The sequence below is a fragment of the Microtus pennsylvanicus genome, chromosome 13 (assembly GCF_037038515.1).
Source record: "Microtus pennsylvanicus isolate mMicPen1 chromosome 13, mMicPen1.hap1, whole genome shotgun sequence".
Taxonomy (NCBI): domain Eukaryota; kingdom Metazoa; phylum Chordata; class Mammalia; order Rodentia; family Cricetidae; genus Microtus; species Microtus pennsylvanicus.
In genome coordinates this window covers 51,624,622-51,766,550 of record NC_134591.1, presented here as the reverse complement: position 1 = coordinate 51,766,550, position 141,929 = coordinate 51,624,622, and the positions used below count along the sequence as shown (strand labels likewise).

At 50.3% G+C, this 141,929-nt stretch overlaps 1 protein-coding gene across 8 annotated transcripts; it reads left to right on the top strand.

Moving 5' to 3' along the window:
- Nucleotides 1–48,829: 48,829 nt before the first annotated feature.
- Ptprf (protein tyrosine phosphatase receptor type F) lies at nucleotides 48,830–131,385 on the top strand. 8 transcript variants are annotated; one of them, XM_075946619.1, is made up of 36 exons: nucleotides 48,830–48,950; nucleotides 55,418–55,497; nucleotides 62,265–62,400; nucleotides 69,726–69,871; nucleotides 70,048–70,189; nucleotides 81,861–82,049; nucleotides 87,198–87,215; nucleotides 90,360–90,470; nucleotides 99,247–99,516; nucleotides 102,294–102,875; nucleotides 103,102–103,238; nucleotides 103,693–103,837; nucleotides 107,288–107,593; nucleotides 108,199–108,392; nucleotides 111,202–111,228; nucleotides 112,512–112,629; nucleotides 112,707–113,285; nucleotides 113,977–114,074; nucleotides 114,221–114,474; nucleotides 114,560–114,653; nucleotides 115,105–115,323; nucleotides 115,716–115,870; nucleotides 118,368–118,483; nucleotides 121,238–121,270; nucleotides 122,059–122,156; nucleotides 125,733–125,856; nucleotides 125,949–126,124; nucleotides 126,760–126,879; nucleotides 127,103–127,257; nucleotides 127,340–127,625; nucleotides 127,743–127,921; nucleotides 128,142–128,268; nucleotides 128,487–128,612; nucleotides 128,844–128,998; nucleotides 129,108–129,243; nucleotides 129,700–131,385. In XM_075946619.1, exons 3-36 carry the CDS (start codon nucleotides 62,337–62,339, stop codon nucleotides 129,766–129,768), a joined length of 5,748 nt encoding a protein of 1,915 aa, XP_075802734.1. In that variant the 5' UTR covers nucleotides 48,830–48,950; nucleotides 55,418–55,497; nucleotides 62,265–62,336; the 3' UTR covers nucleotides 129,769–131,385. The 8 variants fall into 8 exon arrangements, with proteins under 8 accessions (XP_075802734.1, XP_075802735.1, XP_075802739.1 ...); XM_075946620.1 differs by lacking the exon at nucleotides 87,198–87,215; XM_075946624.1 differs by lacking the exon at nucleotides 107,288–107,593.
- Nucleotides 131,386–141,929: the final 10,544 nt, after the last annotated feature.

Here is a 141,929-nt window from a genome sequence, read left to right as displayed (position 1 = left end):
ACTTTAACATAGTAAAGTTACATATAAAAACAGCTATTAAGCAAGAATTACACTTACAATATTTCTTTGAGTCTAAAGTTTCATATCTAATTTATCTTTTATCATAACTATGGAAAAGTATACTGTAACTATCTGTCTTAAACTCTTCAAAGACCCCAGAAGGATATACTATCACATAAGTAAACAGGGAGTGCATTGTAGCAACTTATAAAACTCTAGAATTGACAGAGACATCGAGCTGACTGGGCAGTCACCCAAAGTTCTTCTATAATGTTGGGGCATCCATCTTCAGCCTACAGGTCCATAGTATCTGGCAGATTTTCCATGAGGCAAGGAATTTGAAAGAATGTTCTGCCTTGTAATGGTAAAGTTCATCAATTGCTCTCTTCTGTGTCCTGCAGAATGCCTGATAGTTTCTTCTGTGAAACAGGAACCCTGAAGGACCATCCCATCTTTTGGAAAGTTCAGCAGTCACTCTTCTGTGAATCCTGCATGTCCAGTTCAAACAGCAAATCATAAAGCAGTCCAGGCAAGAGCAGTTTCTTGCCCAAATGGCTAGCAAACTCCATAAGGAGCCCCTACGATGCCCATCATCTTGAAATAGATTGTCACTGCTAGTAGCAAATGCATCTCACGGTTGAGAAAAGTCTAAGTTCTTAAAACATTTTTAAATGCCATATTCTGTTAGTTTCCAAAAGATCTGAAGAATATCTAGCCATCTGAAATATATCTCTGTACATCTAGAAAACCTAACTAACATGACTACAGTTTGACTATTATAGATGACTATTAATCTGTAATTTTAATTATATAAATGAGCTGCACAAACATAATACCTTAAACAAGAGCAGAAGTACATAAACACAGTGTAACAAACTGACCATAAATTTGTATCAATAAACCAAGATCCATATCAATGCAAAGTATTCATCTCTATATCATATCCCCCTTAATTTTTTTTTTTAGAAATTTACTCTGACCATTAATCACTTATATAGAAACCATCATTTTGGGAATTTGGACATAGTTTTCTCCAAACTTTTTCCTGCTGTTTGTTGGGCTAATATTTTTAGAGTTCATGGAGATCTTTCAGGGAGTCTTGCTCTATCAAACCACATTAGCCTGGAAGGAACCCATAAGTTCTCATCTTCTGTGGAAACAAAAGCAAAACCTCTTATCCAAAGCAACATATCCTTAGACCCAATTTTTTTTTTTGAATTTTTGAGACAGGGTTTCTCCGAAGCTTTGGTTCCTGTCCTGGAACTAGCTCTTGTAGACCAGGCTGGCCTCGAACTCACAGAGATCTGCCTGCCTCTGCCTCCCTAGTGCTGGGATTAAAGGCGTGTGCCACCACCGCCCGGCCCTTAGACCCAAATTTTGAAGTTAAGATACCTTTATGTTGGTTTAACTTAGTAGTCCCCAGAATCAAATGTCTCTCTGCAGCCAAAAACTTCAAAGAAAACACAATAATAGACATTATCCAGACTCTCTGTGTATATTCCATCTTTTTTTAAAAAAAAAAAGATTTATTTATTTATTATGTATACAACAGTCCTTCCATGTATGCATGCATGCCAGAAGAGGGCACCAAATCTCGTTATAGATGACTGTGAACCACCACGTGGTTGCTGGGAATTGAACTCAGGACCTCTGGAAGAGTAGTCAGTGCTCTTAACTTCTGAGCCATCTCTCCAGCCCCCTATATTCCATCTTTATGTGGCTTATTTTTCTCTATTCCTTTAATCTATGACTGTACTCTTTACTGTCTCTTTAATGACTTTGTTTTATTTTTTAAAACCATTTACTTCTTTTTATAACTATCTATACACTTTTTCCTTTCTCTCCAAAGCCTACGTACATTTTTTTTTTAAAACACACTGTGTCTCGTTTAGAGGTCTTTTATGTCTGAATCTGTCCCAGAAATCCTTTTCTGACAAGGAACATTTTAAAATGGTAAGCAGTGTGGTCACAGCAGTCCTTGGTGCTGGCTTTCTCTCTCTCTCTCTCTCTCTCTCTCTCTCTCTCTCTCTCTCTCTCTCTCTCGGCCTTTCAATATGGCGGAGGTACATTTACTGCCAGCCAGGGCTACATACTGAAACCCTATCTCAATTCTTTTTTAATTTTTAGATATTTCTACCACACAAGAAAGTTTACTCATGCTCTGTCCTGGATACCCCACCACCACCCCTGCAGCTAGCAGCAACCACAACCGACTTCCAACACCCCAGTCTAGCTTTTACCCCAGAACTCAAGGAAGAGCATAGTAACTATTTCAGGCTTCTTAGACCAGGCATAGTTACCCCCACTTCCCTGCATAGTTACTCCCCCTCCCTCCTTCCTTCTCCTCTTTTATAGCCCTTAAAAATGAGAAAAATTGGGGAGACAGGAGAGAGGGAGGAGAGCAGACAAAAATGTATAGTTCAATAAAAAACAATTTAAAAATGAGAAAAATTTGTGAGGCGGTGGCAGGCGGAGCTCTGTGAGTTCAAGGTCAGCCTGGTCTATATAGCAAGTTCCAGGACAGCAGACAGCCAGGACTGTGTGATAGAGAGATTTTGTCTCAGAATAATAAGAAGAAGAAGGAAGAAGAAGAAGAGGAGGAGGAGAAGTTAATTTTTGAAATGTAAAGATAAAATTGAGGCTAGAGATAGCTCAGTGCTTAGGATCACCTGATGGATACAGGTTCAATTCCCAGCATACTCCTGGTGGTTCACAAGCATCTATAATTCCAGTTCCAGGGGATCCAATCTCCTGTTCTGATCTCCTTGGGCAACAGGTACACACAAACATGCCAGCAACACAGCCACACACATAAAATAAAAATTTTTAACTAAAAATTAATTTATTTACTTTTAACAGGCAATTCTATTTCATTTTTTATTTTTATTGTATATTATATGGGTGTTTTGATTGTCATAGAGGCCAGAAGATGGCATTAGATTCCTGGAATTGGAGTGACAATACTTGTGAGCTGTGATGTGGGTGCTGGAATCAAACCTGGGTCCTCTGGAGGAACAGCCACTACTTTTAACCACTGAGTCATCTCTCCAGTTTCTTTCTTTTCTTCTTTTCTTTTCCTGTCTTTCTTTCTTTCTTTCTTCTTCTTCTTTTTTTTTTTTTGTGCTTAATCTGAGGTTCAAGATTGATGTGGGATTCCCCTCTGTATGCTGTGAATATGTTTTATTATCATCGGTTAATAAAAAAGCTGCTTTGGCCTGTGGCAAGGCAGAATAGAGCTAGGTGGAGAAAACTAAACTGAATGCTCAGAGAAAGTAGGCAGAGTCAAAGAGATGCCTTCTAGCTACCAAAGGAGACAGACGCCTGGGAACCTTACCAGTAAACCACGAGCTTCATGGTAAAATATAAAATAATAAAAATAGGTTAATTTTTTACATCTTACATCTTAAGATGTAAGAGCTAGCTAGAAATATGCTTAAGCTATTGGCCAAGCAGTATTATAATTAATAGTTTCTGTGCGATTGTTTCAGGTCTGGGCAGCCAGGAAACGAACAAGCAGCCTCCGCCTACATAAGGTATAGCTCAGGGATATAGTACTTGTCCATCATATCGAAGCCCCGTGTTGGGACTAACCATTCTTACTTGACTCAGTGCCATACAAAAGCAGGCACTGGGGCTGAGCAGATGGTACCATGGGCAAAGTGCCTGCCATACAAGAGTGAGGACAGGAGTTCAGATCCCAGCTTCTTTTTCAGGGCTTTTTGAACTGTTATTGCATTATCTCCTGGATCCTATTGTTTCTGGTGAGAAGCTGACTAAAATTCTTACCTTACCCAAATACACACAGTGTGCCTTCTTCTCTCACCGCCTTTAAGATGTTTCTTTATGTGGGAAGTTCAACAGCTTCTTGTTTGTTTGTTTGCTTGTTTTTGAGATAGGGTCTTACTATGTAGCTCTGACTATACTGGAATTCACTACATAGACCAGACTATATAGACCTCAAACTATCAAAGATCTGCCTGTTCCTGCCTTCTGAGTTCTGGGATTAAAGGCATGGACCATCATCATCCAGTTTCATGTACACAGATATAATTATCCTTGTATTGCTCCATCTTGAAATTTTCTGAGGTAAATGGGTCTGGGGTTGTTATAAAATTAAAATCAGATTTGGAACGTGTTTCAGGCAGAACTTCTATGAATAGGACTCAGATGTCTCCTGTCCCATTCTATTTCTCTTTTCCTATGTGGTCCCAGCTATATGGCTGTCACCACTTGATTCTAGCACACATGCAATCGATAAACTGTTACCTCTGTTTTTTCTTCCTTCCACCCACCTCCGTCTCTGCTTCTGACGTGGGATTCCCCTCTGTATGCTCTGAATACCATTGATTAATAAAGAAGTTGCGGAGCCTGGGACCTCTGAGGGAGTAGGCCTGAGCCAGGTCTCTGGGCACACCTGAGTCTGGGACCTCTGAGGGAGAAGATCAGAGCCAGAGACCTTTGCAGAACCAACCCCAAGCCAGAGACCTCCACAGCAGCAGATCCAGACCAGGGACATTTACAGAAACAACTCCATGGGCCAACTGCTTACTAGAGTTAAGGTGGTGAGCTCGATTCCCACCCAGCCATCCCAGAGCTGGTGGTAAGGTACCTCCAGCATATTGAAAGTCTGAGAGAGGTGGAGCCAGCATCCAGGGCGGCCACAAACACATTACTTACCATTTTAAAGTGCTCCTGGTCAGAAAATAATTACAGATAAGCAATAAAGACAGATTCAGACAGAAATAAACCTCGGAACAGGTCATAGTGTGTTTTTTTTAAATGTATGTAGGCTTGGAAGAGAGAAGAGAGTATAGAGAGTTATAAAAAGAAGTTTAAAAAAGTAAAGTCTTTAAAGAAACAGAGTATAGACAGTCATAGACTAAAGGAGTAGAGAAAATAAGCCATGTAAAGATGGACTATAAACAGAGAGTCTGGATTATGTCTATTGTTGTTTTCTTTGAAGTTTTTGACTGCAGAGACATTTGATTCTGGGGACTGCTAAGTTAAACCAATATAAAGATATTTAGACTTCAAAATTTGGGTCTAAGGATATGTTGCTTTGGAAAAGAGATTCTGCTTTTGTTTCCACAGAAGACGAAAACCTGTGGATATCTTCCAGACTAATGTGGTTTGATGGACCCCTTGAAAAATCTCTGTGATCCCCCCAAAAGAAAATACCTCACCCAACAAAAAGCAAGAAGCAGTTTGGAGAGAACTATGCCCAAGTTTCCAAATATTGTTTACAAATGTTTATTTACATTTAAAGGGGGATATGCTATAAAGATTAATACTTTGCATTGGTATGAATCTTGGGTTGTTGATACAAATTTAAGGTCAATTTTGTAATATGTATATTTCTGCTCTTGATTAAGGTATTGTGTTTGTGCAGCTCATTTAAACTGTAATGTGTAATTAAGAAATACAGGTTGGTAGATAATAATCTATAAAGTCAAGCTTGTAATCAAGTTAGTTAGGTTTTCTAGATATATATAGAGAGAGATAGTTAGATGGGTATTCTTCAAACTTTCAAAGACTAACAGAATACGGCATTTAAAATGTTTAAGAACTTAAGACTTCTCATGACAATGAGACACATCTACTCCTGGAAGTACCAGTCTACTCCAAGATGATGGGCATCGAAGAGGCTCCTTATGGAGTTTGTTAGCCATTTGAACAAGAAACAGCTCTTGCTTGGACTGCTTGGTGTTATGCTGTATGAACTGGACATGCAGGACCCACAGAAAAATGACTACTGAAGTTGCCTAAAGAAGGTGAGACAGTTTTTTAGGGTTCCTGTGGGAGGGAGGTCCCACAAGCTGAAGAGGTCCTCTTGCCTTCACCCGCTACAGCTCTGGAGTCGCCAGCATGCACACACCTACTTTTTTTTTGGATTTTTTTTTTAATAAGAGAAAGTTTATTCTGGATTCAACTATGAAAAACCACGGATTAGTAACACAGGTTTACAATACCTCAAATACCATTTAATGTTGTAACAGTTTCATTAAGTCTTATAGTACAGAAGCAAATCCACTCGTAAACCATAAATCAAGATGCTTTCAAATATTTTGGTAAAATTATTAGGTAGGTGGTTACAGCAAAAAGGGAACTAGCCAGTTTGGATGCTCACCTTCCTAGACCTGGATGGAGCGGGGAGGACCTTGGACTTTCCACAGGGCAGGGAACCCTGACTACTCTTTGGACTGGAGAGGGAGGGGAAGAGGAAAGGGAGAGGAGGGGAGGGAAATGGGAGGCTGGGAGGAGGTGGAAATTTTTTTTAAGAAAAAAAAGTTAATAATAATTTAGGCAATATCAGAGGCCTAAGGCAGAGAGTTCCCTTTTTTTTTTATTTTTTTTGAGACAGGGTTTCTCCATAGCTTTTGGTTCCTGTCCTGGAACTAGCTCTTGTAGACCCACTTTTTATTTCCTTGATTTTTATTTTATGTGTGTTGGTGTTTTGCTTGCATGTATGTTAGTGCACCATATTCATGAAATGATCAAGGAGCCCATACAGGACATCAGACCCCTGAGACTGGATTTACAAACACTTGTGAGCCGCCATGTGAGTCCTGGGAACCAAACCTGGGTCATCTGGCATAGCAACCAGTGTTCTAACCACGGAGCCATCTCTCTAGCCTCTCTATCATAGTTTTGAGGTAAGGTCTCTCACTAACCTGGGGCTTATCATCTCAGCTAGACTGCTGTCCAGCAAGCCTCTGGGATCTGCCTGTCTTTGCTGTTACCCTGAAACCCACCAGCGCTGGGATTAAGGTGCTATGCTACCCCATCTGCCTTCTACATAGATTCTGGGGATCCAACTCAGGCTTTCATGTTTGCTTTACCCAAGAAGCCATCTCCCCATCCCAAATCTTAGAAGTTCATGGTTGCTTTTGCTTTAGGTATTATATCTAAGAAGCTCTAGTTTAATCCAAAGTCATAAAGATTTAGTTCCATATTTTCTTCTAAGTATTCTATAGTTTTAATTCTTACATTAAAATCTATGGTCCGTTTTGAGTTGACTTTTGTTCAAGGTGTGCAATGGGAAGGAGGTCTCAGCTCATTTCTTTGCAGGAATTACTTGCCATTGTTCATCAAAAAAAATTCTTCTTTCCCCTTACAAAACAGTCTTAACATATTTGCTGAAAATCAATTGGCCAGAGACCCTCCATTTTATTCTATCGCTTATTCTAAATGACTACCTTGCTGCCATACTGTGCCAATTACTATAGCTTTCTGGTATATTTTGGTTTTCTTTTTTTTTAACCTAGTTTGTGAAGTGACTAATAAATTCTGACACCATTATCAGACACAAATACGTTTGTCCATGCTAACGACATAGCTCCATAACATAGATCCCAGGGGGAATCTACACTGCAGAGAGGAACACAGACGACCTTGAAAAGGGCCATCCTGGCTCTTCTGTTGTTCAACCTCTCTTTTCCTCACCAAATCAGCTCTCTCTGACCTAAAGTCCCACGGTTCCATTGTGTTGCTCAAAGTGACACAGCTGGCCCAAGGCAAAGCGCGAGCCAGGAATGTGTGACAGCTAAACATTTCACTGTTTCCAGGAAGATGAAGCATAAAATAGACAGGCCACAGTATTAACCACAACAAAACCCTTGGGCCGAGAAACAGGGCACGGAAATGCTCGTGTCACATTTACGGATCAGAGATAACATTTCCAGTAGAACAGTTCTCGGCCCAAGAGCCCTTCTTGGCCCAAGATTGGTTTTACCCCAAGATCTCTCACTTGCATCTTAGCCTAAAGGCTACTGGAATTCTTGGAAAGGTTCTCCCAGAACGTATAGGGACTGACAAGCTGCTCAAGAAGCAGAGCAAAGATAAACTGTATTAGCTAGATATCACAAAAGGAGCTTCCGTCTTGCAGGTCCAATCGTGGGAACAAGGTGACCCAAGCACTGTTTCCAGACCACAGAGCTGTAGGTGTGGCCAAGGAGAGGCTGTGTCTAGACACCTACAATGAGCCCCTTTGCATTTATTTTTATTTTCTTTTATTTATTATTTGTGTGCGGTGTGTGTGCGTGTGTGTGTGTGTGTGTGTGTGTGTGTGTGTGTGAGAGAGAGAGAGAGAGAGAGAGAGAGAGAGAGAGAGAGAGAGAGAGAGAGAGAAGGGGGGTGTAGTTCTGGCAGGGAAGCGTGTGGTATGCACATGGAGATCAGAGGACAGCTTTTAGGAATTCTTTCATAGCAAGTTTCAGGCATCTGAACTTAGGTCAATGGACGTCAGGATACCTTCACTGGCTGAGTCATCCGGCTTGCCCCAACTCAGTGACTTTTATGGCAAGGGACGTACCTCACTATTTCCAAATCTCTAGAAATCCTCAATAATGCAATAGCTTGAATGTCCTACAGTTTGATCTCACAACAACGTTATACCACACAGGGAAGGCAGCCAGGGCCCAGCACCAATAAGGACTCCTTTGTAGAGATACATAGAAAAGCGCAACCTGAGGTTTGACCAGGGCATCTAACCACACACTGCCTCCATGGCCTCTGCTAGTAGACACCAGCTTTCTAAGGCACGGAAGATGTCAGTCAAGAAGGCTGAATCCTGACCCCTAAATGAGCCCGTTTCTGTCGTGTCCTTCCTGGTCATCACGACAGAGAAGAGGCCAAGTTATAGTCAAGTGTGAAACATTCCTGGGAAACTCCTCTTGGGCCACTCCAGACTCAAGGGATTCAGCTTTCTACAACAAAGTGAGAAGAGAGGACCATTGACTCTGTTTGCCTGTCTGCTGGTGATACACTTCTGAGATAACAGGAAAAGGAGCACACACACACACACACCGCCATCAACACAGTGACATAATGGAGCAGTGTTCCCAGAGGCCCTGGCATATGGCCTCTTAGAGACCTTTGTAGCAAAACAATCTTGAAAATCAATGAAAGGGCTGGAGTACTAGCTCAGTGGTAGAGCACTCGGCCATCAGGTATGAGACCCTGGGTTTAATTGCCAGTGCAAGAAGGAAGAAAGAAGGAAGGGAGGGAGGAAAGGAAAGAGGGGGAAAGAGAAGGAGGAAAGAGGGAGGAGGTGGGGAAAGGGAGGAAGCTGGGGGAAGGGAGGGAAGAGGAGTGGATGACGAGGAGGGAATTGTCAGTCTCTGATGCTTCTTTTCATAGTTGCTGGCTCTATTGCTTTGGACCTGAAGCAGGGCTGACTACCAGGATGCTGAGGTCATGTGTACATGCGTGTGGCAAAGCAGCTCACTTCAGGGTGGCCAGGAAGCCCACAGAGAGTTTTTATTTGCTGAGTATTCTGAAATCAGAAAGTGGGAACCCTCCAAATTGGTTCTTCTCCAATACAATGGTTACTGGGATCCGTTGCATTTCCATATAAATTTTAGGATAACCGTGTCAATTTCTGCAGAAGAGATGTTTAGAATTTTGAAAGGGAGCAGAAGCCAGGAGCAAATCCAGTCCTGGAAGCAGGACCTCCCAGGAAATAGGCCTGAGCCAGGACCTCTGCCAGTCTGGGCGTGAGTTTACCTGGGCTCCGAGGTAATAGGCAGGACCCAGAGATCTCCATGGGGCCAGGCATGAGTCTGGGTCCTCAGACGGAATAGGCCTGAGCCAGGACCTCTGTGGGTCTGGGCATTGGTCTGGAACATCAAAGGGAATAGGCAGGAACCTGGAACCTCTACTGATCGTGCTTAAGTCTGGGACCTCTGAGGGAGTAGATCAGAGCCAGGAATTTTTCCAGGTCCAACTCCAATGATGGAGGAAGGTCATTGGTTAAATAAAGAAACTGCCTTGGCCATGATAGGTTAAAATTTAGATAGGCGGAGTAAACAGAACAGAATGCTGGGAGGAAGAGGAAGTGAGCTCAGAAACCATGCAGCTCCTCTCAGAGGCAGACGCCTCAGTCAGAGGCCATGCTCCCCTCTCCCGGGCAGACGCAGTAATGAAGCAAGCTGCCAGGTCAGACATGCTGAATCTTTCCCGGTAAGACTGATGCTACACAGATTATTAGAGATGGGTTGATCGGGATATGAGAATTAGCCTGTAAGGGCTAGAGCTAAAGGGCCAAGCAGTGTTTAAAAGAATACAGTGTCCGTGTAATTATTTCGAAGCATAAGCTAGCAGGCAGCCGGGGTTCCGGGGACGCAGCCCCGCTGCTCCTATTACAACATTCCAAGCCAGGGACTTCTGCAGCAGGGGTTCCAGACCAGGATTTACAGAAACAGGGCAAAACTGGCAACCTAGTCCAAAGTAGGCCTGAGACAGCAAACTCCAAGGGAGCAGAGCAAAGCACAGGAGCACTGAGCTACCTCCAGGAACAGGAATAACCAACAGGGTAACTAGAACTGTGACATTGACTGTACCACCAGAAACAACCATCTGAGCTTTGGATTCACTGGCACCTAGAAGATTATTCAACAGAATCTCAGACAGCCCCAACCACACCTATTAGAGGAAAAGATAAATAGAAAAGGTAAGAACACACGCAACACCACAAAGAGTAACACAATACCAGTGTTACTAAAGGCTAAAGGCCTTATGACAGCAAGACCTGAACAACTAAATGTAGGTGAAGCAGAAGAAAATGACCTAAAAAATAACTTCAAGAGAATGTTTAAAACTCTTAAAAAGGAAACGAGAAATTCCCTTAAAGAAATGGAGGAAAAGACAAACAAATAATCGGAAAACATCACCAAATCACTTAAAGAAAACCAAGAAAAAGAAATGAAACATATGAAAGAAACTATTCAGGACTTGAAAACTGAAATAGAGACAATAAAGAAAACAGGGCTGAGGGAATTATAGAAACAGAAATCATGAGAAAGTGACCACAAACGCAAGCATGAACAGCAGAATACAGGAGATGGAAGAAAGAATCTCAACCTCTGAAGATACAATAGAGGAAATAGGCTGGAGAGATGGCTCAGTGGTTAAGAGCACTGGCTGCTCTTCCAGAGGTCCTGAGTTCAATTCCCAGCAACCACATGGCGGTTCATAACCATCTATAATGGGATATGGTGTCCTCTTCTGGCAGAACACTGTATACTTAATAAAAAATAAATTAAAAATCTAAAAAAAAAAGAAAAGAAAGTTTATTTGGCCAGGCAGTGGTAGTGCACACCTTTAATCCCAGCACTCAATAGGCAGAGGCAGGCGGATCTCTGTGAGTTTGAGGCCAGCCTGGTCTACAAGAGCTAGTTCCAGGACAGGCACCAAAGCTACAGAGAAACCCTGTCTCAAAAAATAACAATAGAGGAAACAGATGCATCAGTTAAAGAAAACATTAAATCTAACAAAAGCTTAACCCAAAATATGGGAAATATGGGACACCATGAAAAAGGCCAAATCTAAGAATAATAGGTATAGAAAAATAAGATCAACTCAAAAGCACAAAAAATATATTTAACAAAATCATAGAATAAAAGTTTTGCTTCTTTAAAGATGTGTTTATATTATTTTTATATTTTATATGTTTATATGTGTAAGTTCGCCTTCTTGTGTATACATGTGCTACATGTATGCCTAGTGCCTACAGAAGCCAGAAGAGGATACTGGATTCCCTGAATCTGGAGTTACAAATGGTTGTGAGCCACCTTTTGGGTTCTGGGAGTCAAACCAAGGTCCTCAAGTGCTTTTAATCACTGAGCCATCTCTCCAACCCCTAGAATTGTTTTTGAAATTTAATTTTCAGAATTCATTGCTAGTAGAAAGAGTCGGTTCGCGGCCTGGAGAGATGGCTCAGCAGTGAAGGTATCTTGAAGTCCATTGATCTACGTTCAGAAGCCTGAAACTCGCAATGAAAGAATTTCTAAAAGCTGTCCTCTGATCTCCATGTGCATGCCACATGCTTGCCTGCCAGAACTACACCCCCCTTTTCTCTCTCTCTCTCTCTCTCTCTCTCTCTCTCTCTCTCTCTCTCTCTCTCACACACACACACACACACACACACACTGCACACAAATAATAAATAAAAGAAAATAAAAATAAATACAAAGGGGCCCATTGTAGGTGTCAAGACCCAGCCTCTCCTTGGCCATACCTATAGCTCTGTGGTCTGGAAACAGCACTTGGGTCACCTTGTTCCCACGATTGGACCTGCAAGATGGAAGCTCCTTTCATGTTATCTATTGAACACAGTTTATCTTTGCTCCACGTTTGTGGAGATGCATTTGTTTATAGAATTCCATTATAATCTTTTCATTTCTGTTCGTTACACTTTCATATGCAACTTTAGTAATCTGAATTGTTTTTCTTTGGGAGGGGGCTCAATTTTATTGATCTTTTTATCTTTAGTTTTGTACTTATTTATTGAGGTTTTAGATTATTTTATTTTATGTGTATGGGTGTTTTACCTACACATATGCCTATATACCATATGTATGCCTGATGCCCAAGAGGGTCAGAAGAAGGCATCAGGTCTCCTAGAATTAGAATTACAGATAGTTGTGAGCTGCCATGTGAGTGCTGGGAATAGAACTCGGTCCTCTTCAAACCCATTCAGTGCTCTAAAGTGTGGAGCCACCTCTCTAGCCCCTAATTTATGTATGTATGTATCTATGTATATATGTATCTATGTATATATTTAATGCATGTGTATTTTTTTTCTTTTCTATGTTATGTTTCTGCTTTAATTTTTTGGGGTTTTTTTCTAGCTTTGGTTTAATTTTATCCTTTTTACAGATTTTTTTTATAGGTGGAAGTTTAGGGTATTAATTTTTTATCTTTCTTATTTAATGTAGGCTTTTAAATGATAAATTTTGCACTCAAGAGACAGAGGCAAGCAGATCTCTAGGCACACCCTACATAGGGAGCACTAGACCAGCCAGGTATACATAGTGAAATCTTGTCTCAAAAAAACTGTTTAAGGACTAGAAAGATGGCAGCTCAGAGGTTAAGAGCACTGTCTGCTCTTCCAGAGATCCTTAGTTCAATTCCCGGCAATCACATGGTGGCTCACAACCATCTATAGTGAGATCTGGTGCCCTCTTCTGGCTGGCAGGGATACATGCAGACAGAAAACTGTATACAAATAACTCTTTAAAAAAAAAATTAAAAGGGGGCTGGAGAGATGGTTCAGCAGCTAAAAATCACTATCTGGGTTCAATTCCCAGCAACCACATGGCAGCTCAGAGCTGTCTGTAACTCCACCCTCACACAGACATACATGTAGGCAAATACCAAACACATAAAATAAAAATCAATAAAAAAGAAAATTAAGCCAGGTGGTAGTGGGTCATGCCTTTAATCCCAGCACTTGGGAGGCAGAGGCAGGAAGATCTTTGTGAGTTCAAGACTACCCTGGTCTTCAGAACAAGTTCCAGGACAGCCAGAGCTGTTACACAAAGAAACCCTGTCTCAAAAAGCAAAAACAAACAAACAAACAATAAATAAATAAATAAAAAGAAGAGAAAAAAAGGAAAAGCGACAAACTTTCCCATGGAGATTGTTTTCCTTCCTTGATACAAAATGCCTGGTTTTTAAAAGTTTATTTGTTTTTATTTTATGTATGGGTCCTCTGCAGAGCAGCCAGGGCTCTTAGCCACGGAACCATCTCTGGGCAAGACTGTTTTCCTTCTAATCCCTAAATTGTCCAGATTTGTTGTTGTTGTTACTGTTGTTTTTCATTCCCCATAAAGCAATTTACAGCTTCCCGCTTGATTTCTTCTGTGGTCCCTTGGTTAGCTCTGAGTGTGTCCTTCATGCTCCGTGTGTGTGTGTGTGTGTGTGTGTGTGTGTGTGTGTGTGTGAGAGAGAGAGAGAGAGAGAGAGAGAGAGAGAGAGAGAGAGAGAGAGAGAGAGAAAATACCCACATCCCTGCTGTTAATGATTTCTGGCCCTATCTCGCTGTGGTCAGAGAACATCCACGGCAGGAACTCAGTCACTGTAAACTTACTAAGATGTGTTTTAGGGGCTGTCATATGGTCTAGCCTGAGGTCTAGCCTGACTCCATGTACACTCGGAAAAAATGTGTTGTGCTGGGTGGAGTGCCCTGTCTGTAGACATCTGTGAGGTCAAGTTTGTTTATAGTGTTGTCTAATCTATTTCCTTACTGATTTCCCATCTAATTGTTTTTCTGTTTGAATTTGAAACTGTCTTCAGCATCACTAGGTACTTCTTCTGCCAAGTTTCTCATTTCGGTCCTCTAGTGAATTTTTATTCTGATTGTTGCATTTTTCAGCTTGAGAATTTAGTGGGGCTTTACAAAACTGTCTGCTCCTTTATTGATGTTCTACAGAAGGCAATGCAACGTTTCACACTTTCCTTTCGTTTTCAGACGTGCCTTCCTTTGGATAATACTTTAAATTGATAATTTAAGGTCTTTGCCTGGGAAACCCATCATCTGGGCTTCCTTGGAGACAATTTCTATTTATTCCTTTATGTTGATAAATACTTTCTTATTTCCCTGCTTCTCTCATAATTTTGGGGTGAAAAATGGGCTTTTTATATACTATAATGTGGTTGTGGTAAGCTAGGAATTAGATTCCTTTCCTCCTGCTGCTGTCGGAGTTACTGCTGTTTATCAGTAGTTATTTAGTGGGTTCTCTGAACTAATTGTCGACAATCTATTTTCATCATCATGATGTCGCTCTTCAGTTATTTCAGTGGTCAGCTAACGTTCGGTCAGAAATTCCCTCAATTAACTAGAACCTAGAAATTCTAGTCTTTGCCAAGGATTAGCTGACCACCAAAATACTGCATAGAGACCTCATTTACTTTTATGTGTATGAGTGTTTTGCCCACATAGATGTATATGCACCACATGCATGCCTGATACTCTAGCAGGACTTCGGGTCCCCCAGAGCCGGAGTTACAGGCCGTCGTGAGCCATCCTGCAGTGCTGAGAACCCACTGGGTCCTCTGAAAGAGCAGGAAGCATTCTTAACCTCTGAACCATCTCTCCAGCCCCCAGCCTGTTTCTTTCTTAGTGGAACTTGAGTCCGCTGTTGTTCCCCAAACACAGTGCCTGAGAGTTTTCCCTGAAATCCACACTTTTCCTTCCCTCCCGGCACTGTGCTCACTGGAAGCCGCCCTGTGTTTCCCCGCCAGCAGCTCTCCGTCTGGACCAGCAGTCCCCGAACTTCAACTACCAAGGAAGTAGGGCTGAGATTGCCATTCCTTTCCTCCCAGCAGGCCTTGGGCTTCTGCACAAAACAGTTCACCTTCGGCTCAAAGACTAAGCCTCCCTGTCAAAGACATATGTAAGAGTCTTTGCTTTTACGAAGCCACAAAGCTTCCTTTTCACCCTTCTCTTAGGACAGGGGACGCCTACCTAACTATTACTGCCATAAATAATGGATACCAGCGGCCTTGCCCTTCCTGAGTGGAGGAGGGCGCTTTCAAGGGGAAATATTAAACACACCCAAGCAGAGGACAGCGCCACTTCTTCAGCGTTCTACATATGGATGCGCTGTAATTTAATTGATTGTTCCTCCACTTTGGGATATTTGTTTCCCTCCTTTTTTATTATTATAAATAATTCTGCAGCGAATACCTTGGCATGGGTACAAGATATATCCATACAATAGATTCTTGAAAGCGGAATGGTTGGGTCAAAAAATATACGCATTTAAATGTAAAACATCTTTAAATTGCCATCCAAAAATGCTTTCCAGAATTTTATTCCCTTGAGAATGTCCGCTTCTTCACTCCATCACCGTCACTAAATATTAAGAACCACTTTTCTCTGTTGATATTAATAGCATTTCCATTTCCATACCCCTGATTACAAGCAAGGTTGAACACGTTTTTTTGTTTATTGGCTGTTTTTCTTCCCCTGTGAGCTGACAATTCATAAGCCTTGCTTATTTCTCTGTTGGGCAGTTTGTCATGTCCATATCTCACACATGTTGCTTAGTGCCGAGGTATTGTGATGTAGTTATAAACTGATTACTGCAGACAAATAGAAAAGCTATTGATTTTAGGAAGTTGGTCTCATTCCTGGCACCCTTCCTGACGGTTGTCATGATTTTAATAGTTTTACAGTTGCTTGTCTCTCTTCCTTAGGAGAGCTACCATATCGTTCGCAAATAATGTTTTATTGTGATAACTGACGTGTTTGGACTCACTCCTACTGCCTTGCAACATATTTCTAGTGACCGCTCTTCTAGCTTCTGGGCTGTGGCTGTGGCGAACACCGTGACCAAAAGCAACCTTGGGAGGAAGGTGTTTGTTATCATCTTATACTTCCAGGTTGTGGCCCAGCGTTGAAGGGAGTCGAGACCAGAACTCATGCAACAACCTGGAGCAGAAACGCTCTAGAACATTCCTTCTGTTTATTTTGCCTTCTCGTACGGCTCAGGACCACCTGCCCAGGGAGCGGCACCTCCACTCACCCATAGTGGGCTGGGTCCTCCGACATCAATCAACAATCAAGACAATGCCTCACAGACATGACCACAGGCCAATCTAATAACCATTACTTGATGGACACTTCTTATTCTGGTGATTGAAGACAATGTGAAGTTGGCAGCTAATGCTAACCAACTGGGCAAGGAGCTTTCTGGGTTCTTCACCACCTTTCCTCTTGTTCCTTGATAGTATTCCTCTTTCCTCCTCCCCGCTCCTCTTCCGAGTCTGCGGTGTATCTCAGAGCTGTGGCGTGTGCTCCACGTCTGACCTACACTACTAGCCCCTCCCACCTTTTTTTTTTTTTGGTTCTTCTGTGGTTCTGTATTTCAGTCCTAGGCTTTTGATGGCTAGCCGTATAGATTTTGTTAAATATTAAAAGCTATTTTGTCTGTCAATGTCAAGAGTCAAGTCAATTTATAGCTTCCCGCCAAACAATATCGCATCATATTAACCACATCTGAACCCCACTCCATACCCCTCATTTCCCTTCTTCAGTTGGAATCACTGGGGAGTTTAGCACTCCATTTTTGAAAAAAAAAATTTTTTTTCACATTGCATGTCTATCGCAAAGAGATCCTTTATTTTATGCCTTTTGCCATGTATAACGTTCCGTTTCCTTTTGTCGGTGTTCATGATTTTAAAGGTAATAATACTGCTTTTAATTTTGCTACTGATTGACTTTGGTATTTACCCAACCTAAACTTATTTCTACAAACCTCTGTTTCTCTGGTGATGGAAGTTAGGCACGGTCAGCATCTGCCAGTTCCCTAGCTTATGTCATCCAGCTGTCTGAAGACTTTTCGCGTACCTTCACCTGGCTCGCCCTCTCACGCATTCTGTCTTTTTAAATGTCCGTGGGTTTATAAATCCAACTTACATTTCAATCATAGATATGTTTTCCAAAGCATAGATTTTTTTTTGGTTCAATTTAATTGGTCTCTGAGCTTGCCACCAGTCTTTTCTATTGTAATATTCCTGTTCCCAGCTCTTGATTTTAATTCGTCTCTTCAAGCTGTTTGCTTAGGGGAAACGCATGGGGGGTTCATTTTCCACACCCTGCTCTGGAAATATGGAACATGTTTCTGTTGTTTTCCCACACAAGTGGCAACTTGTTGGGCAAGGATTCTTCTGTTGACGTTTTTCTCGCTCAGAACTCTCAGATCGGTAACCATTGCTCCTTCACTCTCAATGCTCAGAACCGTCAAGGCAGCTGGGCCCCAGGAGGCAGAGGCAGGTGGACCTCTGGGAGTTCAAGGCCAGCCTGGTCTACAGAGTGAGTTGCAGGACAGTCAAGGCCACACAGAGAAACCCTGTCTTGAAAAACCCGAAACAAATAACTAAAATAAAATGTCAAGGCAAAGCCTAAGATTACCCATTTGTGATCTAATATCACATGTAGATCCGGGTAAAGTTTCCCTTAATTCATGTCACAAAGCTAACATTTATCTCACTCATCATGAAAAATATCTTCTTCCTTTTTCCTTTTTCTTTTTTCTTTTTTTTTTTTTTTTGTTTCTGTTTTTTGGTTTGTTTGGTTTTTGTTTGTTTGTTTGCTTGCTTGCTTTGAGACAGGATTTCTCTGTGTAGCCCTGATTATCCTGGAACTTGTTTTGTAGACCAGGCAGGCCTTGAACTCACAGAGATCTGGCTGCCCTCTGCCTTCCGAGTGCTGGAATTAAAGATGTGAATCACCACAGCCTGGCATCTAGTATGTCCAGTTTGTTAATTCGTTTTGTTGTTTGTTTGGTTTTTGTTTTTGTTTTTGAGACAGGATTTCTCTGTGTAACAGCCCTAGCTATTCTGGAACTAGCTCTTAGCTCTTATAGACCAGGCTGGCCTCGAACTCACAGAGATCTGCCTATCCCTGCCTTCTGAGTTCAGAGATTAAAGGTGTGCACCCCACCGCCCGGCTGGTACACATCTTTTAACCACTGCCCCTCTCTGCATCTTCCATCACCAAGGTCAGCAAACCAGCCTTCCAATTGTTCTTGTGTCCTCATTTAGCCCCCTTCCTTGTGTTTGCTACTTCTGTGTGTGACTCTTAAGAGCCAGCTCGTGCCATGCTGATGTGGTGGCCCCTCTCGTGGCTCTGCAGTGGTCCAGGCGCCCAGCTTCACCCACCACTTTACTCCCCCTGGTTCATGATGATCCAGCATCACTGGCTACCCCTCACTGCTTTCTGAGGCCTGGGAAACTCCTCTGGATTCTTCAGATCTCAGTTTAACTGTTGCTTTGTCAAGGAAGCCCTCCCTGATCTTCCTTTATGGCTTGTTCTAGCGTGTGTGTGTGTGTGTGTGTGTGTGTGTGTGTGTGTGTGTGTGTGTATTCTTTTTTTAAAAAAATATTTATTTATTTATTATGTACACAATATTCTGTCTGTGTATGTCTGCAGGCCAGAAGAGAGCACCAGACCTCATTACAGGTGGTTGTGAGCCACCATGTGGTTGCCAGGAATTGAACTCAGGACCTTTGGAAGAGCAGGCAATGCTCTTAACCGCTGAGCCATCTCTCCAGCCCTGTGTGTGTGTATTCTTATTTGCTTGTTTGAGAAAGAGTTTCTCTATGTAGTCCTGGCTGTCCTGAAACTAGCTCCAAAACTAGCTCTGTAGACCAGGCAGACCTCAAACTCACAGAGATCCATCTGTCTCTGCCTACTGAGTGTTGGGATTAAAGGCATGTGATACTATGCCTGGTAACTTTTCTTTTACTTGTAAGATCTATTTTTAGGGGCTGGAGAGTTGGTTCAGTGGTTAAGGGCACTTGTTGATCTCTCAGGGGACATAGGTTTGGTTGCCAGCACCCCCATGGTGACTGACAGCCACTTTGGATCCAATACACTATTCTGAAGGACATCAGGCATATGCCTTGTCTACACAGCAGGTTCTAGGCCACCCAGGGCTGCAGAGTGAGACCCTGTCCCAAAAACCAACAAACAAAAAGATTTCTTTTTAGTTATGTGTATGGGAGTGGGGTGGGGACATGTGTTCATAAGTGCGGGTACATGCAGAGGTTAGAGGCATCAGATGCCCCTGGAGCTGTAGTTACCTGCTCTTGGTGGCTAGGAGCTTCACTTAGGTCCTCCACTAGAGAGCAACGCGTGTTCTAAACATCGGAGCCATCTCTCCAGCCCCACCCCGAAATGTTTGTCTTCCACTCACTGTTTACAACGAGTATTTATTGAGGGATTACTAAGTGCCAGGGGCTGTTCTAGATATTGAGGATCTGTCAACAAAAGCCACGAAGGTTTCTGCCCTCCTGGAAGTTTAATTTACAGAAAGGCCTTCATAGCACTTAGAATGATTAGTCTAATTGATAGTGAAATTATTTTCACTCCGATTCCCTCTGTGACAGGAAGGACCGAATCCATTTGTTTACTTCGCCCCCCTCCCCCCTTTGTCATGCTACTTATGGAACTCAAAACCTCGTGCAAAATGCTCAAGTGCTCTGCCACTGAGCCACCCCACCTGTCCACTCGTCAGTCGATGCCTGGTAGACTGGGCACATTTGATAGATGCTTGGTGGGTGAATTAAGGCTCTTTGTAGAAGCCAAGACTCTTTTTTTTTCCCCCAAACTGTAATCCATTTCAAACAAGCTCCAGCCATAAGTAAATAAATAAATAAACGAAAGTGGAGTGGATTTATGAGCTGGCTGGCTGGGTAGCCTGTGGGCAAGCCTAGCATCCTGCACAGCTGGATCCAGAGTCTTACCCGATGCCGGCAGAGTTACCGCTGCTCCCCTCCGAGTGCTGGGCTTATTCTTTCCAGCTCTAGATGGATTTCCTCCATGTTGCCACGGGAGATAGGTACTGACAGTTCCAAATGCGCATAGTCTCCGCTTAGCAACACCAGGAGGAAAAGCACTCCTTTCTCTCTCGACATCTGTACTCAAAACCCAGACAACCGGGACCTGTCCCTACCACTTAGCCAAGAGATGGGGTATTCCGATTGGCCAAGGCTTGGGTCCGCCTCTCCCTGAGGGTCTGGGACAGTCTGCTAAGGAGGGCACTACAATGACCTTCATTCCAGCACATTTCCCTAGAGGGAAGCAGGTGTTGCCAACCGGAAGGAGGAGATGTTACTGTAAAGACAAACACTGTGTGAAGGGTTTCTTCCATTCTTCATGTCCTACTGCTGGTGGCTTTGTATGTCTGTCTCCATCAGCCTGTCCCTTTGTCTTGTTGTGAGTAGCTGGTTTTCTAGAAGGATTGTCTTTGAGCTGAGGGCAGTGATGGAGGAGTCGGGGCACGCTGCCCTTGCTGTATATAATGCTTTGAGCGCAGTAGCTCAGTGGCTCTTGTGTATTTGGGAGAGCTCTGCCATGCAGTAATGACGGAGAAAAGCCTCACGGGCTCAGTCGCAGCTCTCCATTCCTCTTCTGCCATCCCAAATTAGCAGAACTTCTCCACCCTCTGTCCGACTCGGGGTTGAAAAGCAATCATTTTGTCTAGAGGGAGAGTATGTGCATCCCTGGTTCCCTGGCTGTATATCTGAAACCCAGAGCCTTAGGAGAGTGCTCTACCAATGAGCAACACCTTCAATCCTCTTGTGCCTGGCACAAACTAGAGCTACTTTTGAACATGTGGTGCCCTTGACATCACTTGCTATCTCCTCCTCCTTTTCTTCCTTCTTTCTTTGAGACAGGGTCTCTCTATGTGACTTGCTATGCAGTCCAGACTGGCCTCAAGCTCCTGATCCTCCTGACTCTGCTTTTCAAGTGCCCACATGCCACCTCCTTTTAGAGGCTGTAGTTCCAGGGTCACAATGTTCTGATGGCATGCCATTGGATAACACAGAGTTAAGATGGTGAGAAACCTGTTTATTCATTTGCCAGCGTGTTCAGTGGAATATTCCAAAGCCAGGCAGGATGTAGGACAATTATTCCCTGCACAGAATGGCTGGACCCCCAGCATCCCTGACTCCTGACCATGAGCTGTCAACGCTACCCCTCAATCATCAAGGCAACAAAAAAGTCAACACAGATTCTCTAAGCATGCGGAGGACTGTCTAGACACAGCTTCTCACCTCTTGAAGACTTTGAACCCAGGTTTATCATTCCCTACACCTACCTCCTGACTCCTTCTGTGCCTTCATGGATACAGTGTCGGGCAATGAAAGCTTGACCTTTTACTTAAAATGGCCCTAACAGTTTCACACCATTTTGTAGAGAGATTGACAGTGAAGTCCTCAAGCCCACACCAGTGGCTCATGGTGTCTGAGTACGTGCAGCAGCTTAGCTTCAGTGATTTTATAGTCACAGACACACGGGACTCATTCACCATGTCTCAGATTCTGAGCATTAACATACGAATGTACATGTTTATTTCAGATGCCATTTTCTGTTTATTTCTCCTTTATCTTACCGTTGGGACTTTAGGGATTTGTTTATGGATGGTACTATTTTGGTTTATAGTTTAAGAGCAGGGCAGCTGGGTAGTGGTGGCGCACGCCTTTAATCCCAGCACTCAGGATGCAGAGGCAGATGGATCTCAGTGAGTTCGAGGCCAGCCTGGCCTACTACAAAGCGAGTTCTAGGACAGCCAGGACTGTTACACAGAGAAATCCTGTCTCAAAAAAACAAAACAAAACTGTTGTAATCATGGCGACTGCCTGACTCGGCTTCTTTCTCCCAGCATTCTGTTCTGTTTACTCTGCCTACCTAATTTTCTGTCCTATCAGGCCAAGCAGTTTTCTTTATTAGTTAACCAATGAAAGCAACAGATAAGATACAAGACCCACCTCCATCACAAAACAAAAACAAAAAACACAGGACAACTAGAAAGATGGCTCAGTGGTTGCTTAAGAACACTTGCAGAGGACCTGGGTTTAGGTTTCAGCAAGCACATGCTGGCTCACAACCCTCTGTAGGCACACATACAGGGCACATATATACATGCAGGCAAAACACTCCTACACATAAAATAAAATAAGTAAATCTTTTTTAAAAAGTTTTTTAAGGTAAAGATACAGTTTATTATGATGGGAAAGGCATGGTGGCAAGTATATGAGGTCACTGGTCACACTGTCTGCAATCAGGAACTGGAGTCTCTATGGGTATCCTGACATTTGAACAGGTAAAACATTCAAAACCATAAATACGCATGTATGTGTGTGTGCACAGATATATGATCGTATTATTTATAAGATTATATACAGTAAGCAGCATTATTTATGCATTTATTTCAAGATCGCAGAGGGGATGTTGTGAAACATTTGTTATAAATGTGTATCGGGTGTGATGGAGTTGAGAACGCTGAGCGTAGGAGGCTGGCAGATGTCAGCAGCAAGCAGGAATTTGTTGTTTCTGTTGTCATTGAGAACCCTCTGACTGCTGGACACCGTGGCACGCGTCAGTCATCCCAGGCACTCAGGAGTTCTGAGGCAAGAGGGTCGTGAGTTCAAGGTCAGTCTGGGCAACCTAAACCTAGACTTATAGAAGTGAGATCCTATAAGGGCATCTCCTGTCTGTGACGCAGGCAGACCGGGACCACTCTTGGCTTCAAGGGGAGCTGATGTGATAACCTATCTCACCAGACAGGTGAATAAACAAATGAACGCAATTTAGGAAGGGTGGAGATTGTTAGCTCAGTGGAATAGCATTCACCTGGCATTTGTGAGTCCTTGGGTTTGATTCCAAAATAGAGAGAGAGAGAGAGAGAGAGAGAGAGAGAGAGAGAGAGAGAGAGAGAGAGAGAGAGGTATTTCACTTTCCTTAATAATACATCATTAGGGCTGGGGAATGACTCGGTGGGTAATGTACTTACCAGGCAAGCATGAGGGCCTGAGCTAGAATCTCCACGGCCCACAGAAAGCCAGAACCAGGTGTGTCTGTCCGCAATCGAAGTGCTCCTGTGGGGAGACGGGAAGCAAAGCCAGGAGAATCTCTGGAATCCTGCCAGACTGGTAGACACAATGGCCACCAACAAAGGACTTCAAACAGGATGGAAGGCAAGGACAGGCACGTGAGACTGTTCTCGGACTTCCGCACGTGCGCTGTGACGAGCACACACCCTCAGTCACACAATGACTATGCACACACACACACAGCACACCACACACACGCACACATTATGCGCGCATTGCACACACGAAGGCTCAGCTGGTAAAAGCACTTGCTGAGCAAGTCTGAGTTCAGTTCAGGGAACCCACACTAAAGGGAGAGAATTGGCTCCCAAAAGCTGTCCTCTGATTGCCACATGCACACCGTGGCACATGTGTACCCACGCTCTCTCTCTCTCATAGACAACAGTAATGTTAAAATAATAGTAATAATGTTAGACCCATAGTAAAAAATATATGACCCGCCTTTTGCCGGGCTTGCCAGCCTCAGCCTGGGTCCTAAAAGCAGAGAAAATCCAGGTTTATGTACCTGGCTCCTCGCAGATATCAGTCACATCTAGCGTATCATAACTTCTGACTAGAGGAACAGCCTGGAGATGGAGGCTCCTGCCAGTGAGAGGCTCCCCCAGGCTTAGGATGATGTCTTCCCCCCTCAGCAAAGGCTTTAATATCATCAGCCACTACTTCTGTCCAAGCCTCACTGAGGACTTCCTATTTCTTTTTTTCTTTTGTTTTTCTTTTCTTCTCTTTTTTTTTCTGACGCCCTTATACCTATAAATGGCTCACACTTCATTGGTCTAGAATCAATAAGTGTTATATTTTCTCAGGGCTGTGTGACCCCAAATCATCTCCTGGACAGGGTGGGCCTTGTTTCAGCCAGGCTCTCTGCAGGACTGTCAGGAAGAATGTCCATCATTGCTGAATGGGAGCTGGCTGCTATCTCCGAGTCCAGAGCTGTGCTTGCACACCAAATGCTCCCTACCCTCTATCAGAGTCCAGTTTCTCCTGGAAAACAAAGAGGGGGCACAGGCCTGGACATTTGGATTCCAAGCACGGGGCCTTCCTCACGTCCACAGTTGAACTTTCTCTGGATTTCACCAGCTTATCATGCTGCCAGTCTGGGAAAGAAGGAAGCTAAACCAAGCTGGGCCTGCTCCACTTCTGACAGCCTTGAGGCCAGTCCTCAAATACTGCTGCGTGTTCTGATGGCAGTCGTGGAAAATTCAGATTTTGATGAAGGTCCTGCGAGAGAACAGGGGTGTCTTAATAATCCTCACAAGCTCCTTCCCCGAGGTCTTCTGCCCACAGTTGCTGCTTATTCCTCCTTCCCTCGCTCTAGCTCCCCCGCCCCTGCTCTCTCCCTTCTGTCCTGTAAAACTCAATCAACTTATCCTGACAGAGGGCTGCTCACAAGGTCCCCTGACTTCCCCTAGACCTTGAATCATCTCCCCAACCTCTCTGGCTTAGAAGTCCTTGGGCAAGGAAGAGGAGTCAGGATGTTATTTGTTTTGTCCTCGAAGCTCCTCTGGCATGAGCCCAGCCCCACAGTGCCCTCCTCTCATCCCACCTCGCCTTTGCCTGAATCTCAGCAGCTTCGCCTAGGGATGCCCTTGTCCTTCCCAGCCTGAACTGAAGGGTACTCAGTGGTGAGGCTCCGGAGCATGTGTGACTGCTGTAGGCAAACCTCCAGTCCCGGGACTCCCTGGGAACAGAGCCAGCAAGCTCCAGTTTGGAAGAGGTGGCTTCTCCAACCATTTCAGTCCCTGAGTTGTTTTGTTTTGTTTTTTTTCCTGAGTTCTTTTTCCATATCTATCTGTTACAAGATGACTTTTGCTGCCCTCACCCCCACACAAATTTGGGGGACAGTGAAGAGTGTCATGTCATAGAGTTCTGGGCTATTCTGGGTGTCCCAAGGCTTTTTATTATTATTTGCCATGACACTGTGTGGAGGTCAAAGGGCAACTCACAGCAGTCAGGCTTTTCCTACTACCCTGTATCACGAATCAAACACATGTCATGAGGCTTGACAGTAAGTGCCACCAAGACAGTTTCTTCTCCCATCTCCCCAAGACTATTTGACCCTTACTGGGGCTGATGGGGTGCCTGAAAACCACAAATTCCAAGAGAACAAACTTGCTACCTCAGACAACTCAGAGGTGGTGTCTAGACAAGTCTGGGGCCTGGCTGAGGTGCCCTCAGAATAGGGCCTGTGTCTTGGTTACTTTTCTATTGCTGTGATAAAACACTATGACAAAGGCAACTTAAAAAATAGAGCGTTTAATTTGGGGCTTATGGTTACAAAGGGTTAGAGTCCATGATGGTGGAGTAAAGGCATAGCAGCTGGAATTGCTGAGAGTGGTTCACAGGTGGGAGGCAGAGTGGGGTCTGGAAGAGAGGTGAGGGAAATGGTGCTAGTCTTTTGAAACCTCAAAGCTCATCCACAATGACACACCTCCTCCAACAAGGCCACACCTCTCCACTAATGACATACCTCCTCCAACAAGGCCACACCTCCTCCAACAAGGCCACACTTCCTCCATCAATGACACACCTCCTCCAACAAGGCCACACCTCCTCCAACAATGACACACCTCCTCCAACAAGGTCACACCTCCTCCAACAAGGTTACACCTCTCCACCAATGACACACCTCCTCCATCAATGACACATCTCCTCCAACAAGGCCACACCTCCTAATCCTTCCCAAATTCTTCCACCAACTGGGGACCAAGTACTCAAACATATGAGCCCCTGAGGCCCCTCTCTCTCAAACGCCACAGCCTGTCTGCATGAACTGGACCTGCATTGCCTCTGCACGTCTGTCCCCTCTGATGCAAGCCCGGACTGATGCAGGTTCCTTCACCAAGAACTCATCTAAGTAATGCTCCAGTTAGTGAGATCTAGCACCATCCAGGAAATCCTGGCTAAATCGCTCCTGCATGGATGGCTCAGCCTTTTCAGATTCTCACACACAGAAGAAGACACCCCATGTCACCCCTCAAGGGTTTCTTACTTGGCATCTGTACAAGGCACCTTACCTCCTTCTCCTTGCTCAGAGATCAGAGCTTATGGCACTAACAACTGGGAGTTCGACTTGGTTTGATTTTCCCAGAAGCAAACCCTTCATTGAGGATTTACTAGCACAAGATTTAAGAAGAGTTCCTAGGCCGGTTGATGGTGGTGCATGCCTTTAATCCCAGCACTCGGGAGACAGAGGCAGGCAGATCTCTGTGAGTTCAAGGCCAGTCTGGTCTATATGAATTAGTTCCAGGACAGACTCCAAAGCCACAGAGAAACCCTGTCTCTACAAAAAAAAAAAAAAAAGATGCCAGAAGATCTCAGCTACATAGTAACTTACTTACAAGTCACCCTAGGCTAAATGAGGCCCTGTCTTCCCTCAGAAGAAAAGGCAAGAAGGGGTGGGGAGGAGGAGCTGTTCCTAAGAAGAATCAGGAGGGAGCGGGGACAGGAATCGAGAACGGAGTCTAGAGCACCGTCACCCAGAGGGAAACTGTGGATCTGCGCTACCGGGGCTTTGCACGTGAGGACTGCCCTGGCAGGAAGCAGGAGAGTTCTAGTGATTATGGCTCAAGCTCCTTTGCTTCTGCCCCCACCCCACATAGCTTCCCAGGCGCTTCCACTCGTGTATTGCCTCGCAGTGGGTCCACAGTGGGTCCCGGGAGGCCGGCTCACTGTCTGGCAAAGGAGGGAGAGCTGTGGGAGGTGAAAGTCCCTGAGCTGACGGGTGGTGTACCGACAGCACCGGCTAATATCTCTCTAGTGCGCAAACTCACTCTGAGGCCGCCATGCTTCCCTGGCGCTCCCCTGGCACACTCCAGCCACCACTTAAGTCCCCTCTCTGCCCCCTCGGAACTCTATCTGTTTGCTGGCATCCGCTCTACCTTCAGGAGAAACTGGGACCCAACCAGCGCAGGTACATATCTACTTCCCACTGCTCTCCTCTTCAGGAGGAGATTTGATCCTTCACAAATGTTGACAGGGCTCAGAGGCTAAGAGCTGATACTGATCTTGCAGAGAACCTGAGGTGAGTTCCTAGCAGCCACAGCCAGTGACTCACAGTTTCCTGTAACTCCAGCTCCTGGGGATCTGATGAACTCTCTGGCCTTGATGGGCACCTGCGTTCATATGCGTGATCGCAGGACAAAACCGGCCTCCCCACAGCCCATCGAAGGAATGACCAGTGGGTTACCCTGTGCTCCCACTGAGGTGAAAATCTGCCCCTCTGCTTCAGTAAGATTCTCCAACTCCCACCTCAGGGTAGAAGACTCACCCCTTTCCCCTCTCTCAGAGGTCCCCTCATCCTCTGTCTCCTCTTCTTCTTCCTCTTTCTCCTCTTTTCAGGAACTCTCTGTATCTGGGGATGACCTTTAACTTCTGGCCCTCCTGCCTCCGAACGCTGAGATTCCATACATGTGCCACAGTCCTCTGGTTATGGGATCCTGGATGTGGACCTCGGACCACGGAGCTTCCTGTCTGCTAAGGAACTACTCTACTAGATGAGCCACATCTCCAGCCCTTATCTCTTTCTGCCTCTAGTTTAAGTGTTAAGGGCTTCCTGTATCTCTATGGATGCATACTGGGTCAAGGCAGACCCCATTCCAGAGGGTCACCTGTTGCCTCCATCTTCTTCTCTTCCTCATCCATTGGCTATTTATCCCTCAACCAAAGAGAAGGTTGTCTTCTCGTTGATGTCACCGGAGCATTTCCTGTCTGACTGTGGAATCTGCTCCCTGGGGTCATCCCTTGGGTCTGCTATGAGGCACCGCCTTAACAGCTCTGGCTTCAGCTGCAGAACAGCCAAGAGATCCTGGCAGGTCCCCTGTTAGATAGGAGGTCTTCTTTCTCTCATTTATTAAAATGTGAACTTTTAATTTATATTTATTTTATTAATTATTATTATGGTGAGGGTGGGTGTGCACCTGCCGAGGCACTAGTGTTTGGGTCAGAGGACAACTTTCTGGAGGTCATTTTCTCCTTCCATCTTTACAAGGGTTCCAGGGGTCAAACTCAGGTCATCAGGTTTGTACAGCAAGTGCCTTTATCCACAGAGCCATCTTGCTAGTCCTGAGATGTTCTTACGATCAGGCTACTTTCTGCCTAGCTGAGGCCACCAGTTCCACCTTGAAACCCAGTGTCCAGCCTGAGACCATGGCTCTGCAGCTGGGTGAATTTCACGGAACCTCTCGGTAGTAATGAAAAGAACATCAGGGCATAGTAAATTCCAGAGTGGATTTATTGGTGCCGGGTGGTGGTGATGCACACCTTTAATCCCAGCACTTGGGAGGCAGATCTCTGAGTTCGGGGCTAGCCTGTTCTACAGACAACTGAACTACACAGAAAAACTCTTTCTGGAAAAAAAAAAGCGGAGGTGGATATATTGGCCTCTGAAGTGGCAAGTAACAAGGGCGGTTAACTTCAGACTTAGCTGGAGCCAATTGCTTAACTAAAGAGAGGACACACCGTCTAAGAGACCAAATGCAGATGCCTTGCCCCATCCTAGAAGGCCCGACACTGTAGGGAAGACCTTGTCTAAACTGGCCTCTGAGCCAAATCTCACCTGCCACCTGCCTTGGAAGTACTTTCACTGGAGCGCAGCCATGCGTACTTGCTTATATGTGGTCTATACACGCTGCAAATGGCGTCTACCCATCTACATATTGTCTACCTTCACAGACTGCGTGGTCGCAGCACAGACCCCATAGACTCCATAGCCCACTGGGCTGAGAATACTAACAGCAGGTTCTTTATGGAAAAAATCTGTCTACCCAGAATTCGAACAGTATCACCAAGCATCTACCTTCATCCTTGCCTGAAGGCTGTCATCAGGTCCCCTCCCCATCCCCCTAAACCATGGTTCCCCCCCGTTGGGAGATAAATGACTTCTGAGTGGACCAAAACAACAGATGTCCTCTCAACAGGCTCTGAGCTTGTTTTCTGTGCAGCGTCACCCTGAGCCTCCATGGTGACAAGCCACAAGCACACTGAGTGAGACTGTCCCTGTGTGGCCCCTTGTTGTCAAGGCCAGACAAGATCAATAAGTGGACATGGCTCCAGCCTGACTATCAAGATAGACAGAGCGCTACCAGCAGCATGAACGAGGGCATCTGTGTGCCACCCCTTCCCTTGTTCTAATCTGGATATGGCACTCTGAGAATATTTAATCAAGCTCTGTTAACTCCTCTGGGTCAGGGCAACCCCTCTGGGAAGAGATCTTCACCTTGCCAGGAGAAATTGAACTTCAAATGGTAAAATGAACTTCAAAAACCTCACAGTGTCCCTGGGAGAAGGTCTAAAAACAGGAAGTCTGAAAAACCTGAAAAGAATCCGCCACAAAGGATGCTTCTTGACCACCGTGGATTCCCTGGACACAGGAGAAAGCATCCCAGCCCCTTCCGTCTGGCTTTCAAGGACAGTCAAGGGCTCCGTTTCCTAAGTGCGTCCATTCTGAGTCATGTCCAGATAGGCTGGTGCGTGAGCAACGCTCCCCACATCACACACTGGGCGCAGGTGTCGAGTCTTATTTGGATTTTCTCTGCCATCTTGGACCAGAGGAACCATGCCCTAATTAGCCCCAGCATCTGTTCCCTCCCCAAGGCCTGAACTCATCATGCGTGGACCTCTGAGCTTCGTCCGGGGCAGCCTTTTGAAACAGTACCAACTGCTTCCACTGTCCGTTCACGGCGCACACAGCATCCTGCGCGGTACCCAGTAACTAGGGCACTCTCCGTCATTCCTGGAGTAGGGCTTTCTGAATGCTGTTGGGCCTTGGGATCCTCCTGCCAGAAGGCCCTACTTCCCTTACACCATCAACCACAGCTCTACACCTTCCTACTGAGGCTCTTGGGTAACTCCTCACCTGGGACAATGAGGTAGATTTGAGTAACACAATTCAAGGATCTAATTACAGCTTCTGAGGGGGTCCTTGCTGTCAACCTAGCATTTTTTTCCAGAGTCCTTTCCCACAGCTAATAGCCTACACTGCCTGATTAGAGATGGCCTCAGTGACATGCGGACATAACCTTTGGAACACGGCAATGCATCTTCAGAACACATAATAACAATGCTAGAATTAGCCCAGGAGCTAACACCCTACACAGCTTCTGGTACCCAGTTCAACCCTGGAAGCTGAGAAGCATGACCTGGAACAGCTGGACAGGTGCTCCACACAGCTCAGTGTAGCCCTGCTCCAACACATTAGAACTTAAAACCCTAGACTATCTCTGGGAGTAGTTCAGGGGCAGAACACTAGCCTCGGACGCACAGGTTTTCCCCATTCCAGCCCTGCAAGAAGAGGAGGGTTGGGGAAACTTCACGGCTATGTGGACTTCAGTGAGCAAATGCCACAACAGCATTGTGTCCATCAAACTAATAAAATATCAGTTTTCATCTGTTTCTCCTAAATCAAGGTTGCTCATCATCTGTCCACATCTTTTCTATCAATGAGACAGTTCTACTAGATTCCATACATTTTTATTTTTTTATTATTTATTTATTTAGTTCGTTTTTTTGAGACAGGGTTTCTCTGTAGCTTTGGAGCCTATCCTGGAACTAGCTCTTATAGACCAGGCTGGCCTCGAACTCACAGAGATCCACCTGCCTCTGCCTCCCGAGTGCTGGGATTAAAGGTGTGTGCCACCGCCTCCCGGCTATTCCATACGGTTTTAAGGGGTACAGATTTCCCACTCCATTCTTCCTCTGGGCCCCAAAAGTATGTGATGTCAGCCTGTAGACCAGTCTATTTCTTTTCTCTAGCCATTGTGGTTACTGAGGAATTAGCACATGACTGAGAGGGCCAATCAGAACTTCTCTAAGAATCTCTCCCTCACAGTCCCATCAGAACTGTAGAGAGTGCTCTTGGCCTCTGCGAGTGCACGCTGAAGATCCTAGTGGCCTCTCTCTGTCCACGTGAAGGACTAATTTTGCAATAAGGAGAATGAGAAAGTCGGGTGTGGTGGGACACACCTGTAATGCTCCTGGCATTCAACACCATCATGAGCTACATAAGGAATTCAAGACTAGCCTGGGTTCCATAAAGCATTTCTCAAAAAGAAAAAGGTTTTAAAGTAGAGAGAACGAAGCCAATGAACGAGATGATCTAGAAGATGAGCAGAGATGAGCAACGGGGAAGACGGAGGAAGGTCCTAAGGGGTCCTCCGCTTGCGGACCCAGCCACTGGGAAATAGCCTAACTTTGAGGGCATTTCCTAAAATATTGTCATCTGCCAATCTACCGTTTTACCTTGGTTTAAGACTAGCTGAAATCACATGTTTCACTAGCAATAGGTAAGGAATCTTGGGAAGTTATTGGCGTGAGGGGCTTTGGAGAGAATGCAAAACATTGTACCGAATATAATTATTTCTCTGTAGCAAAGATCAGGAGTAATTTGAAAGAAGGGAGAGAATATTAACCATATGGAGTCAAGATCTTATTTCCAGTTACATCCCTTCTTAGATCTTGACACCCTGATATTGAGTAGTTTGTATGCAAGAAGCTCTCCGGTGATGTTCTACTCTAATTACAATATTTTATTGTTTTATAATCCTTAACCTTAAGACTACGAGGCTTGTTGATTGTCGAAAATTGTATTTACACACTGTAAGTTTGGTATAGGAAATTGAACTTTCCATCAACCTCGTAATATTTAACCTACTGAGCGTCATATCAGTGATCTTATTTAAAGCGATACAAAAGTGAAGTTCCTGGTGTTAGGAAGAACACTTGTAAGGTTTCTTCTTTCTCTTTGTATAAACATGCAAGAACACAACTCAGTAGTTAGAGTTCTTGCCTGGCATACCCAATGCCCTGGGTTCAATCCCTGGCACCACATAAACCGTGGGTGGTGGTATAAGCCACACACGTGGGACCTGGAGACAAAAAGACTAGATGTTTAAGGTCATCTTCAGAGTCTAAGTTTGAGGCCAGCCTGGGATGCTTCAGAAATGATCATAAAAAAAAAGAAAAGAAAAGAAAAGCTATGCAAGAAAACAAATATTAGGCCGGGGAGTGGTGGCGCACGCCTTTAATCCCAGCACTTGGGAGGCAGAGGCAGGTGGATCTCTGTGAGTTCGAGGCCAGCCTGGTCTACAAGAGCTAGTCCCAGGACAGGAACCAAAAGCTACGGAGAAACCCTGTCTTGAAAATCCAAAAAAGAAAAGAAAAAAAAACAAATATTGATTGTAACAGAGTCCTATTAAAACTACAGCATAGGTCCTGAGAGACAGCTCAGCAGGTCAAGGTGCTTACTGCCAAGCCTGACAACCTGAGTTCAGTACCAGGGACTCATGTGGTACAAGAAAAAAAATCAATGCCTGGAAGTTACCTTCTGACCTCCGCACCTGTGTCTCGGTGTGTGTGCCTCCCGCACCCCCAAAGAAGATAAATAAATAAATGTAATTAAAAAATTTAAAACATGAGCTGGAGAGATGGCTCAGAGGTTGAGAGCACTGGCTGCTCTTCCAAAGGTCCTGAGTTCAATTCCCAGCAACCACATGGTGGCTCACAACCATCTGTAATGGGATCTGGCACCCTCTTCTGGCCTGCAGGCAGACACACAGATAGAATATTGTATACATAATAAATAAATATTTAAAAAAAAAAATTTAAAACACACTGCCAGGCAGTGGTGGTGCACACCTTTAATCCCAGCACTCAGAGGCAGGCGGATCTCTGTGAGGTTGAGGCCAGCATGGTCCACAGAGCAAGTTCCAGGACAGTCAGGGTTACACAAAGAAATTCTGACTCAAACAAAACAAAACAAAATTTAAAACACAAAGCAGAATGTAAGCTGTTTCTACTATTTTATAAAAACAACACGTTGCTCTGTCAATTCCGGGAGTCATGGATAGAATTCTGGCTAATATGCCTTCCAAGGAGAACGACAGGGGAGCATAGATGCCCAGTGTTCTGGACAGTGCACCCTCTCTGGTGTGGCTGCCCCCAGAGAGCCTTACTACTGCCTCAAGCTTAGCACTAGCACTATTTCTAGGGTCCCAGGATGCTCCTGTGGTCCCCTAGTTAGTATGGGACCGGACCATATGGGATAGGTGATAGCGAGTCCTTCCCTGTGCCGGAGCCTACCTTCCAGAAGCCCGGAGAGGCCCCATGGCTGTCCTGCCGTCATTCTCATCAGTCATGAGAGTTTAACCCCAACTCCAGATCCCTGACTTAGTGGATTCCAAGTGGCCTGGTTGTTTCTTCAAACATAGAAAAGTCCTAATCCTTTCCTAAGAAAATAAAAAGCAGAAAGTCATATTATATCCTTGAAGCCACCCCCAATCTGAACCGCATACAAGTGTTGCCCCGTCACAAACCAGCAAATTCCCCTGTGGTTACAATCCCAAACAGGCTAAGGCACACCCTGTAGTGGGGACATTCTTGATTGGGTCATCTCTGCTGTATCTACCCAGCTGCCGTCGTTGATTTCCTCCCTGGAGGTTGCGGCTGATGGGCCGGATCATCCTCTCTCGTCCGTCCGTTCTGAGTAGCTGCGGAGGCAGGTGTAAGCGTTAACACAGTGGCCACCGTGTGTGGCTTCTCCTGCCAGTGTTCTTTACCCCTCAGTATGTTTTTCAACACATCTCAGACCTCATGAGGGAGCTCGTTGGCTAGATTCACTGCTGTGCTTGAATCTGGTCACAGCTGATGGCAGCCATGTTCAAAACGTCTAGAGGACTCCACGCGAAACGTGAAAGTGTGCTATAAAGAATCCATACTACTAACACTAACTAGAGAAGAAAAAAAAATCACATCTAAAGCAGGAGAAAACGTACGATGTTGTTGTTGACTTTTGACTTGAGGGTTCATTGTAATTGGTGTGACAGTGTCCCCAACTGTTGGAGCAGCACTTTGGTGTTAAAGGCCATTCCCTAACATCTCCCACTGGACCCAAAATGCCCACATGCTCAAGGTCAAAAGCAAAAAGCCTTCTTCCAGCCCCGGCCCAGCTCTCTGGTTTGGGGTGTTGCTTGGCCCCTCCTGTGGTACCTGCCTCCCGTGGCACAGGCTCTGAGCTACAGGCTCAGTTACACCTGGTTTCACTCTAGAGCAGGAGGGGGACAACCACTTTGTAGAAAGAACACCATCATCAAGGACACATTTCCAAGGTTTCCCGTCCATCCCCTCTGGTCAAGAGCCCTCTGAGTTTGTATCTGATAAGGAGTCCAATGGTCTCATGACCCTTTGTTGCTTGGTATTGGGTTGTTTTTTTTTTTCGTGGGTGTTTTGTTGGAGGTTTTATTTTGCTTCTGTCTGTTTATTTTGAGATAGGGTCTCACTATGTAGCCCTGACTGACCCAAAAATCACTGTGTAGACCAGTTGGCCTCAAGCACAGAGATATGCCTACTTCTACCTCCTGAGTACTGGGATTAAAGGCATGCACCACCACTGCCCAGCAGTCTTTCTGACATTTCTTGAGACAGGGTCTCATACTAAGCCTTGACCTCACTGAATGAGTTAGTCTGGAAGTCCAGTGAGCCCCCACAGGTTTCCCTGTGGCCTTTCCCCAGGTACCACCTGCCTAGTTTTTTTTTTTTTAACATGGGTCCTGGGGAATTGAACTCAAGTCTCCATGCTTGCAGGGCAAGCACTTTACCGACTGAGACATCTCTCCAACCCCAAGGTCCAGCCTTTAACTCATACTAGTCTAAATTCCTTTGAATATTGTTCCTACTGTCCTAAGCTAGACTTGAAACCAGTCTCTACACACCATGAAAATCTCCAAATACAAACCCAACTTGCCTGTTCTTACACTGTCTATACACAGGAGGATCCCCTAAGAATCCTACTCAAAACCGAAGTTCCCAGGGCTGGCGAGATGAGTCACAGGGAAAGGCACTTGTGGCCAAAAGATCTCCAGGCCCCACATGGTAAAAGAAGAGAGACAGCTCTTGACAATTGTTCTCTATCCTCTACACACGCTAAATAAATAAACGTAATTTGATTTTTAAGATCAAATCCATGCTCCCCCCGTACTACCATCCCCAGAGGCAGTGGTCATACTTTTCCAGTTCCTATCCATCCCCTCCTCCATCTCCCTCCCTCTACCAGCTCCCAGCTTCCCCTGCCAGGCTGGCTCTGCCTCTGTTTTGTATATCAGCATCCTGCCAGCCAGAATATACCACTCAGCAGAAGAGAAGCCAGCCAAAGGGCACTTTGCTCAACAAAAGCCCAGTCATTAGCTAAACAGCGAAACTAACCAAATATTGTTCCTGGAGTGTGTCCTGGTGAGCCTCAGCTTGTCCTAACACTCCACACGCAAAAGCTGGAAAAAGCTGGAATATATCCTGCATCAATCGCCGCCCCACAAAAAAAAAAAAAAAAAAAAAAAAAAAAAGACAGAAAAGCAACTAAAACTTAGATTCCTCTTCTCCCAAATCCTTCTCTCTGTTCCCAGCATGTGACCTGCAGAGGCCTATTTAAGAGTTATTGCCGAGAATGGGACAGTGTTACTCCTTTGCTGACTTTCCACACTCGAGCCTGTATTTGTTTCTTTGATCTCTTGGTGCTCACTGCGGTGATAGGAGCATACTTCAGGCTAGCCCACCAATTTCTGCTAGTCCTACAGCTGGGGTTACAGATGTGTACCCCTGTGTCAGGCTTTTATGGAGGTCCCTGGGCTTGAACTCAGGTCCTTATGCCTGTAAGGCAAGGACTTTCACCTGATGACCCCTCTCCTTACCCCCAAATTATTTTGAATTTTAATGAATTGCAATTACTTTTTATTTAAATAGCCACATAAGATAGTGTCTATGGTGCTGGCTCAACTGCGGCTTAGTTCTGCCTCTGACAAGGAGCTGCTCCGAAAGCAGAGTAGGTGGAGGTTATTTTAATCTTAGGCACCACAACAGACCTCTCTTTTTGGGGGAAACCCCCTTCTTGAGACAGGTCAGTGTAACAGCTCTGGCTATCTGAAAACTCACTTTGTAGACCAGGCTAGCCCCGAGCTCACAGAGATCCGCCTGCCTCTGCCTCCTAAGTGCTGGGATTAAAGGTGTGCATCACCACGGCCTGCCACAATTAAGTTTCCCTTTCTCCATTGGCTACAGGAAGCTTGGCCACACACACAATGCACCTTCCCATATATACCTTCGTGGGGTGTTTTTTATGCAGTGCTAGGGATTGAACCCTGGGCCCTTTGCACATGCTAAATATGTTTTAGGACATCTCTAGACCCCATGTAACCTTTGGCTACATGTTATCATACTCATCATACTCAGTCCATTCTCTTTCCTACTTTCATCTTTCTGTTTTGGTATTTAGGACAAACACACACATGCATATGCATATATATGCATGTCTGTGCCCATGGAAGGCAGATGTGTTGGATCTCCTAGAGATAGACTTGCAAGAGGTTGGTTGTGAGCCACCTGACATAGATGGTGGGAATCAAACTCAAGCCCTCTGGAAAAGAAGGAAGCGCTCAAAATCCCTGTGCCATCTTCCCAGATCCTGTATTTGTTCTGAGACAGACTCTTTCTGTGTAGCCTAGGCTGACCTGAGACTTACCACGTAGCCTAGGCTAGCCTTGTATTTGTGCTAACCCTCACACCACTGCTTCCCAATTGCTAGGATTGCAGGTGTGTACCACCACACTTGGCTTGTTATATTTTTTAAGTCCATAGTTCAATTATTTTTGGCAAATTTATAAAGTTACTCAGTAGTCAGCACAATTTATCTTAAAACCACTTACATCACCCTGAAAAAATTTCCAGTCAGTTGCCGTCGATAACCATGGTTGACCACTGTCCACATTCTGTCTGTAAAATGTCTTCTTCTGGAAATTTCCACATAAACAAAATCACATACTATAATTTCCCTTTATAAAATCTTCTACATTTCTTAGCCAGGCATGACAGTGCAGACCTTTAATCCCAGCTCTCAGGAGACAGAGGCAGGAGGATCTCTGTGAGTTCAAGGCCACCCTGGTCTACATGATGCGCTCCAGGACAGCCAGAGCTGCATAGTGAGACCCTGTCTCAAGAACAAACAAACAGACATTAAAACATTTCTTCATTTATTGTGTTTGTGTGCATTGTGTGTGCACACGAGTGTGCCACAACACATTCAGGTGGCTCACAACAAAGGCCGGAGGACAGCTTGTGGGTTTCAGTTCTCTCGTTCCGTCACGTTGGACCCAGGGGTCAAATCAGGTTGGCAGGGTTGGCAGCAAGTGCCTTCACCTGCTGAGCCGTCTCAGCAGACACCTCCCTTGGTTAAGTACCTTTTTTTCCCCCTTGAGGAGTGAAACACGGGGTCTGTCGCCTGCTAGCCTCTGCATGCTGAACCATGCATAAATCCCAAGCCCATAACATGTTTGTTTACATCGCATTTCTCCCCCTGAGTGTGTTCCTCAGCTTCCTCCTTAGCCTTCATTGCCCATCGCCTGCTCCTTTTATTGCTGAAGAGTTCCGTGTGCTATGGATGTGCTACATTTTATTCAGCAATTCACCGAATCATAAACATTGTGTTGCTTCAACTTTGTGCCATTCCGGCTGCCTGTGCTCTGAGCTTCAACATATCAATGCTGCTATAGGCATAGGCTTTGATTTCTCTGGAGGAAATACCGGTAAGCGATGTTGCAGGGTCACGCGGTAAAATTACATTGAAAATCTGACAAGTTCCTATTCAAGGTGCTGTGGCACTTTCCACTCCCATAAGCTATACATATGTGGAAGGTTCTAGTGTCTCCGCGCGCTCATCAATGCTTGCTATTGCCTGTCTTATTGATCAGAACCATCCTTGTAGGCGAGAAGTGATATCTCACTGTGGTTTTATTCCTGTGCCGGAGGTTACATCCAGAGCTGGTGTGTGTGTGTGTGTGTGTGTGTGTGTGTGTGTGTGTTGAAATAAGGGCGGCAGGGCTGCGTCCCCGGCACCCGGCTGCCCCCACGGCTAGCTTTACTCGAAATAATTACACGGAAACTGTATTCTTTTAAACACCGCTTGGCCCATTTCTATCTAGCCTCTTCTAGGCTAGCTCTCGCACCTGGACTAGCCCATTTCTAATAATCTGCTGTAGCTCACCAGCTGGCTTACCAGGAATGATCTTAACCTGCGTCTCTCTGGAGTGGGAAAATCATGGCGACTCCCTGACTCAGCTTCCTTCTCCCATCCTTCTGTTCTGTTTACTCCACCCACCTAAGGGTGGGCCTATCAAATGGGCCTAACAGTTTCTTTATTGCTTAACCAATGAAATTGATATATGACACTCCCACATCATGTGTGTGTGTGTGTGTGTGTGTGTGTATGTACAAGGCAATCATTGTATTGAGCAAAAGCCCCAGCCCCTTTGCTTTGCATTTACCTAATGACTAGCAATGATGTTGATCATCTTTTTTTCTCTCTCTCTCTCTCTTTTAGACAGGGTATCACCGTGTAGCTCTGGCTGGCCTGGAATTTTCTCTGTAGACCAGGTTGACCTCAACTCATAGAGATCCGCCTGCCTCTGCCTCCCTAGTGCGGAGACTAAAGAGTGAGCCACTACACACACCCAGAGGATGGTGTTTTGTTTTTTTCAAATTTAAAAAGCCTTTAGACTTTATAAAGTCTATTTTTCTTTTCTTATTGTGCCGTTGTCATCAGACCTAGGAGCTCTTTGCCTAATCAAAGTCATGAAAACTTGATCCTGTGTTTCCTTAGGGTTTTGTGGCTTTTGTTCTTGTGCTCGTGTCAGATTCGTTGAGCGTATTTTGGTGCAATTCTAAATTCACATTTTGCTTGTGAGTATCCAGTTCTCTGAAAGCCATTTGTTAAAATAGACCGTCCTTTCCGCACCAAATCGCCTTGGCACCTTTGTAAAAAATCAATTGGCCATAAATATAAGGGTTTCTTCCTAGACTCTGGATTCTGTTCCATTGACTTGCGAGCTTGCTCTGAGTCCCACACGCTCCTGATTACTGTCCTTGTATTCTTTTTTTTTTCTGCGTCTTCATACACTTATCTTTAATTTTATTTAACTGGGAAAATATATCATTCCCAAATTGATATTAGCCTTTGGCAAAAATGTAATTGAGGCTTCCTAAAAATCAAACCATCAAGGCCTCTCTTGTGAACATCATTGCAGAACCATTAAAGGGACGACAACCATATTCTTATTCAAACAAACCCCAAAGGGGATCAAGAAAGGAACAGACATCTACCCTTGCCACAATAATCGGATTTGCTGATTCTCAGGGAGCAGGGAAGACACACTGGTAATTAGGAGGCAGTTAAGGAATTATTTCCCTTCTCACTGTAGCTTTAGAATGTACTAGACTGGAGAAGCGAGGTCTGTCTTTGAGCTGCGAGTATGAAAGTATTTTATTTAGCAGGCTCAGGAAAGAAACCAATAAGAATAACAAGCATTGAAAAGAAAGCCCTGTACGGTGAGCCCGCGCCCACTCAAGCTTAGGAGGAGGAACGGCGCCAGCACCGTCTCCGACTAGAAACACCTTTGAGAAGTGGTTCCATTCCCAGCACTGCTCACCTGTGGATGCACCCTGCGGATGGGACGAGACCGTGAGAACTGACTGGGAAAACGGAAGGGCCCCAGGGAGGTAGTGCTTACCTTGACAAGGAAGGAAGGAATTTTTCTGTTCCGCAGTTGTTTGAAACAAGGTCTTGCTCTATAGAAACCCTGGCTTAGAATTTCCAATATAGCCCATGATGGCTTCAAAATCGTGGCAATCCTCCTGCCTCGGGCTCTCAAGTGCTAAGATTACAAGTCTGAGCTACATGAGCTAGGGAAGAATTTTCTGAAAATGAAAAACTCTTGTGTTGTGGGGGTGGGGAGGACTGAAGGACTGTAGAGGAGAGAGTGGGAGGAGAAGGGTAAGATGGTTCAGCAGGTAAAGATGCTTTGCCGCCAACCCTGATGACCTACGTTCCATCCCTGGGCCCCACGACGTAGGAGGAGAGTCTGTGTGGTGGAAAGAGAAGCACCTCTGGGCGAGATGCCACCCCCTTAAGTCGCCCTTTGGCTTCTGCAAGCACACCTAGGTTCACACGCCTCCCCACTTAAATAAATATGTAAATGTAATTTTTTAAAGTCTTTAAAATAAAAAGAAGACAAGAGAGTAGAGATAGCTTCTCCTCTTGTCCTTCTTATGGTTTTAAAACAGTTTTGTTCTACTATCCAGTCTGGACTCCCACTTGTGGCAATTCTCCTGTGTCAGCTCTCAAGTGCTGGCATTACACGTGTATGTCACCATAGCCAGGAGAGCCTTTTCTTTTTGGTCTCTGGGATACCCTAGTTATTACCTCAATGTCGTATTCTGTCCACATTGTGAGTCGTCTTTTAAGTCGCATTATCTGGATCTGGGGCGTGGCTTAGTTGGTAAAGCTCTTGCCTAGCCTGCAGGAAGCCCCAGGTTCAATCCTCAGCATCACACGAACCTGGTGCGGTAGTGCGTGCCTGTCATTTCTGCACTCTCTAGGTGGAGGTAGGAGGGTCAAGAGTTCAAGGAGTTACATGAGAGCCTTTCCAAAATCAATCAATTAATTAACAGAAGAAAAAACACATGGCTCTTCTTTGAAGTGAGTCACACGATAGACCATGATCAGGAGATGGTCTTGGGGGGAATAAAGGAGGTGACGGAGTAGGGAGCTGGGGCTCAGGGACAGGAGTGGTATTTTCTGGAGATGGGACAGCTTCAAGTTCCAGGTGCTGACCAACAACAAGAGATGACTCCTTTCGGCAGAGCTTGAGCCAGGAACTGATGGAATAGGAACGAACGTTAGACTGGATCGTCTTCGTGATGAGAACACTATTAAGAAGACATAGCTGTCTAATTTTGGATCTTTTTAAATAAAAAGTTCCCATGTTCAGTAGCATGCTCCATGAGATGCCTAGCCTTCCTTCTGAGTGCAGTTCTCAACCAGTGAGTCGCAAACCATCAAAAAACACATAGTTCCAGTAGTCTTAGGAACCCCCAACCATGAATTTATTTTTATAGTCCATAATTCTAATTTTGCTAACAAATGGTGTCTTAGTTCCTAAGACCATCTGAAATCTGTGTGCTCTGTCGGTTGCAGCCCACAGGTTGAGAATCACTGTTCTAGGTGGTGTGCAGTGGCTTGGAATGTCCATAACTCACGAGTGAGGCAGCAAAGATATCACCCACATTCTACATTGCTCCCGTTTTATATAAAATCAACTGATAAAGATCTCAAAGGAAGGCTTCTGCTTCCCTGTTTAAGTTAGATGAAACTCTCCTACCTCGGGGAGAAGTAACCTATATGAGCTTTTTTCTTTGTGTGTTTGTATGGGTGTGTGGTGTGTATGTGTGCCCCTTCACACACGTGGAGGTCGGAGGACACCTTTCAGGGGCTAGTTCTCTCACACTGAGATCACCAGAGTCGCATGACAAGTGCTTTTACCTTATGAACCATCTCAGTGGCGCCTACATGAAATTTTGAAGTGTAATTTATACCAAATATATTCCAGACACCTTTTTGGCAAGGATCCCCTCTCTTGATGTTGGTCAGCCCCTGAAACGTGAAGCTGTCCCATCTCCAGAAAATACTGCCTTCTTCCCCAAACCCTAGCAGCTCCCTGCCCCTCACCAGGTCACCTTTATTCTCTCCCGAGCCTGCCTTTTCACTCAGTTCCTTTGCTCATATATATATGAGTTCCTTGTCTCATCATATAGCCAGGTTGGCTTCAAACTCATGATTGTCTTGCTTCATTCCTGACGGCTGGGATTGCAGGTATTCGCCTCCTTGCCAGTTTACCTGAATCCTTTCTGAAAGGAGATAGGAAGGGGGAGGGAGAAAGGCAGTAGGCAGAGAGAGAGAGAGAGAGAGAGAGAGAGAGAGAGAGAGAGAGAGAGAGAGAGAGAGAGAATAAATCTTGGTTGAATGAAGGAATCGGGAGAGCCAGATGGCAGGAGCCTGAAGCAAGCAGGGCTTTTCCGTGAGGCTGCAGAAATAATGATCGGGGAGTGGCGTGGTGTGGAGAGTGAGAAGGCACTGCCCTGCCGGCCTCTGCTCTGTGATTGTGGAGTAGCAGCTTCCCCTGGGACGGTTGCTTCTTCCTTGGTTAGGCAGGAACTCGAGGGAAGCTTGTCTGAAGGGGCCTGAGAGTTTAAGAGATAAGGGAAGGAAAAGCAGTCAGACTCAGACGAGGCATGGGGATATGCCAAAGGAGGTTGGTGGGGGGTGACAACTTGGGCTTTCGTCGAGAGTAGTTGGTTAGCCAGTATATGAGACGGGGTGAAATGGCCTTGTAAATGCTTCTCCAAACCGAAGCTATTAGAAGCTTGATTATGCTAATTCTAAACCCATCAAATCGCTTCTACGCTCTAGAACCTAGGCTGTCTCTGATTAAGTGCTTTACAAACACGATTCCACGTCCCGCTTCCAGTTCTGCAGTTTTATCCCCTTTCACAGAAGGGGAAAGTAAGGCTTGGGGAAAGGAAGGGATTGCTCTGCGGAGTCATTCAGACCCAGGTCAGCATTTCTTGAACATCAGGCTCCCCTTCAGTAGTCTGGCCTGTCCTCACTGAGTCTCTGGGTGCTGATGGCAGCAGATAGGGAGCCTTGGAGAGCTTGGGGTCATCCAGCATAATGTACCTGTGCAGCTTCAAGAGGCCCCTCCTGGCTTCTGAACCCCTTCACTCCTATCACCCGATGTTTCCCTAGATTCCACTCCACCTTCCACAAAAAGACCAGGATCCCCAAAGATAAGAATTCCCAGGGTGATGCTTACTGTCTCGTTGAGCAGCTGGTCAGCAAGAACTCCTCCTCTAGCCATAGGGTGTGGCTCCTTGCGCACACTTTAGGTCTTCCAGCCTCCCAAGAAGCTAGGTTCTCTCCCTGTTTCTCGCCGTCTCTCTCCCTCTCCCCCTGTTGCTTGCACTTAATTCACTAATTCATTCCTTCAAAAAACAAAGCGAAATCAGTGCCACTTGGTTGCGTTAGCACAGATAGGAGAAGGCAGGAGGGCTCGTTCAGAGCTGGGTTTTTGCCAGGCAGATGAAGATGAAAAGGTGGAGAGGCAGAGGAGCTTGGATGATTGACAAGAGTGTCATTATGAGTTAGGCTTTGGAGCCTAAATTGGACATGGAGGAGAATGAAGGAAGGAAAGAGAGGATGCATCAGGAGATGCAGGGGTCACCAGCAGGACAGTTTGATGAGATGGCAAGGGGCAGCAGGGGATGAGGACAGGGCCCAGTGTGTACTGCGCAGGAAGGGGGTCTTGGAACGAGCATGTAGCTCAGTTGGTGGAGCGCTTGCTTGTTTTGAGTCTGAGCCGTAGAACCGCCCAAACTGGTCGTGGTGGTACTGGCCTGTGATCCTAGCACTTGGGAGGTAGGAGTAGGAGAAGCAGAGGTTCCAGTTCATCCTCAGCTGTGAAGAGAGTTTGGGGACAGCATCAAACCCAGAAAAAGATGAAGGTGGGGAGAGAAAGATTTCACATGACTTATAAGAGACGAACATTGTGATGACTAGGTCTAAGAATTGGTCCATCTAATGGACATGGAAGTGACTCAACGTGGCAGGCAGCAGGAAGCTGCCAAGGCTGCTGGGAAGTCGACCAGGCTGAACATGGAAGCACAGCCCCTGGACTTTGCAAATTCCGGGCCGTTATTATAGGGACTGGGGAACCCATATAATGCCAGGTGCAGCAGTGGTAAGACGAGAAGCAGAGACAGGAGAATCGCCAAAAGCTTATAAGGCAGCTAGTCTGGCACGCGTAGTGGTGGACAAGAAGGGACACTGTCTGGAAGGCAAGGGCAGACGCTCCCCTGATTTCCACGCTCCTCTGCATTCCCCTCCATACCTGTAACATACACACATTATACACACGCAGAGTGGATAAGAAGAGGAAGTTAGTGGAGTTCCGAACCTGAACTGCAGTGGGCCCAGAAGCAAGCAAGAGATGAAGGATGAAGGAGTTTACTGGGAAGGGGAGCAGGGAAGTGCCCAAGTTCCCCCCACCCTGGAGGGGGTGTGAATTCAAGTTTCCTTCAGGGCTGGAGAGGCTTGAGCATGACAGGGAACAAGGTGTAGCAAGGAGGATGCAGAGGATGAGGAAAGAGGGGAGCAAAGCCGTAAAGGAGCCAGGTGCTCTGTGAGACAGCAACTGCCAGTCCCCTTGAAACCGTAGGGATGAACAGGAAGGAGCAGTTGTGGGTGGCTTCACTTGGTGATAAGGACATTAGGGAATCCTGCTAGGGTGAGGTCATCAGCCGCTTGTTCCATTGAGAAATTAGCTCCTGTATCGTGCATCCACCACAGTGACTCACTGGCAAGGAAGAAAGACATTAGCCAGGCTTTGTGCTCTAGGGCCCCAGCCTTTTTCTCCCATCAGTACCTGGGAAGGGAAGCTGGCAATCTGGTAGGTCTGCCCTCTGAGCTCTTTCTGATATCTGAGAGGGGGCAGCACTGTGATCCAGGGGCGGGGGAGCTGGCTGTCCAGATGCAGGAGGTAGGTAAGCAGCAGCGTTGTCTACCCTCAGCCCCAGGAAAGCGGCTGTGGGTGACCCAAAACGCCAAGGACTCAAGGCTGCAGCTCTGTGAAGGCTGTATAGGAGGAGCTGCCTTGAGAGAGCCTGGGATGAACAGGGTATGGTGACGGGTGAGCGAGGCCTTGAAGATTGAGAGGGAGGGGTGAAGAGTGGATACCCCATTACGGCAGTGGTTACTGTTTATGTATGTGTTTTAAATCTCTTCCTGCATGGCTCAGGAGCACAGATTCACCAACTCTGGGGCTGCCCAAACCCCCGGAATGCTTGAACTTTTGGCAAGGAGAGGGTAAGACAGCTGTGAGAGTCAACAGAACTCTGGCTGGTCTGGTGGGGGGGGGGGTGTACTCAGGCTGAATCTAATTTGATTTCAACCAACTAAGAGATGTACTGACGTCATGAATTTGAGGAGCATCCAGGGGGCCCAGGCTCTGGACAAAGGGTGACTAGGGAGTGAGAACTGACATCTGGTGCTCCCTCACCCTGCACCCTGGGGCTGGAACACAACAGACACAGAGCTGCCACGAGACATCGCGCGGCCTTCAATATGAGCACAAGGACATGCCTCCCCTCCAGGTCTAAGAGCAGGGCAGCAGGGCAGGTCCACATGGACCCTGTGCTCAGAGTTTGGCAATCTGGTGTGAGCCCTGGCTTCATTTCTTTATAAGCCATCTAGGCCTGGCCACTTGAGATCTCAGATCTCTCTCTCTCTCTCTCTCTCTCTCTCTCTCTCTCTCTCTCTCTCTCTCATCATGTAGCCTCAGGACCTGAGTCTCTGATTTTATTTCTGGAGTTTCTGTGCAGTTCCAGGTCCTATACATGCTGAGGTCAGAACATGGGAGTTCCAAAAATCTTCTGCCCTGCCTTCATATATACTATACCAATTGGGGAGTAACAAATGGGTGAGAAATAGGATAGAGAGAATAGCTTGAGGTTTTGAGATGCCTGCGGTGGCCCCAGAATGCATCTCTGGGTGACTGAAAGCAGAAGCCTAGTTGGCTTTAGCAGTGAGTGGGTCTGCCATTTCTAGGCACGGGGTAGGGGTAGGGCAGGGCTTCTGCACTGCTACCTTGTGAGTGTCACACTCACTAAACCGGGCAGACGTGCAGGGCCACCAGACAGGCCTCACACCGACACTCTAGGTGGTAAGCTGAAAAGACAGAAGACACGAGCCCCTCTTCCCAGAGATGCCAGGCCCAGGAAGACTGAGGTGTGGAGGTCTAAGCCCTGGAAAGGGAGCTCTTCCTCCACCTGCTCTTCCATATCTGGTGGCTCCTTGTAAACAGAAAGGGGAAAAAAGCATCTTCACTTTTTAAATATTCTATACCAGGCACCTGCTGACTGTCGGTCCCCTTGCTGGCCTCTGGAATAGGGCAGGGGATGAGGCACAGCCTGCCCTTGCGGAACCTACAGTCTCAGCTGAGGAAAACACGTACAGAGGAAGACTGCAGAAATAACTAACCTAGTCCAAGGCTTAGGTGTGACTTCCGGGAAAAAGACAGGGTCCTGCGACAATTCACTCCCGGAACAGCAAGTCTGGGGATATGGGATGAACATAAAATGACGTGTAAGAGAGTTTAGGTCAAGTTTGGCTTTATGTGGGCTAATGTCAAAGTCATAACCAATCGGTCAATCTCTCTCCATCCCCTCTGTCTCTGTCTCTGTTTCTTCACACACACACACACACACACACACACACACACACACACACACACTTTACAGGACTGATGGCCAATTGGGAAGGAAGAGCTGTATTGTATTTCTGGACCAGTGACTGAGGTCCTTGCCTGAGGTGAATGGGGACAGACCTGAGATGTGAGAGATGGGGGTTCTATTTATCTGGGAGACAACTAAGACCTGCTGCGGAGAAGGCTCTTGGCATAAGGGTCTGGAGCTCACAAGAGGTCCAAGGGCTGGAAGTAGGCAGGAGAAGGAGAAGCCTAGTTCAGAGCCCTGGAAATGAAGAGATACAGCAAAGTGATTGAAGAACCAGAAGCCATGAGGGACAATGGGAACCAGGAAAGCCAAGGGAAAGAGCTGTTTCCAGAAGTCAGCAAAAGCAGACCGAAAATTATACGCTTTTAAGTTGGGGGACTAAACAGTCAAAGTTCTGAAAAACAGACAAAATATATTTAAAGATGCATAAAAACTGCAACAGCTCTCCCACAGCACAACAAAATTACCCGTGGGTGAAAAACCACTGCCTGAGGAGTGTTCATTTTTGATCTATTTGTCATCTGGGCCAAATTGCCCAGATTCACGGGAGCCAGGCCTATTGCCTTATCATACACCAGGGGGCGCACTCGCACTGCTTGTGAATACAAGTCCAAGACAAAAGCAGGCTGGGAATTAGGTGTTACCCTGAACTTGATCCCTCAACTCAGATCCCTAAACCTAGCAGGTAACTGCCGAGATATCAGACTCTAGAAGCCTCAATTGTCCCCAAATCTTGTTTTTGTTTCTCATTTGATTCTAAACTCATAGGAGAATCAGGGAATCCCCACAAAAGTTCTTACCTGACCCTGGTAGTGGAGAACCTTTCATCTTCCCTTAATGGTGAAACCTCCTGTCGTGGGATTGGGCACAGAAAAGGGCTGGTGTGGCCTTGGATAACTTTCTAAATGTTTGTAGTAGAGCCTGGGCGTTGAGGAGCCTGAAAGCTCTGGTGCCAAGGCTGGCTCTTGTTTGGAGATTGCCGAGTCCCTATAAGGACTGCTGGAAATATAAATCTTCAGGTAGGCTATTGGTTTAGTGCAGAGCAGTCCCCAGCACTGCTCACGCTGGATGCAGAGACATGGAGACGCGCGCGTATTTGACTTTGATATGGTGATGTGAAATTCAGGTGAGACTGTGTATGTTTCGGCTGGGATGGCTGTAGGTAGACAGGAGTCTGAAATTCAGCGCCAAGGTTTATGCTGGACCTAGGTCTTGAGACCAGTCATCAAATTATCCCGATTGGGATTAGTATAGAAATTAGAGTGTTTGTTGGTCAGCCCCTGGGTGGGGCCGATGTCAGGTCAGCGCGGTGGAAGAACAGTGTAGAGATAAAGACTTGTGTGGTGTTTCCACAAAGCCAATCTTATCTTGCGTTGCACAATTGGATCAGGCTATTGTACTAAATGATCACGAAGGCGGGGAGGGGTATTGGGGTCAGCGTCTGTGTTAGGGTATTTTCTGTTTGTTTGCTTCTTTTCCTATTCTGGTGGCCTAATCCCAAGTTTGCTATTGAAATCAACAGTCCCAGGGTTGGAGATATGGCTCCGCAGTGAAGAGCACTTAATGGAGCAGAGGACTTGGGTCTGGTTCCCAGCATCCACATTGGGTTGCTCATATCCTCCTATAACTGTGGATGCAAGCGATCTGAAGCCCTCTCGGGCCTCTGCCAGCACCTGCTGTATGCAGAACGCGTGCGTGCGCACGCACACACATACATACAAAATAAATAAATAAATAAATAAATGTTTTCCCCAAAAATGAGAATTTCAGTCAGAAAATGTACAGACCTGGAATGAAAATAAACCAGTGACATTTTATTTAGGGACTCAGACTCAGGAAAGCATTGGGATATGGTGCGAGGGTGTGAGACATCTACCTTTGAGTTTAGTAGGTTTACTTGGGGGAGTCCATTCAGACCAAGGGTTCGGGCCTCTGTCAACATCAAGCCATGGCCAGATAGAAGGGATGTAGCCATTTAAGGTTAGAATCTCTAATTGGGGTCAATACACTATATGGTCGCAGATAAAAATTACTACTTGCTCTGGTTGTTAGGCAAATTTAGGGGTCTGGACTCAACCTTTGGTTCAAAGGTTGTTCTGGGCTGAGTATCAGATTTACATCTGTATTGGGGGTAGGGGGATCCTAGAGAAGTATTAGGTTCATGTGAATATTTGGGAGGGTCTGGACTTGGTGTCGGAGTTTGGGTCTATCCACGCTCATTTACTGAGGTTTAAGCTCAATCTTGGCGTTGCAGTCGGTTTAGACTTCGGGTTGGGCTGCAGCCTCTTTGGGCCTACAGCTTCACTCCTCTACAAGCGAGAGTGCACGAGGGGAGGGGCGGCGCCGGGGACGCGCACGGCAGGGGCAGGGACACGGGCGCGGGCGGGCGGGCGCGCGCGGCTGGAGCTGGCGCGGGAGCGGCGGGAGCGGTGGCGGCGGCGGCGGCAGAGGCGGCGGCTCCGGCTCCGGCTCCGGCTCCGGCTTCGGCTTGGGCTCTGGCGGCTGTGGCGGTGGCGGGAGCGGGCGACCGCGGCAGCGGCGGACTGGAAGCGGCGGCCTCAGCGGCTCGAGGGGGGACATGCAGACCGACGGCCCCCGGAGAGGCGGTGAGTGACCCCCGAGCCCCATTTGGGCCCCTCGGTGCGCGGCCCTTCCGCGCCGTCCCCGCCCTAGCCCCGCGTCCGTGGAGCGGAGCCGGGGGCGGGCCCGGGGGCGCCGGGAGGCTGGGCCGCGCCCCCACCTGCCGCGCCCGCGATCGCGGCCGAACCCCCGCCGCACCTGAGCCGCAGCCCGCGCCCCCCGTGCAAAGTTTCCCCGCGCCGGTGGGTGCCCGGTCCCCCACCCGCCGCGGTCGCGCTCCGGGGGCGGCCTCCAGCCACCCCCGCCGGCCCCGGGCGGGTCCAGGCCGCCTCCCCGTCCCACGGCGCCCCCTCCCCGCCGGCGGAAGAGCCGCAGCCGACGCCGGGTCTCGCGGGCGACCCGGCGCACGTGCGGCCCCGGGATGCGCGGGGCGCGAGTTGGGAGCCCCCCCTCTTTCCCTGGTCTCCGTGCGGAGCGCGGGCTGGGGAGGGACCGGGCGGGCGGTCCCAACCCCCACCCCGAGCGGTGCCCCCAAGGCCCCTGAGCCACTTGTCCCGGGAGGACGGGTGCGCTCGGACCCGCTCCGAAAGTTCACTCAGTCGCCTCCCGACGTCCCGCCCGGTCCCGTCCGGTGCTGGCGTGCCTGGTCCCCAGTCTCTGCGCCCGCGTCTTCGTCTCGGCGCCTTTCTCAGTTTCCCTAGGTGTCTCTGTCTGCCTGTGTCGCCCACTGCCTCCAGATCTCATTCCCTGCGGTCCCCGCGTGTCCAGCTGTGGGTCACTCTTCCCTCCCAGTCTCTGTATCCTCTCCCCGAGTATTGACTTCTTCTCCCCGGGTCTCCCTGTCCTCTCGCCCCAGGTCTCCGTGTTCCCTCTCCGGGTCTCCGTGTTCCTTGTCCCTGGGTCTCTGTGCCTCCATGTCTCTTAGCTCCTTCCTTAGGTGTCTCTCTGCTTGGTGTCTCTGTATCCCCTCTGTCAGGCCCCCTCCCCCACTTCTCTGGAATGCGGCCCCTCTGGTTCTTCTACCCCGGGAGGGGGAGGGGCTAGCCCTTCTCCCCATTTCACCCCCTCCCTCTGCAGGGCCCCTGACTTGGAGCCGGCGGGATGGGAGCCCTACCTGTCCCTAGCTGTGGAATGGGAGGGAGGACCACCCTAAGAGCAGCCAGGCAGGGGCTGTGGGTGCTGGATGACCAAGGGTTGTTGAGGAAGGCTTCACTTCTGCTTCTGAAGGGACAAGAGTGGCATCCTGAGTGACCTGGTGCTGGCTCTGGCCTGAGAATACAGGGCAGTGTTCTGTGGTGGGATGGCAGTTCCTGGATGAAGGGCCCAGTGTGGGATCCTTTGGGAGGCCCCAGGAATCTGATAGGATCCAGAGGAGAGGTCTGACAGGAAATCTGAGCGAGTCTGTGTGGCTTCTTATTAACTCTTGCTTCAGGGAGTGTGAAAATCCCTGTTTTTACTGATTGTATAAATCTGCCTAGGGCTTCAACGACTCCTCAAGAACAACCCTTCATTCTCAGCCAGGGCTCAGGCCACACACCCCATAGGCCCCCCCCCCTTCCCACCTCCATTCCCATTCTCAGCTCACCCTCCCCGCAAGGAGCCCCGGTGCAGAAACTTGCTGTGCTTGCACACTCACAGCACACCTGTGCACCTGCACACTCCGCCTCGGGCCTTCTTGTGCACATATTTCCCTTCCGTTCCAGTTCACTTTCTTCGTGGTTTTGTTTTCCTTGAGTTACAGTGTTCTTCTTCCCTTCCTTCAATGAGGACAGTCTTAATAGGATTCTTCCTTCCCTTCCTGCAGCTGCTGAACCCCCCCCCCCATCCAGTCTCAAGTGTTTAGGGCTATGGAAGGAGTTCTTTTCCATAGTTCTGGGTGCTGGAGAAACAGTTTCCCAGGAGGTGGGGTGGGCTGCAGCAAGGGTAGACTGGCTGAAAACTCTTCCTTGCGAACTGTATGGACCTGCAGCAAGATAGCGTCCTTGTTGTTTCCTGCATTCTCTGCACTCCCTCCCGGCCACCTGTACTGGGAGTCAGTCTGAGGTCCTCCGAGTCAGTCTGAGGTCCTCCGTCAGGGAGGTAGTCCTCAGACCTTAACTGCTACAGCAAGGAGGCCTCTTGGGGGTCTCAGTTTTAGTTCCCTGGAGAGAGGGGCTGGTAGTCAAGGATAGGTGGGCCCCAGGGCTGCCGTGAGAGGCCGAGAGAACCGTGTGGCTGGCTCTGCAAGGCCGCAGTGGCAGTGGCTTCGTGGGAATGCAAAAGGGATTCAGTAACCTGCTATCGACTGCTGACGGTGTGCCAGGCACAGGGCTAGGCACTTTTGGCTTGGCAGTCTGGCTTCCTGTGGGACGAACAGCTGTCCAGAAGAGGAAGCTCATCTCTTTGCAGCTGCTGAGGTGGGAGCCTTAGCCACATAGAGCAACTGCCGTTCCAAGCTGAGGTTAGAAGATTGGAGGAGTCCGGGGGCTGCGGGTTCGGGGTGAGACGATTCACAGGGGGACTCCGAAGGGGCTCTCTGAAGTGGGCTTAGATAGGTCAGTAGGAGTTCGCCGGTTGAAAAAGAAAGGATGCCGCAGAGGAAGGAGAAGACTGAAATATGAGCAGTTCTGGAAATAACGCAGCGGGAGGGCCCTTGCCTGGCACGCTTGAGGCCTGGACTTGGTTCCCAGCACTGCAAAATTAGTTAATTAAAAAATGAAACAATCTGAGTAATGGTTGAGATATGTTCATAGACAGCCACAGCAGCTCCCAGAGCCACGGATGTTCTGTGAGGTACCTGGGAGAGACACCCGTGGCTTAACGTTTGGGTGGAGGCTGTGGGTCATCCTACAGGTTTCTTCACTGGAAGATGGTTCAGGGCTATGGAGAATTCTGGGTGGAGACAGGATTCCGAACGAGGGTGCTGCGTGCAGAAAGTCTGGTGAGAGAAAGGTGGCCTGGAGAGGAGGGGCACATGGCCACTGAGAAAGCACCTTGGACAGGACAGGGTGGTTCGTGGGATGTGGAGTGAGGAAGAGGAAGGACTTCACTGAACTCCTGAACCAGGGACCTGGGGAGGAAAGCCCAGGCCAGGCAAATGTTGAGCTGAGGCCCCATGTGTTGTCTGTGAGGCACTTGGGTTTTGGTTGAAGGGGTTGAGTGTGAAGAGGTTTTGTTTTTTTTTGTTGTTGTTGTTGTTTTGTTTTTCAAGACAGGGTTTCGCTGTAATTATAGAGCCTGTCTTGGAACTAGCTCTGTAGACCAGGCTTGCCTTGAACTCACAGAGATCCGCCTGCCCCTGCCTCCCGAGTGCTGGGATTAAAGGTGTGTGCCACCACCGCCTGGCTTTAGTATGAAGAGTCTTAAGCCAGAGGATACCAGGAATTACATGGGAGCTAGGAGCGATGCTCTCTCAGGGAAGACAGCTGTCCGCAGCAGCCAAGAGCTGACTTGGAGTATGAACTGGAGTTTGAGTTGACCTTGAACAATTTGCTAACCATCTCCGGACCCCATTTCTCAAACGGGTGTGATAAAACGCACACCTCATAGGGTTGTTGGGGGGATCAAAGACAAACATGAAGCGTTTGGGACAGGGCCTCACATCTTGTATCGTCCCTCAGCCCCTCAGCGGTAGCCGTTGTTTTCACGTCATCAATAAAAGTGATAAAATGCGCTCCTCTGTCAGAATCCCCGAGTCACAGAGCTGTCTTTGGGAACACACAGTGTCCAGGCAGAGGCACCTGCCTGCCGTAGCTGCTGCTCTGAGCTGGGGGCCCTTACGGATGGGATACTCAACCAGGCGGGAGCAGCTACCTTGTCCCCCAGCCTCATCTTCTTCACTGATGGAGCTGTGTGTTGCCCCCGTGTATTTGACCTTCAGGATACTGGCAGGTGTGAGAAGGCTGAGGTAGGGCCCTGGAGAAGAGAGCTCTTGAGGTGAACAGAAGGGGATTCTGAGAGGCAGCCTCTGCGGTGTAGTACCCCACTTCCTCCCAGGATTCTTTTCTGCTTTTGCCTCCAAGGTCCAGATGCACCAAGTCTCGGTGCCCTGGGCCTCTGGGTCTAAGAACTCCAACGTTCTTTCCTTGGCTGTGTATAATCTGCCGCTTCTGGAGACTTTTTGTGGTGCAGCCCCAGGGCTGCCTGGAGGTTGCTTCAATCTATGCCTGTGCCCTGGGTTTCTGCTTGCTCTTCCTGGTCCCACTGGTGGGCCGGGCTTCAGCCTGACAGGTGACGCAGAGCCCTACTGGGGCCGGCCAGCCAGGTTGGTGCAAAGGCCTTCTACGTGATCTTGGTCATGGCTGTTACCTAAGCCTGGTCTGAGCCCTCTGTGGGGGTTGTACCCGGTGTGAATTCTCCCTGAAATCCTATCCAGTTAGGCCCTGACTGAGCAGCTGCCAAGTCTACCTTCCAGACATCAATGCCAGTTTATTTTCCGGGTAGCTGGCCAGCCTGACTGTTGTAGGTTTTGTCCCCTGTGGGTCTGGAGTGGTTCTGGGGGCTGCTGCTGTTGGATCTGGAGGTGACTTGATAGTCCGTGTTGGGGCTCTTTGATCCAGAGTACTGTTCTAGAATACTACCTTGGACTGCTCTGTGTTCCTTGGGGGGGGCGGGGGTCTTAGCCTTGGGATCCTGTGTTTCTGAGACCTGCTTCATGGCCATTCTGGGCCTTTCTTCAGATCTGGATTCTACTTTAGGTAGGGTGTCCCAGTCATCTGCAGGAGGCCCAGAGCTGCTGGCATGGTCTTGGGTGTGATACCATTGCTTTGAACACTACCCCTCTGCCTGGGTTCCTGAGCAGCGGTGGTGGAGCTAACAGCCCATGTCAAGCATTGTGAGACTGGGTGTGCAACTCGAGACAAACGGGCCTTTGAGTTTGCAACACGGAAGCCGGTTTCTCTGGCCAGACCCGCTTGGCAGCCTGCTGCAGAAGCAGCGGCCACTGGGAATGCTGTGGAGAAATGCAGTGGGTAGGAGCCCATACTGGCTGGCATCCTGAGGCCCAGGGCCTTCGGTTCTGATCTGGCTGGGGGTGGGTGGGTCTAATGAGGCCTTGGGTGAGTCAGTGGCTTTTTCCAAAGGTGATTAGTCTAAAGTAAGGACAAAGGGTTAGAAAGATATCTGGGCAGTTAAGAGCATTTGTTGGCTGCTCTTGTAGATGTCCTAGGTTTGGTTCCTAGCACACACATGGTGGCTCACAACCATCTGTAGCTCCAGTTCCGGGAGTCTGATGCCCTCTTCTGAATTTGAGCACCATACTTACACATAATTGTTACGCATACATACACACATACACATTGAGTAAACCGTAAGCCAGTTAAAGTGAGGATAATTCCCTGGTGTGGAAGTTACTCTGTGGATGGTAGTGAGCATTGGGCCTGGGTCAGTGAGGATGTTCCCAGCTCCCCTACAGTTTTCTGCTCAGGGATGAGCCACGGTGGGAGGGCGGTGGGATGAACGCTGCTGTGAGTGTGGGGTGAGGCCCTGAAGGAGCATGAAGTGGGCTGCAGCATGCTTCAAGTGGGCACTAGCAGAGTAGCTGAGCTAGTGATGAGGTGATGTGGGCGTGACTAAACCCTGCCCCCTCACCTAGGACCATGCACATGCTGGTGAGAGCTCTGTAATGGTTTTAGAAGGAAGGGGCAGGGCTCTGGCGCTGTGTGTGCCCGCGGAGGAGGCATCCAGGGGCACACCTTCATTTAAAAAAAATTACAGAGAAGCAGAAAGTCAAAAATAAATACTGCTCCTGAAGTTTCTAAGGCTGGTGTGTGCGCTGGGAGTGCCCTGGCTGGGCTGCTTCCTGGGAACTCGTGTTCTCACCATGTGTGGACTAAGCACCTACTATGTGCTGGGTTCCTGTCAGGCGAGCCAGGCAGGTGTGCCTGTGTGTTTACTTAGCTTATTTTAGTGACTCGGAGTCATGTACGTAAATAAATACGTTTGTGATCATTTATTTGAGGCAAAGTCCAAGCGTGCAGTTGGCAGTGTCACAGTAAACTTACTTGAGAAACGCTGTTGGATCTGAAATCTGAGTGGTTACCAGTCAGAAGCAAATAGGTAACCCATTTTAGGCAGTAGCACGCATCATGGGCAAGGACGAGACACAGGAGAAATGAGGGCACACTTGAAGATCGGAAGAGAATGCCCTGCGGCTGGCTAGTGAGGGAGAACCTGGCAGGTGGGATCCAGGGTGGGTGACTGCTCTAGGCCAGGGTGGCTGTGGAATCCAGAGCCAGGTTCTGTGGCCGTGGGAACCTGGCCTGTGTTGCTCATGGGCATAGGGAAGTAGACAGATGAGCAGGCACATAGTAGGTGCTTAGGGAGCATCAAGCAAGCGCAGTGCAGTAAGCAGATGGCTACTTTACTAAACGGGGATCGTCCTACACTGGCAGATCCCTAACCTGTTTTTCGTTTCCCTGCATAAACAGTGAGTTTTGAAAGTCTGTCTCTGTCGATTTCTATTTTGCTTTGATAAAATTCTTGATGTTTTTCTTATCTTTTCCTCTCTGTCCAGGAAGGAGCGGAGGCCCTGGTGCCCTGCCCTCGGTGCTGATTGCCCAGCAAGAGTGACTGATATAAGCGAGCAAAGACCCGGTGAGTGTACTCCATGGTTGCAGGGGTGGGGGTGGGGGCCTGTGGACCAGGCTAAATGGTTTGGATTTTGACGTGAGACTTTATCTAAGTCGTGGGGGAGATATTCAACATATATGTGGTTGAGCGATGATAGAGGCCTAGGCCAGGAAAGCAGTGATACGAGGACCAGAAGGGATTGAAGTGCTATTTAAGGAGCTGGAGTAGACAGACCGTCGTGAAGAACTGAGTGTGGAACACAAGGGAGCGAAGATGTCTGCCTAGCGTTGAGGACGGAGGTGGGTGAATGAGAGGCAACTTATCAGCTTCTGTAGGCATGACATTGACTTCTGAATGGCACCAGGGTCTGTCTGCTTCTACACTCGCCATGTGTCTGTAGGGAAAAAAAGACACCTGTCACCTGAAGAGTATGTAGAAGGAGCGGGGTCCTCGGGGCAGTGGGCTGAGGTTGTAGAGAACAAGGCCAGAGAGGGAGTTAGGTGTCTACGTGGTGGGCTGGGATGAGAGACTGAAGGCTGTGGACTTCCTCCTAAGGGTGCTTCAGAAGCTCAAGCTGACAGTCCCTTCATTCATCCAGTTGTCCCTTCATTCATGGGACACCGACTAGTGCCTCCCATGAGCTAGAACAGCAGACAGCACACGCAATGGGCATGAGTAGGTTTTCATTTAAAAATAGGATTATTTATTTCTATGTTATATATATGAGTGTTTGCCTGCATGTATGTATATACACTACGTGTGTGCCTGGCGCTTGTGGAGGCAGAAGAGGGGGTTGGATCTCATACAGATTGTTCTGAGCCCCCATGTGTGTTTTTGGGAACTGAACCTGGGTCTCCAGCAAGAGTAGTAAGCATTCTTAACTGCCGAGCCATGTCTTCTAGCCCCTAGATTTGTACTTTTGTGGGCTGAAGGCACCATTGGCTTGTGTGCAGGATGGATTAGAAAGAATCAAGGGCAGGAAGCCCGTGGAGGGGTGAGAGGTAGTTGGGGTGGAAGAGGGGGAAATTCAAACTTCTGACAAGTTGGATGTTTGGAATAAGGAGCAGGCCTTCAAGGGTTTGCTAACCTGGGTGACAAGTTGTCCCTGAGCTTGGTGGGCCTTTCTCTGTAAGCTTCTTGAAGGTAGGACCCATGATTTACAGCCATCACCCTGATCAACGAACAGTTCTAGATAGATGGTTAAACAAAGAGGCCATGACAAAGATTGATCTGGAGCCAGGGAGGTGGCTCAGCAGGTAAATGTGCTTCCTGACAGTCTGAGTTCGATTCCCAGAATCCAGTGGTAAAAGTGGAAGCAGAGAATTGACTCCAGAGTTGTCCTCTGACCTTCATGTAACCACACATACAATCAAATAAATAAAAACTTAGAAAAGAGAAATGGGTCTGGCCTAGATGGAGAGGAATGGGGATGCTGTGAGTAGTCACACTAGATGAAGGGGATGCTGTGAGTAGTCACACTTGGTGATGTCCGGGATGCTGTGAATAGTCACACTGGGTGATGTCCGGGATGCTGTGAATAGTCACACTGGGTGAGATGGGGATGCTGTGAGTAGTCACACTGGGTGAGATGGGCTTATGCAAAGGGACATAGGGGAGAACTCATAGGCTGGGAAGGTCAGGCAGGGAGAACCTGTATAAGGATACTATGTGTCCTCCTGTCCGTACTCAGGTGAGAGTCTGATCTGCCTAAAAGCCCAGTCTTGCCAGAAGAGTCCCTAAAACAGGAGCCCTTTGGCGAGAGCACATGCAAATGACACGTCTAGAGAGTGGAGATGGGGTGTGTACAGGACCCCCTGTTTCCGGAGGCTGAACTAATCTGGCAGGGGGGTGGGGATTCTGAGGACCAAGAAGGTACTGACAGAAGTGTCAGGGACAGCCTTTGGTTGGAGGTGTGAACGATTCCAAGGGGGCTTGGGTTCTGGGGCTGGGGCTAGGTCAGGCTGTAGGCTGTGTAGCTGGCCACCTGTGCCAGGGTTTCTCAGTCTTGGTACTGTAAACTTTGTGGACGGGTGATCCTTTTCTCGTGGGGATGGCCTGATGTTGTAGGATGTCTCACAGTATGGCAGGTTTCTTCCCATTAGAGCTAGTAACGCTTACCTCCATCCCCAATCCTAATGTCTCCAGACATTACCTCATGTCCTGTGGCAGGGCAGGGTCACCCGGGATTGAGAACCACTAGTTTGTGTCACCTCTTGTGATTTCACTAAACTGTACAACCTGGAAACCTAGGGAGAGTCTTGGGGAAAGATTTACATCAGTGGATCACTTGAACCCGGTTCTGAAGCCAAGTGAGTGTCTGGGGCAAGAGAAAGGCATCTTTCACAGTAGAGACAATACTGGGTATAGAGGCCCCAAGGCAACAAAGTTGGTGAACATTATTAATCTGAGGGGTCCCTCCTCATACCCCCTGGGGAAAGACCTAAAGACTTAGAGTTGTGGCCGTAGAAGGAACCTAAGTTGGCCCTTTTTGATTTTTGTTTTGCTTCTGTTTCTTAAAACTAGGCCCCTGTTAGGTCCTTGGCTGCCACTCCCAGGAATTTTGACACCCCTGGTTTCCCCTTTGACTCCTCAGAGAGTCAAACACTGAGAGCTATAAGTGGGACCTCAGCATAGCTAAAGGATCCCCAGTACTCGAGTGGGAGGGAGTGTTGTTCCTGGCTGTTCACCGAGACTCTGGCCTCCTGGCTAGAGGAGATAGGGCAGTCTCAGGCTCCTCCCTGCCAGCCAGCTCTGCTGGGCTGGGGTCGAGGCTGAGGCTCTGATTTATTCCTGTCATAATCCGGTGGTTGGTTTGGTGAAAGTTGGAAACACGTTGGTTTTCCCTTCCCAAGTGTGACAAGGCCTATTTCCCCCTCTGCAGCCACTGCTGCAGTACCACACGGTAAACTGTCCAGGACATGACAAAAGGGCCCAGTGGCAGCTAACCGAGCTGCCACCACAGGTTAGAAGATGAACAGCTCTTGGCTCTCCCTGCTCAGCATGCATCTTGTTGCTTAAGTCTTGGCTGAGCACACCCTGGAACCCTGGATGCCCCTTCTTCTGCCCTGTCCATATTTGGTCTCCAATCTCCTGGGAGCCAGGGTCCTGGCCTGAAGAGGAGCAGTGGGGAAGGCTAGAGGAACAGGTGGTATTTGGAGTCTAATTAATATCTGTGAATAATAACTCATGCCCACGGGAAACAAATCAATCTGTGTTTGCATATTCATGAGGGGGTCTTGAGAATGATCCCAGCTGTTTTCCATCCGGGAACCCCTCGGTCCTGGCATCACATGGTCTCTTGGGGGCCCTCTTTGGCCCTGGCAGGGATGGTTAGGGTGGACCTCATGGAAATGACACACATTTTCCATGACACACATACATGAGTCCTGTGGCTTGATGTTGTGCCTGCTGATCCCTTTCTCCTCAGAGCAGCGATTCCCAGGCTCTTTGGTTTCACACACAGTTCAGCTTCCAAAAGTGCTTAGGGCCAGACAGGGGGTTAGCAGTTCTTTATTTTGCCAAGTAAGGACATTATAAAAAAAAAAAAACAACTTCTATCTGCTGTCCCCATCACTTCATACAAGAAAGGACATTTTAGCACCAAGGACAAAATTTGAGAATAAAGGACATTTCTTCCTAAGAAAGGGCAGTTGGCAGCTTTTCAGTGGGTAGCGAAGAAAAAAGATATATCAAAGCCATTCTGAATGTAGAAAAATTACACTCAATTATATCCTATAATATCATATGCCACGTAATTGTTTTCCTGCCCAAGTGTGTCAGCTTGGTAGAACCGATGGCCTGCAGTGCAATTCAGAGATGAGCTTGAGTTCCCAACTATTTGGGCTTTGGTTTTCTCTGAACTGAACAAGACCCAGACTCACCCATCCGTGCTGGTGGAGTGCGTATCTGTTCTGAGAGCTGCCGTATTGGATGGGTGCACAAGGTCCATGGCCGTCCAGCAAGGCAAACTTGATCTGCAGGGGACCCGAAGACCAGGGTGTGGGCCGAAGCAACATCTAGACTCAAGCCCAGGCTTGGGACTTCTAATGAGGGAGGAGGCCCTGGAGCTGGGAGCAGCCTGACTGCCCGACAGCAGGGGCAGGCGCTGTGCCCAGAGTCCAGGGGTGGGAGCAACTTGCTCACACCAGGAGCTGCTGAGAGGGAGAGGCCAGGTTTGGAAGACTGTGGTTGCCAGAGCGGTTCCCTGAGATTGTGCCCATGTTTGTGTATGTCCCTGGGGTCTCCTGGTGTTTCTAGTTGCCTTTGTCCCTGTGTCTAGGGATCACTGGAGCAGCTCTCTTGGGAGGGAATGCCTATATTTTCAACTTAAAAAGAAACAGTTTTAACATTTTTCTGTGTATGAGTGTTTTGCCCGCTCGTATGTCTGTAAACTGTGTGTGTGTCTGGTGCCCACAGAGGCCAGAGGAAGGCATTGGATCCTCTGGATCTGAAGTTACAGTCATGAGCTGCCATATGGGTGCTGGGAATCCAATGTAGGTCCTCTGGCAGCCAGTGCCCTGAACTCAACCATCTCTCCAGACCCCTATTTTCAGTATGTCTGACTTCTTCCTACTCTGTGGATCTGAACAAAGTCTTTGAACATTCTGCTTACATAGACGGGAGTCTTGGTCCCCAAGTAAGGTCCACTGGTTTTTACTACACTGGGGATTAGGTTCAGAGGCCAGAATTTCACTTGTGGGAATGAGACACTGGCGGCTTTATTGAGTGGAGCTTTGTTCCCCTTTATTTACTAGTGACACCCCTCCCCCTGTCAGTGACAGAGTTACACCTCTATGGCAGTGTGCTGGGGAGTTACATCCCTGTAATGCCCTTATCAGGCAGCTCTACCCACAGATGTCTGTACCCTCTGTGTATACCCACGTGATGTCTGGACCAGACGCTGTTTCCATGTCTGCACCTGGGAGTTACCGTGCCGTGATTGCTATACCACAGCTATGGGGATTAAAGCTCTCTAATTGTGCTGGGGAGTTCTGCCCCACGGTGACTGTGCTGTGCATTTTTGTACCTTGTAACATCTATCCTGTTTCATCCCTCTGTGTCCATACCTGGGAGATGTGCCCCATGGTACTTGTACTAAGATTATGTCCATATGGTGTCTGCATGGAGAGGGAGAGGAGGATGTGCCTGGAATGGTGGAGCACGGATGTTAAACTCTCTGACTTTGTGATGTCTCACCCACGAGACCTGCCTAGGCCACTCTGCCTGACCTGTGGGGTGACACACCTCTGAACTGTACCCTGGGTATCTGTACCAGAGCTAGAGTCCTGTCTGAGAACCATGTCCCCATGGTAACCTGGTCAGGCAGTTCACCACCTGTTGTCTTGATAGCCACACTAAGATAACCATGGTGCTGTGACAAACAAGTCCAGATAGGACCCCCATCCTGACATGGGCCCGTTGTGAACTGTACCTCCTCAGCCCTGAGATCAGCAGAACCCACAGCCTGGAATAAGTAGTGCTGGACACCACACCATGTCCTTTTAGCTTTATTGCGCTTGCTGCTTCATTCTCACTGTTCCCAGGACAGGGAACCTCTCCTCTTCCCTGTGTCTTAGCCCCTGCCTCACTTCACAGTGCCACCTGCTTTCTCCACCTTTGCTCACCTGCTGCTCGTTCGCCTCATGATCTTTGTCCTGAGTTCAGATAAGGGTTCAAGTTCCAGGAAGGAGCAGAACCATGTATGGACTCCATCCCTTCAGTTCCTCTGTCCTCTCAACGTGAAAATTCTCTTAGCACTATGGGGCCCCAGAGTGTGTCCACTGTCCCTCCCCCATTATACCCTGTTGTGTTTTCAGAGCATGGGTGAAGGCCTGGCCATGTGCCAGGGCCTTCTATGTGGCACTGTGAACACTGCTGCGTGTTACCTGAAGTCCCCAGGCAAGGAACATGGGAAAGAAACCTTTAGCGGCTCGCCCCCAGGACTGATGTGTCTGCAGTAGACAGTGTGGCCACTGAGTGGCTTCAACAGCTAGCTGCAGAGTGGAAAAGATCTGTAGCCAGGAGAGCAGGCAGGGTCTTGAAGGCTTCAGCTAGCCCCAAACACAGCCATCCCCCTTCTGCTTTGGATACCTGGAACAAGGGAAGAGGGAGGAAATGTGGATATTGAATCTTAGAGTCTAGCATTCCAATTCTCAGTCACTGAGGCCTCCTCATAGTTTGTCTTTGGGGTAGGAAAGTGCCATGGGAATTGGGTAGGTTGAGGGTGGCCAGGCAGGGCAACCATAACTTGTAGAGAGCAGTCCTGGCGAGCCCTGACGGGTTGTGGCTTTGGCTGCGAGCCTCTGACAACGTGGAACCAACTGCTGCTGAGTCTGTATTCTGGGGCCTGTGCTGTGTGTGTTGGGCTCTGGCCCCAGAGCATCAGGATGCCCCAGGGACTGTGTAAATCTGCCCGGCTGCTTACAGTTCACATCTCGGTCTTTGGGTCCCAATCTGTGTGTATCTTTGACTCCATTTCCCTGTGCCCATCCCCTTAATGATGTGAGTTGGGAACTCAGTATCTGGAATGGACCAGCCCTGGGCTAGTTTCTAACTAGCTATATGTTCCTTTTTCTGGGGGTTAGAGAATGCCCTGACATCCTCTGTACTCTTTCTATAGGGTGGGTTGCCCCTCAGCACTGGGGAAGGAACTTGGCTGACAATTGCACAGTCCAGGCTGTGCAGTTAGCTCTGAATGGCTGGTGAGGATGAGTGGGGGCCAAGAGGCAGCCTGGGTAGGAGGGACTCAAGTGGATACCAGCTAATTGGCTCTGCCCTTCTCTCCCTTACAGGTGGATTGTCTTGGGCTGTGGCTGGCTGTGGAGTTAGAGCCCTGGAAGGCCTCAGAGCCAGCCCCAGGGAGGATGATGGTGCCCCTTGTGCCTGCACTCGTGATGCTTGGTTTGATGGCAGGTGCTCATGGCGACAGTAAGTCTGACTCCTCATCATACAGATAGGCCGGGGTGAAAAGCGGCGTACCCTCTAGCAGGTCTCTAGAATGGAATACAGGACTGGGCCCTAGGACAGAGAAACAGGGTGACCAGATAGCTACCCCTCTAGTCCTTCTGTCCTAGAGACCCCCATTGGGAAAGCCCCCTTCTAAGGGGTACCTGCTCCTTCTGTTGCCTCTGAACATCCTGTGGAGCACCTGGGTATCCCCTAGGCTCTGCAGAACCGGGAATGTCTAAGTGTTTTATGGAATTGGGGAGCTGTGTCTTGGATTGTGTGAATTGTGTAGACATGTGCTCTGTCCACATTGCAGATCTCTGTAGAAGGCCCCATGTAGAAGGAAGCATGAATAGCACACCAGATGTGTCCCCAGGTCCAGGGAAGGCTCAGAGCTGAGTTATCTAGATCCTTCCCTTTTCCTAGGACCTTCAAGGCAAAGGGCACCCTTCCCTGAGCCAGGCCCGCAGTCCCTGGAAAATGGGGAAGATTGCTACTGGGCTTGCAGGAAGGAGACAGAGATGGGAAAGGAAAATAAGTGTTTGTGTTTTGGGGGACAATTTGTCCCCTACCCAAGTCCAACTCTGAACTTTGGTCTCTTCCCTGCTGCTGCCCTTCCCCCTGCCTGGCACTATAAGACTGGCCATAGCCCGCCCTGTCACCATGGTTACCACTGCTTGGTTACTGGTGGGAGGCGGAGCACAGGACAGGCTTAGCCAATCTGCAGGCTGGGGGGAGGGGCAAGGTTTTAGCTGAGGTCCCTTGGGGGGAAGGGGCTATTCCCAGCCTATCCTGAACCCAGAGGCAGTCCAGGGCCAACCTGAGGGGTCAGGCCCCAGGGCAGCAGGTCATACGGATCCCTCTATCTCCCCCAGGTCTCTAGACAAGAGCCTCGTCCACCAAAGCGCTCTCTCTTAATGGCTCATTAATAATTCAGGAGCCAGTCATAGAAGGGGTGGCCCTGGAGCACCCCTCCCTTTGTCCTCAGAGGCTGGGCCCTGGGTAGGGTAGAATGGGAGAGAGAGTTCCCACTCATTGGAGAGTAGCCAAGGTGGTTCAGGGTTGGGGGCCTAGAGGACAAGTTAGGTGGAGAACTTTAGAAAAGGGAATGGGGGTGATCCTCAGCCTGGCTGGGGCTGAGGGCGAGGACATGGAGCTACAGGGACAGGCAGGAGTGACACGCTAGGTTGGTGAGAAAGTGAGCACTGGCCTGTGGTCGTCAGTGGCCCTTGGACATTGAAGGACTGTTCACCCTTCCCGCAGTCCTCAGACAGTCTCAGGGCCCCAGACGGCTGGGGATGCCATGGCACTGAGTTGAGAAAGTGTGGCCTGAGAGAATAGCTGCCTTCCTCCTGCCTCTGACCCAGCACGCCCCAGCCTGCACCCCTCGGCCCCACCCTCCTGTCTGCCTCCAGTTTTCTCTCTCTAACTGGCATTACCACCCACCTGGTCACCAAGTCAGGAACCTGGGCCTCCTCCCAACTCCCTCCCTTTTATTGTACATGTAATCCATCTCCAAGTTCTGTGGCCTCCACCTTCTGAGTGTCTTTGGAATGCATCCACTTTGCTCTCCCCAGCACCTTCTTCTGCCAAGCCTCCTTTAGCTTCTGCCTGAGCTTTAGCATGCTCAGCCTTCTGCTGGTTCCCTGCCTCCAGTCCATTCCTTCTACCCTGTCCTGTATTCCACGGTGAGGCTCAGGTTGCATTAAGATACTCAGTTTAAACTCCCCTCTAGCCCTTCCTTTTCCCACTGCCTTTGGGGTCAGGGTTAGTATCTTGCTGTCTGCTAACTTACCCTTCACTGCCTCTCCACCCGCAACCAGCCGTGCTCTGTCCTCTCAGCGTGCACCGCTCTCTGTGTCCAGGTTCTTCCATCTTCCTATTTCCTCTGCTTGAAACACTCGTTCACTGTCAGGCGTGGTGACACGGGCCTGTAATCCTGGTACTTAAGGGGTGGAGGCAGGAGAATTAGGAGTTCTAGATTATCTTGGCTACCTGGTAAACTGAAGACAAGCCTGGGCTACTTGACACTCTGTCTCCAGAAACAAACAAAGGCGTGGGGGCGAGGCATTTTCTAGGCTCTTTCTCCGAGCAGATCTGACTCAGCTGACAGTTTCCTAGAGCAGAGTGGGTCACGCTCTGGTCTCTGCACTCCTCATAGTGTGCTGTGGTGGCATTTTGCCCTAGGTCTGTCTGCCCTGGCAGGCTGGGAGTCTTGGGAGTTTAGACATTTCAGGGTCTGGAGGAGGTGGGGAATAAGAAAAAAGGGTTAGAACAGGCCTGACCTCTGTAGGACTTGGGGAGGAGTGAGTTGGAGCTGCCTTAGGGGCAGATTTCCAGGAACCTTCCTGCTGGTTCCTTAGTAATTCAGTTACAGAGACCAAGCAGGTGCTTGGAGGTGGGAACCAGGTGAAGAAGCCTCTGCCAAGGGTGGACCTCCAGGTGCTGTGCCAGGCCAAGGGCCGTGGGCCAGACATCAGCTAGGAGCCGTGGTGAGTCAGCCTCGGGTCAGAGTCTGCTCTCCCAGCCTGCCGTTAAGTGACACTCACTTTTGAATCTCTCCCCACCATGGCCAGGCCTGGATTGAACTTCCAAAACTTCTCACTAGGGCCAAGCAGCCAGACACGGACAGGGCTGCTGCAGAAGGCAGGGCGGCTGCCCCCAGAGAATTGACGACCAGAGCAGTGAAGCGCAGAGCAGACAAATGTGTTTCTATAGGCCTCTTAACGAGACAAATGAATGGGGGCCCTGGCCTCAGAGGGGAGTGGAGAGAAGCAGGGTAGAGAAGCAGCTGCCAAGAGTTAGCCTGGAGGCCTAGCGTCATTGCCTGGTCAGCTCCAGTGGAAATCTGGGTACTAAGGCATGCTTGTTTACATGGATGCTCACTTCTGAAATCTCACCCAGTGTCTCCCTAGGGTTTTGTGTCTTCTTGATGGGGGGAGGATGTGGATATGGGGATAGAGGTGGTCTTGGTCCAGCCCTCAGGCAGAGGTTTCTGCTGGTCTCGTGTGTGTTAGGTGCTTGGATAGAAAGGATCCACTCAGACCTGTCACAGGACAGAACCCACCGAGCTGGGCACAGGTCTGAGAGCTTGACAGAAGAGCAGGAGCGGGTTGGGCAGCACTGGCACAGGCAGTGGCCTGAATATCTCGGGAGGGTTCCTGGAATAGAGAGCTCCTTACGTTGAGTGGGCATTTGCTAACATAGAGTATTGCCCAATGAAGAAATGAGACTGGCCGGGAGAAAGAGTCCCTGGGCTTCTGAGCTTAGGAGAAAGCCAGAGTGAGACCTTCAGATAGATAGCACGGGACAGCTGCAGGACCCCAGATCAGGTGCAAGTGGGGTCCTGGTTGTGGCCACGTTATTTGCAAGCCACTGGAGTTCACAGGCACCTGGTAGCTCAAGAGATGGGTGGTGTGCAGCGGATGCAGGTTCAGGTGAGCCAGAGCCTGAAGACTATGCGTTTCCCCTCCTTCAGAGCCCCTGACGTTGGTGCACAGCAGGGCCATCCCCCTTGTGCTTATGGGTGGCCTGTCTAGACCCTGCCCTCTGGAGCTTCCTGCACAAGTGCTTTCTCTAAGCCTGTTTTCCTATTGCACAACAGGAGTAATCACTCCTACCTGTAAAGGTTAACTGAGGTCACGTGGGCCAGGCACCTGGCACCTATTAAGTGCTCCCCCTGTTGAGTGCCTCCTGGAAGTAGGATTGCCCTTGAGTGGACTGGGCCGGGGAAGGTTGCCAGGAGCAGTTGCAGGAGCTCATTAATGGGTCCCCAGCTCGCTGGCCACTCAGGGCCTGGGAAACCACCTCTCTGACAACTCCCCTGCCCTCACGGCCCTTCGCTGCTGTGTGTGCTTCTCCTTCCTTTCGTGTGCAGTGCTGTTTATGAGCCTGTGTACATGCGCCCCTCAGGGGAGGCACAAAATAGCAATCAGTCTCCCGGTGGAGGAGCCTTGGAGGTGGCCCAGTTTAGCTGTCCCTGGAGTTGCATGCCTGCAGCCTCTCTAGGGGGCGTGCTCCCCTCGTCAGAGCCAGTCCCTTCCTTTGGTCACTTTCTCTCATCTACAGGGTCAGGTGTTGACATGTAAAGACTGTCCCAGGATATCCCACTGTGAGTAACTGCCCACAGGGCTGGGCGACACAGGATGTGACTGTGATACAAAGCTCGCCCTAGCATGTTCACAGGTACCCTGCTTTCTGGACTCACAAGTTCTCATCACAGACCAGCACAATGGCTCAGCGAGTAAAGGCCCTCAGCACCAGGCCAGAGTTCATTTGAGTCTCTGGAGTCCGTGTGATGGAGGAGAGAACTGACTCCCCAGTGTGCACCATGGAGCACGTGCACACGCATTCACACACAAGCACACACACACACACACACACGCACAAATAAAATTTGCAATTTTTTTTTTTTGCAAAACAAAAGAAATGTTCTGTTTATACTCAACACCAGTTGATCAGGCCCAGGGCAGAGTGGTCACAGGTTTTGCCTGCCTGGCACCCCAGCTGACAGTGAGGTAGGCCAGGCTTCCACTCTCTTCCGCACTCAGAGGCCGGCCTGGATGGTGGGTAAGTGCACCAGGGCCCAAGCTAAAGTCTCAGTGTAGTGCCTGACCTGGCAAGTGAATACAAGATACTTGTTAAAAAAAGGAAAAAGCTTGCCGAGCGGTGGTGGCGCACGCCTTTAATCCCAGCACTTGGGAGGCAGAGGCAGGTGGATCTCTGTGAGTTTGAGGCCAGCCTGGTCTACAAGAGCTAGTTCTAGGACAGGCCCTAAGGTTACAGAGAAACCCTGTCTTGAAAAACCAAAAAATAAAAAAATTTTAAAAAATAATAAAAGAAAAGGGAAAAGGCTGAATTTAGAGAAGCCAGCAGGGGCAAATTTGGGGAGACAGTGTAGAGACAAGGTTTGACTGTGCTCCCAGAACATCTCCCGAGGAACAAGAAGTCCTGGGACTACCTAGGACTCTAGAATAAGGGGCAAGTGTCTCTAGAACTCTGTGAGGGTCCCCTTGGTACGAAACAAAGCAAGGCCTGGCCATAGAGGGGGGCCCCAACCCTGGGTAGCATGGGATTGGAGCAGCACTGCCTGTCTGATCCTGGGCAGCACCCTGGTGCTTGTCCAGCCTCCCTAGGGAGAGGAGTAGTTCCACCTCCCTGATGGCCCCAGGCCTTGGGCACAGTCCAGCTCCACACAGCTTCCAGGCCTGTTCCTCCTGGCTGCTCATGATCTACCTGGCTCACCTGCCCAGCCTCTCTGCTCTTTGTTTGGCTCGGGAGGCCCCTCCCCTCCCCACCCCACCCCAGCACACTCCTAGTCTTTCTGGTTCTTCATGTTCTCGTCTGGTTTCACTGTAGACACGTTGAGGCAGGACCTGGAGGGGCACTTCTTCCCTGGGTTTCTCTCTTGCCTGGAGGGAAAGTGTATGCGGGAGGCCCCAGTCTCTACCCCACCCCCACCCCCGCATTCCTTCCTCTTCCATTTTTTTTCTCCGCTTTGCACCCCTGGGTGTCAGGAACTGCATCAGACAGTGGGACAGTGCAGGAGACAGGACAGACGTGGGATCTGCCCTGTCCAGGGTTAGGGGCTGTTTGGGAAGCAGCTAATAAACACCAAAGAGGTGGAAAGTTGTAGCCTCGTGTGCATGCTGAAACTGAGCACACTGTGGGAGGCAGAGAGCTTAGAACCATGGACTAAGCTAATGGGGCAGGTGGGTAGGGGCATGGGATGGGTGTCTGAGGAGATGATGTTTAAAGGTGACTTAAGTAAGAGTTTAGTGTGTAAAGGGGTAGTCTAAGAAGTTCTTAGGAGAAGATGCAGTTTATGCAAAGGCCCTGAGGCTGCAGGGAGCATTGCTTATTCTGGGCTCTAAAGCCAGGAGCATGGTTAGGTCAGACCTGGCAGGGCTTTGTCTACTGTGATAGGAGTTTGCTTTGGCTTTTTTGGGGGGAAAGCAGTGGGAGGCCTTTGAGGAGGTTTGATCAGGAGGAGGCTGTTCTCTGGCTTCTGAATAGAGAAAAGAGGAGGTGGGGTGGGGTGGCACAGGCAGGGACATCAGCTTGTTCAGTCAGCAAGTTGTCCCATGGAGGGAAAATGGTGCTCTAAGGTGGTGGCAGTGCAGATGGGCTGGGAGCTACCGTAGGGTGGGAGATGAGAGGTGACCGTAGTGGAGAGGGAGAGTCCTGTCAGACAAGTACAGCCAACAGTGACAGGCTCTGCCACCACTCTTGACAAGGCCCCCCAGTAGTCTGTGAACTGTGTCGGGTGTCTTGGTTAGTATTTACTGGCTGTGTGACTGAGATCACATGACTTGGTCTCTCAGCCTATGAAGTAGAGGCACCGATTGTAAAAGAGGAAGTGAGATAAAGTACCTGGTGCAGAGTGGGTGCTTTTCTGCCAGGGCTCCACAGGGGGCCTGACCTCCTGGGCACCGAGCAGGTAGTCTGAAGGGCTCCTTCCCAAGGCACTAGCTTTCCTGGAACTGTTCATTGGCTTGATTAATAGGAAATGGATCCCCTGTCAGGATTAACGAGGCATTGCTACGTCTCAATGAGCCCAGTTTCTCAGGGTGTTTGACCCTGGGTGGTGGGACTTGAAGGGATAAGAGGCTGTGGGTCAGCCCTGGCATGTAAACCAGGGTGTGGCAGGGCCTTGTCTGAGCTCCTTTCCTCCTCTGGAGTAGGAACTCAGGAGCTACCCATGCTGTGGGAAGGCAGTTGCCAAGCCAGTGGGGGCAGGGGTGGGAGGGGCAGTTAGAGGAAAGCATCCCTCTGGGAAGCCATCCAGAACCTCTCAGGAGCTGGAATGTCCAGGCCTTTGGGGCTGGTGGAATGTGGGGTGAGGGGGAAGAAGGAGTCCTAGGGTCTGCCTAAGGCTTTGGGTAGGTGGGAAGTCTTTAGGAGAGTCTGGGGCTCCTCCCAGAAAAAAGTTCTACAGTACATTTTTTGTTTTTTGTTTTTCCTGGAGCTTGGAATCTCAATCAGAAGCAGGAGACACATGGAGGCAAGGACCCCCCCCCACTCTGTTCTCTGCCAGCTGTGTCACATTGGACAAATACCTTGACCTCCCTACACCTCGATTTTCTCTGTAAATAGTAATTATAGCACCCACCTCCTCAGCTTCAAAGAGTTAAGGGTTCAGCTCTTTGAACAGGGCTGGCTCTTACTAAGCACTATATAAAAGTTAGGTATTATTACTGTTTTCATTAGTCTTTCTTGCCCTTTGCCCCCAAAGACTCCTACCTGCAGTGTTAGTTCATGCCTGATGTGACCATGCCACCATGATTTAGTGTCTCTCTCTCTTCCAGGCAAACCTGTCTTTGTTAAGGTCCCCGAGGACCAGATTGGGCTGTCGGGAGGGGTGGCCTCCTTCGTGTGCCAGGCCACAGGGGAACCCAAGCCTCGAATCACATGGATGAAGAAGGGGAAGAAAGTCAGCTCCCAGCGCTTTGAGGTTTGTCCTTGGCTGGCTGGGAGGACTGGGTAGGCTTTAGGGTTGGCCTGCTCTCTGTGTGGTCATTCTCTTGTTCCTCCTAATCTCCCTCAGGGGCCTTTTGGGGATGTGAGGAAAAGCGTCTCCAGTAGGTCCCCACATGTCTAACAGGTATGACCACATCTGTCCTGTAACAGGTAATTGAGTTTGACGATGGAGCGGGGTCAGTGCTGCGGATCCAGCCATTACGAGTGCAGCGGGACGAAGCCATTTATGAGTGCACAGCCACGAACAGTCTAGGCGAGATCAACACAAGCGCCAAGCTCTCGGTGCTTGAAGGTACGTGCTGAGAGGGCCACGGCGTGGTGGCCTGCTGGGCTGAGCATGGCCGTCCTGGGGTGGGTGAGAGTCAGTGCTGACCAGGCCTGGATCGCTAGCCTGCACTGAAGCCAGCTGTGTGCTGAGCTGGGTCAGACTAGAGGGGAGGAGCGGCAGCTGTGCAGCCCTGGGGCTATGTGGCTGTGGCAGTGAAGCCTGGCAGTTGGTGTCGGCGTCTTCCTGGTGCCCAGATCAAGGAGTTGGGTTCTCTGTGCGAATATTTGTGTCTTTTCCTCATCTGGGGGCTCGCTCATTCATTCACTCATACACTTTCCCTGAACTGCCACGAAGCCCAGAGTCTCACTTGATGTGTGCCACCCTCAATCAGTGTCCAGTAAATTCTGTAAGGAATGGGGACACTGGGCTTCTAGGCCTTTGCTAGGGCCCAGGGTGTACGGGGAAACTGCGTCCAGGACTCTGAGTGGTCGATGGGAGGCTTTTCGAGTGACGGTTGGAGAACTGGAGAGCACGGAGGAGTTATTCAGTGGGCCTGGAGGATCGGGCTGAGACCCAAACCCTTCCTTAAGACCTAGAAAACCACAAATAGGGCGGGAAGTGACACGATTAAACCCTAACCACAGTGGCTGCATGAATCTGGACGTGCGTCTTCAAAATACCGCATTGATTGGTGCTTTCTTTTTTAAATGCAATACCAATATCTGTTCACTGCTAAAAAACTGCGTATAGGATAGAGCATAGGGAGAAGTAATGATCTCTTGCCGTCCTACCTCTACTGCTATTGGCTAGTTATTGGTAGCCCATTTTCGGTGTGTATGATTTGTATATGTGTGTCCATATATTTGTTCCATGACTTTGGATCTTGTTTTTTTTTTTTTTTTTTTTTTTTTTGGTTTTTCGAGGCAGGGTTTCTCTGTGGTTTTAGAGCCTGTCCTGGAACTAGCTCTTGTAGACCAGGCTGGTCTCGAACTCACAGAGATCCGCCTGCCTCTGCCTCCCGAGTGCTAGGATTAAAGGCATGTGCCACCACCGCCCGGCAACTTTGGATCTTGTTTTGATTTTTCCCATGTTAGAGGACAAACGCGGCTTTTCAGACAAACTCACTCTCTATTGGGCTAGCCTAGCTGCCTGGGGTGCTCTAGGAATCCACCTATCTCTACCTACCTTTCTTAGCCCCGGGGTTCCAGGCACTCAACCACCATGCCTAGCCTCTCACTCGGGTGCAAGGAAACTGAACTCAAGTCTTCTGCTTGCTCAGGAGGTGCTTTACTGAGTCATCTCCCCAGCCATTGCTTCAAAAAACGTACTGTGAACATTTTCCTTGTCATTAAATATTCTTCTGCCTCATTATTTTTAATGGCTGTGGGTAAGCTGTCACATGGAAGCACCCTAATTTATTTAGCTGTTCCCTTTTTGTTGGGTGTATATGTTCCCAGCTTTCAGCCTTTGTAAGCCGAGTGCTATACATGTCCTTTAAAGATAATGTCGCTTAGCCGATCATTCTGTATACTAGGTTCATGAAGGAATTGCTAAAGTCAAAGGGCACATGCATTTTTAAGCTTCTGATATTTCTAGAAGATTATATCGGTTTATATTAGCAGAGAGCGCAGAAGAGGGCCTCTTCCCTGCACATCTCCACCAGCAGTGGAAATTACCATTAAAAAAATCTTTGCCAAGTTAATAGGCAAAAAAATGGCATCTCAATTTAATTTGCATTTCTTTGATTACAAGAGCAGTTGAACATCTTTTCACATTGGCCATTTTTACGCTTTGACTTTATCCCTTCACACGCATCCATTCAGTAATTCTTGCATCTGTGTGTCTTGTGTGCGTCAGTGGGTTCTCACAGAGCTGTGTTAGACCCTCCCCTGTAGATGAGCCATAGATGACAATGGTTAAGACAGGGACCCTGGACTGGTAACTCTGCCTCTGAGCCTCGTTTGTTCCGTCTTGGAGCCAGGATGCAGTACCCACTGTCCAAGCTAGTGTGGCGCTTTAATTACAGTGCAAAGTGTGTCCCAGGATTTCAGTGTGAGTGGACCTGAAAGTTCTACGTTCTAAAGCTTAGACACTTGAGCTGCTGCCACTTGGTGTCATCAGGGTTGTGTTAGCCCCACTGTCCGTTCCATCTGGGAAGCAAGAGCCCAGACAGCCAGCGCTGGGATGAAATCATTGGTTCTAAGGTTCCTTCCTGACGTTTCTGACCGACATTTCTCCAATTTTGTGATTCAGGAAAAGTATTTCTGTCCCAAACTTGAACCTGTTGGCATCTGCCCCTGCAGAGAGCCATGTGCCCTGCCTGGCATCTGATTGGAGGTCTGGGAGACTGGAACTGTGGCCCCTGAGGCATCTTCTGGGGCTCTCCGGCTGGGGAGCAGTCTCCTTGTGAGAATGGAAAGCTAACTCCTCCCAGACATCCCCACTGCCCTGGCAACTTCATGCCTTAGGATCTAAGGCCTGGGGAAGAGGACTCCCACTTGAAGAGGGTTGCCATTGGGAACGGCCTTCCTAGTCAAGAGTTTCTTTTCATGGATTAGGGGTTATTCACTATTATGTGGTGTTGGGGATGGAACCCAGTACAGGACACATACTTTTATCCCCAGTCTTGGGCTTGAGAATGTATATTTATAAGCCTCTGGGAACTGGAAGGTGTCTGGAGTGTGGGACAAGTCTCTACTACAATAGAACGGTTGGAATTGTGGGTCTTGTGAGCCCCTCCTGCTCCTGAAACACAACACCAGCAAGACAAAATGCTGACCTATGGGTCTTTGTAACCTTGACCAGCTTAAGGCTTGGCAGAATGTCAGGGGCTGGGACCTCAGAGAGGCATCCTAGACCAACCCTGCCCCATGTCCTCCACATTCCTCCTTCCTAGGGTTCCAGGAAAGCTGGGGTGCATGTAGAAAATAGATGAAAAGATGACTTTTTTTTTTTTGGAGTGCTGGGGTGGCACCAGGGAAGAACCATGGCCATTCTTGTGAGACCGCCACAGAGGCGTAGTAGTGAGTACACGAACTTGGTTTGAGGGCTCGGAAATAATGCTTGAACCCTTTACCCGTGTCTCACACAATGTGTGCACCTCCAGACACACAAGGGTGTAAGCCTGCGCATCGAGATAGGTGCTTTCAGAGTGGCTGGAGAACGCCTCAGGAGCCTGGTCCTGGTACAGGATCAATATATGTTAAAAAGGGAACCCCAGCATCATACTTCCTTTGGGAGCCCTCGGCCCTTGCCTCATTCCACCCTCGGTCCAGCTCATGCTTCTCCCATTGCAGCCTCTGGGGACACTGCCATGCCAAATCCCTCGTGACTGCTCTGCTACTGGTAACTGTGTGAGCCTTAGCCCACTGTCCTGGGATGGTCAGTCCATGTGCCAGTGTCCCTGTCTATAAGGTGGGGTGTCCAGCACAAGGTGTCTGGGGGTGGGCCTGTCCTGTCCTAGGCTGTGACGAGTACCAGGGTCTGCCGCCCAGCGTTCCTGTCTGAGTGGTAATTGAAGCCATTAGCGCGCCAGCCTCTCCCTCGCCGGGTAATGGCAGGAAAAGCTCTTCTCGCTCCGCACTCTTGAGGCGGTGGCTGAATCATTCCCCCTCCAACCCGCCCGCTGCCGCCACTGAGACAGGGAATCTGACATTTTCCCTCACGAGGGGTGGGGGAGGGGAGTCAGGCCTTGATTCTGGGCTTTCCCTTCAAAGATGGGGGGGGGTATAGTAAGGATGTTGAGCTCAGTTTGGAGGTCATAGAGTCCCCAAGGGGTTACAGAGTCCAGGCCAGGCAGAACCATGGTTGGGGAACACCCTAGGGGGAGGCTGAACAGCCAAAGGTGTAGGTGGAGCCTTAGTAACTGGGTAGGTTCTGGAAGGGACACAGAATGCCCAGAGGAAGATGGGGAATCATCTTCCTGGGAATCATTAGGCTGTGAGCTGATTAGACTGTTTCTGACTTGTCCTGGGGGCCAGGCTCAGGGACTTAGTGTTTGTCTTTTTGTGGACAAAGCAGATGGTGTGCTTACAGTGGTGTGAGCATGTGTGTGAAGTGTTGTGTATACACAACACTTTGTATGAGGAGTGGGCCTCATACCAAAGGAGTTGTGTAGCAGGATCTGTGCATGTGTGTGCCTCAGGCAGTGGGGGAGGGGCATGTGTAAGCAGGTGGTGTGTACTTTATGGGCTACGTGTGCATCAGGATGTGTACACACGCACATGTGCACAGCAGGCAGTATCTGGATTGTGGGATACATATGGCAGGTGGTGGTATAGAGTGTGTGTGTGCGCGACACAAGGTTTACAGCATGTGGTATTATACCTTAGCTTTGTGAATAGCAGGAGAGTTGGCGGCCTGAGCTGGGCGTGTAGGGTCAGTCTGGTGCTGGTGGGAAGTCAGGGGTGTCATATTCAGATACGTCGTCTCTGGGATGCCACCGAGTCTCTGCTTTGATCTGTCGGGCAGCGATGGATGCTGGGCAGCATGGTGATCTAAAGTATTATTGGCATCTGCCACAGTGGCACCTTGGCAGTTCCTATAACCAAGCCAAGAGGAAGGCACACTGGATGAGTCCTGACTAAACGTGGCTTTCGGAAGTTTTAGGACCTCTCCTTTCTTCCCCACTTCCCACCTGGCCCTCTTGGCCTTCTAACTGCTCCCCTCTGGCCCCTGTGTCTGCTAAGTGGGCAGGGCTGTGTCTCCTTTGCCACTTGGCCCAGGGATCCAGCTAGAGTGTCTAACATTGCCCACCTGGCGAGGCCAGGGTCAAGGGTGCTTCGGTGTAACACTGGATCTTGGCTTATGTACTTGTTCTCACCTCAGTAGACTCTGAGGCTGTGGGGTGATGAATAGCTTCTTAAGACACACACACAGTGTGATGAGCAAACTATGACCTGTCCCTTGGTGTCCTGCCTGGGCCGGATGAGAATATGCTTTCCCAGGGAGCCATCTTTCCCTGCCCTAAACCTTTCTGTTCCCTTCACTCATGGTAGAAAGATTAAGGTAAAGAGATACCATAGAAAGTCCCAAATCTGGAACCCCAGATAGCCTTGTTCTTTCCTGGCAGCAATGGCACTGCCTGCCGCTGGCCCAGCAACCTTTGGGACCTGACCTCCATTCTCTGTGACCACGTAGATTTCAGGGCCGTGTAGATGTGAAGTGCTGTAGCTGAACTTTGGAGGTTTGGGCCCCATTTTGAGATGGTAGGAAGGCACTGTTGGAATGGGGCAGAAGTACACGCTCTGGAAGGTCAGGCCCTGGGTTTCTGGGTCCCTGGAATCCTCTCGTCTTTTCTAGTTCTGGTAGTCTTCAAGGACCCTGGTGAACTTTTTTTTTAATGGATTCTCCTGTGGTATGGGGTTATCTCTGTTAGTGGTGTACATAGAACTTCCCCTATGCCTAAGCTAGTTCTCAATCACTGTGGTCACAGGTGGCTCTCAGGCCTGTTTTGTGCTTACTGTTCTTTGCCCTGGCTTGTGACCCTGGATGTATAGTCTCCATCCTTGATAAGGTGTCCTCACCCTGGCTGCCCAGGGAAGGAAAGGCTTAAGGGCAATGGCGTCACCAGATTCACGTTTCATAGAAGTCCTTGGTGCAAAGTGGGGTGGAAGTGCTTCCCAGCAGTGGGGGGAAGATGTGGTTAGGCAAGAGAGCTTTGCCCTGAACCTTGTTGTGAGTAGAGGAGAAAGGGGGAGAGATCAAGAGCATGCTAGGTGGCATTCTGCCAGCTGCCTCGCTCTGAGAGCCAAGGTAGCTCTGGGTTCCTGGTTCCAGGCCTAGGTAGATGGTGGGACCACTTTCTAAGAGTAGGCCCAGGTCTGAGAGGGTGAGTTGAAAATTGCCAAGTTGGTTGTGTGTGGACATCCAGGGAAAGATGTCGAGAAGACCTGGTATGGCCTTGCCTGGCCCCCTGGAGGGGCAGCTGGAGATGGAATCATCATAAAGCCAAGAAGCCAAGGCAGAAGAATCTCCAGGAACTGACTTTAGCTGTTGGGAGGAGCTTCCTTGGGAGATAAGAGGGTAGCCAGGAATAAGGGAGGCAATGGAAGTTGATGAAGGAGTGTGAAGGAGGAGAAGCCAAGTGAGATAAGCATTGGGCAGTGAGTGTCCTTTAGATTTAGCTCTGGAGTTGCCGCTGACCTTGGCTAGTGCCCTCGAGAAGGGGCGGCGGGAAGCGGGGGTGGCTGCAGGGGGCTGAAGACCAAGTGGGAGGCTGTCAGTGGTCTGAAGTGACTGGGAGCAAGGCTTGAACCTAGAGAGGTAAATGGTTAAAAAGAATATTCATGGAGCAGAACTGGGGTAGAGGAACACCAGGAGGGGGAGTGCCTAGCATAGCCAGAGCCAGGAACTAAAATGTGGGGACCAGGCAATGGCCCCTGGGTTTACTGAGTATGCACGATGGGGAGGCCTCACCTGCCAGGTTGAGTAGGACGATGTGGAGTGCCAGGGAAGCCCAGGGGAGGGGGGATTACTGAGAGAAGGAGGCCTGGCTGCCGATAGGCCCCAAACAGCTCAGACTCAAAAACAAAACAGGCTTTTAAGATGCCAAGTTTGATGAAATCTGAGTGCTAGAAGAGGTGGGAGTTTTCTCTTGGAAAAACAGCTGAAAGTCGAGACTGAAAGCTGCGAAGGGAGATGGGCCCTGAGGCCCCTCAGGCCCCCCACTGCCTGGGAACTTGGGGGTGGGGTGCGGCTAGACCCTGAGAATGAGAGCTTGCAGGTTTGGGAGGGCTTGCTGTCTTGACCCTGTCTTCGCCAAAGATGGAGCTGCCTTGGGGACAGGACTGAGGTGGCCTTGGGCTTCCTTGGAGTGCCTGAATGGCAGGGTGGGGTCTGGCCACCCACAGAGAGGTTCCTGCACGGTTTTGGTCTTTGCCTGTGTCCCCAGGTGCATGCATCTTAGCATATGTGTCTCTCTGATGTTGCATCTCTTCCCATTTGTGTTCCATATCTCTGCGCATACCGCCTCTGGATCTGCTTGCAGGAGTCTGTTTCCACAGGTGCTTGTCACTGCGGATGCCCCTCCACATGCACATGGAGGCTTCTATTTTTGCACCTGTCTCTTTCTCCATGTAGTTCTCTAGGTCCCTGGCTGTGCATGTTTCTAAGGTGTCTGCGTGTTCAGGGACAGGGTGATATGCCCGTGCATAGAGGAGGGGTCAGCCGCACAGACGGTACCACCCCAGGGAGCCTGGGTATGTGCATGCGCATATGTGCCTGTATTCAGAGATACCATGAAGCTGGGTAAACACGGGTGAAGAGGTCTCACTGACAGACGGTGCTGGTGCTTGCCCCTACCTTCACCCCCTCCCCTCTAAAGCATCTCCATCTGTTAGCTTCCCTGGTGCAGCCCCCAGCCTCTGGCCCAGACTCCGCCCCAAGCATCCCAGGCTGAGCTGGACAAAGAGACCTGTGTTTGCTCTCTAGGGCCCTTCAGCAGCCTCCCTCCTCCCCCCCCAGTCATTACAATGACTTGTTGGTCTAAACTTCTCCACCCACCCCTCCCCGTCCTCATCTCTCAGAACTCCAGTATATACCCGCAGACTCACCTTGCTATTTATTGTCCCTCCATCCTCCTTAGAGTCTTTACTCAGGCAGTGCACAAGGGAAGCTTTCTGCCTTCTTTGCACATTCTTGATCCTCCTTCCTCCAGGAAGTCACCAAGATAGCAGGTGAGAGGTGGAGTCACACTGATTAGTTCTTCTGCTGAGGGACCTAAAGCCCGCTCCCTGTTCCCCCATCCTTAGACACGCCCTGCCACATGCCCTCTCATCTCTGAGACAACCAGGACCTCTCCAGGGAAGGGCTTAGGTCTCCCAAGTACAGTATTTAAAGGGTAGCGCAGTTGGGTACAGGAGCCATTCATGAATACTTGAATGCTCACTGTAAGTGCACAGATCTATTCGGGTGGGGCAGACTTTCTATTATGTGTGGAGACTGTCCAGGCTTAAGCTACCGGGTTGGTACCTTTTCAAAGTCCCGCGAAGCCTCAGTGGGCTTCTCTTTCTGCTTTGGGGACCCTAGGTGCAGTGGAGGGTCTGGCTGACACTGCAGACTATATATGCAGAGGCAACTTACAGCCTATTGCACTGTGCTGACCCTGGCAGGCGGAGCTGGGTGCCGCTGCGTCGGTGGAGCTGGAATGCCTAAGGGGAAGAATGTCCGCCCCCCCCCCAAGCAGGGTCCAGGGTGGAGGCGCGGCTGCTCCGCCCAGGCAGGGGCGGGAAGGGCGGCGCCCAGTAGGACTTGGACACGGAGGCGCGCGCCCGCTCGGACACAGGCGCGCGCAGCCCTTCCACCGTGGCACCCGCCTCTCCACCGTCGTCATGGTTACCGGGTGGCCTGGAATGGGGGGGAGGGGCCCTCCCGCGCCAGCAGCCCCTGTACTGGCAGGACACGTTTGGAGGGTCTTTAGCGTGACCCGTGCAACCCGCCTTTGGAACGTGGGTGCATGCAGGGGTGTTCACATGTGGAGAGCAGTGGACTTATCTTCGTAGCACCTGAAAACGCAGGGGCGTGTGTACTTGGGGGGGGGGGGCTGCAGTGAAGCCGGAAGTCAGTTGAAGGTGTAGAAATGGGAAAGGGCGTGGTTCCCCCAGGGATGCCCCTCCCTTCCCTCAGCCCTGACCTGCCCACCTTTTCACGCTTGCGTCTAAAGCACTAAAGCACCGGGGTCTTAGCAGGGCTTTCCTCCAAGCCCCACCCCCAGTTTAACTGAGTGACCTTGGGCGGGTTTCTAGATTTCTGCCAAGTCCCCATTTGCTCATATGCCTCATAGGGTTTTGGTAAAGATTGTCATTTTGTAAAGCTTTTAGAGAGTACCTGCAACAGAGTGAATGCTTCATGCTTGGAACCTTTTATCCCTGGTGTCCAGAGGCCTCAGTTTTCTCAGTTGTTGATGGGTTGGAAGTGACAGTGACATCCTCTTGAGAAATCTGCCTTGGTCATTAACCTGAGCGGTTCACACTCCTCTAGGCACGGCTCTGGTGGCACTGGGGGGTGACAGTGGCAAGTGTACCAGTCGTGCTGGCCCACATGGAGCCAGTCGCTCAACAGGCATCTGGGAAATATCTATTGTCCTTAACTGGTGTGAAGATGCTTAAGGCTCCCAGTTGGAAGAGGAGGATGAAATAGCATCTGGTCAGTCCTGAGGGGCTGGAGTCCTCCTGAGAGACTCACACACACACTCCCGGGCGGGGGTGGGGGAGAGCAGCCTTTCCATTACCGCCTGGGAGCCTAGTTGGCACACGGGACTGGCGTTTGGGTCCTGATATTCAGTAGACAGCTCTTTACACTCACTGGTTTTAGGCTTTGGCAGTGGTGCCTGAGGGATGATCTGAGCCAAGGACGAGCCATTTGAGGGCGTGATAATTGAGGGAGGAAAATTAATTGTCCTTAATTTGGCATAGGTCCCAAAGACCTTCCCTGTGTCAAGAATTCAGAGTAGATTCCTGGGACATGGGGCTGCAGGCATTTGTGGTGCTTTCATCCTTGGTCCTTAGCTCCTGGCAGTAGGCGACAGAGGCTAGGTAACTCCTGGGCTGTGGCTCTGTCAGGACCTAGTCACCCCTCACCCTGCGCCCCATTCGCTCAAACAGGTAGGCATAAAATCTGGAAAGAGCAAGTTTGGTGCCCTGGTCAGTGAGTAGCTCTAGCAGTCTCGAGCATCCCCAACTGTTGGAAGGGGTGGGGAGGGTGCCCCTAGGCCTCGGGTCTTGCTATCAATCTTGCTCGCAATCTTCCAATTGATAGCAGGCCAAAGAAGCTGCACACACGCAGCTCTCTCTGTTCTCTCGCCTATGTTTAATATAATCCTTTTCAAGAATCAGAGTGGAGAGTCAGGGCACTGTGGGATTGCAGTTATAGCCAAGGACACCCAGTGTTTGCATCCAGAACTTACAGGACTGTGAGCAGGGGTGTGTATAGCCAGTTCCAGGGAAGTCAGGGGCCATACTGAGAGTTCTCTCCTGTGCCCCAGCCAGACACTCTTCTGGGATATCCCTAAAAGTTGCAATTTTTTGTTGTTTTGTTTTGTTTTTTTGGGACAGGGTTTTTCTGTGTAACAATTCTGGCTATCCTGGAACTCACTTTGTAGATCAGGCTGGCCTTGAGAGATCTGCCTGCCTCTGCCTCCCAAATGCTGGGATTAAAGGCGTGCGGCACCACATCCTGGCTAGAAGCTGCATCTTTAATGAGGTTCCTCTGTCTGCTGTGGTTCCTCCAGCTTCCTCTCATGTCTGTGCCCCTAATTGCCCCCCTTAGGTCTCCAGAGTGAGCGGGGAAAGCTGGTGTTGCCACCTGCCCTTTACTTTTCTCCCTTTTGAGGCTGAGTCTCTAGCATGGGAACCTGGCCTCAACAAATGTTCTCACACAGTAATGCTGTGCTGGGCATGCGAGAGGGAAATGCAGAGTTGGGCCGCTTTTCCCCACTGCAAGGCCCAAGGTTTTTTTTTGCAAAAGGTAGACAAAGGGCAAACATTCCCAGAGCCCTCATAGAGAACCAAGCCTGGGAGAGGAGAGGGATTGCTGAGTTCTAGAGAACACTCGATGGTAGTGTTCCAGTGGGAAGGACTTCTTACCAGTCTAGAATGAAAGGGGCCTCAGGCTATAGTGTCAGTACCTGAACCACCTGTTCTGTATGGATGGCTCTGGGTGCAGGTCCTGTATCAGGTACTCCCCAGTGCCCTGATGAAGTCTTTAAAGTATCTTTACATAGTGGACACCTAACCCCAGTAGACAGATAGAAAACAAGAGAGTAAAGAGCACATACAGGCCCTAAAGGTGGTAGGTAGTGGTGGAGATGGGAGTTCCCCATGGTCTACACTGGTCCAGCGTCTGGCTTCCCAGTTCTTGATGCTTCTGAGAGATGGAGATTGGGTAGCTTTGCCTCAGTCCATGAGGGCTGCTTTAGGAACCTGTGTGAGGCAAGAATGGGTCTTGTGCAAGTGATTTCCTCTGGGAGTCACCAGCTCCAGGAAAAGTGGAGAGGAAAAACCAGGGCTATTTGTTTGTTTTATTTTGGTCGTCTTAGCCAGCTCATACTCAGACATGGTCCTTAGGGCCTGGTCATGGTTGTCAGGGTCAGGTTTGAGTGAGAAAGAAGGGCAAGGGTCAAGGCTGCAACAGAGAATGGTCAGAGGCAAGACTCTAGAGTTAGGTCATCAAGAGGACAGGTGCCAGGGTCAGTGACCTGGGGCTCTGCCACATGGTAGATCTGAAAGGATCCAGGCCAAGCAGGGATATCACATGTGCTGACAAGGAAGTGGAGGCTGGACGAGCTCAGAGCCTCTAGTGGGGTTGTGGCTATTGGTGCTTTGTATCGCCCCTGCTGCCCCCGCCGCCCCCGCCCAGTGTCCATATAGCACTCTGTGCTGCAGCCAGCAGAGCATTGATCTCTGTTCTTCCCAGGACCTAGAAAGATAAGTGCTGACGTCTTCAGTCTGTGCTTCCCAGACTTGGAAACTCCCCAGCAGGGATGTCATAGTGCGGGCCCTCCTGCAGCCCCTGCCTTGCCAAAAGGACTTAGGTCTCTTGACTCCTCTTTTGGGGTAGGGCTCGTGCTTAGAAGTCAGGGGTGGAAAAGAGAAGGGTATTGTGGGTCCCAACTAACCTGAAAGTCAGAAGCAGCTACAGGGAGGCCTTCAGGGGCAACAGGGCCAGTCCTAATGCACATGTCACCCTTTGTCTGCAGAGGACCAGCTGCCGGCCGGGTTCCCGACCATCGACATGGGACCTCAGCTGAAGGTGGTGGAGAAGGCTCGTACGGCCACCATGCTGTGTGCAGCTGGTGGGAATCCAGACCCTGAGATCTCCTGGTTCAAAGACTTCCTTCCTGTGGACCCTACTTTAAGCAACGGCCGCATCAAGCAGCTACGCTCAGGTGAGCTGAGGACAGAGTTTATTAGCCATGAGTACCATGGGGAATTCATGGGGATGGGGAGTGAACATTCCAAGGCAGACTGAGTAGTGTCCCCAATGTCGTGGACCAGATCTTGCCTTGGGAAGAGGATGCAGTGGCAAGTGCTGTCCTGATCATTCCGGGATTGTTAGATGCTAGGGCTGGTTTTGCTCCTCCGAGCATGACAGGCCTGAGGAGGGCGCCCCTGGATTTTCATCTTCTGCTTTTCCCATAGCCCAGCCTACGTCTGTGTTTTTCTAGGCAGCACAGTTTTCTGGGGAAGGAGCCAGTGATGCTTGATTCATCAGGCATCAAATGAACCTTAAGAGCCTGAAACTAGGGGGATTTGCCTCTGTCCTTTGGCCACCAGAGCCACCTGTCTCCTATGGATGTCTCAGTTGAGCCACCTTGGAGCCCTGGGAACAAGGATGCCACTGTGACCAGGAGGAGGTGTCGCCCCATTGATCGATCTGCCTGTGAGGCTCCCGCCAAGAAAATTGATTCTGATTTTGTGGGTATGGAGTGGGTGGGAAAGGAGGATCAGAGTCAGCTGGCCTGCATGCTACATCCGCTAGCAGCTCAGGATAGACCCTCAGACTCTGCTCCAGAAGTCCTGCCGGTTGTTGGTAAGCCCAGCTTTGGTTTGAGCTCCTGCTGTCCGTCAGCTGTGATGTCAACATCATGAGGATATGACTGCCTCTTTGGGGTCTCTGCTGGCTTCAGGGGTACCTACTACTCTCAGCCCCCTCCCCCATCATCTTCCATCAGGCCCACACCGTCTTGGTGCCAGGGAGAAAAGGGAGTGATGAGCCCCCCAGCAGGGCAGGGTTCCGGCCCCAGCCACAGCCGCCTGAGACAGCCCACGAAGTGTTAGCTCATTTAATTTAATTAAAACTCAACAAGATGGAGGCAGCTGTAGTGCAGTTAATTAAAACAGCCATAATCAAGGCAGGAAATGGTCCGGTAGCGTTTGTGACTGCTGCCCAGCACAGCACAGCGGCCGGCATGGCTATCTCCCCTGCATTTGCTCATGGGTGCCCCAGGCAGGTTCCCCATGCTGCCAGACGGTCCTCCCTACAGGCTTGACTCCTCCCCGAATGGCATTGACTGTCTGTGGCAGGCAGCAGTTCTGGGAAGGCCCGGTGTCTCCAGCATTTGTTCATCAAGTATTTATGTAGTGCTTACTGTGTGCCAGACCCCATGCCACCCCTCCCCTGCCCATCACTCCACCGGATGCTGCTCAGGCCTCTTCCTCTTTGTCCTCACAGTGGCCAACAGCCCTTCCTCCTTCTTGAGCAAACCCTCCTGCCTCCCCTTGGGATTTACCACCTTGACTTGCCTCTAGCTGCGCTGTTAGTCTTGCATGAAATGCTGGTTCCTCCAGATGAGAGACCTGCCAGTCTCATCCTTACTGACATAGTCTGTCCTCTGGCAGGCGAACCCATTGCTCCTGGTTCCTCAGTCACTACCTCCTTGTTTGTACCCCTACTGGGCAACACAGCCCAAACGTCCTGTGTGAGCTCCAGGGCCCACATTCAGTGCCTTCCGGATCCCCCATCTTGGACGAACAATGACTTCCTTTATAAACAGCCATGCCCTGCTCCCACTGACCCTTTCTCCATGAGTGGCAGCCTGAAAGACCCAACACTCCATCCGGTGAGGAATCACATCCTCTCCATGTACCACCACGTGGCTCTCAAATTGGTCCCCTCTTCTCTTTCCACAGCCTCTGTCTTAATCAGGGACACCACTGTTCTCCCTGCCTCCGGGCTCTCTCTAGAAACTCTGTCCTCTCGCAGCCTGTGCTATTGTCTATTCATCTTCCTCTTAGACTATGAAAGCCATGCTACGCTGGACCCTGGGCTTAGAACCCTTGACCCTGCCCGCGTGGTCAGATGCGTGCTCTCGGTCAAGGCACCCTGCCCACATGGCCAGCTTTATCTCGTCCTGTCCTATCTAGATCCACCCTAATTAGTTCTCTGACCTCAGTCAAATTAACTTCATCACCAGCTTTTCTCAGCTTACAGAGTAGCTGCCTTAAGCAAACGGGCAGTTTGCTGCCGTGTTTATGGTACCATCTCTGTCCTGCTTCCCGCCACTTCCCCATTTGCAGGGAGCCTGTACCCAGCTTCTGGCTGTTCCCCAGGAGCCACAGTTACCAGCGTTTGTCTCCAGCCCTGCTTACCTAGACGGGATGTGGTGGGGCTGAGACAGGTTTGCTTGGCAAGGTGCCCCTCCCCACCATCCTCAGTTCTTCCTAAGTCCTCACTGCAGGACTATTCTATTGACCTTTGGGACCTGTCACTGAAGAGGATAGCTAGCTGCTCCTTTGACCTTTCCAAACCACCAGGAAACTGACGTAAGGGTCATGGGTGTGTGCGTGTCACGGGGCGGGCGGTTCTTGTGTGTCCAGTGCTCGGGATGGAGCCATGTGGAGACATCCCTCCATAGAGTGGGTTGTCCCCTGTGCACTCCGTATTTACCAGGCCCCTTGTGGTTTTCATGTCACCAGCAGTTCACAGGGTGCTTTCCTACCCTATGTTACCACTGAGTCCCTTGTAACCCTTCCCAAGTAGGACAGGCCCCGATTATCATAGCCACTTCCCACAGGTCAGAGGGTCACCTGTGGAGATGAGGGTCTAAGGGCCCTCCTGGGAGGTAACCGGTGCTCAGTGCGTTCTAACGGTGTGCTAAACCTGGAGCCTGAGAAGTAGCCGTGTCCCACGGCTCCAGACCTCAGCCTCTCGGGCTGGCAGTGTGCACAGCTGAGGTGTGAGCTCTCCATGAAGGGCTCTTTTCCTGCTGCAGCAGTGTGATACGCTGCCACAGTAGCCTCATGGGCCACCTGAGCTTGAGACCTGAGGCAGGCCCAAGAAGGACAAGTACAGAAAGAGTGGTCTACTGTGGCTGTGACAGAACCATAGCCCCGACAGCCTCACCTCTCCATGGGGTCCAAGGCTGGGTCCTGAGGGAAGGCTGTTTGCCCATAAGCTCTGCCAGGCCTGAGCGAGAATGCCACTGTAGAGAACACCGTCACTTAACACACAGAGCCAGCTGAGCCTTCTGCATGCCCACTACCCAGTGGTGTCAAGTGGAGATGGCAGCTCTGGCTGCAGGAGGAGGCCTTTGGTAAGATACTCTGACTAGAAATGCCCATCTACTTCACCCTGATGAAAGCTGGGTCTTCCAGGAGAGTACAGTCAGTGTGTGAATACAATTTGGGACCCCTTCAGTCCCATATACCTGTCTAGTGAAATAGAAAGGGCAGAGTCTCTGTTTGCAGGCAGTGTACAATTCTGAGAAGTCGGTAGGTTAGGTATAGAAAGAGCAGAAGCCACAGGCACTTGGCTGTATACACTACAACTCCTGCCCTAGCTCTGATTTAGACGACAGGAGGGCAGTCAGTAGGTCAACTTTCTGGTCTTAGTATTGCTGACTTTAACTCAGAGAACCTTAAGGTGGCTTTGTTTGTCTAGAACATACCTATTGATGCTTACTGTACTAGATATTTAAGATAGATGAATTGTAAATATTTACTAATTATTTTAAAATAATTTAAAAACTATTAAGTGTTAAAAAACATTCTGAAATTTAAAAAAAATAATTATATTCTAAAACAAAAAAAATTTAGTGAGAAAATCCTCATTGTTAATGTAGAGCTTAAAAGTGGCTGCATTTAGCCACATTTAAGTATTATAGGCCGTGTACCCTCCAGGAAATGTCACTCTGTATTCATGAGAGAAAGTGGCTAAATACGGCCAGTAACTCTCTCCCTGTTTTTAAAGCAAGGTCTTTACCGTATGGCTCTGGCAGACGTGATGATGCTTATTATATATTCCAACCTGTTCTGAAACTTTCCACAGTCATCCTGCCTCAGCCTCCCAAGTGCTGAGATTGCAGGCATGCTCCACGCCCTCCCCCCAGTCTTAGATTTATAGAAATTAATTGTAGGTTTTAATCTAGTGGACCCCTCTCGGGGGTCTGCACACACACATACACACACACCGACCTCTGGTCTACATATGGAGAACTGGTATGGCGCTCACTTAGCCATGTGGTCACATACACTCCCAGCCACCGACTTTCCTTCCAGTCTCCATGTCTGCAGGATGTCCAGTAGGAAGGCCCTGAGTTAGAGGGGCCAGATCCTGCTGCCTCAGATCTAAGCCGCTTAATGTTTCCAGGTCTCTGTTCCCTCATTTGTGCATAGAGATGGGTATTTTTCCAGGGGGCTGTTGCCAAGTTCAGTGAGACAAGACCTGATCTGTGGCCCTGAACACTTCTAACCCACCCCTGCCAAAGGAGCCAGAGGGTGGATAGACTTGGACCTGGGTCTATCTACAGGTTCCTGGCTCCAGTGGTTGAAGTGGGAGTCTCGGGAGAGGCACGTGTTGGAAGGCAAACCTGCTCAGGCCTCATAATAGACCTGGCTTTGGAAGGCAAGTGCCTGTCCCTCTTGGCTGCTGATCCCAGGGCTCGGAGGCAGCAGACATTCAAGGGGTGGGTGCTGGCCCTTTGCCTTTCACCAGATAGGCTGGGGAGCTCTGATCACTCTTTCCTTAATAGAGTCAGGTGGGTTTTATGGGCTGTCAGCCACTGGGCTGTGAGCTGACTGAGTCTCACACCTCCCTCCACTGCTGGATGCCATGGCTGGTCCATGTTTGGGGAGCCCTGGTCCGTGGTAACCTATGTAAGCTCTTCCCTTAACCCTGCCTGCTTAAATGCCCTGGTTTTGTGGTGAGTGCTCTCCTCAGACACTTACCCCATGGGATTTGGGTGATCTTTAGGGTGGGTGCTGCCTCTTTTCTTCCCCTTCCCTTCCATCAACCCAGCCAGCAAGGGTCACAGGAGCCCAGTCCTACCTTCCTGACTCCTATCAACACCTTCTCCTGCCCTCCACTTCCTCAGAGCAGTGCCATTGACCCAGGGGACATGCTCCACCCCTACTCAGCTTGGCCCAGCCTGGTGCTTGCTCACATAACACCTGAGTCACCTAAACAGATGCCTCAAGTTCTCTGTACGGTTAAGGCCCCTTTCTAGCGTTTTGTTTTATCTGGTTTGGCTTTTGTGGCTTTCCTTTTGTACTAATGTTTCTCTCTGATCTTATTTGCATTCAAATTACCTCACCAGGTGGTTCACCAATCAGAGGTAAGAATGCTGTCCGTGCATCTCGCCATGCCACACCGCACCACGCCACTACTGTCGCCGTTGGTCACCTCCACTCCATCCCGTCCAGTCCGTCACCTCCCCATACCCATCCTGACCTCTCCAGTCTCTTCATCTCCAGCCCCACAGTACCACTACCAGCCACCACACACCTCCACTCTCAGTCATTCCCTCCTGTGAACTCATCCATTACAAGTCTGCATTGTGGAGATACCCCTGAGACCACCCAGGATGCCAAGCCCTGCGCCCCACTCCTAGGCCAGCCCCGTAGAAGGGATCCATTTGGTTCCCATAGTGAAGCCTAGCCTGTCTCTAAGGCTGGTATAGATGGAGACACTTCCTGTAAGGTTAGGGAGCATGACAAATCTGGCCCTTTTCCTGAGAACTTCTTCCTTAAAACCCTCAATTACTACTTGGCTCTCCTAATACTTTGATCCTGTGGTCAATGAGAACCCCCTCCCTCCATATCTCTTCAGCAGCAAGGACTAGAGATTTTAGATTATTTTAGGTATTCTATTTAGATTTTAGATGGCAGTGGGGAAATACAGAGACCCATGCATAACTAGGTTACCTGACCTGTCAGCTTGTAGTCTCTCCAAGTAGCCATCTTGGAACAGGGCACTGCAACCTCCTGGGGAGAGAGCATAGACTCTGGACTCCTGAAGATCAGGGTTCAAGTCTGACTCAACCATCCCTCAGGTCCGTCTCCTCCTCTTAGGACTGGAGCAAGGACCCGCTACCCTCAGACTATGAGACTTACAGGAGAGTGGGATTGTAGACGGTTTATCACTTACAGAATGGTGGTTTCTGTTTTTTATCCCATCTTCCTACATTTGTCAATGTTTGTGGGTACATCTAGACTCTCGGGTAAGGTGAAGAGTGCTCGGGACGGAAGTTGAGTCGGGGCTGGTCGCCTCCCGAGGGATGTAACTTGTCTTGATGGTAGAACTCAGTTCCCCTCCCTCTCTGGATCTCCCTGCACATCACCTTAGCACACTGACCTGCTTTCCCTGCTACTGGGTCTGGGTGTCCCTATAGATTGGAGATGTCTGTGTACAGATAGACTCAGGGTCTGTATGGGTCTGGGTGTCCCTATAGATTGGAGATGTCTGTGTACAGATAGACTCAGGGTCTATATTGGGTCTTGTCCTAGTTAGCTTCCCGTTGTTGTGATAAACACCACGACCTAAGGCCACTTGGGGAAGAAAGGGCTTAGTTGATCAACATGTCCTGATTATAGTCTGTCATTGACAGAAACCAGGGCCGGAACTCAAGCAGGAGCAGAGTCAGTGGAGGAAAGCTGACTTGCTCTCTGTGGCTTGCTTGGTTGCTTTTTCATACAGTCCAGGACTACCTGCCCAGCCCTGACACCACCCGCAGTGAGCCAGGCCCTCTCCTCCATCAATTGTTAATCAAGAAAATATCCCACAGACTTGTCTACGGTCCAGTCTAATGGGGACTTTTTCTCAATTGAGGTTCCCTCTTCCCATGTGACTAGCTGACGTCAAGTTGATGAAAATAACTAGCCAGCAGAGGCCTCCTGACCAGATTTAGGCTCTGGTCACAGGGGGGTTTCTTCCTTCCATCATCTGTAACCCCAAACCAAGCACAATTCCCTGCCCTCAGCTTGTGGCACCAGCTACCTGTCTCCCCCAAACCTCTGCTGAGCTGACCTTGAACAACCCCCTCTAGCCAGGGCCCTGAGCCACCCCTGCTCAGTGAACGTTTGCTGTAGCAGCGTCCATTCGCCCCATGTACATGACACGCTGGCTGCCGTCAGCGCTGGTCTTGCAGTTGCTGGGTGTTGGGCTTGTGCTCTGATATGCTCTGATACCCATGGGGAAGTCGAAGGCAAGGCCATGGAGAGAGGCCAGCCCTTTGCCCTCTTGTATTGGTGGCATCCCCTCCTGCTCCACCTACAGCCCTCAGCCTTCTGGAGTTCACAGCCCCTCCTTCTGCCCTGAGTGGTGATGGCAGGAAGACAAAGTGTGGGCTTTGAAGGAGCTGTAGCTTGGACCCATAGTGTCTCCTCCGAGGCCTGGGCTGTGCGAATACAGTTTGGAATTCCCTCTGAGGTTCCTGGCCAGTTTATTTGGGGCCCTTCAGGTTCTGTCCGTCCTGTGTGGGCGTGATTGTCAGTCAGGGTAGAGGAAGAAGTCCTTTAGAGCTGTTGAGCTGTTCATGAAGGAGGTGGTTTTCTGTCAGACTGTGTCCTGTGGGGGTTATTAGCGTCCGTTGGACTGTCCTATGTGGGTGTAATTGTCTGTCAGACTGTTCCAGGGAGGGGCATGGTGCTTTGCCCTGTGAGTTTCTGTGTCATAGATAGCTTGCCCAGTACGCTTTCACTAGCAGTTTTCAAGTGTTTATTGCTGGGGGGAGGGAGGGAAATGCACGTGATCCTTCTTCACCTTGGGGGTTCACTCACTTGACCTGACAGGACAGGTCCTCTCAGAGGGTCTTTTCAGCTACCCACACTCCCAGTCTTGGCTCCTGTCTGTCCGTCTGCGGCCAGAGCAGCCCCTCAGGGCGCTGGCCTGAGTGGGAGCTCCAGTCTCCATTAGCCTTCTGAATTATGCAGAAGCCTTGGTGGGTCGAAGCACTTTAGCAGCGCCAAACTGAGGAAAGTAGCCGGAATGGGTGGGGCTCACAGGGTGGGGGTAGAGTGGGAGGAGGTGGTGGGAGTGTGGGGCAGAGGCTGCTGGGCACCAAGCCCCAAGGCAAGCCCCTTCCAAGTAGGTGATGGTGTTTCGGGCTCTCACAGGCAAGGACATTGCTTGTTTAGGAATTTCTCGTCCTGTGGGTCTGTAGGCTTTGGGATAAGAGAATTGATAGGCATGATTATTGTTAAACAGGCCTTAGGGACTCTTGGGACGGTGATGGGCACTCTGGATAGCTCCTGAGTGGAACAGGAACTGGTCCATAGTAAGGGTATCTTGCTTCAAAGAACAAGTTCTTGATTCTTGCTTAGAGGGACCTGGCTTATCAGAGTTTCCTGGAAGCCACTCAGGCCCTAGGCTGTGGCCCAGGTGAGCCACAGCCTAGGGCTACACATGTTGTCAGGGCCTCCGTGTTCTAGGTCACACACAACATGGACCGTGACTGACCGATTATCTTGTGTCCCCACAGGTGCCTTGCAGATTGAGAGCAGCGAGGAGTCTGACCAAGGCAAGTACGAGTGCGTGGCAACCAACGCGGCAGGCACACGCTACTCAGCTCCTGCGAACCTGTATGTGAGAGGTAAGGACTTGGCCACAGCTGGCTCCGTCACCTTGGAGCCAAACTTCACCTGCCAGGCATTGCTGCTTGGAGACCTTGCAGACACTGGAGGGACTCCGCAAGCCTCGCCTTTCCTTCCCACCTCTTTCTGCAGCCGTGCTCACAGCCAGCAACTCCGTAGCTCCCTCCCGCTGGGCAGGCTGCTAGCAGCTGCCACTACCTGCCTTCTTTCCCTTCAGGCCTTTGGAGAAGCAGACACTCGCCCCACCCCCACCCCTACCCCTGGGAGCATTTGTATCTCTTGTAGGTCCTTGCTGCCTGGGCCTGGAGCCCTGTGGGAGTCTGGAGCCCTTCTAAGAAGACATTGGTGTGTGTGTGTGTTGTGTATGTGTGTGTTGTGTATGTGTGTGTTGGGGGGGCATTTACACATGCATATGCATGCCTGACCTGACTTTCTTCCTGCCTCCCCCAGCAGGGTGGGCTCTGGTTCTGAAATTTGGATCCCGCAGACCTCAGTAATGGATCAGATTAGCCTTTCTGGAGGAGCCTTCTGTGTTCTATCACAAGCCCCACCCCTCATGTCTGGGTTAAGGCTGGGGTAGCTGTGAGCAGCTATGGGTATATTGCCGTGGCCGTTCCTAGTTGGAGAGAAACATACTGTGTGCGATTTACAGTTGGGTCTACGGCGAAGGGTCTGGGGACTGTTTTGGTGTGCCCAGCCTCTGTTCATAGCCCAAGGGGTCTCTCTGAGAACACATGGGATAGTCTAGAAAGCATGGTGCTCAGGAGAGGCCCTGGAAGCCCTCTACCCACACTGCCCCTTCACCTGGCCCTCCTGCACAAATGATGTCATTAAAAGTTACATTGCCCCTCTTTGGGGGTCACTGAGAAGACCCCGCTTCCCTGCAGCCTCCATACAGCCGTGATTCTTTCCCATGGAAGGTTCCTCATCTTTTTGAGGGTGAGCTGCCCTTCCTCTAGCTTGCGGAGCCTGAGCGATGGCAGTGGTCCCTCTTCCTCTCAGAGCAGTTTGGTAGACTTGCTTACTCAAGGCAGAGAGAAGCGAGCTGCCAGCTACTTACTGAGGGCCTGCTGTGCCCCAGGGCACAGGTTGGTTCTGGAGAGACCACAGGTGTTGACCTGTTAGGTGAGCAGTCCAGCGCAGGCGGAGGAGCTGTTTGTCTTGGGCTAATGGTGTTTCTTCATGGGGGTTGGGAAAGCCCCATTGTTGCCCTTGCTCTTAGGTGTCCTGTAAACCAGTTCAGTTGAGATGACCCACTGCCTGAAGTTAGGAATACCATCAGGATAGAGACCTGGCACCCAGGTACTTCCTGGAAGCTAAAAGGAGTAGAGATGTAAGGAGCACGGCCTTCACCCCAGGCTGACACTGGCTAAGTAGCTAACAAAGGCGCAGGAATCTGGCAAATTCCCTCTTCACAATGACCAGCCTCCTCCCTGTTCAGCCACAGGGAAGTTCCTGGCTTCACTGAGGCAGCCCTGCTGCACAGGGCTCCACCAGAGACAGGAGAATCTGGCGCAGCCTTTGTAAACCCCAAGCCAGGTGTTTAAGCGTGCCTTATGGCCTTTTCCTGGAGTAGAGCAGTCACAGGCAGTACCAAAGCAGAAAAAGGCCACTCAGATAATACGGGGCATCTTAGCTAGGCACCACACCCATTAAACTAGCACTGCCAGGTTGGCTGTGGCCCTAGTGGCAGGTGGTGGCTGTCTCTGGAATTGGGTGGAGGTGGCCGCTAGGGCACTGAGCAGGAGATCTTAACTCCGTGAAGCATCCCTACCTCCAGAGGCCCCACTGTCCACACAAGATTAACTTGGGCGTGACCGTAGCTAGATCCTGCCTTTTCCCGTCTCCTGGGATAAATTCCACTTGAGAGAGATTTGGAAGGTGTGGGTTCCTTTACCCTCAGCCCTTCCTGTCTAGAAAATTTATTAAAGCCAGCCTCACTTCTGTCCCATCCGCTCCCCCCCCCCCATCTAAAACCCTTCTAAATCTCTGCTGGCCCTTTGGGTCCAGGATTTATGTATATAAGAAAAGCCCTGGGGCTGGAGAGATGGCTCAGTGGTTGCTCTTGCAGAGGACCAAGGTTCAATTCCCAGCACCCACATGGTGGCTCACAACTGTATTCAACTTAAGTTCCAGGGGATCTGATGCCCTCTTTTAACGTCCACAGGCAGCAGGCAAAACATTCATACACACACACACACACAAATAAAAGTAATTAGCTGGGCAGTGGTGGTGTATACCTTTAATTCCAGCAGTCAGAAGGCAGAGGAGGCGGCTACACCGAGAAACTCTGTCTCAAAAAAACCCCAAAAAGAAAGAAAGAAAAGCCCTGCTCTTTGCCCCTTGCCCCATAGTGTTTCCACTTTTTTTTTTTATGCCTGGCAAAGTCTCATCTGCCCCAAGAAGTGTTCTGGGACAGCCTGTGTCATGCTAGCCACCAGCTCTGTATTTGGAATTCTGCATGTGGGTGGATAGGCGTGGAAGAGCCCTGCCCTGGTCCCTATCTACTGGCCTCCTGTCTCCCAACATAGTGCCTTCAAGATTTCCTTCCATAGTGGCTCCTGTTACCACCCAGAGATGGCAGTCTCCAACTCTGTCAGGGTCTGAGCCTCCTGAGTCAGGACTGTGTGGATTAGAGCTCAGGGGTTTTAGTCCTGTTGACATTTTAGATGGTACGTACACATCTCTGTTGAGGGCTGTTCTCTGCACAGTAGGGTATTTTAGAAGCATTCCTAACCAGTCAGGTACTGGTAGTGCCTCTTAGCCAAAGCAGCCTAAATAACCCAACTCTCCAGACACTGGCACCTAGAGGTGGTTTGCCACTGTGGAGACCCTCTGCTTGGGACTGCTGCCTCGCAAGGGCTTCTGTCTCCATCTCTAACTTTGTTCTGCTGTGTCTTGCCTTCTCAGACTTAGCCTTCCCACATTCTCCTTCTGTTCCCCAAACTGTCAGGGCTCTCACTGCCTCTCTGAGGCCCTAGGGCTGTTCCCACCACTGGGGCAATACGTACAAAACTCCCAGCACGCTGCCGGGTGCACAGGAAGCACAAACGAGTCAGCTGTCTGGGTTTCTGTTGGGATGGCGCTGGGGGACACACATTGTGCGTTTACATCTGACTTCGTTCACAGTTGCCTGCAGTTCCACCCACAGTCTAGCAGGCCCAGGCACGCTGGGTGGACCAGCCTTTCTCCTTCACCATCTGACTCCCTCCCTGAGTGACTCATTTTCTCCTTCTATCCACGGCGTGTCTCCCCTCCAGCTCTCAGGCATACAGCTTCCTGGGCCAAGGCAGAACCCTGCCCTTGGCAAAGCCTGGCTTACACGTACTGGGACTACCATCCTCCCCGTTCTCTTCAGGGACCTGGCACCTGAGCCACTGCTGTCTGAAGTGAGGGTGTTACCGCCCAGCCTTTCTTCCCACAGGCATCCAGACGTGCTCCTCACACTGGTCTTGTGCAGCATGGGGCTTCCTCACGGGGGTGGGGCTGTAGTGGCTTGTGTGCCTTGGTGGGTTTGTGAGCTGGGTGGGCCCTGACCTCAGAGCCCAGTTTACCAGGTCTGTCTGAGCTGTGAGGGTGTGTGAGGTGTGGGACTGGCCCATGCCCCACTTCTACCCCTCCCAGTTCTGCCCTCATTGTCCCTGGCACCCGCTGGTGGGCCCCAGCCCTGTCCACTGTGTCCCTCCATGAGTCCTGAGTCTTTTGTGAGCGGCGTGGTCCATGTGCACCTGTGTGCACGTGTGTGTGCGAGGGGCACAGGAGTCTTGTCTTGTCTCTGTGCTGTGTGGGCAGATGGAGGTTGGCCTGTTTTTACTCTCTCTGTGTTTCTCCTTGTCTTTTTTTATTCCCTCCTCATCCTCATCGCACTCTGCCATCAACCCAAACTCTCATCTCTCAGATCAGCGAGAAGGTTGGTCTTTTTCACTTCTTATCCATCTACAGTTGGCCCACCGACTGTGCCCGTCAGTTGGGACCAGCGGGCTTGGTCAGCTCCCTCAGGCTCGCTCCAGCCGTGCCTGCCCGCCAGTTGGCCTCTGCTCATCACTGTTTGGGCTGGCTGGCAGGCAGGACCAGGGATGGGTGGGCAGGCCTTCTGCCCTGCATGCCTCTGCTGCTTGAGTCCCTGATGCACTGTGTGTCTGCATGTCCCCTTAGCCAGGCTCCACAACTGGAGTGGCCACGCATGCATGGTGCATGGCACAAAATTGCCCCCCACCGTTGCACCCAGGCCAGGCTAGCTGTCTGTTCCTGGTCGAGTTCAAGAGCGATTGTGGAGAGCTATGGGTCAGAGGGACTGTAAGGGCTGATGTGCTTGACATGATCAGAGGGTTGGAGAAACTTCTACCATTTCCCCACCCTTATGTAAGCCATGTTTGCCTAAGAGAAGCCAGAACTGCCGGAGATAATAGGAAGAAGCTAGTTTAGAGTGAGTTGTCCCTTGAGATCTTGCAGTATGCGACACAGTCCTGCAGTGTCTGCCCTGTCCTTGAGGCCCCTGAGCCTTACTTGTGTTTCATGAAGCAGACTTAAGACCAGCCTCTTGGTCTACGTCTCAGAGACAGTGACAGTTGTGACACAAGGCGAGTGGCATCACCTTGGCACACTGTGCAAGTGTCCCATCGCTGCATCTTTTCTGTCTCCTGCCAGGTCCAAACCAAGGTCATCCTCTCTGCCTGAGCGTCTCCACCAGCCTCTGTTTCTCTGTGTAGAGTGTGTGGCTCGCTAGTCAGCTAGCAGTCCTCAGCCCCGTGCTGGGCAATGGCACTGGGCATTCACATCCAGGTTTTTTATTCCTGGAGTGTCTGAGTCATCAACTGGAGTTTGATAGGGCCTTGAGTAGCAGTCAGCTCAACTGTAGGTTGGGCAGGGCTTCTAGAAACTGCTCAGATCCCTTCCCAGAGCAGTCCCCTTGGAGCCAGGCCTCTACTCCCCAGTCCTGGGCCAGGAAGGAGCTAGTGGTCCTTAACATATCCCACGCTCTAAAGAGTCAGAGCAGCTCTCCTGTCCTCTGGACGTTGGGTGTCCAAGGAAGAAACATGACAGACCCAAGCTAGCAAGTGCCCTCTGCATCTTGATCTGTGGTTTTGAGTTTACTCCAGGAGGACAAGGGAGCAGGTCAGGTGGAGGGCTGCAGCCCCAGCTCAGATATCAGCATAAGCCTCCATCCATATGCACTCCTGAGCTCTGGGGCATTTCGGTTACACCATTTCGCTGACCAGGCGGATCTGCCAGGGTGTTCAGAAAACAGTCATCAGCAGACATCCTAGTCCGCAGCCACTCCCCACACACCCCTTCACCTTCCCTCTGCATCCTTTGTCCCTCGCCCCACCCACCCTGTGGTCCCACCAAAAATAAGCGCATACACAAATATTTAACGGGAAGGAGAAATGAGTTTCTAAATATTCCGGGGGGATTTGCCGGGCTGGTAATTTGTTTGGTGCTGATAATTGCATCTTACATTTTTCCAGCTTTACTTAAAACTGTGTGCCGGGTGTGCCAGCATTTAATTACTGCTCTGCGGCAGCCACAAGGTTATTTATTAAAGAGTTATTTTATCTTGATACAGTGGATCCTGCCCCTTATCCCCTCCTTAATGTTGTGTTATTTTCATCAGAGAAATTTCCGCCAGTGAATGCAGATTGCGGGGCTGCCTCCCCCTGCGATTAGGCTGTCACTCCACTGAATGCTGATGCCTCTGGGCGCCGCACCGCCCTATTATAGGGGGTTGTCAGCGCAAATAATTAGACTTAAAAGTTACAGCTGAAATATAATCCAGAAATGGCAGGGCCCTGTTTTGGAAATTGTCTATAAAATGTCAGCACTAAAGATGCACGGAGAACGGTAATAGACCGGCATTGTTGCAGCCTGAGAGTAGACCCTAAGAGCATTTTCCCCAGCTCCAGTTTTTCCTTCCCTGCTGTTGCTTCTGTCAATAGACCGAGTCCAGGGTGAGTCCTGCTCCCCTTGGAGGCCTTGTGCTTCTGGCATCAGGGGGAGGATGGTGGAGATGCTGTGCTGAGTGGCATCAGCCACTTCCAGCTGTTGGCACAGGGTCAAGACACAGGGCCCCATTAGCATTCAGGACACTCTCTTGCCCCCGACCCGTTAACCCTGTCCCCTGCAGATGTGCTGACCTGCCTGTGTGCTAGGAGGCTGGCCTCGAGGACTCCGCACATGGCTGGGACCTAGTGCTCTTATGTGTGAGTGAGGTCCTCAGTGGTACACCTGGGGCCTAGTACGGGGGTAACCCTGACCTCATGCCTCTCTGTAGCCCCTAGAGTTCTCTCCCTGCTACCTGCATCTTGGAGGGAAATAAAAACTATTCTTAGTATCAGTTCCCACAGTGCCTCCGTTTTCTGACGGTGGCCAGAGTTGGAGGCTTTCAGAGGAGTGGCCAGGGCACCACCTTCTTGGGCATCAGGCACGTATTTGGTGCAAAACATTCACAAGCACAAAATAATAAAATAAATCTAAATAAATAGAAAAAAATTTTGTTGAACAGTGCTAGCACATGCCCTTAGAGCATGCCTGAGAGCACTCTAGAGGCAGAGGCAGTGAGATTTCTGAGTCCAAGATCAACCCGATCTACAGAGCAAGTTCCAGGACAGCCAGGACTGCACAGAGAAACCCTGTCTCGAAAATAAATAATTTTTTTTGAGGAGAGGGAGAATAGAAACCCCTTACGAGCAAATCTAAGCGAAACAAAGAGTCCCTTAGGTTACAGAACTTGGCCGTGTAGAAGTAGGTTGGATGTCGGGCAGGGCTGAGGCCAGGTCTTTAGACAGTGTGATCAGGCCATTGTCATTACTCTGCCGCTCCACCTTCTTATCTTTGTACGGGGCAGGTCCTCCCATGCGCTGGGAAAGGTTCCAGCCTGAGCTCAACTGCCCCTGTAGACTGTGTTTCTGCTCCCACCAGTTGTGTAAACATTCAAAGGTTGTTTCTGGTCCAAAGGTTGTTTCTCGTTAGCTGGGTCTGGATCACACGCTCCGTGTGCCAAGAATGGAGAGAGGGAGATGGCTCCCATAGAGAAAACGAAGATGGGATGGGCAGTGTTGCTCAGTGGTGGAGTATAAAACCTAGCATGTACGAGCCCCTGCCTTCAGTCTCTAGCACTCTTAACAGAAAAGGGGAGGGGAGGGGAAAAGGAAGGGAGGTGCTGCTTCTGGACAAAGGCAGAACTCTGTGTGGCTATAATATACTCCTGATGCATATCTGACGTGAGTCTGGAGAAGAGGCCGGGCCTGCGAGCCATTCACTGTGACTCACTTGAGGCTGCCAGTGTTGTGATTCCAGCTGAGGAACTTAGTGAAACAGTCGGAGACAGTGTGGAAGCGGGTTCTATGCAAGGTCTTAGAGGCTGCCCGCCCGTGAGGAACCACACAGGAACTTGTTAATCAGGGGAATGCCCATTGTCTGTAGGGAGCATGGGAGTGGTCAGGTGGAGGCCCACAAGATGAGGGGCCAGCGTAGAGCCTGCTCGAGCGAGCCCAGAAGTGGTGGTGGTAGTTTAGGTGTTAGTAGTGGCATTACCTACGTGTTTGGAGGGAACCTGATTTTGAAAGCTGTCTTAGACAGAGCCATAATACAGCCTGGTGACTCCTGCTAAATGTCTCAGCTCTGAGCTTCGGTTTGACCGCTGTGAAGTGAGGTGAGGTTGGACCTGGTGGTCTTTTCCAGTGCTTCTAGCTCTGCTTCTGTGATCTGGGGCTGTGTGAGATGCTTCGTATGTGGTACCACGGGTCCTCTGCATGTCTGGGCTCCCCAGCAAGAGTCCCCAGAGACCAGTGTTCTCGTAGCGTGCCCTTGGGTCACTTAGGCTTGCTGCCTGTCCTCTCTGACCCTCTGTGGAAGGGAGACCAAAGAGGAGCCATAGGAACCTCTGCCAGCAGCTGCATGGCCTGTCTGCATGCCAAGCATGCCTCTGTGTGGCTAGGTCTTGTCCACCTTACCCCTCTGCATGCTCTGAATGTCTGTGCCAAGCTTGCTACTTGAAGGGTTGGTTCCAGGCTGTGCCCTGGACTGAGAAACTCAGGGCAGCTTCTGGCCAGGGGAGTCCAAGGCTGGGGGTCGTGGCCAGGCACAGCCACCCTCCTCCTTGAGACCTTCGCTCACTGGCACAGAAAGCCGTCTGTTCGGCGCCCTCATCATGTTATTGCCATCCTCATGCCCATCCTGCCCGCGGACCACGTCCCTGGCCCGCCCAACCCCTTGTGCCTGTGCTAGCCCTCCTAAGAGGCAGTCCACATTGTGGGTCCCAGGCTGACTGAAAGCACAGCCAAGGCCCAGCAGGTGGTTGTGCCATTTCCTCTTCTCTCCTGGGGCTGTGGCCTCAAGGTGGAGACCTTGACTCCAGAGAACTGATCCTTTACCTGCCCCAGCCATACTCTGAGGACCTGGATTTCTTTCATTGGTTCCCCATCTGATCACTCTAGAGACACTGGAGGAGGGAAGGCAGGAGAAAGCAAGGGTGGTCTCTGGAGGACCACCTGGACTGTGGCTCTAACCAGGCCTGACTCTTGCACTAAGTCCTGTGTGACCTTGGCCGAGTATCCCAGGCCTTAAGATGGAAACTTGGTTGCAAGTTCTCAGTAAGAGGTATTCCAGATGGTTCCTGAGTACAGGGACCACTTCTAGTCCCAAAGTGAGGTGGGAAGTGGTGAGCCAGTCCCCCTGGCTCTGACAAGAGAGGCTTCCGTGATGAGGGGCCCCTGCCCTTCTGTCCACCCTTGTGCCCTGCCCAGCCTGTGAGTGCCTCTCTCCCTCCTCCCGCAGTGCGTCGTGTGGCTCCTCGTTTCTCCATCCCTCCCAGCAGCCAGGAGGTGATGCCGGGTGGCAGCGTGAATCTGACTTGTGTGGCAGTGGGTGCACCCATGCCGTATGTGAAGTGGATGATGGGTGCCGAAGAACTTACCAAAGAGGACGAGATGCCAGTGGGCCGCAACGTTCTGGAGCTAAGCAATGTCATGCGATCTGCCAACTATACCTGTGTGGCCATCTCTTCATTAGGCATGATAGAGGCCACGGCCCAGGTCACAGTCAAAGGTAAGTGTACCGGATGACTCAGCCAGCTGATGTCCTCCTCTGTCTCGGGGGGCTTTAGTGGTGGTTGAGTCTGGAGGGCTGAGCGATCATTACCCTCTTTTAAGGTGCCCAGCTCTGGGCAGGTCCTTAGAAAGAAGATGGGTACTGGGAATAGCCAGCTGGTATTCCCACTTGGCAGGCATTGTGCCAGTAAAGGTTGATTTTGCTTTTTAGGGAGAACAGATGCTCCTGTTCCTCCTGTTTTACAAGAGAGCAGTTCAAATACATCTTTTGCCCAGGGTCACACTGATGTAAATGATGAAGCAGAGGCTTGGCCTTGGTGGTCTGAATTCACAGCCTGCAACCACTATTGGGTTGAACAGCGTCCCAGGGAGAAGGGTGTACTGATAGCCAAGGTGAGGGGAGGTTTTCTCTGCCCCGCCTCTGGGGACAGGCACACATAACATTAATATTTATAATTCTTTTTTTTTATATTTGTTTATTTATTTATTATGTATACAATATTCTGTCTGTGTGTATGTCTGTAGGCCAGAAGAGGGCACCAGACCTCATTACAGATGGTTGTGAGCCACTATGTGGTTGCTGGGAATTGAACTCAGGACCTTTGGAAGAGCAGGCAATGCTCTTAACCACTGAGCCATCTCTCCAGCCCTAATATTTATAATTCTTAAAAATTTATTTAAGATTTATTCAGTTTCTTTTGTGTGTGAGTGTTTTGCCTACATATGTGTGTGTACAGATTTATATAAGACACTCCCACATCATGTGTGTGTGTGCTGTGAGGCCAGAAGAGAACATCAGATCATCTGGGAGTGGGGTTTATGGATGGTTGTGAATTAACATGTGGGTCCTAGGAATTGAATCCTGGCCCTCTATGAGAGTAACAAGTGAGCCAGGCAGTGGTGGTGCACGACTTTAATCCCAGCACTTGGGTGACAGAGGCAAGTGGATCTCTGTGAGTTTGAGGCCAGCCGGATCTACAGAGCAAGTTCTGGGACAGGCTCCAAAGCTACACAGAAAGACCCTATCTTGAAAAACAGACTAATAAACAAAAAGCAACAAGTGTTCTTAACTGCTGAACCATCTCTCCAGCCCAATACATATCTAGAATTTTTATCTACCTACCTACCTGTCTGTCTGTCTGAGACAGTATGTTAGTATGTCACTCTGGCTGTCCTGGAATTCACTGTGTAGGCTGCTGATCCTCATACCTCTGCCTCTTAAGTGCTGTTATTAAAGGCTTGCTTCACCGTGTCCAGCCGTATGTTTAGTATTTATGTGACAGGCTCTGCCGTGATCTCCCTGCTTATATTCTTACCTGACTTTGATCCATCCTTCGTTCTGCAACTTGAATAGTCTTTTTTTTTTTTTCTCTTTTTTCTGGGGATGTGTGGTTGGGTTGGAAACAATTCTGTTGCTTTGGAGAACTCACTGTTGTAGTTTAGGCCAGAATTGAACTCACAGAGACCCCCCCGCTTCTGCCTCCCAAGTGCTGGAATTAAAAGTATACATATACCAATGCTCTCAACTTGGATGATCTTTTCAAGATACAAACTAAGAGCTGGGGACACAGCTTTACCATGCGTTATGCCCTGGATTGAATCCCTAATACTGCAAAAAGCAGTGTGTGTAAGCCAGGATCATATCACTCCACCTGATCCTACTTGGGCTGGAACCCAGGACCTCACACGTGCTAAATTAAACGCCCTGCTGAGAACTACTGCTAGCCTTAGGCTGTTTCCTTATGTGGAAACAGAAGGTAGCTTTCAGGGGCTCACATTGCTCTGGTAGTCCCCGGGAGCACCAGCTGGCCTCTCACCCTCAGTACCTGCTAGCCACACAGATCCAAACTTCCAGTCCCCTCTCCTGCTCCCTGTCCACTCCAGTAGTCATTGGCTCATCTCCCTTCCGGCCTCAGCACTATGAGACTTTCCCTGTTCACCCTGTCCGAGGAGAGACCGTGGTTTTTTTACTGCTGTCCTTGTACATAGTTACATCGACACATTTGCTGATTATTTCCCCAGAATATAAATCCCAGAGGGCAGAGATATGACCGCGAGCCACTCTGACACGAAAGTGGTGCCTAGTACATGGTGGTCTTTCTTCATGGAGCGATCGTGGCTGGGATTTTGCCACCTTCATTCTGAGCCACGTCATGGGGTCTACTAGGGCTTTGTGGCTTTTCCAGAACTCTTTTTTTTTTTTTTTTTTTTTTTTGGTTTTTCGAGACAGGGTTTCTCTGTGGTTTTGGAGCCTGTCCTGGAACTAGCTCTTGTAGACCAGGCTGGTCTCGAACTCACAGAGATCCGCCTGCCTCTGCCTCCCGAGTGCTGGGATTAAAGGCGTGCGCCACCACCGCCCGGCCTTTTCCAGAACTCTTAAGGCCAGTTCCTTGGGAGATACTACACACACACACACACACACGTGCGCACACACACGCAGTATAGCAGCAAGCAGATCTCTGCCTAGTCTAGGTGTGTGGACTGTGTGGGACTTCATAGGACCAAGTCTGCTAGGTGAATCCCATTTGCTATGTAATGATCCAGTGTATGTGGGGTCCCAAGAGCAGTGTGTTACATATTAAAGGACTCAAGGCTTCTGGGGCCACGGACAGAGCTGGCTGCTGTGTCTCACGTAGCTGCCCCTAACAGTCACCGTAAGCCTTTTCTCAAGGTGGGTTGTGGGTGTCAACCCACTCAGGTGGCTGTACGCTGCATTTGGATGATGTTTTGGCTCTGTTCTCAGAGTCCTGACCTCCAACACTTCTTTCTCCTCAGCTCTGCCAAAGCCTCCAATTGATCTTGTGGTGACAGAGACAACTGCCACCAGTGTTACCCTGACATGGGACTCTGGAAATGCAGAGCCTGTATCCTACTATGGCATCCAGTACCGTGCGGCTGGCACAGAGGGCCCCTTCCAGGAAGTGGATGGCGTGGCCACCACCCGGTACAGCATTGGTGGCCTCAGCCCTTTCTCAGAATATGCCTTCCGTGTGCTGGCTGTTAACAGCATTGGACGAGGACCACCCAGTGAGGCGGTGCGCGCACGGACGGGTGAGCAGGCACCCTCCAGCCCTCCGCGCCGTGTGCAGGCCCGAATGCTGAGTGCCAGCACCATGCTGGTGCAGTGGGAGCCACCTGAAGAGCCCAATGGCCTGGTACGGGGATACCGTGTCTACTACACTCCAGACTCCCGGCGCCCCTTGAGCGCCTGGCACAAGCACAACACTGACGCAGGACTCCTTACCACTGTGGGCAGCCTGCTACCTGGCATCACCTACAGCCTTCGCGTCCTTGCCTTCACTGCCGTGGGCGATGGTCCACCCAGCCCTACCATCCAGGTCAAGACACAACAGGGAGGTAGGTAGGGGTCTGCGTTCTGGGTAGGCAGCTGACAGCAAAGGCTTGGGAAGGTCATTCCTGTTTCCTCGGACTATGAAATTTGGAGCTTGGGAGGGCAAGGGTGCCATACTCTACAGATACGTGGTCACAGGGGATGCAGGACAAGGGAGTGAGAGGTTGGCATGCTCTCACTGGGCCCTTGGAGGTGTCGTGAAGCTGACAGTGCCTGGGGTGGGCATTGCAGTGCCTGCACAGCCTGCAGACTTCCAGGCCGAAGCTGAGTCGGACACCAGGATCCAGCTCTCATGGCTGCTGCCCCCGCAGGAGCGGATCACCAAGTATGAACTGGTGTACTGGGCAGCAGAGGATGAAGGCCAGCAGGTGAGCCATGAGGTTAGGAAGGGTGGAAGGAGAGCATCCTCTGGTTCCTCTTAGTCTGTGCTGGGCGCACCTGGACAGGTTCCAGCTCCTGGGTTTCTCCCGGCAGCACTGTGGCCCCTGTAGCCTGTGTGGGTTTATGTAGCCTGCACCACTCCTGTGCCAGAGGCAAAGTTTCTAGGGTCTGCCTTTGATCCTTTGAGTTCTTGGCCTGTGTGCTATTGTCCTAGCCTGACGTTTCCCCTAGGGCCACAGATCTCTGCTGGTCCTGGTGATCTTTGAAGTGGCTGTGCTATGAGTCAAGCCATGCATTTCTTGTTTGGCTTGTGTGACTGCGTGGGGTGGGTCCTCTCATAGAACCGTGGTGGGTCCTCTGCCAACTGCTTGCAGCCCATGTGGGGACTAACCAGTGGCCTCTGAGATATGAGCAGTCAGTAAGTGCTCTCTGCTCTTCCAGCACAAGGTGACCTTCGACCCCACCTCCTCCTACACTCTTGAGGACCTGAAGCCTGACACGCTGTACCACTTCCAGCTGGCTGCCCGCTCAGATCTGGGGGTGGGCGTCTTCACTCCCACCATAGAGGCCCGTACAGCACAGTCCAGTAAGTGCCTCCCTAGGCCATACCTGTCACATCTGGGCTGGGACACTTGTCACATCTGGGCTGGGACACACACAGACATACACCCTTCCCCTTCGAGCAGGTGGGTGGTCAGGTCTGCTGAGTCCAGTATTGGACTCCAGTCTGGGCTCTTGAGTCTGGACCCCAAGAAAGGGACAGGTAAGTGTCCTGCTAGTCTCTGTCCAGGCAGTGGTTGCCTTCTCTCTGCTCCCTGCCCAGCCTTCTGACCCTTTCTTACCCTTGTGACCCCTGTACCCCACACAGGTAAGTTCTGTGTCTGTGATTCATCTTTATCCTCTGTCCCCCTCCTTCCATATCTAGATCATACATACCACTGACTTGGTGGGCCTGCCATGTGCAACCCTGCCTAGGTGCTTCACTTCCCTCCCCGTAGCCCTCCATCTCATCACCACATCCCCTTCCTCATACCCGACCATGACACTTCCTTGGGAGCTGTGTGATCTGTCTGAGGCCTCTGCACTCAGGGACAGGTCCATGAGACTGTGACTGTGGTCAGTATGTATGTGTCCCCACGTCTGCCTGTGGGACCACATGTCTTAGGTGACAACCTGGCAGTATGTAGAGCCACTACGAGACTGTGTGAAAACCTGGTCTATAGCCCCTGAGTGTGTCAGTGTGTCTTGGGTGTAACCCCGTGACTATGTCTGTCTGACTCTGTAGCTCTCTAGCTCTCCAGAGGAAGATGATGGATTGTGGAAGTGCGCGTGTGGCTTGGTGTAATACTAGATGGCCCATCTGTGACCAGTATGCCACCGTCTGCAAGGTTGCCTACTTGATAAGATGGTCATGGTGTGACCGGTGGAGTGGCATTGTGTAACAGAACCATAAGCGTGACCGTGTCAGTAAAGTCCTTATGACATAGAGTCCTTATGGAGCATGTGTGCAGAGGTCCCTGACTTTGTATTCTTACGGTCATTCTTGAGGCATCTGCTATGCTCTTGACGGGGGCTGGACCCGACATGCTATCAGTCTGGCAGCATGGCCAGAAGACATGGCCTCTCAATCCATGGGGCCCCTACAGTAGACTGAGACAAACAGTATGTCTGTAATTACCCAAATGAGCTTTTAATTATATTTGTATTAAGTAAGATGGGAGGGTAGAGACATGGCAGCACAGGAAACGCCATGGGTGAAAAGATCAAGAGAATTATCTTGGAGATGTGATGCTTCACCTAGGCTGAAGCAAGGATAGACGCTAACTAGGTAAAAGCTGACTGTAGTGGTCCTGGGCAGAGATTCTGCAGGCCACTGTTCTCAGCAGCCACCCAAGCTGTAGTAGTCAGACTTCAGAGATAGCTCTGCCTGCTCTGTGAAAATGGGCAGGTGGCCCATGAGATCACTTAGAAGCCTTGTCAGTGGACTAGGTAGAGTTTGGAGAGTTGGCTCAAGTGGTAACAATGGATTTCTTCGTTATCTAAGACACTGACTGGCCAGGAGTCAGTGACAGATTGAAAATGGGGAGCAGTGGGATAGGGATATGGAGGTTTATCTTGTTTCTGATAGGAAGCTCTGAAAGAGCCCATTGGCCCCAGGACAGGAAGTGGATGGAAGCAGGTGTGACCAGTACACCTGGCTTCAGACACCCAGATCCGGGCTGTGTCGGTCAGTCAAGTGTAGAAGCGTGGCGGCATGACATGGCCTAAGCTGGAGGAAGCAGACGTGAGAAGACTGGAAGTGAAGTCTAGGGATGGGGAGGAAGGCAAAGAGGAAGTCCGTAGAAGGTGACCTGAGCCTGCTGCTGGGTGGCCAAAGGGAATGGATGTGGTGGAAAGTGGACTTGGAGGAGATGTGTGGTGGCCTGGAAGGGCAGTGGGAGGTGAGGGAGTAAGCCAGCATGCTTGGATGTCACCAAGAAGCTAGTTGTAGGGGCCTGTGGTAATTGGAGGGCCTTCGGCCTTGAGGATGAAGTTTTCTTTTAAGGCGGGAACTCCTGAAGTAGCTGCTTTGTGAGGGTTAGGACAAAGCAGGAAGCAGGGAAGGAGAGGGTCAGCTGGTAAAGTCTCTGGAGGGAGAGAGGGGCGGAGTGTGGGTGGGGAAAGCTTGGCCTTGGACTCCACTCCTGAGAGAGTTAGAGTACAGGTAGCTGCTGCTGTGGAAGGCAGGCAGCGAGTTTACGTGCCTGTAGGCAGAGGGAGGGAGCTCTGGGAACTGCGCGGGCTGACTGCGTCGTTTGTAAAGTAGCAGAGTGAGCAAGATAGAGTAGACCTCAGCAGGTAGCCTATGGGGGGGGGGGGGCTCCCTGGAAATATAACTTGTCTACTTGCCGGTGTTGCCTTATTTATTAGCTAATATGGGTCAAGCAGTGACAGAGAAATTGAGGGCCTGGGGAGCTGACTCGTCGGGTTACAGAGCTGTGTAATCAGGAGAACCGGATCAAATCCTCAGCACCCATACAACAAGCTGGGCATGGCCACATACACACCTGTAGCACTAACCCTGTTGGCAGGCTGAGACAGGAATTTCTGGGCCTTTCTGGCTGCCAGTCTAGCTTCAGGCTCAGCGAGAGACCCTGTTTCAAGGGCATTCGGTGGTCTCTTCTAAAATAGGCTACCTGACATCATCCGTGGCTTTCACATACGCGTGTGGGTACACGTGCCCATGTGTTCATATATACGTACACTTCACATACACAGAAAGACATGAGAGTCGTACACTGCTGCACCTCACGCCAGAGCTGCATCTCCAGGGCTGTAAGGATGCTGTTTCCCGGGGATGCTGGGGCCTGGGACCACAGATTGGAGACGGGACCATTCCTAGCACTAGTAGTATGCTCGCATAGGCAGAACTGGGCAAGGGAAGTGAAACCCAAACCCCTGGAGAGTTGATGCTTTGTTCCCATTAAATGGAGGGCTATTGAAGTTACCTGGGCAGGGAGTAACAAGTCTGAGGTGAACGGAAGCTCCTGTATTGGTAGTGGGGTCTAGAAAAGTCACCAGGTGGAAAGGGAGCCCACACTTGCCTCTCCTAAGGAATCCAAACCTCAGAGCCACTAGCCACCCCTGGTCTAGATTCAGAGACCCTGACCACATAGGCACAAGTTAAGATAGTCTTAAATCAAACGAAGCCTTTGAATCACTTATCCCCAGGAGAGGATTATATTCTCCAAGTTCTGGTATATGTATATTTGATGCCATGTTTGTGTGAGACGGCATATGCATGGGAGAGACGCTGTTAGAACTCCATATGTGTGTGAGACACTGCACATGCTGCGTGCGTGTGCGTGCGTGCGTGTGTGTGCGCGTGTGTTCTTGAGTAGAAAACTAGTTCAGAGGGAGTCCGGCCATCTCTGCAGCATTATGCCTAGAAGGCCCCAGAATGGCTGGGTGAGTTTCCAGTCCCTTGAGTCTTGGTCACTGTGCCTGTGATCCCCACCCTCCATTTGCCTGCTTTCCTCCCATTTGTCTTCCCCAGCCCCATCCGCCCCTCCCCAGAAGGTGACATGTGTGAGCACGGGCTCCACCACGGTCCGGGTAAGTTGGGTTCCACCGCCAGCTGACAGCCGCAACGGCATTATCACCCAATACTCCGTGGCCTATGAGGCAGTGGACGGCGAGGACCGTAAGCGGCATGTGGTGGATGGCATCAGCCGTGAGCATTCCAGCTGGGACCTGTTGGGCCTGGAGAAGTGGACGGAGTACCGGGTGTGGGTGCGGGCACACACGGATGTGGGCCCTGGCCCTGAGAGCAGCCCGGTGCTGGTGCGCACCGACGAGGACGGTAGGCAGCATTGCATAGCGTTGTCCTGGGGAGGGGTGGGAAGGGAGGCACACTGCCTGGGGCTGCCTGCCAAGCACCCCAGGACCTTCCTCCACAGGACCTGACAGACTCATTTCCTAAACTTAGTCTTAATGGTCTAAACTCTGGGGAGATGGTGGTGGTGGGGTAGCCCTTGTCTAGGTCCTGGCTTCTGGGCCATCTCCAAGATAGCCTTAAAAACTTTAAAGGCTATGGCAGGAGAAGCAGCCCCACCCAGTATGAGAGTCAGGCTTGGGAAGATGAGGGCAGAAGACTCAGTAGGGCCAGAGGACTTTGGCTGAATATTGATGAAATTTGTGACAGATAGTGGGAGCCTGGGTAGTTGAAGGCTCGGTACCTCACCTCTGGCTGTTCTCCACATCTAAATAAGTCGCCCTGCCAGAGGGGTTGACCGGGATGATCCAGTACAGGCAAAGGGTTGCTCATCAGGTCAGCCAGCCAAAGAAACATTGGTGCCTTTCCCAGGGGAGTGAGTGGGTGCAGAGTCACAGCCTAAAGTTAACTATGCATACCCTGAGCAAGGCTCAGTTTCCCGTGTCTGACTTCCCTCTCTACCTGGCCTCCAGTGCCCAGCGGGCCACCACGGAAGGTGGAGGTTGAGCCTCTGAACTCCACTGCTGTGCATGTCTCCTGGAAGCTGCCTGTCCCCAACAAGCAGCATGGACAGATTCGTGGCTACCAGGTCACCTATGTGCGGCTGGAGAATGGTGAACCCCGAGGCCAACCCATCATCCAGGATGTCATGCTGGCCGAGGCTCAGGTATGTCACTAATGGTACTGGGTGGCTGGGTCAGCATTGACCAGTGTGTCGCATTTACTCCTCAGAGCCCAGACTTGTTCCTTCTCCGGCCGGCTCTCGGAGGTGTTTATGCAATTTATGGTCGTGTTGGAAGTGCCTTGGGTACGGAGATTAGGAAGTGAGGCCCAGATTCCAGGGACACTTCTTTTTTGTGTTAGGATTGCTCAAGTTGTGCCAGCCTAGGCCCTGCTACCCCCTCCACCCTGGTTTTAGCCACCAGTGCTCAAAGGGCAGTCTCCAAAGACCCCACCCACCCAGGCTCCTTGCACACTGTTCTGCCCCAGCCTGTGGTTTGCAGGAATCTTTGAGCAGTGCCGTTGTCCCCAGCAGTGCTGTTCTGAGTATCCCTGTGCCAGAGGCAGACAGGGACTTCAAGAGTTCTCTGTCCTCTTTGGCCTCAAGCCAGTTCTGAGGCAAAGCTGTGCAAATAATCACCTGAGTGATTGACCCCTGATGTTTATCTCGAAGCCTGAGCCTGCCAACCAGCCCTTTCCTGTTGGAAGCTTCTGTCTTCCTGGGGGATTCCGCCCCCGAGCTTACAGTGAGGTCCCTTGAGTATTCTGACCCCTGGCTTGCTGTTCCATCTAGGAACATGAAGCGTTATGAGATTATACATCTGCATGACCAAAATGAGCCAGCAAGTGGATGGCGGGTCTTGGCTAGGAGGCCAAATCTCTACCCTAGGCAAGAACTAATAAAGAATCAGAAAGCCTGCCATGTTTGCCCTCAGGCTAACCCTATCCAGAACCAGGTCCTGAGGATTCTTGCGCCAGCACTAAGTCCCATCAGGAAGAACTTAGATTCCCTTTCCACCCAGCGTGAACCCCAGATTCTGCAGGCTATGCTGAGGAGTGGGCTCCCACAAAGACAAACAGCCTTCATGCCTTTGGCTGGGCTCCACCCTCAGAGCCAAAATTCTTCTTTGCCTAGAGGGTGACTTCTTTCTTCTCCTAACCTGCCTATACTGAGGGACCCAGGGGTGGGGGCAGTGGGTGTGTTCACCAGCCTGCATTCCTGGGGCAGGTTGAGGGATCCTCACAAAGTCTCAGCAGACACACCCGCCCAGAAACATCCAGAGAATGACTCGCTCTGGCCCCTCCCATCCTAGGAGTCTGGCACTGCAGCTGCAGCCTCTGGGGTTCCAGGAAAGTCATATGCTTTTGTGTGCTGGTCCCTGGCACTTTGAAGGGGGTTGGGCAATAAAGTCAGGGACATTGCCCCAGTATTTGTATCCTTTATGTATAATATACCCAACCAGACTCCAGGGACATCCTGGAAGACAAGACCTGCCCTTACAGCCTTGTGCCCCCCCCACACACACATACAGACTGGGTCGCCCTGCTTTGGGCCAGTGGGAGACCAGATGGAGCACTTATCCAACATGGCCCCAGGGCCTAGCTGTCCCCTGTGTGATTCTTGTCAAGGACATCCTAGCCTGCCTTTCTCCACCTAATAGAGCCATCTGTGCAGCCCAGGGCCCCAGAAGGATCAAAAGGAAACATGTGATGGGTATCCCAACTTTCAGTGTACAGCCCAGCCTGCTTCCCCTGTGCTCCCGCTATGAGACTTGCCCCTCTCCACTTCCTTTTGTCCCTTCTTGTGGCTCCCCCCCTTCTCCTCTTTCTTTCCTTCCCCTCCACCCCTCTCCATTCTGTCCCACCCCTCTGTCTTTTCCCTTCTCACTGCCTGCCATGTGTTAACTCCACACCAGGGCCTGGCTTGGAAAGCCCGGGTCCATCTCAAGTAAGGAAACCTAAGTCTATGTAGTCCCGGCCCATTCTGCAAAATAAACACGATCTTTAGAGGAATCTTTATAGTCTTTCCCATATTTTGCCTAAAGACTTTGTGACAGAGCTTGCCAGTTGCCAGCATAGCAGGTGCTCAGTCCAGTGGACAGAGGCCAGGCCAGCTACCTGAGGGTGGTCAGTCCACTTACATACTTGCCTAGAATACCTAGGCACACTGACGCTAGAATTTACCACTACCATGAAACTAGAGTCTTCCTGCTTTGACCCCAGGCACCTGTAGAATGGAATTCAGAGGTGTAAGGTCTCCCTGTGGCTATGGGGTAAGGTCCTGGCTCTGAGCTGGCTACCCAGCAGCCCTTATAATCTTTTTTTTTTTTATTATGAGTACAATATTCTGCCTGTGTATATGCCTGCAGGCCAGAAGAGGGCACCAGACCTCATTACAGATGGTTGTGAGCCACCATGTGGTTGCTGGGAATTGAACTCGGGACCTTTGGAAGAGCAGTCAATGCTCTTAACCACTGAGCCATCTCTCCAGCCCAGCCCTTATAATCTTGTTGGCAATCCTGACTCTTGGCTCACTCTAGCCATAATTCCAGCACTATGATCTGGGACACTCCTCAGAGTGTCACCTTAGCTCAGGTGACTCTAATTTATTGTTTCAGCTGAGGTATTGAGAGTGGAGGAAATAAATAAGCCTGGAGAGTCATAGCAAGATGGGCATAGATAGGAGTCTGGGCACAACAGGGGATGGAGTCACCCCTTAGTGTCTTCCTTCTGTCTGAGCTGTCAAGCCTCTCTCCTTATCTGACATTGTCCATGTCACCCTGCCCTGGTTAGGCCTGGTACACACAGTTGGTGCTCAGTGATGCAGGGCCCTGTGTCTGACTGGGGAGCGGTCCTGGGCTGTCATCTCAGTGGGCACTTCAGAACTGTCTGTCAGTCCTCCATGGGCCAGGTCCTCTCCAAGTCAAAATCCTTCACCATCTTGTCTCCCTTTCTTTCCCTCTCCCGTGGGTCAGTGGAGACCAGAGGAGTCCGAGGACTATGTAAGTAAGAGGTGTGCAAGCACGGGCAAGACTGGGTCAGGCTGGGCTCACGGGACACTCCCCCTCTCCCAGCCTGTGTCGCCAAGATCCACAGGGCACCAGCCACATCCAGAGAAAATTGGCATGTAGACATGAGCACCAGGCTGAGCAGTGATTGGCGTTTCCTCTAATCCGTACTCCTCGCCTGTCGAGCAGCAATTTGAGGCCAATGTTCACAATCGACCAGGACCTGGCCCCTGCTCTGGCCAGACAGGGATGGAGTTAAATCCAATCCTGATCATTAGGCCTTATTGATCCCTGAAGTGAAAAATCACCTGCTCAGGCCCAGGCTGGGAGAAACGCCGGGGAGCCCAAGCCCTGGAAGACCCTCCAGCTTGGGCAGTCAGGGCCCTGCAAAGGTTTGTTGGCATCTGCAGTTGGCTCTACCTGAGGCTTAGAGCTGGAGGGATACCAGGGCTGGTGCTGACAGCCCTATTCCTACTCCATGGTGGTACCTTCCCTCCCTTCTTCCTAATCTTCTTTGTGGTGTGGCTTGTTCTTCAGTGGTGTTTCTCCCCATGTCCGGAAATGATGCCTTTGCTGGATGGGGTGTGGGTAGGATCCGCCAATGGAGTGGCTGACTTGTTGGGCATCAGTGGAATGTGTTCCCGGGTATGGGGAGTTTTCTGTTCTGCCTTTCTCCAACTGTTATGTGCTCTCAGTGGGGATTGGATAGCACAGTCACTGAATTAGATGGGATCCCTCTACCTTACAGTGTTGTGTCTTGGCCCTCTCTTGTACCCTGCGAGTGCATTCTCTCATTCTCTCTCTCTCATTCTCTCTCTCTCCTTTCCTCTTTGTGTTTGTATTAGTGTCTGTAAGTGGCCTTGCACCTGCTACTTCAGGAGGGACTGTAATCTGTAGTATGCATGTGCGTGCCAAGAGGCGTACAAGGTGCTGGGAGCGTGCAAGGCTCTGTCCTGGTGTGTGTGGGGGACCTCATGAGGTGTCACTCACAGCACAATGGAGTGAAAGAAACAGTGTGGCCCTTTGTTCTTCTCTGAAAGGAAGAATGAGCTGTCTGCCCCAGACATGGGGCGTCTGGGGTGGGTAGCATGCTCCTAGTCCACATCCCACCTGGCTGTCCCGCCTCCAGTGGAGAAAGGATTTATACACAGTTCCACCTCCCAAGGCCTTGGTCCTGTGTATCTGGGGGCACCCTTGGCTACAGTCTTCAGGTGACTGATAGTCTAGCCTCTTCTCACAGGGTGTGATGGGACCTGCCCTTCCCCCTTCTCCTTCAGGAAACCACCATCAGTGGCCTCACCCCAGAGACCACCTACTCCATTACTGTTGCTGCCTACACCACCAAGGGGGATGGTGCCCGAAGCAAGCCCAAAGTGGTTACTACAGCAGGGGCAGGTGAGTTGGGGGTCAGGGACAAAGCTGGGTGGGCAGCAGAGGAAGGGCAGCACCAGAGCCCAGTGCGTGCTGTTCAGTCCCAGGCCGGCCCACCATGATGGTCAGCACCACGGCCATGCACACCGCGCTACTGCAGTGGCACCCACCCAAGGAGCTGCCTGGAGAGCTGCTGGGCTACCGTCTACAATACCGTCGGGCTGACGAGGCACGGCCCAACACCATAGATTTTGGCAAGGATGACCAGCATTTTACAGTCACCGGTCTGCACAAAGGGGCTACCTACATCTTCCGGCTTGCTGCCAAGAACCGGGCTGGCCCAGGTGAAGAGTTTGAGAAAGAGATCACAACCCCAGAGGATGTGCCCAGTGGCTTTCCTCAAAACCTTCGAGTGACAGGGCTGACCACATCGACTACGGAACTGGCCTGGGACCCACCTGTGCTGGCAGAGAGGAATGGACGCATCACCAACTATACTGTGGTCTACCGTGACATCAACAGTCAGCATGAACTGCAGAATGTCACTGATGATATACACCTTACACTGTTTGGCCTCAAACCAGACACCACTTATGACATCAAGGTCCGTGCACATACCAGCAAAGGCGCCGGCCCACTCAGCCCCAGCATCCAGTCCCGGACCATGCCCATGGAGCAAGGTGTGTGCTGCGGTCATGACAATGCCCGCCCAAGCGTGACTGCTCCTAGGGACCTGTGCTGTTCTTGACCCACTGACCTCTCGCCACTGATCCACCAGCTTCTGCTGTGTGACACTTCAGTCTCTCACGATTGCTAACCTCTAATGAACAGGCACCACATTCTTGGGTGTGTGACCCTGACCTCTGCTGCCCTTGACCTACTGACCTATGCTGCGTGACCTTCCAGTCTCTTGTGATCTTGAGCCTCTGATCTCTTTGCTGTGTCGCCACTCTAGGCTGTGCAGCTCACTGTACTTTGGTTTGTAGCACTAATCTTTTGAGGCCTAACCTACTGACATCCAGAGACCGTGCTCTGCTATGTGGCCACATGCTTCTCATGGCCACAGCCCACTGACCCCTGGCTGCTCTGATCTGGTTCCGAGCTCAGGTTTTCACCCATGCTCCTTTGGAGATCTGGCCACAAGTGCTGTGGCACCCCCAGGCCTGACCGGTGCTCACTGTGGAAGAACCGGGGTTAGGCATTGAACTGTGTGTTGTGAAGCTGACTCGGGGTGCTTGGTTGTCACCCTTAGTCTCCTGCTCTCACCCCGGGCTCCCCTACTCCTCTGTGCTCTAGCCATTGTCACAGTCTCTGGCCCATTCACCCAACCCCACTAGCCACAGGGCTGACTCCCTCCTCATGCCTCCACAGTGTTTGCCAAGAATTTCCGTGTGGCGGCTGCAATGAAGACATCTGTGCTGCTCAGTTGGGAGGTCCCTGACTCTTATAAGTCCGCTGTACCGTTCAAGGTGGGTAAGGACCCCTGCTGACCTAGACTAGGACACCCCCATCTGTTCTGCACTGCCATTGGATCCTTATGTAGTCACAGCGCCCTATAGACCTGTGGAGGTGTCATCACCCAGAGGCACTAGCTGCTCCTTCTCTTCCCCCACAGATCCTGTACAATGGGCAGAGTGTGGAGGTGGATGGGCACTCGATGAGGAAGCTGATTGCAGACTTGCAGCCCAACACAGAATACTCGTTTGTGCTGATGAACCGTGGCAGTAGTGCGGGGGGCCTGCAGCACCTGGTGTCCATCCGCACCGCGCCAGACCTCCTGCCACACAAGCCGCTGCCTGCCTCTGCCTTCATAGAGGATGGCCGCTTCTCCCTCTCCATGCCTCAAGTCCAGGACCCCTCACTAGTCAGGTGTGCAGAAGAGGCCAGAGGCTGGTGTGGAGCAGCATCGTAGCAGCTGGCAATGAAGATTCTGATTGTTGTTCTGTTCTCACAGGTGGTTCTACATTGTGGTCGTGCCCATTGACCGTGTGGGCGGGAACTTGCTGGCACCGAGATGGAACACACCAGAGGAGCTGGAGCTGGATGAGGTGCCTAGGGAAGAATCAGCACTGAGGGCATCCCCATGTGGTTGGCAGTGGCTGTCTGCCACTCCCTCTCTAGGGAGAGGGACTCTGAGTGGGAACCCCCCCCCCCCGGAGTAATTTTGAGAACTCCAGGAGGGCTTACAGAGACTTTCCCAGAGGTATTTGGTGAGGATCCCTTGGTATAGGAATCAGTGGAGACACTTCTGTAGCTCTAAGAGCATCTTGAGCCCTGTGAACCTCAGAGAGGCCTGTGGTGTAGAGCTGCCCATGTGGAAACTGCATCTCTGGCTAAGATGAGGTTATTCATGAGCCCCTTCCTCATAGGCTACCAGGAGTAGCAGTACCCGCAGGGGTCCCTTAGGAGGGGGGAACCTCTATATCCCAGGTTATGGCCCCAGGGTCAGCGTGCTGCTCCCGGGCCTTGTGTGACTGACTCTGTGCTCTGCTCTACCAGCTTCTGGAGGCCATCGAGCAGGGTGGGGAGGAACAACGGAGGCGCCGGCGCCAAGCAGAGCGGCTAAAGCCATATGTAGCAGCTCAAGTGGATGAGCTCCCCGACACCTTCACCCTGGGGGACAAGAAGAGCTACCGGGGCTTCTACAATCGGCCCCTGTCTCCGGACCTGAGTTACCAGTGCTTTGTGCTCGCCTCCCTCAAGGAACCCATGGACCAGGTTGGCCTGAACTGGCATGACTCTCAGAACCCTAAGACCCCCAGGCTTAATTTAACACTAGGCCAGTCTCTGACCTTAGGAGACCCCAGGTCTGCATTCTCCCTGAGATGCCAACATCCTAGGACCAGGACAGCCCTGAGGACCAAGTATCTTAGTATACTAGTATATAACCTAGTATCCCATGACACGCGGCCTCAGGACCTAGAAGACCAGACCTAGCTTGGCTTCAGTGGCGCAGTCCTGCTGGCCTGCTCCAAGTCAGTCTTACAGGTTTAGAGCCTGGGTCAGCCCAATGTCTCCTGATCTTGGGGTGTCCTTTCTGGGTTTGATGGGTGAGGGGGCGGGGTTCATGCTGTGCTCACAGTCTGTGCTGTTGTTTCATTGGACCGCAGAAGCGCTACGCCTCCAGCCCCTACTCGGATGAGATTGTAGTCCAGGTGACACCAGCCCAGCAGCAGGAGGAGCCCGAGATGCTGTGGGTGACAGGCCCTGTCCTGGCGGTCATTCTCATCATACTCATTGTCATCGCTATCCTCCTGTTCAAGAGGTGAGTGCTGGGCCTGGCTCCAGGGGACAGCCTGCTGCTTGCCTCCCAGGTACTCTGGTGTAGTATTAAGTCACCCATCTCAGCATGGCCCCTGGGCAGGCCAGGAGGGACAGAAACAGAGGTTCTGTGTGTGTGCACTTCTGAGCCGCCCACCTTTGTGAGGAAGGGCTGAGGTGAACTGTGTATGTCCCTAGGCATGTCTGTCCATCTGTTTCTGTGCATGTGAACATGTCTGTCTCCTTTCAGTAGCCACTGGTTCCTGGTCTCCTGCCGTGAGCACTTTCCTTCTGCTAATTCCTGGGTGGTTCCCTGGCCACCTCTCCTGCTTAGGTCCACAGAGGTCCAAACTCAGTCGTAGACCCAGTTCCCCATGAGTATTTACATAGCAGCTGTTGATTAAAGAGTGATTATAGCCATAGCTGTCTCTTAACATGCTCTCAGGTAGCTGTAGCACCTGTCCCTGGAGGTCTACTGTCCTTCCAGCTCCCACGCTGCTTCCAGGTGTTTGACTTGGCTATTCCAAAAGTAGTCGTGGCTTCCATAGAACTCAATGTATAGATTAGGCTGGCTTCAAACTCACAAAGATCCACCTGCCTCTCTCTCAAGGCACTGAAGGCATGTGCCACCACTGCCTGGCTGGCTAATGTAAGCCTTTGATGAACTGAACCTGTGGTTTAGGCCTGGGATCCCAGCTACTCTGGGGACTGAGGTAGAAGGATTCAGGGCTAATCTGGGTAATTTAGCTAGATCTTATCTCAAAAAACAGAACTTTTGTGTGTCTTTTTTAAAGGTCTGGAGCTGTAGCTCATTGTGGAGTGCCTGCCTTCACATGCACAAAGCCACAAAACCTTTTTTTTTTTTAAAGCCTAACCTTTGAGCCTGACAGTTGAAGTGCCTGGTTAATTGTATCTTTAGCATTGCCCTTGACATCATTACAGTAAACAAATGTGGTTCCTTGGCCCCTGGGCTCCTGCTCTGCAGCAGCCCCGCCCCCACTGCCCTGTCCCTTCTTACTGGGCAGCTGTCCCTTCATCCTTTGCGCCCACTAGTCTCTGGTGTTTTAGGGACTTCTGGCTCCCGGTCCCAACTTGCTACAGCCCTTCATCTTCACCAGAATGCCCCACTGGATATATGCTGGGCCCCCAGCAGCCGGCACATGGCTGGTTTTTGAACATGTGCCGTTCAGTGTGTGATGTCACCACATGAATGTGTCCACTTCCTGTGCCCCGTCATTACCCTGCCCTTGTCTGGACCCCACACTCTTTCCCGATACATTCACTCCTTCCTCCCACAGTGGACAGGCTCGTAGGTGGCGTTCAGGAGTATTCTCCCCACCCACATATCCTCCCTGTCCCCACCTGTGTTCTGATGCCCATACATAGAGGTGAACTCCCTCCTGAGGGTGTCATACAGGTACCACATCAGGGTACCACGTCCCCCTTGTCATGTGAGGGCTGAGTGCTCAGCAGAAACAATGACCATTCCTTTCTTCTGTCCTTGCCTGTCTCTCGGGACCTAGTAAACAAGAAAGGTAGGAGTCGTTGTTCCTTCTCTCCTTACACGCCTCCCCCTCTACTATCCCTGTGCACATCTTGGGCCTGCAGGGAGGGGTGGACTTCTGACTGGTACCCTTTAACCTGTGGCTTTAATCAGCAAGCTGGCTGGCCAGCACAGTAGGATCCCTGGCTCGGGATGAGTCCTCACTGGCATGAGGGACAGGCTCTGTCACGCTCCTGTTAGTCCAACTCTGTGGCTTCCACAGAAGATGCTCCTCCCTGGGGTATATGCACGCTGCAGCCCTCGCTGCTTCCCTGAGTCCACAGAGCTCTCCAGAACCCTCCCTAGGCTCCCATTTCTCCAACCTAATTCCTACAAGAGACCGTCTCTCTACGCTCTGCCGAGCAGCAGGGAAAGGTGTCCTGATGCGCGCAGGCGCAGGCGTGTTTCAAGTTCTCCCCAGACACTCCTGTGCAGGGACTGCAGCCGGTCCCTGGGTAGTCTGTCTCTGACCCTCTCATTTTAGATGGACAAGTTGAGGCCAGTGAGAGAGGACTCTGTCTGGGAAGGGCAACGCCTTTCCTGCCCTTCCCCTGCTGCTCTGGGCATTCACTGTGATAGCCTGAGAGCCAGGCAGCTGGGACCCAGTACCTTGTAATGTTTGTGTATTTTATGTGTCGTTGCATGTTTTTTCCTGGTGGCTTCTGCTGCCTCAGCTGTTGTGGTAGTCTTAAGGACAGCGGCCACTGGCCAGTGGTGACCTGCCTCCGGTCCAGAGGAGCCACCAGCCTCTGTGTGACCTTCCTTGCTGCACTGCTCTCTGCTGACACCTGCTGTCTCCCTGCCCCACCCCTTCCCACCCTGTGTTTTCTCATTGACACTGCTCTGCCCCTGGCTCATGCCCAGAGATCCCAGGATAAGGCGGGTGGTAAGAAGACAGCTGTGGCCATGGGGGCTGCCTGTGCCGCAGGTTTTCACTAGCCTACCCTTGCTTTTTTAGGAAGAGGACACACTCCCCATCGTCAAAGGATGAGCAATCAATTGGGCTGAAGGACTCCCTGTTGGCCCACTCTTCTGACCCTGTGGAGATGCGAAGGCTCAACTACCAGACCCCAGGTAGGGCTGATCTCTTGGCCTCTTGCCCTCCAGCCCTGTCCTCCCCCCCACCCTCTCTCGTTCCCTTTGGATTAATATGACTGAGGCTTCCGTATTCAACGGGTGGACAGCTTCTCTGGGGTGAGCAAACTTCTTGACTACCAAGGTTGCTTGTGTCTCCAGTCTCTGAAGGTGAGCTCTAAGGAGCCTTTGGAGCCCACATCTCTGGCCCGAGTGGCCAGTCTCTGTATCTACTCTCTGGCTCTACACAGACATACACACACGCATGCTGCACGCAGACACAAGTTAGAAGTGAGAAGCTGGGCTGGGCATGGTAGCGCACGCCTTTAATCCCAGCACTCGAGAGGCAGAGGCAGGCCAGTCTCTGTGAGTTCGAGGCCAGCCTGGTCTACAAAGTGAGTTCCAGAACAACCAAAGATACACAGAGAAACCCTGTCTTGAGGGGGGGTGTAAGAGGCTGTAGCAGAAATTATGGCAGATGAAGGGCTCCCACCTGACCCTTACACACACACACACACACACACACACACACACACACACACACACGTTAGAAGTGAGAAGCCATAACAGAAAGCACATGAAAGACTGTTTGGGGTTGGCTGTTCACTGTGGTGACCCAGCTCCAGACTGAGTGCCTGCCTCTACACCCCATGGCTCTCTGTTCCATTCATCTGGAATATCACTCCCGTCAAGATGTCTGTAGTCCATGGCCATCCTTATAGGATTGTGCGGTAGATTGTCATCGGATGCCTTTGAACACACAACAGTGGAACAAACGAGTGAACTGGTGTGTACACACAGGGTTTGTGTGTGCGAGAGCTAGTTAGTACTACACATCAAATTACCCCTAAACTCAGAGGCTTAAGACAGCAGTAATTATATATCCTCTCTCACAGCTTTTATGAGTCAGGAATTCAGACAGGGCCCGGCAGGATCAGCGCCTATTCCAGAATGTCCAGGCCCTCAGCCGGAATACTTGAAAGCTGGAACCTAGAATCATTTAAAGTTGAGCTTGCAGATTATGGTCTGGAGCCAAACATGGCCACCACCTGCTTTTGTAAATAAAGTTTTCCCAGAACACCACTAGCCCTGTTCATTTCTGGGAATGTCTGCACTATAGAGGTCTCTTTTTGAGACAAGGTTTTTCTCTGTAGCTTTGGACCCTGTCCTAGAACTTACTCTGTAGACCATGCTGACCTTGAACTCAAAAAGATCCGCCTGTCTCTACCTCCTGAGTGCTGGAATTAAAGGTGTGCGCCACCACCTCCAGACTACAGGGGTCAATTTACAGATAGAAGGCAGAAGAGATCCCAGGAGTCAGAGCCTAAAGTACTTACTTCCTGCCCTTGGTGGTTAATGTTTGCCAGCCCCTGGGTGGGTTGCTCAGGTGGGTCGTGGATGAGTGAGCTAGCCTCTTCGTGTAGGCTGAGCTTCCTCACAGCATGCAGACCTAACAAGCTGTTGTAACCAGTGACTGAACCGGTGAGGAATGCAAGCACCAGAGTGGTGTGGCTGGAGAGTGGAAGAGCCTGCTCCTGGTGGGGGCTCTCAGTGGAAGCACAGTGTATCCATCTAGTTAAAACCCTGAGCGTCTCTGAAGCCTTGGAGTAGTATACCAAGGTAACAGAGACTGAGCAGCTCAGACTTCATTCTGAGGGACCCGGTAGTCACTGAAGGTCTTCAGTGGGGGAGCAGCAAGGCTGCTGTAGAAAACCTCTGGCTGGGGGCTGAAGAGATGGCTCAGCGGTTAAAAGCATTGCCTGCTCTTCCAAAGATCCTGAGTTCAATTCCCAGCAACCACATGGTGGCTCACAACCATCTGTAATGAGGTCTGGTGCCCTCTTATTGTATACAAAAGAAAAAAAAGAAAACCTCCAGTTGGCTCTGTGGAGAACGGGCTGACTAGGAAGAAATGGAGCAGAGCCCTTAAGCAGTAGACGAGTGACAGTGGGGACAGAGGCCCAAGGGTTTCAGCTGAGCCCACACAGAGATGCAAAGATGGCTGTGTGACTGCTGCTACAGGAGGGTGTCCAAGTGCGAGTCTGGGCCTTTGTGCTGACCTCAGCCCTGGAGCCGCCAGTGTGAGCAGTGGTCACAGCCCAGAATGGACACTCTCCCCGGGTGAGCAGAAAGGGAAGAGGGAACCCGTGGATGCAGGATGGTGTAGTTGCAGGAGAGAGTGTATGCAGAGGTTCCAGGCAGGAAGAGGCTCTGGCTTGACTGCTACTGTAGTGCCATGCTGAGAAGGGTGGGCCAGTAGCTTTGTTGTGGGGATCTTGGGTTGTAGGACCCAGTCACCCGCATTTCCCGCAGAATACCCAGCAGAAGCATTTCCATGGGTTGTAGAGCAACAGCCATGGCGTTCAGAGCCCATTCGGGTGTCGGTGTGTGAAGGATGCCATGGGTCCATGAGAAGAGGGGTGTGAGAGTGAAGAAGGTTTGTCATTTCCAGAATGGAGGCCGTCTCAAAATAGCCAGGGTCAGGTTTTGAGGGGCTCAGGGCTGAGCTGGACTGCCTCAAGAGGCCCTGCAGGTTGGACCTATGGTGTTTGGAAGCACTCACCCCTGGAGGTGGGACTGGAAGTCAAGGGAGCTTATAGTGGGACCTACCCCATATTTCCTGGCCTCTTATTGCCCCATCTGTGTTCCTTCCTCTTGCCTTTCACCTACAGCCCCTGCAGAACCAGGTGACCAGCAAAGGGTTACTGTGCTCTGCTCCCTCCCCACTGTGATCTTGGTTTGTTTTCTCTGCAGGTTCCAGTGCCCCCAGTTGCCCGAATATCTCAAGTTAGTTTTCAAAGTTCCCATGTTTGGGGACACATTGGCTTCAGTGTCTGTCTCCACTCTCCCGCTCTCTCCCCTCCCCTCCCTTCCTCTCTCCTTTCCTCTGTTTCCTCTTTTCCCCTCTCCCCTGTCTCACTCCTCTCCCTCCCCTCCCCTGCCCACCTTGCTTCCTCTTGCCCCTTCTCTCCATCCTGTCTCCCTGTCCCTGTCGCCTCTGGTCTCTCTCTCTCTCTCTCTCTTTCTGACACAGTCTGGCATCCCTGCCTCCTGTGCCCTTGCCTCTCTCTGGCTTCACATCTTCCTCCTGGTCCCTGCTGCTCTCCCCTTTCTGTGTCACTCTGCCATTGCCTTTGTACTCCATGACCGTTCCGTCCGCACACTTGGTGCCTGGGATGACAGGGTCACCAGATCTCCCAGGGTGACTGGCATGGATGAGGGGTGGGGGGTCTGTCTAAGACAGGTGCAGTGAGAGCCCAGCCCCACCCTGTCTATTGCTGCCACTTCCCTGAGCTTTCAGCCCAGTCTTGGGAGAGACCTGCCAGGCAGAGAGGGCCCTGTTGTCCCTGTGCAGCACCAGATCACCTGGACATGCTTCCTTCCATGCTCACAGTACACACACTTCCCCTCTGGCTTCTCCAGCCACTGTGCTCTGCCATCCGTGTCGCCGCATGTGCTGATGTCTTTCCATGCCACCAGTGCCAAGTACTCCATGACCACACGTGTTCACAGTCCATGCCTTGGGCTGTCTCTGCCACCCTGTTCAGAACTCACACTGACTCCACCTCCCCCAGGTATGAGAGACCACCCGCCCATTCCCATCACCGACCTGGCGGACAATATTGAGCGCCTCAAAGCCAACGATGGGCTCAAGTTCTCCCAGGAGTATGAGGTGAGACAATGCCCCCTCCCCCCATGTGGCCTCAGTTTTCCTGTCAGTTTTGTCTTGTTCTGGGTCCCAACTAGGACTAGGAAGGATGTAGGCTTTCCTGGAATAGCCAGGGAGGTCAAAAGCAAAGTTCAACTGGGGAACTTGCCTCCTTAGGTGTTAGGCCCAGCCCACAGGCTCACTACAGCCCTCTGGTGGTCACCTCTGGAAATGCTTCAGAAGGCTCTGCTAGCTGCCTACTCAAATGTCTCCATGTCAGCAGAAACAGGCACTGATCTTAGAAACAATGGCCACAATATCCGGTCTCTAACAAGAATAGGTCAGCACTGACCAGTCACTGGGCACCAGCATCTTACTTGGTCCCTCCTGGCCTGGTGAAATGGTCATGTACACAATAAGAAACAGGACTCAGACAGGGGAGTGAGATACCCAGAGTCAAACAGCTGAGGACTAGTGGAGCCAAGATTCCAACTTGGACCTGCCCAGTATCTGGCCTTGTGACCGTACCGTCCACACCTCAGGCTCAGATGAGTCTTAGTGAGCTTCCCCGTGGTGACCATTGCCAGTAAAGGATTGGAAGTCTGTCCTCAGCCTCGCTACCAAGCCGCCAGCCCGCCTGTGATTGTGTGCACTCAGAAATGCACAGCTCCTGGGTGGAGTCAGGAAGCCCTCCGAGTGTTTGCCTCCCTCTGGAAGCCCTCCTAGTGTTTGCCTCCCTCTAGAAGCCCTCCGAGTGTTTGCCTCCCTCTAGAAGCCCTCCGAGTGTTTGCCTCACTCTGGCCATGACTTCTCTTTGCTAGGAGCTCAGATTTCAGGGTCAGTGGGCTTCCTGCCACCCCCAGCTCTTTGTCAGGGATAACTGAGTGTCCCTGGGCATCCAGGCGGGAGCCTTACGAGAAAGGTAGTGATGAGGAGAGGCCCACTCTCTTGGTGAAGCATGGTGGAGATGTCTCTCTTCTGTGTCTGTCACTCTTCCTCCAGCTCTTGGCATAGGTCTCAGAAGATGATGAATGGAGAGAGGATGGATGGGTTGGTTCAGCTGGACCCAGGAGTTTGCTCTTTTAGTCAGATGTCTACTCTGAGTTATGTTTCAGGGACGTACCTCCGGGTACGGGAATTGCCCTTCTGAAGGCCATGGGCCAAGTAGATCCCAAGGGCAACAGGCCAGGCTTCCAAAGAAGAAATAGAGCCTGGCAGGTAGATGGATGAGTGTATCTCTTTGGTCGTAGCAGCTACGTCTCCCCTGTAGAGTGCCCACTGACTCTGACCTGCTGCAGCTGCACTGCAGTAACAGCATGTCAGCCAGGCATTCTGCATTCCGCTTGGCTGCTGGCCAAGAAGGCCTTCCTTGATTTTCTCCAGTATTCATCCTTCTCCTACCCCACACCTACCCATCCTTCTAGTAAAGCTCTGCCCATTTCAGGTCCCAGGGCCCCTGCTCACATCATTCCTCTCATCTGAGTTTCTCTAAAGGACCATCTTTGTCCTAGAAGCCTTCCCTGACTGCCCAAATCTACCGTGGACTCTCCTATAACTCTTTCACGGTCTGTTAGTCATTTGTCTTCTAACTGTGTGCCCATCGCTGTGCTGGATGCTGGGCATATAGAGACAAATGCCTTGGGACATAGTTACTGAGAGACACAGGCAGACAGGTAATCAATGCTGAGCGTGTGGTTCTGACAATACACGTGACGGCAGGCGTGTCCCGGGGTGAGGGCTCACACAAGTGGAGAGCCAGTCTCCTCGGAGAATTATGAGGCTGAGACCAAAATGGAGGAGACTTTGTGCTATGGCTATCGGTTCTGTCCATCTGCAAAATAAGGATAATAACCAAACCTGCCTTGAGAAAAGAGATGTGGAAATGCACATGGCTGCTTCCAACAGCGCTGGACACACCCTGCGTCCCCCAGAGATGTAGCTGTAAGCATCTTTGTGCCCTGAGCCAGTCAAGAGCACGAGGGGGCTTTTAAGCAGGAAATTGATACTCAGGTCTGTGTGTTTTTTTTGAAAGACTGTTCTTGCTGAAGGGCAGAGTGAATTGGAGTGGAGCAAGAGAGGAGGCGTGGAGGTGCCAGGCAGAGCTACGTCTCTAGCTGAGGAGGGCGGCCCCAGGTCGAGGACAGCAGAGGGAGGGAGGATGGGGGTGTGGTGAGCCTTGGAGAATTTCTGAGGTGGACTTCAGATGCTGACCGGGCTTCCTGCGTCAGTGGGTGACGCAGCTGTCCACCGGAAGGGAGTCACATGGCAGAGCCTGCTTTGAAGGGAAACGGATGAGTTGCCCCTTGAGAGAACTGAGGTTGAAGTGAGACTTGTGCATGGAGATGTCTGGGGAGGCTGCTGAGTAGTGGACAGAACTGGCATCTAAACCTAAAATCCTGTGAATGGGGCGGGAGGAGGGCTGATGGGAGTGGCCCAGTCTGGGAAGCACTTACCAAGGTCCTGAATTCAAGCCCCAGAACCCATGTAAACATGGCAGGTATGAATGTGTAAAATGTGCAGTGTAATCCTTGTGTGGGGAAGGAGAGACACAGCATCCATGGTACTTCCTGGCTAGCCTGCCTCGCCTGGTTGGTGAGCTGTAGGCCACTGAGAGGTCTTAGCTCAAGGAAGGTGGAGGGTGTCACTAAGGTTGTCCTCCAGTCTGCTGCCAGGTGTACATGAGACCCTGTCTAAAAAAAGGGAGTCAGGTGGTGGCAGCGCACGCCTTTAATCCCAGCACTCGGGAGGTAGAGGCAGGCTGATCTCGTGTGAGTTTGAGGCCGGCCTGGTCTACAAGAGCTATTTACAGGACAGGCTCCAAAGCTACAAAAAAAAAAAAAAAAACTTGTTTGAAAAAAAACAAAAAAACCAAAAACCACTTTGTGAACAGTGAGGGTGAACCAGGAAAGGATGGAGAGTGAGGGCTTGGTAGGAGCTGTGGAGGAGCCTAGGTCCTGCCTGCAGGACTGTACTATACTATACTGTACTAGAAATTACAATAAAACAAAACATTTGACAAAGGCAAGTATTGGAGAAAGAAAGCTATTTTAGGCGCTATAGAAACAGCACAGCAAGGGAAAGATGAAAGAATATTTAAAAGTAAAAATAAGCAAAGATTAAACCTTGTACCTTTTGCATAATGAGTTAACTAGAAAACATCTAACTAAGAGATCTTAAGCTAGATACCCCGAAACCAAACGAGCTACCTAAGAGCAGTATAAAGAACTAACCCGTCTATGTAGCAAAATAGTGGACAAGGGGACAGGTGAAATAGGAAAAGCCAGAGACGTGGCAGAGTTGGGCAACATGTTGCATTGATCTGGAACCGTGGGCAATTCCCAGGGTGTTCCAGGTGGCCGCAGTGGCTTTCACCGCCCATGCCCATATTTCACTAGTTGGGTGCAGGGGCCTGTTCCACGCCCCACCCCATCCTCAACCACTGTACCTGACAAAGGAATCTGGAATAGAAGTTTAAGTCCTCAGTTTGCCACTTTCTGGACTTGGGATGTGTCCGCTCTGTGGCTGGGGACTGGAGGGGGTACCATAGGTAGGCCTCCTTGACTTGACCCTCACTCTGCCTGTGTCTTCCATTTCTGGCAGTCCATTGACCCTGGACAGCAGTTCACATGGGAGAATTCCAACTCGGAGGTGAACAAGCCCAAGAACCGCTATGCAAATGTCATTGCCTATGACCATTCTCGAGTCCTCCTCACGTCCATCGATGGTGAGCCTGGGGCAGATTGCTCTTTCCCCTCTTGCTCTGCTCTCCAGAGCACACTGAGGTTAATGCTCTCTCGCATCCCTTTCCATCTGTAGGTGTCCCTGGGAGTGATTACATCAATGCCAACTACATCGATGGTTACCGGAAGCAGAATGCCTACATCGCCACACAGGGCCCACTGCCCGAGACCATGGGCGATTTCTGGCGGATGGTGTGGGAACAGCGAACAGCCACTGTGGTCATGATGACCAGGCTAGAGGAGAAATCCCGGGTGAGGAGGTGGATGGGAAATGACTCAGTGGTGCTGGGTACCACCTTCTCTGAGGTTTTTCAAGGGATTCCCCAAGGGCTATGGTTTTCCTAGAGTATCATCTTATTCCCTAGGTACTGGGGAGCTGCTGCAATCTAATGTAGCATGTTCCCCAGGTGTTTATGAGTTCCCGGGATGTTAGTATGTCATTTCCTGGAATGCTGATGTGTTCCCCAGTTTCTGGGGTGTTCCCCAGATGCCCGAGTGTTCCTGGGGCACTCACACATCTAAGTAAATTAGTGGAAGGAGCTGCTGGTGTCTGCTTTTGCACTGTGAAGCATTAACTGGAACATAAAATTTACAGAGCTTGAAAATGGGGCATAAACGTTATGGGTAAATTTGGCAGAAAATGTGCTTGGTGTTATCTGGTGTTGAATAAATAATTTTCAATTATGGTCCTTCAGCCAGTGAGGGAAGGGGTGGTGGCTCAGTGTGGTGTGGTTTGGTGAGGAGGGAGAAGCTGAGAGCTTGGGCTGGGGCTCTCTGTAGTCAGGTAAACTGGGCTTCTCACTCTGCTTCTGCCTGCCTAAGCCTTCGGGGCAGCCTGTAACACTGTCGCCTGTACCCTGCTCCCTGTCCCGCCCATCCCCCTCCAGGTGAAGTGTGATCAGTATTGGCCAGTCCGCGGCACTGAGACCTATGGCCTCATTCAGGTGACCTTGGTGGACACTGTGGAGTTGGCCACATACACCATGCGTACCTTCGCACTCCATAAGGTATGGCTGAACACGCTAGCACTTGTCCGTTACTGGGATTGTGGAGACTGGGTGTGACGTACTGGTCAGGGCCTGGGGGACTGAGGGGTTGTCTCAGCTTGTGTTATGGGACTGTCTGGTGTGGCTTCTGAATTATCACATAAGGGTGGTGGATCTGGCCCCTTCCCTGGGTCTGTGACAAGCACACCCCAAGCTTCCTCACCTCTGTTGACTCTTTCCTCAGAGCGGCTCCAGTGAGAAGCGCGAGCTGCGTCAGTTCCAGTTCATGGCTTGGCCAGACCATGGGGTTCCTGAGTACCCGACTCCCATCTTGGCCTTCCTGAGACGGGTCAAGGCCTGCAACCCACTGGATGCAGGACCCATGGTGGTACACTGCAGGTGAGAGGGAATAGAGCCGCCAGAGGGGTGGGGTGGAGTGGGAAAAGGAGACCACTGCCCCAAGCTGTGCCTTTGTCCTCAGTGCTGGTGTGGGCCGCACGGGCTGCTTTATTGTCATCGATGCGATGCTGGAGCGGATGAAGCATGAGAAGACAGTTGACATCTATGGCCACGTGACGTGCATGCGCTCACAAAGGAACTACATGGTGCAGACAGAGGACCAGTATGTGTTCATTCATGAGGCACTGCTGGAGGCCGCCATGTGCGGACACACCGAGGTGCCTGCTCGCAACCTTTATGCCCACATCCAGAAGCTAGGCCAAGTGCCTCCCGGGGAGAGTGTGACTGCCATGGAGCTTGAGTTCAAGGTGGGACTCAGTGGGCCTGCTCGACCCCAGGGTCCTGGACTGGGTCGTGGGAAGGACTGGCTCTTGGAAGGCCTCTTTGCAGAGAATCGAGCCTGATAAACTCCTTTCTCTTCACAGTTACTGGCCAACTCCAAGGCCCACACATCTCGCTTCATTAGTGCCAACCTGCCCTGCAACAAGTTCAAAAACCGCCTAGTGAATATCATGCCCTACGAGCTGACCCGAGTGTGTCTGCAACCCATCCGTGGTGTGGAAGGCTCGGACTACATCAATGCCAGCTTTCTAGATGGCTACAGGTCGGAATGCTTCTCCCTGCCCCACAGTACCTTTTGGTACCTTGGTCTGCTCCTAGTTGGGGGAGTAGGAGCTAGCCCGAAAGATGAGAGTGAGCTGGGTACAGAAGTGAGGGCTTCCTAGAGGAAGGCTGCTCTGTGAGCAGGGTCCTGAGGATCTAGGCAGTGTCGGGATAGATGGGGGCAGCAGCACCTCCAGCATGTCAAGTCTTCTGTCACCCAGACAGCAGAAGGCCTACATAGCTACGCAGGGGCCTCTGGCAGAGAGCACCGAGGACTTCTGGCGCATGCTCTGGGAGCACAATTCCACCATCATCGTCATGCTGACCAAGCTTCGGGAGATGGGCAGGGTGAGCCCACCCCTTCCCCCGGGGCCCCTCTCATTCCAGGGAGGACACCAGGCACCGTTGGGAAGGGTGCTCCTTTTGTGACGCTCCGCTCTGTACCCCAGCTTCCCATCGGCATAGCCTTGGGCTCATTTACCAACACCCATCCTGTCCCAAAGTCCTCTGGAATGTGGCACCCCCTTCCCACGTAACTGTGGGGGTTCCCGGTGTTCTGTCCACAGGAGAAGTGTCACCAGTACTGGCCCGCAGAACGCTCTGCTCGCTATCAGTACTTTGTTGTTGATCCGATGGCGGAATACAACATGCCCCAGTATATCCTTCGGGAATTCAAGGTCACAGATGCCCGGGTGAGTGTTGGTCAAAGAACATGCGTACAAGCCTGAACCTCACACTTCCTGAGCGTGTGTGGGTCTGGGTCGGCCCCCAAGCCCCTTGAGCTCAAACTGCAGGAATACAAGCTGTGCGTGGTACCTCTTAGAGTCCTTGTGAGTGCGTCCCTGTGTGATTATACTCCTGGTCTAGAGGACCTAGTGCCTGAAGTACAAACCTTAACTCTGGCTCCTGACCATCTCTCCCAGGATGGGCAGTCAAGGACAATCCGACAGTTCCAGTTTACAGACTGGCCAGAGCAAGGAGTGCCCAAAACGGGGGAAGGCTTCATTGACTTCATCGGGCAGGTGCACAAGACAAAGGAGCAGTTTGGGCAGGATGGGCCCATCACAGTGCACTGCAGGTGGGGTGGGGCTGTCCCCACGTGGGGCTGGGGTGGAGGGTGCTTCTGAAGGCCTGGGAAGCCCCCACCTGAGGTGACAGGACTCCTGACATAGCCATTCTCTGAGCAGTGCTGGTGTGGGCCGTACCGGGGTGTTTATCACTCTGAGCATTGCCCTGGAACGCATGCGGTATGAGGGTGTGGTTGACATGTTCCAGACCGTGAAGACCCTCCGCACACAGCGCCCTGCAATGGTGCAGACAGAGGTAAGCAGACCAGTGTGTGGGACCCAGGTGTCTTCCCCCAACAGCCCTTCAGCCGTCAGCTGTACCTGCAGCTGGCCCACGTGTGTTTGTTCATGCTATAGCCACGTGGCATTGCTTGGCCTGCCTAACTTGCGGGGGAGAGGAGAGCGAGCTGTGTTCATTCAGTAGCTCTGTCCTGAGCTCTGGTGTCATGCTGCCTTCTTCTGGGTCGGGGTTGAACACAGCGGTCTGTGTAAGATGCTAAAATCTGGGCACAAACAAATGCGGTTGGAGTAGCAGAGGGGAATACAGGCCTGGGAGAGGCAAAGCGGGGAGATGGGCCTGCAGAGGCTTTTCCCCCTTCCCTCTGGAGAGTACTTGGGCAGCTGTCTGTGGAGTCCAGTTCTATGGCCACTGACAGCAGCATGAATGCCTTCCCCTCGTCCACACGAACCAGCCAACCCCTCTTCCTCTCAGGACCAATACCAGTTGTGCTACCGTGCAGCCCTGGAATACCTCGGCAGCTTTGACCACTATGCAACGTAACTACTGCTCCCCTCTCCTCCGCTGCTCCCCTGAGGGGCTCCGGGGGGAGACCCAGCTCCTCTGAGCCATACCGACCATCGTCCAGCCCTCCTGCACGGATGCTGTTGCCGGCAGAGCACAGCCCACTGGGATCACAGCATTTCGGGAACATTGCCACACCAGTCAGAGAGCCCAGAACACCTGGGCGAGTAGGCGGACTGGCAGCCTGGCTCTGGGCCTTGTCCACCAGGCCCAAGTGGAGCCCCGCTTCAAGCTCTCTGTTCAGCTCCGCATTTCTCATGCTTCTCATGGGGTGGGGAAGGGGGCGAAGCCTCCACTTTTTATACCTTAGGCGGGGTAGACTGAGGGATCCTAGCCTCTTCCCTCCGACTTTCCTTTTGCAAATCTTTCACTGCAGATCGGGCTGCTGTGGGAGTTGGGGCCTATTTTGTTTTCCTCTTTGAGTTCATGTTGGATCCTTTCTTGTACAACTTACGCTGAAGGACAGCACATGCCTTCCTTGTGCAGAGCGAGGGCCCTGCCTGAGCCCGGCAGCTGTGGCCCAGGAGGCAGCACCACGCCTGCTGTTCTCCAGCCTTTCAGAGATCCTATTCCAGTCAAATGCAGGGAAACACATTTTCTTTTTTTGTTTGGTTTTGTTTTAGGTTTTGTTTTTCCTTGAGAGCCTTTTTTTAGGCCCTACAGACAGTGGTGGGCGGGGAGGCGATAGGAAACCCATCCCCAGTGTGCATTTAACATTCATAGCCCACAACCACAGACGCGTCTGGGGGAGCCTGGCAAGGCTTTCCTCATCACCATCGTGTTTGCAAAGGTTCAAAAAAATCAAAAATTTAAAAAAAAAAAAACACAAAAATAATTTTTTTTAAAAAAAAAAAAAGAAGAAAAGAAAAAAAGATTCATCCCCTGGCCTCTACTTCACATCCTGAAGTGGAAGGCAACTCAATGTGCCTGGGGCTCGCCGTGGGCCCACAGCGTCTCGCTATCATCCCCAGCATTGCAGTGTGGCAGGTGTTTGTAGGCTGTGGGTTCTGGCCACCTCAACACATGAACGGCACAGGTGAGGGCTTGTGCCACGCCCCACACACCTCAGGGCCAAGCGGGGGTGTGGCTGGCCCTTCAGGTCTAGGCCAGTGGGCCTGGTAGCACACGTCTGTCCTCAGCCGGGGCCAGATGATTCCGCTCCTGGTTTGCAGCTGTCTTCAGATTCCCCCAAGACTTGCTCTTCTTCAATCCAAGTTGCCCTCGTAAACCAATGTGGCAAGACTACTGGACTTGTATCCATGGTACTATACTCAGTCTTATCTCAGCTTGCTGAGGGGCAGGGAGAGGGCCTCTTCCTCTGGGCAGCACTATCTAGATAGGTAATGGGGGCGGGGAAGGGTGCATAGCTATTTTTTAGCCTAGGGACTTGATGCCGACGTCCCCAGATCTAGCTAGGCTAATTGGAGATCAACAATCCAGGGTTGGTGGTGTTGGAGAAACATTCATTTCTACCTTGTGGATGCTAGTGCTGTAGAGTTCACCGTTGTACACAGTCTGTTTTCTACTTGTTGAGAAACTACAGCGTCATTGCATACTTCTTGATGGTAATAAATTTGAATAATCCGATTTCTTACACACCGGGCCTCTGCCTCAGCTCCTTCTGATCTAGACTGTGGTGTCGGACTTGGTGGCTTGGGTGGGTTCTGTAGGATCCTTTCTAAGAGGACATGGCCAACCTGAGTGCTTGTGACAGGCTTCTGCCATGACTACGTGAATGGAAGACAGAGCCACCGAGGGCTAGGCCTCTAGGCCTGCGCTGCTAAGAGCACCCAGTGCTGTGGATTGCCAAATGGAGGGTGTAACGCCCGGCCCCTCAACACCACCTTCATCTTCTCCCATGTTCTAAGGAATGGGATAACTTGTGGACTTAGAAAATGACCATATGGAAATTAATTGGTAAGACAACAGTGTAATTCTTGTATGTGGGTATTGGCACACAAACAGCAAGACCCTGGGGGCTGAGGGAATTTAGCACTGCAGATTCACTGAGCCCTGCAGCCTCACAGTGGCAGTGAGAAGACCCTGCCTGGTCTCAGACCCCTGGAGCTTGCAGAGATAAGAGACTGCAAACAGGGAAAAATACCTAAGTCAGGGAGAGAGTTGTCACAGACTTACTGGGGGTGCCCTGGGGCAGCACCTGGCCCCGGGGAAGGCCTGGAGTAGGTGACAACTGGATTTGGTGGCTTTAGGGGGTGAGTAAAGGTTAGTTGTGAGGTGGGAAGAGGGTGCCTAGGAGGGAATGACCTATGCCACAGCTCAGAAGCCTAAGTCAAAGCAAGTGTGATGTTCTGAGAAGTGCAGTGTGACAAGGTTGGTGACGTGGGCTGAATGGGATGGGTGGGTCATTGAGTTGATGGTGAAAACAGTGACTTGCTGTGCGTTGTCCTGGGTCCACAGGGTGGAAGCCCTCAGCCTATTCCGTGATTAGCAGCTGTCGACCTAGGCCTTGGCTTCCCACACACCCAGTTTAGTACCCCACCCATTTGTATTTATTCGGAGAAGGGCACCCATCCTGCCATGATACCTGATGGGATGAAACTGACCTAGGCCTGAAATGGGTCTCTCCTTGGCTTCCCACACACCTGGTTTAGTGCCCCGCCTGTTTGTATTTATTTGGAGAAGGACAGCCATCCCACCGTGATGGCTGGTGAGATGAAACTTGAATGACTACTTGCTAAGCAAAGATTGAACCATGAGACACTGCCAAGGGACGAGTAAATACCAGGCTCACTCTTGAGAAATGCCAGCAGTTAGACCTGCCCCAGGCAGGCTCAGCACTAAGTGTTTTCCAGACCTAAACGTCGGAGCTCCCCAAAGATCAGGGAATCCTTCACTCTTTAAGGGCTTCCACCTAAGAGACCGCAAGCCAGGAGATGGCCCTCCCCAGAGTCTCCATCCCCAGCAGTACCAGCTCCTCCCTGCTCGTTCTGCTTGTTTGCTTTTTGAGAGGGGGATCTTCCTATATAGCTTGGACTGGACTGCCCTGGAACTCACTTTGTAGACCAGGCTGGCCTCGAACTCTGAGATCTGCCTGCCTCTGCCTCCTGAGAGCTGGGATTAAAGATGTGGTGGCCATGTGCCCAGCCATCTTTTTTGTTTTTTGGTGGGGTTTTTTTTGTTTGTTTTGTTTTGTTTTGAGACAGGGTTTCTCTGTAGCTTGGGAGCCTGTCCTGGAACTAGCCCATGTAGATCAGTCTGGCCTCAAACTCACAGAGATCTTTTTCTTTTCCTTTCTTTTTTTAGGTGCTCTCATGATCTCATAGTCCAGACTGACCTCAAATTCAGAGTTTGGGGTGAACCTCTGATCCTTCTGCCTCTACCTCCCAAGTGCTGAGATTATAATCATCTCTGTTTTGGGGGGATTCTAGGCAAGCACTCTCCCAAATGGAGCTAGTCCTTCCCCCACCTTCTCAGGCCTGCTCCTCTAAGGTCTCCCTGTGCAGAGTTTAGCACCCTGACACTAAGTTTTCTAACCAGGCATCTCTCCTTCCTATACCCCCTCACTCCACCAAGCCCTGCCTGTGTGGCCTCTCACACCTGATTTTCCATTCCCACTGCTTCTGACCCAAGCCATGCACCAGGCCCTCCTGCTTGAGACAAGAGTCTCACCCTATAGCTCTGGTCAGCTCCACATTCATGCTTGCTCCTGCCTCTGCCTCCTGAGCACTGGGATTCCAGCCATGAGCCACCATGCCCAACTCTAAGTCTGCCTTTCCCGCCTGGACTATTGCATGCCTTCTCCATGGTCTGTTTGTTCTCAACACAGCATCCAGACTGGTCCTTCACACTGGGTAGATCTGACTAACCAGACCCACCAAGCCCTCAGGGTCAGCCTTAACCCCCTGGTTTTCCAGGCTTGGAGAATCTGTTCTCTGTGGCCTAATCTTTCTTCTCCCTGTTCCCCAACCATGACAAAATCAGTTTTGTTTTTTGTTTGTTTGTTTGTTTGTGTTTGCAATGCTGGAGATGGAACCCGGGGCCTTGCATGTATAAGGCAAACTATTCTAGCCTAAACCACTTTTTTTGAGTTCTGTACGTACCATCCTCTCAGCTCCAGACCTTTCTACAAACATCCTCCCCCACTGTCTACCTGGATAACTCTTATTTGATTTTAATCGAAAAGCATTTTTGTCACACAATATATTCTGATCACGCTCCCCCCTTCCCCAGCTCCTCCCCACCTCTCCACCCACCCAACCTCATGCTCTTTTCATTGTTTAGGTCTCAGCTGAAAATATTTCCTTCAAAAGTCAGCAGTAAAATTTCCTAAATGAGGCGAGACAGTTCCACTATGCCAGATATCTGAAGTCTATTATTTCATGTAATCCTGACAACAAGCTAAAAGGTTGCTCTATTATGCCATTTCATCTCTTAGAATATTATGCTTCATCCACTTCTCCAGTACCTAATGAGAACTTGCCATGTGGCAGTCACCATCCGAGGGTTCAGAACAAACACATCAGCGAACCCCAGAGATTGCTGCCTAGAGGCATGTGCTCTTGAGGAGACAGAGGATGCCTACAGAAGTTAGTGAATGGATGTATTTGTAATGTGTCAGGTGGGAAGTGCCGTGGCGGTGCAGTAGGAGGGGCCGGGCAGCCTTCACTGGAAGGTGGCATATGAACTGCTTTTCCTATTTTGTTACCTAAATGCTTCAACTCAAGGGCGGGTGACAGTGACTCAGTGGGTAAGAGTGTATCCTGAGTTCTAATTTCCAGCATCCACTTAAAAAAAAAAGCCAGACGAACTGGGCAGTGATGGCACATGTCATTAATCCCAGCATTCGGGAGGCAGAGGCAGGCAGATCTCTGTGAGTTCGAGGCCAGCCTGGTCTACAAGAGCTAGCTCCAGTACAGGCTCCAAAGCTACAGAGAAATCCTGTCTCGAAAAACCAAAACAAAACAGCCAGGTATGGGTGTGAGTGTTTGTCCCTCCAGCCCTGGAGGGCAGACATAGACCTCCAGAGCTCTCTGGCCAACCAGCCTAGCCAAAATAGCCTTCAGTTTAGTGAGACCCTGTTACCAAGTAATAAGGTGGAGTGTTAGAAGATCGTATTTGATGATCTCTACAGTACACACATGAACCCACCCACCTACACATCCAACATACCCGCACTACATACACACAACACATTACACCACACACAAACTTTAAAAGAATGAACCGAGGAAGGAAAGGTTTCTTCTTGTCTTATGGTTTCCGTCCGTCATGGTAGCGCAGCATAGTTTGTTATGGTGGGCTACAAAGAAGAGGGGGCTGCTGCCAGCTCTGGCCTTCCTCCCCTTAGCTCAGTTCAGAGCTCCGTACTTAGGGTGTGTCTTTCCTTTCAATTAATCTTGTCTGGGAAATACACTCACAATTGCACCCAGAAATGTGCCTCTCAAACCAGCCAAGTGGACCATGCAGATTAATCCTTAGAGATGGGGTTGGAAGGGACACTTGGACACTATGGAAGAGTTTGCCTGCCGTCTTTGAGATGAGTACCCAGCGTCTAGAGAAATGGCCCAGCAGTTGAGAGCACTTGCTGCTCATCCAGAGGGCCCAGGTTCAGTTCCCATGCCCACGTGGTGATTTACAACCATCTGTAACTTCAGTTTCAGATCTGACACCTTCCTTTGACTTTCGAGGATAACAGGCATGCAGTAATACAAGCGGGCAAAGTCCTCCTACACATATAAAGGGGTGGGCATCCAGGCAGAGCTGAGTCACTGGAACAAGGGGAGAAATGTGCTTGGGGTGTTGAGACTGGCGTGGCTTTACCATCCTGAGCAAGGGCCAGAGAGTAGCAGGGGATGAGGTCTGATGGAAAAGAGGCACAAATACAGTTGTCATCAATAATCAGAAAGCCCCTAGGCCTGTAGTCTCAGTTACCCAGGAGACTAAGGCAGGAGGATTTGAGGTAAAGGCCTGCCTGAATAGTACAGGTATGTAACATCGTAAAACTCTCATTATTGTCTTCTCCAACTACCCAGCCAGAGAAACAAACTTGGGTGTGTGCATGCGTGCGTGTGCACCTGCTAGGCAAGAGCTCTCCTGCTAAGCTGCTGCACCGGCTCTGTCTTGAAGGGTCCAAATTGAAGGTAAGTGTCCTCTTCGCGCTCATCTCTCCTGATGGTGGTCTTCGTACGTCTTTAGCAGATGAATGCCCGATGACTCCTTGGCTATAAATGTGACAGGTTTAGCAAATTTACTTGACCCTTTGCCTCTACCTTCCTTCTACCTCCTGATTCTGTGAGATATATTACTATTTCTAATTCGTCTTGCGTTCCCTGCATGGCTTTAAACGTGCTATTTAAGCCTCTGTTTGCTGATTTATCACCTGTGGATGGTCTCTATTGATTACCCTCAGGGAAAATAAGAAAGCCAGTGTGCCTGTTTGCCCCTCCCCCTCCCACTACCTTTTCCTCCACTGTGATTTCACATTGTTGGCGTTTATAGCACTTTCTGTTCCTTTAATACAATGAAGTCTCTCATTCTAAAAATCAAAAGCCACGCCGGGCGGTGGTGGCACACGCCTTTAATCCCAGCACTCGGGAGGCAGAGGCAGGCGGATCTCTGTGAGTTCGAGGCCAGCCTGGTCTACAAGAGCTAGTTCCAGGACAGGAACCAAAAAGCTACAGAGAAACCCTGTCTCGAAAATCCAAAATAAAAAGCCAGAATTTTAATTGTCTGTTTCAAGCATTCATTTCTTTCTCTTAATTTTAAGTTTTTTTTTTGAGATAGGGTTTTTCTGTGTAATACTGGTCTTCCTGGAACCTACCCTGTAGGTCAGGCTGGCCTCAAACTCAGACGTCCACCTGTCTCCACCCAGTGCTGGGATTAAAGCTGTGCACCACCATGCCTGGCTTTGAGCATCCATTTCAAACACGTCTTCTATCTGATGATTTTGGGGTTGCGCTCAGCACCGCTGCTGCTCAGGCATGGCTGTCCTCTTGCCCTGAACCCCTGCTGTGGAGTAGTCACCCTGACTTTTCACACACGGTTGTAAACGTTCCGATGCTCACGTGCCTGAGAATATCTTTTGTACTCACACTCAGAAGTGAGTTTTCCTACTCCAGGTTCTTTACAAAAACAATTTCCTGCAGATTTTTTTCCTTTTTTTTGCCAGGGTTTTACTGTGTACCCTTGGCTGGCCTGGAATTTGCTATGTAGACCAGGCTAGCATGGAACTCAGAAATCTGCCTATGTCTACCTCCCAAGTTCTGGGATCAAAGACATGCACCACCATAAGTTGCCTTAAATTTTTGCTTATTTATTATTACTGTGTGTATTATATATCTATATAATATAGATATAGCTAGATATAAATATATATGATGTGTATGGGCATATAAACCACAGCATGCATGCAGATGTCAGAAGAGAACTTTGTGGAGTTGGTCTCCCACCTTTACTTGAGTTCCAGGGATCAAACTCAGGTCATCAGGTTTGCATGGCAAATGCTTTAACACTGAGCCATTTTTCACTATCCCAGAATCTTGTTTTTTTTTTCTAATTTTTTTTTTAAATTTTTTGGTTTTTTGAGACAGGGTTTTTCTAGCTGTCCTAAAATTCGCTCTGTAAACCAGGCTGGCCTTGAACTCAGAGATCCACCTGTCTCTGTCTCCCAAGTGCTGGGATTAACGGTGTGTGCCACCGCTGCCCGGCTGATTCTTGTTTTCTAAAAATACTTTGGAGGGAGGTTGGGGATGGGTCAGTGGTTTAGAGCTCTGACTGCTCTTCCAGAGGACCCAGGTTCAATTCCCAGCCCGCACATAACAGCTCACAACTATCTGTAACTCTAGTTCCAGAGGTTCTAACATTATCACACAGACATATATACAGACATATATTCAGGCAGACACTTAGTAAGTAAATCATTTTAAAAATACTTTGGAGAGGCTGAAGATACGGCTCAATGCTTAAGAGCACTTGCTGCTCTTCTAGAGGACCAGGGTTCTAGTCCCAGCACCCATGGGCAGATCACAACTGCATGTTACTCTAGTTCCAGGGAGTATGATGCCCTCTCCTGGCCTCCAGCAGCACCAGGCATGCACGGGGTGCAGACATGTAGGGTGGTATAACACCCACACACATAAAATACAGTTTAATTAATTAGTAAAAAATTCAAGGACAGGGCTGGGCATGGTGTCACACATCTTTAGCTCCGGCACTCCAGGGGCAGAGGTAAGTCTGTCTCTGTTAGTTTAATGCCAAACTGGTCTACATGGTGAGCCCCAGATCAGCCGAGGTGCATAGTGAAACTGTCTCAATGCCCCCCAAATAATAATAATCTTATATAAATAAAACAATAAAATAAAGAAACCCTGTCTCAGAAAAAACAAAAAAAATTTTTAAAGGACATAAACACCGTTTTGTATGGCTCCATGAGCTTCTCATGTTGCTATAGGAAAGTACTCGGGACTGAATCCAGGACCTTGTTGGTATAAGGCATGTGCTCTACCGCCGCATTAAATCTCTCAACCCTTTCTTATTGTTCAGACGGGGTGTTAATAGCTGTGCAGACTGGCCTTGAGCCCGCCATGTTGCCCCGGCAAGTGAGTAGCTGGGATTATAGGCTGTGCTATACCTGTATGCCTGCCACAGGCCTATGCTTAAATAATTGCCAGGGCATACTTTTTCCCAGACTGATCACCTTGGACTTCAGATCTGCCTGCATCCCACCTCTAAAGTGCTGGGTTACAGGCCCAGCATTGGGGATCAAACACAGGAGCTCGGGGCATACTAGACAAGGACTCTGCCTACTTAGTTATATCCCCAGGCCTTAAGTTTTTGCTTGTTTTGTTTTTGCTTTTGAGGCAGGGCCTAACATGAAAGCCCCAAATGGCCTTGTACTCACTGTGTAGCAAGCACAACAGATGCACCTGCTTCCCACACGTGTACATGATATTCTGGGCTGGCTCTGAATTCCAGCTGGTACTCCTGCCTCTGCCTCCTGAGCATTGCGATCACAGGAATGCGCCACACCCTGCTCTCCTTTTGCTTATTATTTCTTACTGGGCTGCTGTTTCTTATGAGCTCGAAGGACCCTAGCATCTGAGCCAGTCACCTGAGTGGTAAAACAACTGGTGTGAAGGGCCATACTGCTCCCCTGCACAGACCTGTGGTGCATTCTTTTGTTTTTTGTTTCGTTTTTGTTTTTTCAAGACAGGGTTTCTCTATGTAGCCCTGACTGTCCTGAAATTTGATCCGTAGATCAGGCTAGCCTCGAACTCACAGAGATCCGCCTGCCTCTGCCTCCTGTGTGCTGGGATTAAAGGCATGCGCCACCACCCAGCTGTATTGTGTTGTAGGACAATGGTCTTGTACTCTCTAAAGATTTGTCAGTTGTATTGATTTAATAAAATGCTGATTGGCTAGTAGCCAAGCAGGAAGTATAGGTGGAGTGACCAGAATAGAATTATGGGAAGAGGAAAGGTATAATCTGAAGTAGTCACCCGACACAGAGGAAGCAAGATGAGAATGCCTCACTGATAAAAGGTACCAGGCCACATGGCTAACACAGACAAGAATTATGGGTCAATGTACAATGCAAGAATTAGTTAATAAGAAAGCCTGAGCTAAGAGGCCAACCAGTTTATAATTAATGTAGGTCTCTGTGTGTTCATGACTGAATGGCTGTGGAACCAGGTAGGATAGAAACTTCTGTCAACAGTAATGCATTCTTTTTTAAAAAATATTTATTTATTATGTATATAGTATTCTGTCTACATATATGCCTGCTGGTCAGGAGAGGGTGCCAAATCTTATTACAGATGGTTTTGAATGATCATGTGGTTGCTGGGAATTGAACTCAGGACCTCTGGAAGAGCAAGCAGTGCTCCTAACCACTGAGCCATCTCTCCAGCCCAGTAATGCATTTTTTAAAAAATTCACATAAAGGCCTTTAGTTCCAGCACTTGAGGTAGAGACAGGCAGGGGGATCTGTATGAGTACAAGACCAATCTGGTCTAAATAGTGAGTTCCAGGACAGCCAGAGCTACATAGTGAGATACACACATTCTTTCTCTCTCTCTCTCTCTCTCTCTCTCTCTCTCTCTCTCTCTCTCTCTCTCTCTCAATATATATCTATGTGTGTGTAAGTACATATATATGCATGTACATATATATGTGTATATATGTATGTATGTATATACACACATACACACACACAGCAGAGCTGGCTATGTGAAATACAACTCCAGTCCTAGCACTCAGGTGGAGGTAGGAGATCAGGACAACAGGGCAGTCCTCAGGTGCATGTCCACTTCAAGGTCAGCCTGAGCTCCATGAAACCCTGTGAAGAAGAACTTCACTTACCAAGTGTACAGAGTGTACCGCTGGGCATGGAACCTGTCCATCCTCTGCCCACTCAACCAGAACTAGGAACCTTACTTTTCTGGCTTGGCTTTGAGTCCACAACCATTATCTTTTTTTGAAAATTATTTACCTAGTTTTTGTTTTTCTTCCAAATGAATATTGGATTATTTAGGGAAAATTCTCAGTTATTACCTATTTCATTTTATTTTGAGGTAAGGTAGATAGATCTTACTGGGGAAGATGTTACACACCTTTATTTTGAGGTAAGGTATTACTGGAGGTTTTTTTTCTTTTTCATTATTTCTTCATTTTATGTATATGAGGTTTTGTTTTCGTCGCTTGGTTGTTTTGTTTTTTCAAGACAGGGTTTCTTTGTGAAGCCCTTGCTGTCCTGGAACTCACTCCATAGAGCAGGTTGGCTTTGAACTCAGAGATCCACCTGCCTCTGACTTCCAAATGCTGCAATTAAAGGCCTTCACCACCAATACCCATCTTATTTTATGAGTATTTTGATTGCATGTACATCTATGTACTCAGTGCCTGAGCAGGTCAGAAGAGAGAGCTGGATACCCTAAAACTGGAGATATGGGATCTTGTGAGCTGCTGTGTAGGTGCTGGAAATCAAACTTGGGTCCTCTGCAAGAACAAGTGCTCTTAACGGCTGGCCCATCTCTCCAGCATCACCAGCCTCCCTTTCCTTTGTGAGACAGGGTCTTTCTCACGTAGCCCAGGCTGGCCTAAAACTTTGTTTAGCTGAAGATGATGTTGAATTTTTCATCCTCCTGCCTCAACCTTGAGAGTTCAGAGGTTACAGGACTGCACTATCATACCCAAATTATAGTGCTCATGAGGTTCTGGGGGAAAAAAACAAAACCTAGGGTATCCTGCCTGCCAGTCAGGCACTGTCACCTGAGTCAAATCCCCATGCCCCCCCGCCCAGTTTTCCTAAGAGATTTTATTGTACGTATATGTAACAGAAACACATCTGAAGAACAGACATTGGTGCTGGTTGTTTTATGTCGACTTGATCCAAACCTAGACATATCTGAAAAGAGAGAACCATGATTGAGAAAATGCCTCCATAAGATTGTCCTGTGGGCAAGCTTGTTAGGTATTTTCTTAATAGGTGATTTATGTGGGAGGGCCCAGCCCATAGTGGACAGGGCTACCCCTGGGCAAGAGGTCCCGGGGTGTTTAAGAAAGCAGGCTGAGAAAGCTGTGAGGAGCAAGGCAATAGCAGCATTTCTTCACCGTGTCTGCTTTGGTTCCTGCCCTGACTTCTTCAGATGATGAATTATAAGGTATAGGATCGAATGAATCCTTTTCTTTTGGTCACAGTGTATTATCACACAATAGAAACACAAGAGAACATTTTAACATAGAAGAAAAACAAAGTCTAAAAGCTTAGTGTTTAGAGTCAAAAGTAAGCTATCGGGGCCAGGCTGTTGCTCAGTGAGTGAAGGGATTACTGTACAATATGAAGACCTGGATTTGAATCCTGAGCACCCAGGTTAAAAACGGAATATGATAGCCAGTGTCAGTAGCTTTGGTGTTGGGCCAGGCAGGGGTGATATTGGTCGAGGCGGGAAGATCCTGGGACTTAATTATGAGTTATTCTAACTCAAATGGTGAGCTCCAGGTTGAGTAAGAAACCACTCCCAAAAATTGACAGAGGAAGATACATGAAGTCACCGTCTGTTCTCCACATCCGTGCACACTCGCAGGCATACACATGTGCACACAGCACAGGGACATGTTGCCTTGAGTCAGGCATGATGGCTCACGTCTGGAATCCCAGCACGAAGAAGGCTGAAGCAGCA

Bases quoted from the DNA above. Each gene is read 5' to 3' on its own strand.
- Ptprf (XM_075946619.1), top strand. From the start codon at position 62,337: ATGATGGTGCCCCTTGTGCCTGCACTCGTGATGCTTGGTTTGATGGCA. The intron at 128,613-128,843 runs GTGAGTGTTGGT...CATCTCTCCCAG, and splicing joins TCAAGGTCACAGATGCCCGG to GATGGGCAGTCAAGGACAAT. The intron at 129,244-129,699 runs GTAAGCAGACCA...TCTTCCTCTCAG, and splicing joins CTGCAATGGTGCAGACAGAG to GACCAATACCAGTTGTGCTA.